The sequence below is a fragment of the Arachis ipaensis genome, chromosome B1 (genome assembly GCF_059453495.1).
Source record: "Arachis ipaensis isolate K30076 ecotype BB chromosome B1, ASM5945349v1, whole genome shotgun sequence".
Taxonomy (NCBI): domain Eukaryota; kingdom Viridiplantae; phylum Streptophyta; class Magnoliopsida; order Fabales; family Fabaceae; genus Arachis; species Arachis ipaensis.
In genome coordinates this window covers 148092997-148199879 of record NC_142436.1, presented here as the reverse complement: position 1 = coordinate 148199879, position 106883 = coordinate 148092997, and the positions used below count along the sequence as shown (strand labels likewise).

General features: G+C 34.8%; 7 protein-coding genes, 1 long non-coding RNA gene and 1 pseudogene across 33 annotated transcripts; 4 read left to right on the top strand and 5 right to left on the bottom strand.

Moving 5' to 3' along the window:
• Window positions 1–8052: 8052 nt before the first annotated feature.
• On the bottom strand, window positions 8053–10958 carry LOC107639937 (uncharacterized; annotated as a pseudogene). The gene is made up of 4 exons (XR_015902599.1): window positions 10448–10958; window positions 10194–10397; window positions 8935–9166; window positions 8053–8663 (listed from the first exon to the last, which is right to left on the bottom strand). The product of XR_015902599.1 is annotated as an uncharacterized LOC107639937 (transcript).
• A 299-nt stretch (window positions 10959–11257) lies between these two features.
• On the top strand, window positions 11258–15708 carry LOC107639755 (uncharacterized). Of its 11 annotated transcripts, none has more exons than XM_088502133.1 (10): window positions 11258–11751; window positions 11930–12027; window positions 12225–12313; window positions 12523–12598; window positions 13261–13350; window positions 13545–13610; window positions 14257–14366; window positions 14483–14605; window positions 14777–14916; window positions 15099–15708. In XM_088502133.1, the coding sequence occupies exons 1-8, from the start codon at window positions 11337–11339 to the stop codon at window positions 14493–14495; spliced, it is 957 nt and encodes a 318-aa protein (XP_088358259.1). In that variant the 5' UTR covers window positions 11258–11336; the 3' UTR covers window positions 14496–14605; window positions 14777–14916; window positions 15099–15708. The 11 variants fall into 11 exon arrangements, with proteins under 11 accessions (XP_088358259.1, XP_088358260.1, XP_088358258.1 ...); XM_088502134.1 differs by having other exon boundaries at window positions 14483–14610; window positions 14882–14916; XM_088502132.1 differs by having other exon boundaries at window positions 14483–14610.
• An 855-nt stretch (window positions 15709–16563) lies between these two features.
• On the bottom strand, window positions 16564–18048 carry LOC148578832 (uncharacterized). The gene has a single exon (XM_088502123.1). The coding sequence runs from the start codon at window positions 17934–17936 to the stop codon at window positions 16677–16679; it is 1260 nt and encodes a 419-aa protein (XP_088358249.1). The 5' UTR covers window positions 17937–18048; the 3' UTR covers window positions 16564–16676.
• Window positions 18049–21510: 3462 nt separating this feature from the next.
• Window positions 21511–27935, bottom strand: LOC148578831 (uncharacterized). The gene is made up of 5 exons (XR_015902596.1): window positions 27796–27935; window positions 27372–27690; window positions 26978–27087; window positions 25673–25749; window positions 21511–22001 (listed from the first exon to the last, which is right to left on the bottom strand). It is a non-coding gene; the product is annotated as an uncharacterized LOC148578831 (long non-coding RNA).
• Window positions 27936–28304: 369 nt separating this feature from the next.
• LOC107639948 (N6-mAMP deaminase) lies at window positions 28305–29932 on the bottom strand. Its single transcript, XM_088502121.1, has 7 exons — window positions 29714–29932; window positions 29558–29628; window positions 29269–29303; window positions 29123–29182; window positions 28785–29024; window positions 28510–28706; window positions 28305–28416 (listed from the first exon to the last, which is right to left on the bottom strand). The coding sequence occupies exons 1-6, from the start codon at window positions 29788–29790 to the stop codon at window positions 28599–28601; spliced, it is 591 nt and encodes a 196-aa protein (XP_088358247.1). The 5' UTR covers window positions 29791–29932; the 3' UTR covers window positions 28305–28416; window positions 28510–28598.
• A 415-nt stretch (window positions 29933–30347) lies between these two features.
• Window positions 30348–33565, top strand: LOC148578830 (uncharacterized). The gene is made up of 3 exons (XM_088500505.1): window positions 30348–30779; window positions 33260–33357; window positions 33485–33565. Exons 1-3 carry the CDS (start codon window positions 30533–30535, stop codon window positions 33500–33502), a joined length of 363 nt encoding a protein of 120 aa, XP_088356631.1. The 5' UTR covers window positions 30348–30532; the 3' UTR covers window positions 33503–33565.
• Window positions 33566–54105: 20540 nt separating this feature from the next.
• On the top strand, window positions 54106–58904 carry LOC107639796 (uncharacterized). Of its 15 annotated transcripts, XR_015902591.1 has the most exons (9): window positions 54106–54961; window positions 55159–55227; window positions 55368–56356; window positions 56470–56545; window positions 56740–56805; window positions 57453–57565; window positions 57679–57806; window positions 57973–58112; window positions 58295–58904. XR_015902591.1 is itself a non-coding variant. In XM_088502117.1 (8 exons), the coding sequence occupies exons 4-8, from the start codon at window positions 56759–56761 to the stop codon at window positions 58307–58309; spliced, it is 342 nt and encodes a 113-aa protein (XP_088358243.1). In that variant the 5' UTR covers window positions 54151–54961; window positions 55159–55227; window positions 55368–55705; window positions 56470–56758; the 3' UTR covers window positions 58310–58904. The 15 variants fall into 15 exon arrangements, 4 of the variants coding, with proteins under 4 accessions (XP_088358243.1, XP_088358245.1, XP_088358244.1 ...); XR_015902586.1 differs by having other exon boundaries at window positions 54112–54961; window positions 56470–56805; XR_015902594.1 differs by having other exon boundaries at window positions 54123–54961; window positions 55368–55705; window positions 56470–56805; window positions 57679–57801.
• An 855-nt stretch (window positions 58905–59759) lies between these two features.
• LOC148578829 (uncharacterized) lies at window positions 59760–61244 on the bottom strand. The gene has a single exon (XM_088502116.1). It carries the CDS (start codon window positions 61130–61132, stop codon window positions 59873–59875), a length of 1260 nt encoding a protein of 419 aa, XP_088358242.1. The 5' UTR covers window positions 61133–61244; the 3' UTR covers window positions 59760–59872.
• Window positions 61245–65319: 4075 nt separating this feature from the next.
• On the top strand, window positions 65320–68179 carry LOC148578828 (uncharacterized). The gene is made up of 3 exons (XM_088503222.1): window positions 65320–65691; window positions 66275–67426; window positions 67526–68179. The coding sequence occupies exons 1-3, from the start codon at window positions 65320–65322 to the stop codon at window positions 68177–68179; spliced, it is 2178 nt and encodes a 725-aa protein (XP_088359348.1).
• Window positions 68180–106883: the final 38704 nt, after the last annotated feature.

The window sequence follows — 106883 nt, the reverse complement described above, 5'->3', positions numbered from 1 at the left end:
TTTAAAAATACAATAAATAATACAAAATATAATAAAAAATAAATTTATTTACTAACATTGAAATATCATAAGAAATAACATTATTTGATCATTAACCTATGATACCTACATCGAGACGATGTAGAAACTATAATAATAACAATTAAATTTGAGAGGTAGTTGCATTATGACAGCTATATTTATATACTTAATCTTTTAAGATATTGACACCAAATAAACTTAACAAAATATTCCTAAGTGAAAAAATATCCTTTTTTTTTTGCATAATTGCTAACTATAGTAGCACAAATAACTTTAACTGCAAACCTATTTTGTACAACATTACAACTATTGAATCTCAAAACTTTATAAGAAATATGAATATAATTTTTTTAGATTTATCAAGACATTTCTTTTTCAAGTGTTGCAAAGTATTAGGAACTTCACATTGAAATTTTATAAATCATTCACAGTGACCTTATTATTAACAAAAACTTACAAATAACTTCATAGATGACTTGATTTGTATTGCACGCAAGTTTTAAAATATTACCTTCATAAACATTTATATAAATATTTTTTAATTATTTATGTGAAAAATTTCATGTTAAATGGGAGTTCTTTTATCTCTTCAAACAATACTAGTTCATTCTTTTTTTATCATTAAAAAAATAATTATAAAATATGGTACTTACAAATTAAATTAATATCCTACATAGTCAAAAATAAATATGAATTCATTTATTTTAAATTATATATTTTTTTTTGAAAAATAGTGCTTTTTTCAAAATTATTTTATAATTTATTTTGAACATATATAAAACTTTTTTGTATATATATATATAATTAAATATGAGATAAATAAATAAAAAATTTTACAAATTAAAATTTATTAATCTAGATGTTTCGAGAGTTTCCTGAAACTATGTTGTCTTTAGGCTTGTATGTGAGGTCCAAATCTTTAATGGAGCAGATTCTGACTTGGATCACGTTCTATGGCCGTCGTCCAAGTTGTTTGTGAGAAGATGGGAGTGATACCTGCAAAACACTCCGATACTTAAGTCAGCAAGGGTCTTAACAAGTTTAAATATATTGAAACTTAATTATACCTGAGAGTGTCAGTGTATTAGGGGAGGTTATAACTCTCTCAGGAGAAAGTTATCACCCTGTAATGTTCTTGTCCGACCTCTTAAGAGGTCGGTTATATGGTGGATATATTTTGGACTTTTTGTATGTTTTTGGGCCTAACTCATATTTTTGGACGAGGTATAAATACTAGAAATAATTATATATAAATAATTCGAAAAAATTATTTTAAAATTTTGTAAGAACTGTGTTGAGATTTTTTAAATTATTCGATAACTGTTTTATATTTTTATATTTTATCTTAGGAATCTATTTGTCCATATAACATATGTGGACATTTAATGACCATACCTGCGGTTAACAGTTTTTACTTTAATAGTTATCGTTAATAATTAATAAAAAAAATTATATTGTCTAATAAAAATAAATATTAAAAATTATTTTATGTATTTTAAAATTTAGTGTTTTAAACTGACTAAATCCTCATTTTGGTCCCTGAGATTCACGCGATTACTCAATTTGGTCCCTGAAAATCAAAATTACCTATACTAGTCCTCCGGATTCAAGTTCGGACACTAATATGGTCCCTCAACTCTTTCTGACGATGATTAGGCAAAAGGAGTGCTAAGATAACACTCTCACTGCTACGCTGGATGATAAGTAAACGCGTTGTTTACTCTTGGCGCCCAAATAAGTCAAAAATGAAAAATAGTGGAGGTAGAGAAGAAAAAGAATATTTTATTTTAGGTCTCCATCGTTTCTTCTCCCTTTATATACAAAGCGACGACATTTCTGACTTGTTTAGATGCCAAGGGTAAACGAAGTCGTTTACTCATCATCCAGTGTGGCAAGGAGGGTGTCATCTCAGCATTCTGTTTGTTTAGTCATCGTCAGAAAGAGTCGAGGGACCACATTGATGCCCAAACTTGAATCTAGAGGACCAATATAGGTAATTTTAAATTTTGAGGACTAAAATGAGTAATTACGTGAATCTCAGGGACCAAAATGGGAATTTAGTCGTTTTAAACTCTTCCATTTTGAAAACCATATCTGCTTAATTGCTCTATAAAAGTTTAAAGAATTTATATGTTAAACCGAAAGAGAAATGGAGAAAGCGCTAACTCTTGAGGATTGTAGAAAAGCACTTATCAAAAAAGGAAAAAAAAAAGGTTGGTTAATTAATCCATCTTTAAAATTGAACCACGAAAGTCAATATCAAATGTGGCGGTGAACAGTAATAAGCGATTAGTGACCTTAATAATAAATTAAGAAGGAAAGAGACAGTGGCGGAATAAATTAAGAAGGAAAGAGACAGTGGCGGTAATTGTTTTGTTGCTGCTTCTGCTTTTTCTCTTCTTTTTCTTCTTCTTATAGATTGTTGGAGACTCGCAATATAATAAAGTCTTAAACCTTTAATTTTCCATTATTCGAAAGACAGTGGATTTTGCAGTTTTTGTCTGCAACAAAAATTACTCTGTTATTACTGCTGATGTTAATTTGTTAGACAAGACAATACATAAACCATCGCATTATTTCAATATCAAATGGTAACATGAATTAAGATGCCAATATCTAGGAGAACAGTTGTTTATGCTTAAAGAACATCATCATACCAAGTTCGAGATAATAGCTGAAGGCTGCTTGGAAAGCTTTAGATAAGCCATTAGGGCATATCAAATATATAAATTTTGTTTTGCACAAATGCACCATGTAATGCAAATAGAAAACCAGGATAGGATTCTTCAATATTTCTCGCCAAAATTTCAGCTTGTTGACACACCTCAACATTTGCCTGTTTGAAAAAAAAATTATATAAAAAAAAAAAAATAATACTTAGTATATAATTTAAAAAAATATAACAATATTTAGATAATATTTATTTTGGTGAAAATATCAAAATATTATAATTAAATTAAATTTAAAGTATAAATATAAAAAACTTAATTTATCCCATGTTAAGGTGAGCTATACAGTTCCTTACAAATCGAAGAAACACAAGAGTAACAGTACCATAATTTCCATAGTTTTCACTGTTCAAACTTTGCATCATCACCGGATCGTTCACGAGGTTCACTCCATCGAGCCAATTTAACTGATCTATCCCCCAGGTTTGAAGCAGCGTTTCAATTTTTGATGACGGTATTGAGCGACAAAATCTCTTAAATGCTCATTTAAATATTGGTTGGCAATAAAAAAATAATATAATTTATGTTGAAAATTCAAGATAATCGGATGACAAAAAATCATATTCTATGATTCACACCTGAAATAATAATAATAATAATAATAATAATAATAATAATAAATGTTAGTTATAAGATATAAACAAAATTCAAATAAAAATCATATACTAACTAAAAGAATAAATTAACTTACGATGGTATAAAATCTAAAAACAGATCGATTTTTATTGGAGATTGACCGAGATTCTGTGAAGGTAATAAAACTCCACGTAGATCCACCATCTCATCAATAAAAAATTGATCTTGGAAACTATCAGGAAGATGATTTCCCTCAACTCCACTAACAAGTGCTCTATCCCCACTTATTACCAAATTATAATGTTTTATGTTTCCATGATACAGATTCTTCCCTTCATATAATATTGCGAGAGCTTGTAAAAATTGCTTTAGATAAAGCTTGAATGTGTTCCAATCCTCGACCCAGACATCAGCTAAGTCCTTGTCATAATGCTGGTAAATAAAAACTCATGTCTCCCCCTCGCGAAAATAAACAAGCCCTCATAAAAAATGTTGGGATGAGAGTCTCAAGAATTATCAAAACAACGTATCTGTCTCTAAACTTCTTCTTTGTGATTATTTGATACTTCTAAAATTTTAACTTTTCTTCCGGTACTGCCCAATATTGCATGAAATAATAACGCTACCCTCTTCTACTCTTTTGACTTCAGCCTTGTTAGTATACTATTGATGGTTCTCCATTGATACTAATAATCCCAGTTGAAGCAAGCGCAACGTTAGTAACAAACTCATACCAGTGATTATTTTCAGCAGCAAAAATACTAATTCAGTGATATTTTCAACAACAAAATCAAAATGTAGTCATGTATTACAGCAACAAAACTGGGAAAGAAAGAATAGGGGAATTTGTTGGAACTCACCAAATCGGGGACCAACCTTTGGTTGCGTGAAGGAAGCTGGTGGTGAGACTCGAATCAAGGAGACGACAAAGACGACCAGCCCCGGAACCTACTGCTTCTGTCGCCAGCAACTATGAGCAAACGGAGGGTGGCTAGGTCAATGTAAACCAATTAGGTCAATGGTTTTGAGAAAAAGTGGATAGGTTAAACCAATTAGGTCAATGGTTTTGAGAAAAAGTGGATAGGTTAAATTGGTTAGGAGGGTGGCTCAACCGGCCAGGTGACCGGATGATTGAGTTTTTTTGTAGAATTGGTTGGGTTGAGTTATAATTGTGTTTGATAGAATCAAAAGATTAACAGCGAGGAGCTCCTCCAACGTCTTATCGCACCAGAATAATGTGCATAATTTGATTTCGTTGTACATCTAATAATTCAAATAATAAAAATAATTTGTCATTCTTTATCCTTACAATTTGTTTTCAACTTATTTATTTATTTATTATAAGTATGCGCTTTTTCATTTTCACATAATGGTGGTGTTTTCCATCATTATTGGAGCTCCGTGTGTAATCCCGAGTGTAGAAGAAGAGTTAGAGAAGAAATTGGAGATTCAAATTTAAGTTTTTCTAATTTATTTTTTTTTAATTCACAAAACCTACCTACTAATTTGGATCTTCAAAATTTTTTTTAATACAAAACTAATCAATCAATTTGTACAAAATGAAAAAAAAATTCACCCGACACAAATTAGAGACTCCCGTTTGTCATAACTCAAAATTTGAATTCTTTAAATTTAATATTGGGACCTCCGTTTTTTCCCAACCCCAAAAATGGACTCTCTAATTTGCACTTTCAAATAAAAAAAAAAAAGGTCCATGTCCATAAAAAATACGCAATCAATCTATAACAATAGATTATACAATTCTTCAATCCATAACAAAAAAAAATTAGCCATAAGTATAAGTTTTTTAATGTTTATAGTATCCTATTACTAGGACAGTTGTTTATGTTGATGAGTGCCATCATTTACAGATTTCAAATCAAAATTTTATATTAAACATCGGAACTAATACAATTACTAATTCCTTCAAACTAAATTAAAAAGGAAAAAAGAAAGAAAGAGAGAAAGTAATGCTCCATGCTATTTTACAATTTTAAGTTAATGCTAATAAAAAATATCTTTGTTGACTATGCATTCTTTAAAATGTGTGTAACTTATTTATGTTCATTATATTATTTGTCTTTAAAAAATATTTATTCGTAATTTAAAAAGTTTGTACTTTTTTTATACAAAATACATATAAGCAAGAGCTCTTAATTAAAAAGTCTTATTCAAAAATTGAGTAAGATGTAAAATAAATTTTGTTAATTCTATGTCTTTACCAGATCATTCACTTATCTTACATTTTTCTTCCTTTGTACTAGTTCATCCTATGCATTCTTAATTATATACCAAAACATTTAGTACTAAAATTAGGGATTAAAAGAAGTCATAATTTGACTATTTTGGCTTTTGTTTATATTTATTAATTATTGTTTATATAAATATATAATATTAGATGTAATAAATATATAATTATAAAGATTATATACATAAAATTATATATATTTTTTTATTTAGATATTATAAATATTGAGTTAAATAAGGTAATTTTGTTCAATTTAACACATACAATAATTTAATTTAGCTCAGTATAATGCTCAATATTATACCATATTTTTACTTTTGACATAGAAATATAAGAGTAAGAGTTTAATTTTGATGCACTAACTACATAAAATATTTTATACAGTTGTACAATCACATTTGTCTTTTTGGATGGCCATTCTTACTATCAATGAAAATAGTAGTTTTTCATGATGTGGCATTACGTAATTAGATGCACATGTAAAACTGTTTTATAGTGACAGTGCATCAAAATTAAATTATTAAGAGTATATATACTGAATAATAATGCTCTACAACCAACTCCAGATAAGTTACATGTCCAAGTTCAACTAAGTTGTTATAATAGTTTTCACATCACGCGCCACTTGCCCTGCTTGCACTTTTTTTTTTATCATGGTTCTTCTTCATCATCTCACTTACACACTCTTGCTGCTGCTTCTTCTTCTCGTCCTCGTCCTCCATTTTTCTAATTTTTCTCTTTTGTTATTGTGGTTGTGGTTACCACTTCCTCTTCCGCCTTCTTCTTTTTTCATTTGATTTCTCCTCCTCCTCCTCCATCATCGTCATCATTATCATTGTCATCGTTGACTTTTTCTTATACGTAAATAACACTGTTCATTCTCTTTCGATTTTTTGTACTTGTTCAGCTTAATGTCGCTATGTTATCTACTTATTTTTTCCACTTATTTTTTCTATTAAAATGTGTAAATATGCAACTCATTTCTTCATGAAATAAATTCTTAGTGCCATCACATCATTTAGTTGAAAATTTTGGTGTTAAAGTGAAGACATTTCGTTGTTATTCTTTAAAAATTTATGTGTTGTTTTATGTCGTCGTCTTTTTATACATAAATGCCACTGTTCATTCTCTTTCAAATTTTTGCACTTGTTCTACTTAATTTCGCTACATTATCTACATATTTTTTCACTTATTCTCTTTTCTATTAAAATTTGTGAATATGAACTCAAGTCTTTATGAAATAAGTTTAGTTTTACCACATCATTTAATTAAAAATTTTGAGGCTAGAGTGAAGACATTTCGGTGTTATTTTGTAGCTTTTATGTTTTGTTTTATATGTGAGATAATTATTCAATTCATTGAATTTGTGATATTTTTTAGAAAGATTCAATATTTTTTTGTGTCGTATTACTGAACTTCTTATGTCAATTTTAAATAATTTTGGTGCTATCAATAGAATCTTTAGTATTCAATTTATTTTCTACACACTGTATCATTGTATTTTGGTACTATCTGTTTTATTCACTTCACATCATAGTTTTTATTTTTTTAATTCAATATTTGAACTCAAAATTAATTGACTAAGAAAATAAAAGTTTATATTTTGATACTTTTATTCATGCTAATTTATAAATGAATAACTTAGTGCTTTCTATTTTAAAATACACGATGTATTTTAAACAAGAATAAAGTATATTTTTTGTCCTTAAAATTTTTTAAAAAATTAGAAAATATCTCTAAATTTTATTTAGTTTTAATTTTATTCTTAAAGTTTTCAATTTGCATCATATATACTCGAGGTGAGTGGTGATTAATTTTTCAAAAACTTTTAAACTTATTTAACAATAATTTCACAAGAACAACTTTTAACATAAGCAAAGAACAACCTTTAACATAAGCAAATCAAACATGTTGAATCACAAAAAGAATCGGACATAGTTGTTATGCATTGTTAATGATTACTTCTAAACTTTCCAAAAAATTACTAGAGATATACTTGATGCAAATTAAAAGTTTTAAGGATAAAATTGAAACAAAAAAATATTTAAGAGTAATTTTAAAATTTTGACCAAAATTTAAGAGAAATTTTTATATTTTATATTTTTTTCTTTAAATAATTAATTAAACTTTTCTCCTATAATTTTCCTGTTTCTCGTTTATACTGTCTTCAACCAATTAATAGGTTGTAGCATTTGTTACTCTACTTATTATAAGCATTACATCTTGCCCATTCATTTCAACTCCATTCTCCATATCAACGTCATCAGATCTTAAAAGAACTTTGATTTGACAAGAATGATACGCTCACATTGCACCATGCTACTAATTCTCTTAAATTCCGAGAGACTGAAGGGAATTATAGGCAACCCAAATTCAAAAAATGCGCTGATGTATTCTAACGGCATCTGATACATCAGATGAACTCATCAAGAATTTTCTCGGAGATGCGCATACAATGAAACAAATGGGACAGAAAAATGGATTATACCTTCTTGTTTCAAAACTTTGATAAGTACACATAGAGTAGCAGAGTGAAAGATTCATATACTCCTATTTTCCCTCACGTAAAATTATAAATTTGCTCATAGTCAATTTATCTAAAGCCGCTATCGATGTTTATTTTGCATTTGCAAATGAACAAAGAGCATATGCCCATATATGATAATGGAAAGACTGAAAATATAAAGGGCAAAACAAAAGGATAAACAAAGAGAAGATACAAGTACTTTGCCACTTGTCAGCCTGTTTACCGCACAGGCTGCTGATTGTAGTGAGTCGCCTTATCTTTTCTCTTTGCCACGGCAAGCCTTGCACTCCTAGCAGCAGCATCCATCTCCTTGATTTTTTCTTCTTCACAGATGCAACTTTCTTATGCCGCTCTTTCACGTCAGTTACAGGTGCATCCTCTGCCCTCCCCGTTCCAGCAGTTTCCGTAGTTGTCTTTCCATCAGCCACAGAATCAGGCAGGTCTTGCGATTCTTTCTGCTCCTTTGAAGATTTGTCCTTCTTCTTCTTTGCATTTTTGCTTTCACCGGTGGCATTCTCCTTTTCTAACTCACCATTGCGATCCTCGACCTTCTTCTCAGCACCTGAATTTTCCAGGATAGGTAAAAGATTCCAAGTAAGAAATTTCTATATAATCAGTCATCTTAGCAGGGCTTGCAAATGTATTGGCGAACGTTTGCATGAGCAAGTTCAAGCCTCAACTTAATACTTTAGATATTTAAATAGCATTCTTGTAGCCAGCATGGTTAAATCAATAACAAATTCCGAAAAGATAGATACCTCCTTGAAAGAACTAAGATAATTATAATATCTTTTTTCTTTTTTTCTTTCACAATATCAAAAACATCATATTACCATGGGAGTCAGCCTGGCTTCCGGGTTCTTTTTGCAATCCTAGCTCTGCTAAAACAGCTTCAAGCTCCTTTTTCTTCAATTCCTTCTTTGAAAGTTGCTCTTCAGTTTCCTTGGTAGACAACGAAGGCTCACGAGGCTTCTTAACAACAGTTTCAGGTTCTATTGGCGCTTCTAAATCATTTTCATGTTCATCCTCAGCATCATCAAGGCCTTCTATCTCACTATAGCTTTCCTGCTATTAAATCATTCACACGTCTTGCAGTTAGTCCAATGTGAAGCTCAATGTCTCAATGAAACAATAATAACCATCTTCTATGTTATTAATTTGCCATTAAGGCCAAAACAAATTAACAATTAAGTGCCCAGTTATGCAGCTTTCAGCTTTCACTACTCCAAATGGGACGTGAAGGGCAAGTCCATGCTACATGATATCATCTACGTTAAACATTATAGTTATGGGTGAAGACACAATCATTTTAACTATGCAAGATTGAACACGTGGAAACTTGAGCTTGCAGAACCAAATTGCAAATCCGGAAATGAGAATAACAAATCGGCAAACCGACAAATAGTCATCAAATGCATATTAATCTAATCAGATTCCAAATCATTAAACCGACAAGCTACAACGTCATCAAATCCAAGCATACAGATTACAGATCGTTAGACCATTAACACAAATCACATAAATGACAATTCAACAAGGATCATAAATACCTTCCCAGAGCTAGATATCCAGAACAAGACCAGAATCCAGGATCCTCATTATCAAACAGAATATCCAACATTATATCTTTAAGATATAAAAAGAAACACTCAGCTTTCTTTCCAATCATGCATGCAATAACATTCAACACAACTCTTTCTCCTCAAGGACACCATTATCAACCCATCCAATCCAACCTTCAAAACAGCATTGAACACAGACAACACAATCAAAACACCTACTGAATAACATCCATTCCAGTTCGGTTCACCTCGTGGCAAATAAATGTGAGAACATGAACAGCTCAACTAATCCACCTTTTCCAAGTCTAGTCGCTATCCATGCCACAGGACTAACGGATTCAAAAATAAAAAACACAATAATAAAAGAAAAAAATTACACACACTCTGCATCAAGCCAACGATCATCACCATCCATAGTTAAAAAATAAACGATTCAAGCCATTGCATATATTTCAGCAGTAGTGATCCAACACACATAAATAGAATAATCCAATTAAAAAAAGAAATAATGCTCAAAGTTTTATGTTCACCTCAGCATGGGCCTCGGATTCAGCTGCAGCAGCAACAGGAGCGCCCCAAATGGATTGAGGTGGAGCGGTGATGGCGTAGTAGTCGTCAACTCGTCATCATCCTCGTCGTCAACGTCAGCCCATGACTTCGACGTGAGTGGCGCCGGGGCCCAGAAAACCTCCTTTTTCTCCTGCTGTTGTGCGGCGGAGGAAGCGGCGGTGGAAGAGGACGAGGAGGCTCTCCCCTTGGATGAAGCCTGTTCCTTCTCAGAATCTCAGGCTTCTTCTTCTTCTTCTTGAGGCTTCCGAGCGCTGCGAACACGTTGGAGCTGTTTATGACCGGCGCCTCCTCCCTCCTGCTCCCTCCTCCCACCATTTCCAATCTCAAACTCAGCAGCGATGGCCCCGAAACGACCGCGTTTCAACAGCTCCAGTGAAGGGACAAGATCGGAAATAAAATCAAACAAATAAAAGAAAAAGAGAGAAACTCTAGTGTTTGTTTTTGTTTGTTCCTTGTCCGAGTGAATGGTGATCTGAGAAGTGAGGAATGTAACGTGGATGATGGAGTTATAAAAGGGTGCGTTAATTTGAGTATAGAGATTGAAGGGTGAGGCCCTGAGGGGGAATTTTTTATTTTTAATATTGGAGTGGTATTGGTGTTTTTTTTAAATGTGGATTGTTGGGGGTGTTATACTTGAACGTGGGATCGTTTAACTAGAGAAGCAGAAATCGGACCGACCGATTTATTAGAGATACAGAAATTGGACCGAATGATTTGTGAGAGGTACACAAATCCATCCCAGGGATTTCTGAGAGGTACACAAATCGATCCCAGAGATTTGTGTTAAAAAAAATTAAAAAATTTTAGTCTGAGAAATTTGTGTACTTCTACAATTTTAAAAAACATCAAAAATTACCATGTTAAAGTATATCACCACTTTTACTTCCATAACAAAAAAAAATTAGCCCATGGGATCAGAAACGATGATTATGTGTGTCTTTCTTTCACTCTACCATTTACATTACAACACAACAGTGTCATCCTTTTGTTAATTTATAGGGCTTATTTGAAAAAAAAAAAAACCCTTACGCTAATAAGCTTTTCAAACAAAAACATAATAATTAAAAGTTGGTGAATTCTACCGTAAGGATATACATGTACAGATGGCTCTTCCACACACACCACCGCAACCATATACATGGCTCTGGCCACCTGCCTCACCTCTATCCTCCTCCAGGATGACCACGATCACCACCTCCGGTACTCCCACCCTGACCACCATCACCTCTACCTTAGTGGCCCTCGTAACCACCTCCACCACCTCCCTGACCTCCCGTCACCACCGTTGTACCCTCCTCCACCACCACCACTTCCCTGACCCCGTCGTCACCTCCATCGTCTCCGTCATCACCACCTTCGTCCTCACCGCTACCCTCATCCTCTCCGCCTCTGCCTCCACGTCGGCCTCTACCTCACCACCACCTCTAGCTCCTCTACGGCCGCGACCCCTCCCCCCTCGCCGTCCAACCATTCCCAACCCTTCCCACCAAACCCCATTTCCGATTCCCGTCCTCAAAAGTTAAAGTTTTCATCTTTTCTTCATTTCATGTTGTTTCCCATTTTGTATTATCTAGCTTTGCTTTTCTTTCTGCTCTTGTTGGGTTAAATTTGTCTTTTGGTGTGTGGGTAATTTTGTTGAAGTGTTGTTCATGAGTGTGTATCCCTCATTTTAATGTTAGAAAACAAAATAATGCAGAAGAATCAAAAGACCCTGTGGTTCAGTTTCTGGAAGGAGAACTTCTCATAGTGTGTTTGTATTCCAATCCAGGTGGACGCTTTGCCTCAAGGGAAAAAGTATGCTTCTTTCCTTCAAAACCTTAACATTTGTTTCAGTGTCATTGTTGAGGGCTGTGTTACTTGTCTCTAATTCTAATTATCTACCATAAGAAAAAATAATAGTTATAAACTTAGATGTAATTTCTTCGGGTTTTGAAATATCATTTGTTGATCTATTGGCATTTCCTTTGGATTTTGGCTTTATATGTAACCAGATGAGCCTTCTAAAGAACTGCCGAAGTTTTCTGTCAAACTTTTTCTTCATTCCAGTGGGCATGTTGCAGCGAAATTCCAATATGACCAGGTTTCACATGCTAACTTCATCAAGAGTATTGAACTTTATATTTCTATTGAAAATTTTGAATTTTCCATAATTAGGGGCTATGTCTTTGACCTTGAACAAGTTCCTGCATACTCATGCTTTATAGGCTATGTTTCATGGCAGGTAATAATTTCTGCTTTTCGGGATTGGCTGTTTTGAGGGCTTAGTTATTTGAAAATTTGAGTCTGCAGGTTATGGATGTTCCCGCTTTCTTCCTTGTCAGAAGCAGAGAAGGTTCTAGGAGAAATATCTAATTATAAAGTTCAGGTAGTAATTCTTCTATTTTCATTTTCTCTATAATTGGGAAACTGATGTTGTTATTTTCTATCTTAATAAGAGTCGAGCTTGGCTTATATAATTTCTTTGGGGGGAAGCTGGTCAAGTGTTTGGGATTCCATCCATATAGTAGCTGTTATAGCAAAGTAAATAATTGTTTCGCAATACATATTTTTCCATGTTGATGGTCGTTGTGCCTTTGTCACTTTGGCATTATTCCATCCATATTTTTGTTTTGCATCTATATCTCGAGACTAGTATAGCATCATGCAGTTCTGATTATTTATGTTTGAGCTAGTTATGGAACAGAATTCTTGTATGTCTTGACAATATGCTTATTTTGGGCATAAAAAATTATTTTCTATTTACATTTTATAGGGTTATTGATATTCAAAAAAGTGGACTGTGGATTTCATTTATTTGAACTATGTGATTGTTGTTTAGATTATAAGTATTTTACTAAAACTTCCACTTTGAAAATGGTTCAAAAATTTGCTCACCAATTTTTATTGGTAAGAATAAGATTGTGGTAAGTTTTCTTTCTAAAATTAGGTTATTTGACTTGGAGATGGTAATATGTGCTCTCCATCTTTGGTTTGCGTTTGAGGTGGTAAAATCTAATTACTATTAGTTGCTTTTTTTTTATACTGCAGTTGGAGGTGGTAAAAGCCAAACTCAAGTCTGCTAAATCAAAAGATGAGTCTGAATCTGTTAAATTTACTCAAAAGAATTTGATTAACAAGGTTTGCATGGAAGAAGCCCTGAACATTATCTTGACTTGTACAAGTTGTTTGGAAGTTTTTCTTATTACCTAGAACTATGATAGGTCTATAGTTTTTACTGCAACATTTTCTCAGGCCTTGGCCAATATTGGAGTAGTTTAAATCATTTTGACTGGTATATGATCAAAACTGAATCATGATATATTCGATTCCAGATATATACTAATTCTGCTGATGCCAAGATTCCTGCTGCTCTTGAATATCTCAGAACTGTCATTGAGGTATTGCTCCCCTCCACTGCTTCAAAGCAATAAAATGTCAATAAAGAATTTGGTGACTGCAGCTGTATGTACTATAAGAAAGTCAAGTTAGGTTCTCAACTTCTCTAGTTTCTCACCCATCTCCTTTGATTGGTGTGCTTGCATGATGCATGATTAAATTGGTCTTTTCTAATTGCTTTTATTGCAATTGGTGCCCCTTAGTATAGGACCATAAGTTGAATGAATTAAATTGGCTGACCAGTGTAGTGAAAATGTCAGCATATGACATTTTAATACGTATGCCACAACTATTATTGGTGTCCACGTTGGCTTGTCTGAGTGGTGACCGAAATAAACACAAATTGTAAACTAGATTATGTGTTAATTCTTATATTTCATCCATCTTCCAGCCCCCCAAATCATTGTGTATGCTTAATTTGAAAGTTTGATTGCTTCAATTTTTTTTCCCTCTTGCTTCCATCTTTCTATTTCATTTGGGCTATCGGTGATTATCACGTGTAATATGTTGTGATCACTTCCGGCAGGTTGCAAGTTTCTTATATTTGCGCACCATCAGCCAATGATAGATGCGAAGACCAGTTCAATTTTACTCATTTTTTTTATATTGGAAATTATAGCACTTACCAAAACTGTTGAAAATTTCCAGAAGAAAAAAGTGGGTTGCATCCGGATTGATGGAGGTACACCCGCTGCATCAAGGCAACAATTGGTTACAGATTTCCAGGAAAAGGATTATATCAAGGCAGCTGCACTATGGTGGTATTTTTGGTTGTGTATTTCTTCCATGTGTTTCCGTTATAAGCATTTTTTCTGTTGTCTTGGTTAGTATTTGTGCTTGAGATAATGATTTCATGTGACACGTTATCATGCAGCTATCCATTATAAAGCGGGAGGAGTTGAATTAACTTTAACTGCTGCAAGCTCAGTTATCTTTACAGAACAATCCTGGACTCCAGGTGACCTAATTCAGGCCAAAGATCGTGCTCATAGAATTGGTCAGGTATTCTTACACTCATTAAGTAGAAAGGAGAGAGTTGTTACTAGTTGCATGACAACATTAAGAAAACAGATATCTTAAATGAAAAGAACTCTCATATCTAAATTTTTGAGTAGTAAAGACAACATGTGCTCTTCCGTTTTTTTGACTAGTTAGTTCTTGTTTACAGGTCTCATCAGTAAATATATACTAGTTGGCAAGCAGTCCTTCGCTGCTTGGTATAGCATTGACTTAACATTTATTATGTATTGATGATTAAATTTTTACGCCTTAGGGATGGTGCAATTCAAACTGGATAATTTGGGGCAGGTACATTTCTACATCTTCTTGAACTATCATATGTAATGCAAAATGTACATAATGCTTAGTTTCAAGGTTTTAATTCTGGTTTATATTTATATTTTGTCAAGATCTATACTCAAGCAGTATTTGAAAGTTACTTTTTGATGTTTTTGAGGAACCATTCTGAATTTTAGTTATTGAAAAATCAGATGAGATGCCCATGAGAACACCTTAGCTGTGTCAAATAATCAGCCATTGAGTATCCCTGCAAAGCATACTACTATTGGGCATAGGCCTTCAAAGCAGAGAACTCTTGACCAGTTTGTCAGAAGATGTGATAACGTGGATAGGTCGGAAGTCGGAACATCATCCTGACCGGAAACGGCCCTCTCGGTCATGACTTGTGAGATATGCAAAATGGATTTCCATTTTCACAGATACATGGCCAGTGGCAAGTGAATAGGAACTTAAATGTTGACTACATGCAGAAGTTTCCCTGTAGTATTAACCAGATGTGCTTACATGGGGAATTCACCTGTGATGACACAAATGCCGTTTTGAAGCTGAAATCCATTGTACAACAAATAATAGATTGAGTAGAACTGGCTACACTAAACTATGTTACTTGTACTGGAGATAATGGTTTGAATATGTGAAATATGTATTGGAAGAAAATGTTGATAAAGTCACCCATTAGATTTTAGGTTTCCACTTCTTGTTCTTAACTTTTTGCTCCCCTATGTTTTGTTTTAGTTTGGGGCTCTGTACAGAGTATGACATTATCATATATGAATGAGAGTTGTAAATTTCTTTACTCCATATGCATGTATCATTATATTTTGTAGAAATAATCATCTCTTGAAAGAATAGACTCATAGAACCCCTTTATAGCACTTCAGTTAAAACTGACCACCACACATTGGCTTATTTTGTTTAGGAACATGACCTATTCTGATAATGTTACTTTTCTCCCTAAATTCATACAGAATGACATTATAAAAATAACATCATTCTTTAATCATTTAGAAACTTGATTTGAATTTTTGTAACCCAGACTGAAGATTATTTTCCCTTCATCATCATTCTTATTATTTTCTTATTTTCTTAATCTAATCAATAAGAGAAAGTATAGGGAGCCAATGACCTAAGCGTACAATGTGTACAATAGAGGTTTAGAGAGTATTAGAGATCATTAGTGTTACCTTTTTCTATCAGCTGAAACTTTTGGGATGAATGGTATCATGACATGATATTAGAGCTTGAGATCCGAAAGGTCAAGAGTTTGATCTTTGGTGAATCCCAAAATCAGGTTAAACTTTTGGGATAAGTGACTGAGATGTTTATTATCCCTAGTATTCGGATGGAAATCATATGGGTGATGTTCATTTTTAACTCAATAGTCCATTATACACATGTACAAATAGTCCATTGGCTCCCTAGCAGGACTCAATCAATAAAGTAATCAATCGATAATATTATAAATATGACTCAAATAAAAAATTTAAACTAAATTTTTCAAACAAGAACCATTCTAACTTTATGTGAAACTTCAAAATGTTTCTTTTGACATAATATGTGCGGGCTATTAGTTGTAAAAAGCAGTGAGTTGATCATTTAATATGATCAGCAATAATGCAAATATCTCAAAAATTTTTGTATGAGCTAAAGAGAATATAGACACAACTCAAGCAATATCATATTCATATAGACATTAATATTTAATTCATTGTTCATTCATAATCCTATTGAAAACGACTAAGGATGATAATAAGCCACAAGAAATGTTACTAAAACGGAGTTGTCCTGTGCTGAAATCTTCCTCCCTTAGTAGGTGGCCAAACAAACGCATGGCGCATATAATTAGTAAGCCCACAGTTCTCCATGGTGAAGACACTCTTCCTATGGACAGTCACTTGTAAGAAATCTTGCTCCATGGAAGGAGCCCCACTGTCAAGTTGCAATGCTGCAACGTCCTTCAACATGGACAGTGTGAAAACTGAGATGCATTGCTTGGATGAATCCGGTTCGAAATGCAACAGCTCTGCAGAGCGTATTGCACACAGCTTCCCGTTGCCAAGGTCAACAAAATTGAATCTGCCCGGTTCTTCCGATTCTTCCATTGGAGGTTGAATACCCTCAAAACCCACATCAAGGTATTGGTATAATGCGACTAGGCCATTCTGGTGGTTAACGAGAATGGCAAGGACCTTGTCCAAATGTGTATGAGGAGATTCCATCACATACTCATGTGTAAGGCAAACGGTGTAGTTGCTGCTGCCAAGACCCGGAAGGGACACAGAAATGTGTGGGGAATAAGTAACACGACAGTGGTCATCACCGCTAATGAGCCTACCCTGTAGGAAGTTCGAAAGATTGTTATCAGCGGCAGACTTATCCATCCAAGTCTCTTTTATGGGGTCGAAGCGGGCCAAACAAGAGTCACTCTCAGTGGACGATAAAAAAAAGAGGTTGTTGTCGAGGACGAAGATGGTATTGTCGACAAGTGGCTCGAAGCTAATGGCCGGAGGAGCCATTAACGGTTTCCAAACTCTAGAACCAGAACAAAGAACATAAAATCCAGATGAATCTTTGACCCGTGGTTTCAGATTTATATAGAAGTAAACATCGCCTGAGCCTGGCGTGTTTGCGATGTATGATTCGTCAAAAGGAAAGGGTGCATCATCCAGTGATCCCGTACGCGCAAATCTTCCCTCCTCAAATTTGATTTCGAAGATTGGCCAGGGGACCAGATTCGCCATGGAAATGGATTTGCTTCTGTGAATTTCAGGCGGCAGGCTGGACGGCGCCATATAGATCTTGGAGTCGAACTCGAAGGGACACATATCAGGCTCTGGAAGATCCAAACACAACTCGAACCGTGGTGGAGGCAAACAAGTCCAATCTATGACATCAACTTCTTCCTTTAAATTGCTCAGTTTGATCACGATCAACTTTTTATATGTCACAAGGCAAAGGCACGCTTCCTTCGCCATTTCAACCTGCTCAGTTTTTCGTCTTTTTGACTCAGCAGCATCCAATTCCGCCATCACTCTCTCCGATAGAACGAGATCGGTGGTGCTGCGGCAGCAAAAAGCTAGGATTAGGGTAAAGCACTAGAAAGTTAAAAGATGAAAAATGGGGCTGTTGACGAGCGACTAGGGTTTCGAATATCTACTTATTCTCTCTATATATATACTAACTTAATTTTTATATTTTTATTTTTAAAATTATAAATTTGATGGAATAATTTAAAAAATAAAAATAAAAAATATTTAAAAACATATAAAAATTTTAATATTTATTTAACTTTAGAACGTATAAAAATTTATAAATTTGAATCAAATAATATATTAAAAAAATTATGTGTAACAAAATAGAAATAAATATTTATAAACGTTAATTACAAATTAATTATTTATAAGCATTATTAAGTTTATTTATTTTTTTATAATATTTAATTTAAAACAAAATATAAGTTATCTTCATGTATAATTTTAATAGATAAAAAATATTTATTTTTTTAATTTTATATTTAATTTTTTAAATTATCTTTAATTTTATTTTTATTTTTAAAATTATTAATTTATATTGTCTTTTTTTTTCTTTTTTGTTTTCTTCTTTTATTTTTTTTCATCCGATCATAATTATTATTATCTTTATAGTAATTTTTATTATTTTCTATCACTTGGATTTATGACCTTTTATTCAGTTAACTTTTATGAGTTATTGAAATTTTAATAAAAGATTTTTTTTGTGTCTTTTAAAACTTTAAATTATTTGTACATTTTAGTATGTTATTGAGCGATGTATTGTATGTAATTTTTACATCAATTTTAAATGAAATTAAATTATAAATCAAGTTATTTTGTGTGTATTTTTTAAGATTCTAAAAATCGGATTTCATCGATCGATTCAATTGAATTAATAAAAAATTTAAAATATTAAAATTATATGAACTTAAAAATATTCTTGTACTGGTATTTTTCTCCAGTAGTTCCCCAAAAGATATAATCGAAATTGCTGAAGTAAAAAATAATTTAAGATTTCATTAAATAAACAACAATACTACTATATGTCAAGATAACATTGTTCTTAATTTATTTATTTTTTCTTTTTTGTTTATATTTACTTCATATGTTGGATTGATCTAAGTAGAAATTCTAAATGGTATGGACATTGGACAAGTAACAATTGATTTGCAGATCTTAAAATTTACCAAAAAGATTTATGTTAGGAGGCTCAACATTCACCTGACATACACTTACTCTGTGACGGTGAGCATAATAGAATAATTCTTGTTACAAAATTAAAAAGAAATCATCATGCCAACACATGTTACTTATGTTCAAACACCTTCCAACATTTAACAAAAACAAACCGTAATATGTTTGTTCGTTTAATAGTATACAACAATGTTCTAAAAACCGGTTCGAACTGGCCGGTCGAACCGAGAATCGTTAGCAAATACGGTTTGAATAGAAAATAAAACCGTCAAATTCAAAAATCGTAGTTGGACCATCGAACCGATCGGCGAACCGTGACCCGGCCGGTTTTTTAATTTTGCCAAAAAAACGCACGCGTTTTGATTTTGCCAAAAGGTGAACCCTAGCACTTTTTCACGCACACACCCACACTGCAGAGAGCCACTCTCGAGCCTCCCCTCCAGTCCTCCACTCTCACCTCTCGCTTTCACCACGTCCAGTCTCCACCGCGAGCTTCCAGCGCAACCTCCGTCCAACCACCGCCTCCGTCGCAAGATCCTTGGAAGTCACTCATCGTCGAAAGTTCCTTTTAGCCAGCTTTCCGTTCGTGCAAACAGCTTTCCTTTCAGCCGTCGAAATCGCAGCCACCGCCAGTGCCAGTTGCCGTCGCGCAGTCTTCTCGCCGGTGCCAGCTCTGTTCGACCCTTCCACCCCAGCCATTGTCCCTGTCGCCGCCAACTCTGCACTCTTCCCTGTCTTCCACTAACCCTAGGTGTAAATTTTGTTTTTTGTAATAATAATTGTTGAAGCATTGATTTATTGTTGGTTCTAAACCTTGCTGTTTTCTTCAAAACTCCGTTTCGCACTTTCCTTCCATTTTTGTACGTTTCCTTTTCCATCCTTTAAGTCATTCTGCCTTAGAAAATCTGAAACTACTCAACACACTAATCACGGCATCGAATGGAAATAAAGGTAATTAAAATAATTAATTTAAAAGCTTGGGAAACTTGTTTTTCACATACATCACATAATAAGGAAAGGAAAATAAAACCATGCAATTAATATGAATAAGTGGGTGAAGGATTGAATAAATCACTCAAACTAAGCACAAAATAACTCATAAAATATGGGTTTATCAAAAATCCTAAACTCATCACACTCTAAATTCCGCCCCATCCCCAACCACACGGTGAACAAACTCCGAAGTCACCCTAATTCCTAATCTCTTTTCCTGTTAACTCACCACCACATACTCTACTCTCTGCTGGTCTCAGCCTTCACCGTTACCGTCTAGATGAGCCGTCGCCGTTGCCGTCCAATCCATCTCCCAGCGTCATTCGTTGGCTTTCCTTCCCTGTCTCCTCTTCTCTCTTCTTTCTTCTCTTTTCTCTTTTCTCTCGTCGAGTGGTCGTCAGCGATGTGGTTCTCCATCTCCCCCTTTATCCTCCACTTTCAGAGTAATAATGGAGTCTCAGGATAAGGTAAATAATCAAATTGAAGATTGTTTCTCATGTACAAGCTCAAACAGAGAAAGTTGGGGCAAATGTTCTTAGAGGCAATGATGAAGAATCTTGTGCAGATTTAAGGGTCGATAACCTCCCTCAGGTATACGTATATTGCATACAGAAATGTGCACACGTGCATGCACTCACAATGTTTATATGTTTCTCTTCTTATTCTTGGTTTTATTGATTAAACTAAGGGTAATATTGAAAATGATGTGTAAGTGAAGTGAGATTCTAATTTGAATGTTAGTTTATATCAATGTGGTCTGTTGACTATTGTCGTTGCTTCTCATGCTTATTTGTAAAGTTTGAGTACGTAATGATATAATTGATGTTAACAATTTAAGAATACAGTATAGAAGCATGAAAGAAAAGTGTTCAGAGCCAAAAGAAGATGAAAAGAAGCTCAAGAAGAACAAGAACAAGATTAAGAAGAAAAAGAAGAAAGGCGAGACAGCTGACAAAAGGGAAAGGGTGACAGGTTTGAGAAGTTGGAGGCTCTGAGTAGACGACTGCAGCATTGCCTTCTAAAGGGATCAATCCATTGAAAACACTAGTCCTCTTGAACATTTGTATCATACTGACTGATTGACTTACAGATAGATATTCTTCATGTCTACTTCTGATGTTCATGTTCTTAGAGCATCAGTGTGATCCTATATTTGTTGTAGCCACTCCTTGGAATTTGGTTTTGTTGGTTTTTAATTGTAGGCCGTCAGTCCTTGACTCCTTGTTAATATTAAAGATTTTTGAATTTTATTTTTATCAAATGTTCTTTTTAATAATTAAATATTCTTATAAGTCTTTTATAACAATTTTCTCAATAATAATTACCACCATTAAAAATACTAAAACAGCAACGTATAGATGAGAACCCAAGTACAAGTGGGAGCAAACTAATATTACTATTAAAGTGAAATCAATAATATGCTTCTATTGAAAATTAAAACCAGTCATGAAATAAAATTACATGGAAGACCCTGCAAAAGCATATACAAAATCCTTCTAGTCTCTCCAAGGAAAGCAAATAAGAGAGAGCCAGAATAAAAACAGACATGGAAGACATTTGAGTAATCCCTATAACTTATATACAAAGCCAAACCCAAACCCAAAATCTTATATACTAAAATACAAAGGAATCACCAACGAGATGAGAACCTAAGGGAATGAGATTCAATAACCAGTAAGCAACTGTTTAAGGCTATACACTTATCTCCTAAGCTATAATAATGTTATGATTTCCAACATAAGATTGATAGAGTATATCTATCCTCTACATACTTCTTTTGCCACCTCCTGAAAGCTGCAGAGTGCCACTGGCTGAATATATTATTATATTGACGGGCTGAGATGATACAAATCCTCAGTTATAGATTTTTACCGGCTTCTCGAATGCGTGACGATTCTGCAAAATTGAAAACTAATCATTGAAAACATCAAGAGACCTTCAAATAGAATTATATCCAGTGATGCATAATTACCATACTGATGTAATAGTTATTTTTTTTTAATTCTAACTACACTTTGAATCAGATAAAACGCAGAAAAATTATGTTTATCAATTTATGTTTTAAACCAAACCTTTTTTTTTTCTATTGTAAAATTTGTTTCTTCATCCCATATAGACCTACAAATTTGTTTATATATATATATATGCTAATAAAGTTGTTATTATGTTTCCACATGCACACAACTTTTTACTATGGCATGACTACACAAAATACTAAATACATATGCTTTAGAAATATTGAATTATGTTTAAGCTATACTAAATTAATCATATTAAAATATTTTATTTAGTTGCTTCAACTCCATTTCTAAATTAAATTTAGTATGCGATAAATTTAAAAGTTATTATGTTCCCACATGCACACAACTTTTGTGTTTCTCTATAACAATTTTCTACTATGGCATGACTACACAAAATAATAAATACATATGCATTAAAAATATTAAATTATGTTTAAGTTATACTAAACTAATCATATTAAAATATTTTATTTAGTTGCTTCAACTCCATTTCTAAATTAAATTTAGTATGCAATAAACTTAAAGTTATTGCAACTCCTTTCACAGCTTTTTGCAATACTAATTATTTTTTGAAATTTTCATCAACTAAAATACTGAATTTATGCTAAAAATGGTGATATTACATTTCTCACAAGCTCAAGCAAGTACTATAAAAAAAAAGAAACATATAGTAAAAGCAAAATATTTTTAAATGTTAAAATATTTTGTGTAATACTAACTTGACCACGTTTAGACTTTTGCATAATCCCCAATTTATCACTTAAGTTCTCTTGTTTCCAACAATAACATTCATGTTTGCATAATCCGTCTCCTAGAACGAATAATTTGCTTGAAAAACATCATTTTCTACTATTTTATACTGCACTTTACTTTCAACTTCAAATCTTCTTGTTTAATTCCTAGATTAGTTATCTTGTTCGTGAGTTCCTGTAGTGCCTCCTCAGTAAGAGAAGGATTTACTTCTGATATTCACATTGTAAATCGTACAGCTTGAAAGTGAACATAAATGCATAATAACTTGAGTTAAAAACTATCCAATATCACTTTTTGAAATTCAAACAAATATGTTCTAAATCTTGTCCCTATATAAAATGAGTCATGAATCAATCAGCCATATTATCAAATTCCAAGGTCATTGTCACATCATTTTAACTTACCTTCAGAGCATTGGTTGATAATCTCATAAAAAATAGTAAGATTTAAAAGAAACCTTTTCAAACTACTAAAACAAAGATAGAACGAAAAGATATATGGTATAGTTAAAGGGCAGTGTTGAATTTAACTATTATATTTGATGGGCTTCAAGTATCATTTCTAAGTCAACAGGGTCAAGCAAAAGCAATCAGAACCTAAAGGCGGCATCATATATAAGCCTCTAAACATGGCACTTCGTATCTAAAAAATCAAAATTCAATAGTCACACTAAAATTAAAGTTTAGCAGCCATTTCTTTAATTTCTTTCATCACCATTTTTAGCGAATCCCAATATAAGTATTTAAGGAAAGACAATTACATCACATCACAAAAAAAAAGGTAAATAGTTAGATTATGGACTAATTCAAATCATTATAAACCATATATAATAAGGAATGTTAAGTTGGCATGAGGACATTTAAATAGTGAAATTCGAAATAAAGCACTTTCTTGATCTTTAAAGATAGTAATTGATAATAAAAAGAAAAAAAAGATATATATAGATAGATGATCATACTTTATCTTCAGTCATCACATGTAAATTAATAATACTCATTTCTCTCATGCTTTTGGTTCCCTCATATTTTAATTCCTTGAAATATCTTAATTTCAAATTTAGTTCAAAGATTTAAGAATACTAAAAATTAGAATCTATGAACGAAATTGGTGAAACTATGGTTGTTGGTGATAGATAATTTATATTGGACTAAGAACACACCCAATCATTTCAATTAAAAAAAAAATTTGCTTTATTTGCAACATGAGTAATTAAACTGATAAATTCTTTCCCCATTTCTCTACATTCTCCCAACATGTGAAGACTTTTTCTTTTTATACTGATAAACACTAACATTATACATAAATCCTTTGTAAAAAAGGCTATAATTTGCATCTAACTACATGACAAATATAATATGTCTCTTTGTAATCTCCTACTTAACCCACCAGGAACATAAAACAAATCATATCAAGCTTCAACACAAACAATAACAATAATACTAACAAAACATAGTTTAAGAAGAAGAACCAAACATGCAACAAAGCCAGTGATATAATTATATACCATGAACTTGGTTTCTGTACTCGCGAAACAACACTGCAATGACAGTTTTAATGAAGTAAAATTATTTATAATTGGCCAACAAAGTTGAATAATAATGCAGTGAGTAAACCTTAGATTAAGAAGTTCTTTTATCTATGTCGACATCTATGTTAAGACAACAAATTTGTATCTTTAATGTGCAACAAATAATTATATATTTGCTAATCTCATAGTCATTTCCATACTCTGTCGATTATAATAATTAAAATTTCAATTATTAGTAGCACAATAACTACATCACCTCTAAAGATCAATGGGACAAATTGAACGGTGAACAACTCAAGCAATATCATCTAAGCTGATAATAAAATCTTTAAAATTGAAAACACAGAAGTTCAAATCAGAGGGGGAGCGAAGAACAACACAAAAGGCAAGAGAGCAATTGAAAACTTTCAGCAATAATACAAAATTAGGATGAATACATCTCCTATTATCTCTGCCTTCTTCTATTAAACCGCAATCGAGGATCTACATCCAATTTCATAACATTAAGGGCACATAAAAAAGATACGATTAAACTCTTTAGTACACAGGCTAATGGAATCACTGTAGAATTCAAGTTCATGATCTCTTCTCTAATAAAATGCTAATAATCAATTAGTTAACTAAAGAAGTAAAAAAATGTTTGTTTTACATGTAGTGGCCTATTTTTAAATTAGTTAACTATAAAATTTTTTATTTTACAAAATAGGGGAAAGAAAATCTATATAATTTTCAAGTTGTTATAGTTACAGACTTATAGAAAATAGTCAAGAGCATGGTTCAATGATTAAAAAACTGCCAACAAACCATAACATAAAACTGCAACAGTGGTGTATACTGAGTTAATAGAAATCACAGTACAAAATAAAAAATGGAAAACTACATTCATCATGCATGTATAGCAGAAGAAAAAGAAAATTAAAGCAGATAATTTACCAACTATTATTAGTATTATTGCTGCATATTCACAAAATACTGCATGTAATACATGACTTTAACCGTTTGCATTATCTATGTGCCCTTGAGTTTTCAATATTTATATATGGTATGAAACTCATTTTTAAAGAAAACTCAGAAAAAAATATACAGAAGTTAGTTATGGAAGGAAAAGGAAGATCAAAATTATTTAAATACATATAAACTTAGTTAAATTTTAAAGAGTGCCATCTAAGAATTAAACTGAACAAATTAAAGAAGAGAAAAAAAGATCCAATTTAAACAAAAAAAGGGTAAAAAAATAGCGATTAAGGCAGATGAATCATTCATACCGCTTTGGCAGGTGCAACTTCAGCCGGAGCACGTTGCAGCAGATTTCACACCTTGAGCTTTGTCGGAGAAGTTGTTCCTTAAAAAAAGAAATCAAGTTTTCAAATTACTTAGCAAAACCAAAAGCAAATCAAAATTTGTAGTAACAAAAAAATCTATAAAAGTCAAAGCTACTAAATTACATAAGATGTCAACAGACAACAATGACTGCTTATTTTAAGTGTGATGCTGTTTTACTCCAGCATTTTATGAAACAACTCCTGAACTTAAGATATGCATACACCTTTGAACATTTTATGTTTAGGAAAGAAAAAAACTATAGCCTCTAAGAAAAACCATTGTTGCTATAAATAGCTTTTACTAAATTTCTTTAAATTATAGAAAAAACACCCAACTTCAAGAGGGGTAGCATTTTCAAGAGAAGCAACTCTAACTTCAAGAGCAGTAGCATCTCCAACTTTCTGCTATTGCTGTTGGACTCCTAACAGTCCAAGAAACTGCTCCATGGTTTGGTTTGTTTTAAACCATCTCATCAAAGTATCACATGATTAAGTTTCAGATAAAAAACAAAATGCTCCATATTCATTAAAATTTTTACAAAAATCCCATAAACCTTCAAGATATGATAATCAAATACTTTAACATTGTAATTTGCATTAGTATATACCCAAACAAAAAGAACAAAGAATTTATTTTGCATTACTTGATGATCTTCATTGCTTCAAAATTATCTCTTGTAGAATTTCCAAAAGCAGATCTTTTTTACTGAAATCAATTCTAGCTGATAAATTAAGAACTCAAAACATCTTTCGAGAAAATTTATATTGGCATATGTGATGTGTTAGTATGAGAGGATTGACATACCAAATGAAAGAATCCCTAACAATGAGATGGTGGGTGCAAATTCAGAACACATAAATATATTTTAGTGTTGGATCTAATTAATTAAAATGAAATGGATATAACACACAAATGTTTATTCTTTTTTCTCTATATGTTATGGATTAACGGTTGCTGAGTACAGGCATCAAACCCAAATAAATATTATTGAACTTCCTCATGAACTCTATGATGATGAGGATGGAAGTACCGGTAAAATTGAAAAGGTCTATATAACATTAAATATATTATTGAACTGGATAAAAATGTTATCAATCATGTCAAATGAGGCATAAAATGTAGAAATTTAATGTCAATTTCATTATATAGAATCAATATCCACCATCCTAGGCAGCAATCTTTTCATTCCTCTAATATCAACATAAATGCAAATGGCAACAAAAGGAAATTTTAAAGGATAGTATTACCTGGAGGACATTGTTGGCATAATCAAAGACTCCATCAGAGACCACAACAAAGAATTATAGAGACTAAAAATTTTACTTGCAATTGCAGGTCAATCACCACCTCAGATGTTCTTTAAGAAATAACATAAGATACGAAAACAGAAAAAGAAAAAAAAATCAGCAATATAGTTAATAGAAGACAAACACGGTTAGCTATCCAACAACAAAAAGGAAACGGATTATTATAGATTAACCAAAATGTACATGCAATCATTTGAAAGCAAAAAAATATATATTTTATTGCAGATTAACCAAAATTTTAGAACTTGAAGCTGTCGTTCACCGAAGAATGGATTATAAAGGATTCTTCTCTGGTTATAATGAAATCAAACAACAAAATAAAGAGAGAACTAACCATCCTTCATTCGCAGCATCCGCTGGCAAAGGAACGGCTGCGACGGCGTTCTGCGGTAGATGAAGTTCTATGGATCCAACAGCGTCGGTAAGCTCCATCACCGCCGTCGCCGCCTCATTCCTCTTCTTTTCTCTGTCAATCTAGCATCCTTCTCTGTGACCGTCATTGTCATCGCCACCCACTTCTTCCATCGTGCTTTATTTCTTCACCAACCTTTTCTTCTTCTCTTCTCTGCGACATTGAAAGAGGAAGTCTGGTGCCAACTACTCCCCCTATCAGAACTGGCAACTCTCTCTCTCATATTCTCTTCTTGAAAGTCCTGAAACAAAATCATTTTCAATTTGAATTTGAATCAAATCCCGCCCAGTTACTTCTTTGGATTGAGAACGGCAAAGTGCCCAACATTAAAAACATAGTAACATACACTTGTCAATCATACACAGCTCCACGTGTCAAACACAGAACACTCCACTTGTCGAGCAAATATCACAACTATATTCTTATTATATATTAATAGATATTTGGCCTATGTTTTGCCAAATTTTTCAGTCTTTTGTTATTAATTCATTAAATTACATAGAATGGAGGGGGAATCACGACGGATCTAAATGCTAGTTAATCTCCAAGTGAGCCTTTCACGCTATTCAAAGCTGCTTGCCTGTGTTGCAGCAATGGATGTGAGCAAGCAAATAAATTTCAACCTGAAAAATGTAAAGGAAGCAATAAATTATATGTAGCCCAGCTCTTTATATAAGTATTGACAATATTATGCAAAAATGGTTCGAATTTAGAAACTATCAAATGTTCAAATGTGATGGATTAGATGAATATGCCATATTGCCATGCACTATATTTTTAATTGATTGATTATCATAACACTTTTCACTTTCTTATTTTATCACAAATGTGACTAGTGAACTTGCAAAGTCTAACCGGAATGTTAGTAGACTTCAACTTTCTCCAGTGTTCCTCCTCAAAGAAACAAGCATGTCCGATTATGGGGAACAAAATCGAGCATATCTTGTATCTCCTTTGAATTAGGAACCTAAAAGCACGAAACAAGCAAAACAGACCAGTCAGGTAATCACCACAGGTAACAGGTACAATAAAAGATTGGCGCACAGGGTTACAAAAAGACCTTGTTCTCTGGCGAATTTCAATGCTGGCAAGTATCTTTTCCAAAAAAAGATAACGGGAGACTTTGATCTAAAGCATCATTACGAATTACTATGCTAGAGTCCTTGATAGATTGACATACCATTCGCCAACCTTTGGATTCCCAGATAGGTCAATTCCAACCACCCCCAAATGCCTCATTTCCAGTGCCAGTTTGACCTGCAACACAGAAATGGAGTGTTGAAGGTATTAAGTAGCAAGCATCAAACTTAAGGATGTTGAAATTACTCATCTTACAGTTTCCATAGTTGCTTCTGTTGTCTCCCTACGATCAGCACTCAAGAGAAGCCTAACAAAGATTTTCTTCCTACTATTTCCATCACATTTATCATTTGTAGCTGCGTGCAGAGATTCTAAAAGATTTCTAGGATCCTCAGTATAAGGAATTAAAGCCACATCAACCGAGCTGACAGATCTTATCCCTTCCAATACAGCTTCAACATAAGAACGTTTGCTCATTCCTTGGGAATCGTTTTTCTGTAAGGAATTAAGCCGAAAAATTCACTGTCGAATCAATAGAAAAGACCAAAAAGACAAAAAAGAGTCCGCATCAAGTACCAAGCTCTTCTAGTTACCTTTGGGGTGGTTCTCAATTCGAGATAGACAACCTTTTCTGATGCGAAATCTTCAACAACCTGCATTCAGAAATTGCTTCTATAAATGCAAAGGCTGAAGGCATCGGATTTAGAAACACAGAAATTTAGATAGTAAGCAACCATACTTCATTCACAATTCTTGTAACAGTCATGTGATCATCTGTATTTACAAAACCATAACCACCACCATTATAAGCCTTAAACACTATAATAGTAACGATTACTAACACTAAAAGTGACAATCAAACAGTCCCTCATATCACAAACACTAGCAGAGTGCGTAATTTTTACAATCAAACAGCTGTTAAGGGTCAAAATCAGTCCCAAAATGAACATGAAGCTGAACAACAGTGAAGGGGCACACTGAAAATAAAACAAGAAAATAGGAAAGGAAAAAAGGGAAAAGGAGCATACTTTTAAGGATAACATGCTCCACTTGGGAAAAATCTATTAGACCCTTGTCCCACAAAGCTCTAGCGAGTTCTCTGTGCAACAAAAAAAAAGGATAAGATGAAAGAGAATGAGATGAAGAAACAAAACAAGAGAGAGAGGAAAGGAGAAAAGGAGTACAGGAGAGTGGAGCCTCTGATGGATCCATTGAGGTGAGCATGGAGTTCCACCTTTGGCATTGACATCCACCACTCCATCTTTTCTTCTTCCTCAACACTGAAACTGAAACTGCAAGTGCTTCGTTGGGTGTTGGGTAAGAGTAAGAGTACACTCTGGTTGGTTCAGAAGAGACTGGCCAATGGCCATTCACTGAACTCATCCAAGGGCGTGTATCAGACAAAAAAAAACAGCACTCAAACATGTTGAGGATTTAGGGTTCATGCCACGATCATTGTGATAAGATCCCAATCAATGTTATACTTGCTGTTAATTTTGAATATTCAACTATTATTTCCTATCTTTGAAATACTTAGTGTTGGTATTTGTATTTGTACGTTCAAAAAATTAAAAAAAAGGTAAAAAATGAGTTTTAATCAATTTTAAATTTATAATTCTTTTAAGAATAAATTATCATTTTTATCTACAAAAGTTGAAAATACCGTCATATCTATTTATAAAAAATAGAAATGACCATTTATATTCATAAAAAATAAATTTTTGTAGACAAAATTATCTAAACCCTCGAAAATTAAATAAAATTTCCTATACCATTCTTTCCACCACTACAACCATCATCTCCCCCTTCTCTATCTCAACGTTCTGACTCCAATCCTAACATTGATCACGTCGCCGCTTGTATCACCGCCTTACCCTCCTCCTCAACCGCCACCTTAACCTCTTCGCCACACACTCTCTCATCGGTGTCGGTAGCAACTCAACAACACTAGCACCACCATCACCAGCATAATCATCTAACGCAAAGAAATCCTAGATCTAAGGATGCCGCAGAGCATCATGGCGGTCGATACCAGTAGGTTGCTCGTCAGGACTTCGAGAACAATGGCGAGGACGACTCCCCTGCCGCCAAGAAGTCCAAATCGGAGAAGTTCCCTCTCAACATCTGCGAATTCGCTACGGCCGTCGTCGTATTCTTCCTCTTTACCACTGGCCTTTTCTGCATCTACCTCACCTCCGAATTTGGCCCCATCAAGCTCCCACGCACTCTCTCCGATCTTCTCCTCCTCAAGTAAATAAAGATCCCTCTTTTCATTATTATGTTATCATCTTCATAGATTTATCTAAATCAAATTAGTATTAGATAAACCTAACATTAGTGATTTAGACAGGTGGGAGAAAGCATCTTTTTTTTTGTGGGGAAAAAAAAAGAAAATTTTCGAATTTGTTGTATTGTTTTCAGAGTAAGGGTGTGTTTGAATTTTTTTTATGTAGTTTATTGTGCTTGTTTTTTTGTATACAAAGAGAATCTTTCTGCATATGGCGAAGAAGTGAAAGAAGAAGAAGGAGAAGGAAGGAAGGGTAGGGATGGCGATGGCAGTGATAGTAATGGAGCCAGTGATGGTGATAATTGGAGAAGAGAATGGTGGTAGAATTTGGAATTTGAGTAGCTAAGAATATTGAGAGAGAGAGAGAGAGAGAAAGAAGGGAGAAATGATGGTAATAGTGGTGAAAAGAAGGATAGTTTAAGAATTTTATTTAATTTTTTAGGGTTTGAATAATTTTGTCTGTAGAAATCTATTTTTTATAAGTATAAATAGTAATTTTTGTCTTTTATGAATAGATATATCATCATTTTTAATTTGTGAGTAGAAATAATAATTTACTCTTGTTTTAATATGTGAATTGGTGAATTATCTTATTCGAAGATGATAATTTAAAAATATTAAATAATAATTTAATTAAATATATTAAATTATTTAATAATATTTAATTATTAATTTTACAAAAAAAATTAGGCATAAGACTTCACCATGTGAATAGTAATATTTTAATTCAAAAGTAACTAAATTTTTATTTTTTATTGATATTGGTTAATTTTCTTTTTTTTTCCCAATAAAATTCAATTTAAAAAAGTATTTTGAAAAAAATGGTGCTAATCATATACATATACTTCTAGTTTTGAGAAGTTAAGGCTCTTTTTGAAAATATTTATAAAAATATTTTTTTGAAAATTAAAAATTCAATACAATTTTATATTTATTATATTTAGATCTATTAAAAATATTTTAAATACTAAAAATAACTTCTTCAAACATAATTTTTGTAGTTTATGCTTATTAACAACTAATTTTAATTTTATTTATCAAATCAATTTAAAATATTAATTTTAAAAATTAATTTTAATAAATTATTTTAAAAAATTAAAATGTTTTCGTACCGAACTAAACCTAAAAAGATAGACTCTACTCATAACATTTTATATATATATCCTAATTTCTATCCTAATTTGTAACTATAAAACTTTAATATAATGAAAAATTATTCATATTTAGTTTTTTACCCATAAAAATAGTTTTGATGTCACAAAAATACATAAGTATTAATTTTATTCATGTATAATTTTATTAATATTTTAAAATTTTATAAATAATAATAATAATTTTTTATCTTTTATGAGTACAAAATTAATTTCTTTTATCAATGGATATATTTGTTAATATTTTAAATTTTTATAAATAGAAATAATAATTTATTATATATATATTTTTGGTCTCGTTATATATTTAAATATTTTTATCAACCAAGTCCTATTAAGTTGGCACAAACCTAATAAAAATCACTCACGCATGCTGTGTATGAATCACACAATTCTTCTTCTTCATGTTCTTTTTTTTTTCTTTGCGTGTTTTATCCTCATTATCATTATCGTCTTGTTGTTGCCATATTCTTTTCTTATTTTTTTTCTCCTCTTCCTCTTCCTAGTGGTTATTGCAATATTTTTTATTTTTTTTGTTTGATTTTTTTTCTTTTTTGTTCTTATTAGGAGGGTGAAATCAGAGAAAGGAAAGGAAAAGAACTTTTGAGTTGTGCAAAATTTATTAAAAAAATAGTACCGAAATTTTTTAACCGTGACACAAAAAGTTTTTAATTTTGACACCGGAATTTTTTAATCGTGATACTGATTCTTGCTAGAAGGATAAAATAAGAAGAATTATGAAAATTTTTGAAAGAAGAAGATGATGATGATAAAGACGATTAAAAGGAGTTTTAAATTATACATAATTTATTAAAAAAATAGCACCAATTAATTTATTCACTTACTATGGCTAACATTAGATATAGAAGTTATTATAAAATTGTGTGTATTGTCTTTGTTGTATGTTCAACATGATACAGTATAACTGTGAAAGTCATTGGCCGACTATAGGATATACATTTCCTAAAAGGAGGATCACATATTCATCCTTATTGAACTATATATCATGTTATCAACCATATAGACAAGAAGTATTAAAGAATTACCCAATAAAATGAAATTGATGTTAATATTGAGTTCTTTGTTGCTAATTCGAACTTGGCCTGTGATTTAGCTGACAATTTAAATGGGTTAAAATCAACATATGGCTTAATTGTGTGCTAATTTGAAAATGTATATGTTATTTGAAATAAGATAGTGGCTTGGGAGTGCCAATATATGCTTTAATTCGGTTATTGAAGCTCTTAAGGTTCCTAACAATTGTTCTAATGGAATCTTATTCTTATTTGCAGTATGTAAGCATGCATACTCATTGTCCCAAAATTTGGAACCTATCAGTGAGGGACTAGGTGTTTTACAATTTAAGACCGGTTTGATATCTGTCATTAAGGTATATAGTTATTATCTAATTTTCTATCTGGAATGCAAATTTTACTTAATATACTTGTGTTGCGCATCGTAGTGTGTATGTACATGGTTTCTCAAAGCCTGTCTCATCTCATCCTTTTGTATTTCAGGACTGGATGCATCTTTGATTTCAGTTTATTGCATAAAATTTCCTGTTGTCAACTATTTCCTATGGCAATTGCTGCTGCCGCTTAATGAAATACTATCATGATCATTTTACTCAAAATTTTTTCTTCAATCTGTAATTCTTTTTAAAAATTGAAAGTGAGATTTACAGCTAAAACTACCAGAGGAATCAAGAGACAATATCCTATTGTCAGTGGTTAGAAGACAGAAAAATCATCAAGGATACCTAAGAGAGCCAAAGGTTGAAAGGATTCCCTATCATTAAGGTTACGAAAGAAATGGAAGTCCCAAGAGAAAGACGAACCCAGGATTGAATCCGCAATGATAAAGACAAGGAAAGGCTAGGTTTAAAGAGGTATCTCCTATCAAATGATCTGCTCAAAACCCACAAAAATTATGATAATACTACAACATAGAATAGCTAGACAATTCCCAACTAGACACAACACTTTAAACATAAAAATGATAAGAAAGGGAGACAGTATGATACCACCATAAATTATCATCGAATTATAGCTAGACTTAACATACATCATTCCCTTTTTAGCTCCACCGATATAGGAGTGGACAGATCGTTCTAAAATAGTTGCCAAATAATATGCCAGGCATTTCTCAAAAAAAATTAACCACTCTAGTGCATAAGTACTGTTGGTATTATCTGCTCCACCAAGAGCGCACACATGAAACATCTTTGTCATAAGTAATATATAGTAAGCTTTGAAAATTAAGCCTTTGCAAAATTTAGAGAGCTTAGTAGATAGCTGTTTACAGAGTTACTTTCATACACAGTAAATTTTCATGTAATGGTAAAGCTCATCTTACTAAATAAATACTTAAGCTATTTGGCGACACAGGCACATATAAACACCAAGTTTGCTAACTAAGCCCTAAACTCACATGGGACATCCTCCTGCATACCTATAGTTGAGAGAGAAATACCAAGCATTTTATCCCCAAAAAAAAAAAAATAATTGACATACCATAAAACACCAGCCCTCAATAAAGTATCCTGCAACTCAGATGAAACAGAAACATTGGCAATAGACTGTAGAGCAGCATCAACAGCTCCTGGTAGAAGCTCAAACTCAGTGCCGTGCACAATGTCTGGAACTAGCCCAGAAAACTCGAGTATTTCAGATCCGGCAGCCTCAAATTGACTAAGAACTGAAAATGTTCGCATGATGTTTGTGGTTCATTTCCAGGAAAGAAGAGTTGCAAGAAGTTGCACTCCTCCATCTCTCACTAGCTCTTCTCCATTCAATGAAGATGCACATCTGGCCACAATAAAAGTCAACGAGCAGCATGAGCTAGAATGGAATTTTACGCCAGGCAAACAAGCTCTGATGCTGCAACAAGGAGAGGTGCTCCATCTGAAAGAAAGAAAATTCTTATCATCCTTGTCCACAGTAACAGCACTTAACAACATGGGATAATAGCTCCAATATGTCTCGATATCTTCTGTATAAAATGCATTGTCCCCTTCAGCAAAAGAAGCAATCTCCAAGGCTGAGGACCTTGCAATCCTTGCATGGTAGCCTAAGATACAGTTCGCAAAAGGTAAATATTTTCAGTGAATTAGAATATAAAAAGCTACTGTTGCAAGCAAATGATATTATATCACATAAATTCCCCCAAGAGGCAAAAAGAAATTTTAACATACATCATGATTTTGCCACCCCAAATCTGTGCATGCATATAACTAACCAGAAGATCTACGTCTGAATTACGAATTGTTTAGATGATAAATTTTTTTTGAAACAAATGAGCTCAACACAAGAGTGGAGCACAACAAGAACACAGACATAAAATAAAGATGCGTTAATGGTGTCTTCTACACTTTTTCCTGCATTATGAAAAATCCTCCTATTCCTCTCCATCTAGACGTTCCACACAATGGCAAAGAAGCAAATTAGCCATTTCTTTTGCTCTTCCTTTCTCGTAGTTACACCTGTCCAACTGTGAAAATGTTCCTTTACAGTACCAGGAAATGACCACTTCCTATCAAAGTGATTCAGCCATGCGCACCATACCTGCCAAGTAAAATCACACCCAAGAAACAAATGATACACATTTTCAGCCTCCTTACTACATAGGATACACATGTTGTTGTCATGACCAACTATCCCAAACCGGCACAATCTGTCTTTTGTATTTACTCTGCCTATCAAGACAAACCATATAAACAGCTCCATTCTTGGTGGAACTAATCCTTTCCATATAGAGCTGGTAAAACTATAATTTGTTATGTCCTCCGGTAGCGTATCCTCCTGCAATACCTGCACAAAGGAGTTAGTAGAAAACACACCTTGTTTATCAAACTTCCACACAATCCTATCCTCCCTGTTTGGCGCTAATTTAACCACTCTCAGAGTTTCATGTAACTGATTCAAAAGTTCCAATTTCCACTGGAATGGTTCACGCCTCCATTGAAAGTTCCAAACCCAATCTAACCCGTCCCAGAACCCGCAGATCCCAATGACACATCCTTTTTGCATTGAAATCGAGAAGAGGCTTGGAAACCTATCCTTTAGGGGACCACAGTATAGCCAGACATCCTCCCAGAAACGCGTTCTTCTCCCATCTCCAACCTCCATGGACAACCCATTTATCATCTTCTCTCTGACATGTTGTTCCTTAATCTGTAGCTGATATATATCCTTCCAAGGACCTCCTTTAGTGGGCAATGTCTGAGTGGATAACATCTTGTTAGGATTGAGATTATTGCACGAACACACCACCTTCTTCCACAGCGGACAATCCTCCTTTGAGAACCTCCACCACCATTTAAACAATAGCGCTGTGTTACGTACCATCGCATCTCCAACACCTAGCCCACCTAGCCTTTTTGGCGCTTGAACCACTTCCCATCTAACCAACGCCAAACCATTCCTTCCATCCTCCCTACTCCACAAGAATTTTCTCTGTAGTGAAATCAACTTTTCAGCAACAGCTTTCGACATCCTGTACAAGCTTAAGTAATATATTGGCAAGCTATTTAAAACAGCTTTGATGAGCACCAACTTTCCTGCTTTATTAAGCACCTTCGACTTCCATAAGCTTAGTTTTTCTTCCACCTTGTCTATTATAGGCTTCCAAGTCTTAACTAACCTTGGATTAGCTCCTAGTGGGATTCCAAGGTACCTGACTGGCAGAGCCGCTTCCTTGCACTTTAACAATCTGCACATACGTCTCACCCACAGTTGGTCACAATTGATTGGTATTAAGCTAAATTTGTCAAAATTGATGCTTAACCCCGACATTAGTTCAAAGCAGCGTAGTAGTCTCTGATAGTTCTTTACAGTCTCTTCCTCCGGCGGACAAAACAATATAGTGTCGTCAGCGAACTGAAGGTGCGACAACTCTATATTGTCTCTCCCAACTAACAGAGGAGATATACGGCCATTACTAACTGCCTCTCTGACCATTCTATGTAGTACATCCACCACAAGTACAAATAAAAAGGGGATAGTGGATCGCCTTGCCTCAAACCCCTTTCTATCATGAATGGCTTCGTCGGTGAACCGTTTACCAACACAGACATAGAAGAAGTACTGACACACTCCATTACCCACTCCCTCCATCTTCGACCAAATCCCATCTTCTGCAGCACAATGTCCACAAAGCTCCACTTTACTCTATCATAAGCCTTCTGAAAATCTAGCTTGATAATCGGCGCTGCCTTTTTCCTTAATTTAAGCCACTGCACAGTTTCACACGCTATAAGTGCCCCGTCATGTATTTTGCGGCCCTTGACAAACGCACTTTGAGTCTCTCCGACCAGCTCTGGCATCACTGCTCTCATCCTCCTAACTAGCACCTTCGAGATCACCTTATAAACACAACCAACCATGCTAATCGGGCGGAAGTCTTTGATTTCTTTGGCCCCGCCGAACTTAGGAGCCAACGCAACCCATGTGATATTAGAGTCTTTAGGTAATCTAGCTGTCTGAAAGAACGCAATCACAGCAGCTGTAAACTCAGTCCCAATTTCTTCCCAGCACCTCTTTATAAAATTCATATTGTACCCATCATTGCCTGGTGCTTTAGACGATTCACAGTCCCAAACTGCCTCTCTAATCTCCTCTGCTGACGGTAATACCTCAAACGCCATAGCATCCTCTTCAGATATCCTTGCCACCAGCCCGTCTCTGAATCCCACTCTAGCAGACTTCTCTTGATGATACAATTGCCTATAAAACTCTCGGATAGCAATCTTTATTCTAGCTGGGTTTCTAATCAATCTTCCATTAATAACCAAAGCATCAATTCTATTATTCCTCCTTCTTGAAGAAGCTATTTGGTGGAAATACCTGGTGTTCTTGTCCATATCCTTCGCATGCTTCGATCGTGACATTTGTTTCCAATGTAGCTCTTTTCTAACATACCATCTCTCACAACAAGTCACCAATGCCTTCCTTCTTGCCTCCACTGTTCCATCATATGTCCCATTGCTTACCATGTCATCTATCTTCTTTATCTCATTCTCAAACTGCAAGATTTTGTTATCCATGTCACCAAAGTTGTCCTTGTGCCATCTTCTCAAAGGAATTGTCAAGGCCTTCAATTTATCTGTGAGCTCTACCTCTCCCAAATCTCTCCATTCCTCTTTGACCATTCTTAGGAAACCTTCATGGGTAAACCATGAGTCAAGACTTCTGAACGGTCTTGGGCCGCCTCGCATCCTTGTGTCTTCCACTATCATCGGGCAGTGATCTGACAAACCCCTTGGTCCTCCTTTTAGTCGAGTCTCTGGAAACTCCTCAATCCATTCCAGGCTAACCATTACTCTATCAATCCAGCTACATGAGCTCCCTCTAAACCAGGTATACTTTCGATCATTGAGCGGCAAGTCTACTAAGTGCATATCTTGTATCCAGTTCTTGAATTCTTCAGCAGCTCCTGTTAATCTATCGGCCCCCTTTCTTTCCTCCACCTGAACAATCTCATTAAAGTCCCCCATAAAGCAGCAGGGAACCTGACATAATCCAGCAATGTAACTCAACTCCTCCCATACAACCGTTTTCTCGTCTCTAGCATGAGCACCATAAACCAAGAAAAACGCGCAATTAAAATTATTCTTTAACAACACACCTTTGATGCACATCCACCTCTCCCCTTTATAACAGTTATGCATTTTAAACATACATTCATCCCACATTAAGAGCAGCCCACCCGATGCACCCTCAGACGCAACATATTCCCAGCACACACTATCGCACCCCCAGAGACGGACTACATCAAATCTAGTTACAACATGCCTTTTAGTCTCTATCAGTCCTAGCATATTCAATTTATTTTTTATCTTCAAATCCTTTATCATTCTCACCTTCCCATCCCCCCTCAACCCCCTAATATTCCATGAGCTAAAAATCATTTTAACAAATTATTACACACCTTATTTTTGTTTTTGGGTCTGTATCGTCTTGCTTTCGCCCTTTGTTTTGCCATTCTTCTTTTCTGAGCATTTTCTTCGTTCTGAGCTTGGAGTATCGCCATAATATCCTCTTCTTGGTCGTACAAGATTGCACCAGATTCCACCGCCAATTCCCAAGTCCTTTTGTTCTCTGTCATTTGCTTCTCCGCTTTAGAACACTAGTTGTCATCCGATCCGCTATCATGTTCACTATCCAAGTCATTCATTATAGCCGTTCCAGCTTTGTCCCTACCCTTCTCCGAGTCTTTCCTGCCTAACATATCACCTCGATGTTTAAGACCAACAGTTTCATGGTCTACACCGTGCTTTGGCGAGGTTGTATTTCCAGTTTCACTACCAGCATCGTTTTCGCCATCTGTACTTGTTTTTTCAGTGTCATCCCCTTCATCACTAGCATTCCCAACCCCTGTAAGCTTATCGGCGTCCTCACCATCCTCCCTAGAGCACCTTGTGACCCTTCCTCCAAGTTCCTCCACCACCTCTTCCCTTGCGTTCAACTTATTCCAGACTGTCATGTTCGTCCCGGCTTCATGGCTTCCCGGCGCCGACGCACCAGCACCTCCGTCTACCACAACCGCGCCATCATCAGCCGTGTCCACCGTCGCATTTGAATGTTGCGGGCAGACGCCTAGCTGGAGCCTCCACGCGCTCGCCTCACCGGTCGCCACTCGCCCTTCTCCATTGCGCCAGGTCCGCGGGCTACCGTGCAGGGCAGCGCGCTCATCGCCAAAGGGTTTCTTCGAAGCAGCAGCGCAAGGACCGGTAACCTGCTCCCCCCAGAAACCCTGCATCCCTCGACCCGGTTCAGTTTGGTGTGGCCCAGATTTTTGGTCGTTGCCTCCATTCCCAGCGCCACCTTGGTTCGGGCCTGATGAGGCTTGCTGGCCCAATTGGAAGATCAAACCCATATTATAGTAACTAGTGTATTTGGCCCAATCTTCATCTTTTTTGTCATTTATTCTTGTTATTTTTCACCTTATGGCTCCCTCATCCAGCCCACTTGCATTTTTTCCACAAAGCCCAGACCTGGTTCTTTCTGAATCCTCTCCATCACTCATCATGTCGTATCCCATGAAATTAGTTCTGTCTTTAATTCCTTGTTGATACGAATCAGCCGTTACCATTTTTAATAAGTTGATTTTTGAATTGGCATTATTCCACTCATTCAAAATTTCTTCTGAATTTACTATTCTGCCCTTGTCATCTTCCCTTTCCCTCATCACCATCGTTGCTAACTCCGCTGCCCGGTCCCTGCATTCCAGCTCATCTGATTGACTTGCTGGATCTATAGTCATAATTTGAGAGTGGCTTGTTGCATCATTATCTTATTTCTTGCTACTTGTTTCACCAGCGTTAATCTTTTCCGGCTTACATGCCGAACTATATGTCTCTTCACCCACCTCTTTTACCAACACGTCAAAACCACTGAGCCCAATTGTAAGATGTATCCATTCGTTAATAGCATCTAAAACACATGTATCAATTTGCACGCGTCCGACACTAAAGGAATTGCATGATTCTGTCAAATTATCACAGCCCACCACTTCACCCCATTGACCCCCGATGATATTGAAAGTGTCGACCGACCAGGCATGTAATGGAACTCCATAACATTCTAACCATACTCTTCTAGTTTCACTTCGCTCCGCCTCCTCCCATCTCCAAACACTATGGAAGAGTTGGAGCAGACTATTCAATTTAAACGTGTAGGTTTCTTCTGCGCTCCGCACGCAGTCAAACGTCAGAAGAGCTTTATACGCACCGAGTTCTCGTATTTGGACAACTTGAGGCAGAATTTTCGCGATCTTATCTTTCATAGATCTAAAGTCAATGGCCTTAGTCGTCCCTCCTACTAAACTTCTCTGCAGCCACTCCAAGTTATCTTTTGCCACCGGTACTTCAATCTTTTTGGTCTACCCGTTTTCATTTAGGACTTGTTCTTTTTTATCCTTCCTGACCTCTGTTATATTCAGACGCGGATCATGAGCCTCCTCATCTTGTTGTCCCCGAATCATCTTGTTTCGGATGTCTTCTCCTTTCTGTGCCCTCTTCGTATCATGCACATCTGGTATCCTTCGGTACTTCGCTTCCCCTACAAACACAACTCTTCCTCTCAACCTCAACCGATTCATTTCTCTGATTGCCTTCAATGCTCCTCCCTTCGTAGTATATCGTATGAACGCAAAAATGTATATATTATCGCCTTTTTGTTTACGCGATAAATATATGTCATTTATGTGTCCAGTCCAGTTGAACAGCTGAAACAATTCTCTCTTAGAGATGTCTTGAGGAAGGTTATCCACGAAAACGGAAAAAGACTCTTGCTCTAGCCGTCGATACTCTTCTCGATTCCAAATTCTCGGATCTTTGTCATGTTTCCTAGCTCTACCCCTCCCCGTGTTTCCCACCCACACTCTCTCTCGCTCTCTCATTTCTCTTTTTTAGTAAAAACTTTAAGTCAATTGAACTATTTTTTATTTTAGATGATAAATAATTGTAACAATTCACTATTAATCCTTATATATATATATACATACACTAATTATACACGGTAATAATTAGCAAATATTTTCAATGGAAATACTTGCTGGTTGCTACAATTAGGTGAAATTTATGCCATTATATTTTATTAACCTTTATGATTAATTCAATAGAGATACTTACTTAATATATATATATCAACATTAAATTATATGCCAATATTTTTAGGAAAGAGCTAAAAGAGAAGATATATAAATATATAATATTATTGCTATATAGGAAGCACACATAAATTGCTACATTTTTTAATTATATTATACAATTTAAAATTATAGTATCATGTTATTATTAATTCTAGATACTTACTATAATTCAATTATGACTCTAAATAAATAAAATAGATAACATTCAATATTTTTTTCACATTTAATATTTACTGTAAATATAAAAAGTAAAATAATTAATGAAAAAATATAAGCAGAAAATAAATATATTAATTAAAATTCAATTTGTTATCTAATTAATCTTGTATCCATACGATATAACTTTACGAAAATATTATGAATTACAATCTTTTTTATTCTACAAAAAAAAACACTATATATAATTTTTAGTAGTATAAAAATAATTATAAGAATTAATTACTGATATTGATATTAATCACAATTGATTATTGATACCCTAATTTTTTAAAAAAAATATTCTACTTTTTTTAAAATATAATGCATGTACCATTGTTGACCTTATTATTATTATTATTATTATTATTATTATTATTATCCAATCAAATTAAATAGGTCACTATTAATATATGTATCAACTATCTCTTAATAAAATTATTGCACTAATGAGAATTAGAACTATATCAATTAATATAATTAGAATGATTAAAAATATCGATTATTGATAAGTAGTTTAATAACGCATTGAATATTGATTTGATATAATTATAATGAAGATATTTTTTTAAATTAATATAATCATACATTATTCATGAGCTAATTGTAATATAATTAGAATAAATTTGAGAAAAAAAAGAGTTCATGTATAATTTTCAAAAATTATAATAATTTTTTATTTATATATACGTATATATTAATTTTGTTAAATAATTCTCTCTCTCTCTATATATATATATATATTATGGTAGTTTTTCTTAATATATATACACATACATAAATAATTATATACATATACATAAATAAAAAAGTATATGAATTATATTTTGTTAAACTCCATGCTACCAATTATTAAAAACATTTAAATCACATATATGAATTATTTTTTTGTTATAATTATTTCGTTTTATATATATGATTATTTTTTATTCTACAATTATGTAATAATTTTTTGTTTTTTATATTCATATATATTCCTTAATCTTGGCTCCATTCATACGCATATTAACAGTTTTTTTTCTAATAGTGATGTTTTAATTTTTTATTTTTCTTTTTTTCACATATCTTTTCTTTTTTTTTTAAATAGTGATATTTTAATATTTTTTTAAATACATTTTTTTAATACTAATCTGAAATATAAAATAAGAAAAAAAAGGTGATACATATATCTAAGACAGAAAATAAACTTAAAAATCAGAAAAAATGTATATTAAAAAATGTAAAAATAATATATTAAAAAAGAATAGTCGTAATGTATAAATTTAGTCAACAATTTAAATTTTTCTAAAACTAATTTAATCAAATACCAATATTAAAAATAAATTACTTAAATAATATTTAATCTATTCTAGTCCTTAGACACGTATAGATTAAAGTCATTCTCGTAACGACAACCAACAAAACAACATCGTAAGTTCGAACATTTAGAATTCGTGCAAATTCAGACCATTCCCTTGTTCTTTGAAAACCTTTTGTATTCCTGATAGAGTTGAATCGCAATTCCTTTTATAGAAAAAGAATTACGGTTGTGGTTTTGATGTGTTGGAGACCAAAATTCGAAAATTATCACTATTTATATTTGAGTATGACACCCATTAAACCCTAAAGGTAAAATAAAATAGTATATCTGGTTTTAATCTCATTTAATTCTAAATCTAAAGTAATAATGACTTATTTAGTTCAGCATTTATGATAATAAATGAGATGACCATTATATAAATTATTTAATGTAAAATAGCTTAATTTACGATTATAATTAATATATGTATTGCTCATAAATAGATTAGAAAATAATAATTTCGTAACAAAATAATCATTCAATTTGAATTACAATTAATTGATTGATAGAAATTATAATAAATTGTATGATATTCAAATAATTAACCAAACCAATTAGTTGATGTAATTAATTTTGTTATAATAAATTGGATTTAATGAGTTAAAAGAAATAAATCAAAAAACACCATCAGAAAAATGGCACGACAATTTTATCATTAAGTGCAAAAATTTAATTTTTATATAATAGAATAAATATTTACAGATTATTATATTAAACACAGACTAAAAAAATACACTAAACAAAATAAAAGCATCAATGATAAAATATAATCTAAAAAATCACTTTAATTAAAAAAGAACATGTGATGAATTACAATAAATTTATATATGAGAAGTAAAAGTAAAATAAATAATTAAAAATAAAGTAAAAAGAGCAATTAAAAAAAAGTAAAAGAAGATAGAAAAGATAATGTATGGAGTAGATAAAAAATGTATTGTAATAGAAGATTAATATAATTAATTAATACAAAGAATGAAAGAGAAAAATCAAAATACGATCTTATTAAAAAAATTTAAAAATTTTTTTTAAAGAAGAACCTATTAATCAAATTTTATAAAAATATTACAAAAAAATTATCTTTAAATAAAATAATAATACCCTTAAGAATTATTAATCAAAATAAATAAAAAATAATATAAAACAAAATCATATAAAAATATTAGCAAAATTAAGATTAAAAAACAAAAATAAAAAATTACAAATAATCAGTTATAATTAATTTGGTTTAATGAATCAAACAAAATTTAAAATAAATTGATAGTTACTCTAATTAAATTAAATATTTGAAACTATGATTAATATAATTTAATGAATCAAATAAAATATTAAATGATGAAATATTTATCCTAATCAAATCAAATTACATAATTGATTAGTTATAATTAATATAATTGAATGAATCAAATACGTTAAATTAAAAATTAATTTAGTAAATTTGTATCTTAAGGACACATTTTAAAAATATTTATTTTTCAACAATTTTTATAAAATATTTTTTATAATATTTTTATCCTATGGTCTAAAGACATAGTTATAATAACCATTAAAAAGTACTTAATTAGTTAATACAAATAATTAGTATAATTGATTTAATTCAATAAATTAAAAGAAATAAATGTGAAAGAAAGAGATAAAAAAAAAGTGAAATTATAAAAACGTGTAGCCGTTAGATAGCAATACAAAAAGTCATTTTTACTTTTTTATTTATTAATTATTAATTTATTATAATTAATTTCACAACATTTATTATACGTTATTAATTTTACAAATTAATACAATCAATTAATTGATATCAATTATTGATAATTAATTTTAATTGATATAACTCATTTCGCTATACTTTTTAAATAAATAATTAAAAATGCACGTCTCAATTTTTTGTTAAAATAGAATAAAATAAAATATATAAATTAAGTAGATATAAATCTAAAAATTATAAAATTTTATCAACAACTCAAATAAATTAGTACCATAAAACTAAATTTAATGTCATTTTTAAAAATAATTATTAATGACCTTTTATTCTTTTAATTATTAATAATTTAGATAAAATAATACCCTATAACTTATTTTGTTATCTATTTTAAGTAATTACTAATATTCTATTTTTTAATTATTTGCTTGTCTTATTTATCATTTGTGCTTTCAATCAATTATATTAATAAACAAATAAACTAAATTAAATCCAATTATACTTTGACTACTCAACAATTCAACATCATCTTTTTAATTTGGGATTAACTACTAACAACAGAAAATAAAAAATTTAGAGTAATTCAATATTATAAACATTAATTATTATTGTAAAATAACCTAAAATTATAATGTAATTTATTTTTAAAAAATAATCAAGTATTATTGTTAATTATGAAATAACCTAAAATCATAATGCATTTTATTTTTAAAAAATCAATCATCCATTAATATCTACAAATAGAAACTATCGTGCGTTGATTAAAAATATAAGGGATTAATTACTATTCATTATTAATAATATATCAATTATATCAAGAAGTAAAAATATAATTTTTCCCATTTACATCATTAGAAGAATTACCATCATGAGTAAAATTTTGTCAAAAAAAAAAACATATATATTAAAAAAACATATATATAAAAAATTATTGTTAGAATTTAATAATTTTTTATGTCTTACAATAATTATCTATAAAAAATATATATATCCTAAAAAAATTATTAAATAAATTTATTTTTTTTGCCCTATTTTCACATTAAAAAATTTTTTGTTCTGTCTTTTTTAATTGTGATTACGTTATTAGAATTGTTAAATAATATTAAAAAAATTCTTTAAAAAAAAAATAGCGACAACACCTTAAATAATTAATTTAATAGAATTAAATTTAAACAAATAAGATGATTCAATCAATTATACAAATAATAGCATATTTATAAATATTAATAATAAAAATAGTCTCACTAATATAAATGATCAATACAATAGACATATAAAAAAAATAACTAATTACATAATTGCATAATTTTCAAGATCCTATATAGTTGAATCTAATGGACAAATAAAAAATATTTATATGATAATGTCCTAATATTTTAGCATACTATAAATCATATTATAACTTTATATATCATATTATAATTTTAAATCAACTCCTTAAATACATTATAACATAAACCATCTAAAAAGATATACCAAATTAACAAATATCACATGAGTCACAACATACACACTCTAAATTGTCACGATATAAACCACATAATAATAATAAAGAGAATCAATAAAAGCATTAACATATAAACCACATACATGAATAATATATATATTAATTGTGAATCACAAAAAAAAATAATATATATATATAAACCACGTACACGAACAATGTATATATTAATTGTGAATCTAAAAAAAAGGACTATATATATATATGAATTGAAGTACACATGATAAAATAAAATTTTTTAAAACAAAATTATAGTAAAATTATTTAAAAATAACGTAAAGATGACACATCTTTTTTGTTAATCAGAAGCTAAAAGAAAAAAATTATGCACCTAATAATAAGTAATTAAAATAAACAAAAATTAAAAAAATTAAAAAAATGAAATGTATGAATAAAGATAAAAGAAACAAAAATTAAATAAATGATAAAAACACGAGAGAGGGGGAAGGGAGGGAGGGATGGAGGGAGAGAGAGAAAGAAAAGAGACCGAATGAGTAAAAAATATTTGATTTTGTATAAATAGATGGTATTGAGAAAAATAAACTAATTAAACTAATTTATATAATTAACCAAATTAATTAATTGATATAATTAATTATAATTAATCAATTCATATAAATTATAATAAATGGTGAGATTTAAATGTCTAGTTAAATTAATTAATTGATATAATTAATTAATTATAATTGATTTGCTTTAACCAATTAAATGAAACAAATCAAAAAACACCTCAAGAGCATGCCACATCAGTTCTATCATTAATTGCAACAGCTCGATTTTTATATAATACTAGTGTATGTTCCCGTACCTTGTACGGGATAATACATAAAATTATATTAAAAATTTTATTAAAAAATTAAATAATATATATAATAATAATTATTATTATAAATATTTTTTATAAAGTTATAATTAAAATCAAACTCTTAAAATTTTTAATATTAAAATATTAAAAATAATTAGTATTTATTTTAATCAATTTGACTTTGTTAAGTGATCATCTCACTCGTCCGCTTAAACAACTATTAGGAGTTAGAATCTCGCTTGTGTATGTAGCAATTCATTGGCTAGCGATAAACCCTTAATAAAAGGAGAATCAATACGTGGTTAGACTTAGCAGGAATTTTCGAATACGCAGGTACCCGACCCGTCTATACCCGTATGAAAAGGGTAATAACTTGACTCGAGTCGGGACAGATTTTGCTTAAGACAGGTATCGTCGGATTTAGGGTGTACCCGCTCCGAATATATACATATAAACACTTTTTAGTAATTAGGATGTGCCTCACATCACACATGATTCATAGTTTCAGTCTATATTCTATAGCCATGCAAGATAAACTCAATCATCCTCACCTAAAATCTTCTTCTTCTCGACTTCTTCACAAAAAAATCGCATAACTCCTGTCATGTTGTTGCTGAGTCCATCGCCGCTTACCTATTCACAACTCCCATCTTCCTTCACAGCTAGAGAGGAACCCACGTTTAATATAGAGGGAGCATTTGCCCCCACAAATTTTTTTGAAAAAAATTAATACTTATATACATATATACCACTTATTATATTATATTTGTCTCAAAATAAAATATAAATAGTTCTTTTGTAATTTATGTTAAAAAATATTTTGTTAAACTTAACACATAATAATAATTATATTGTTAAATTTGATTTAGTATGAAAAATAAATAAATACACTAAAAAATTAGTGATAATTAATTATATTATATTAGTTAATTAATTAATAATTAAATTAAAACTTAGTTTTCTAATTAAATACAACTTAAATTATTAGTGATTTTTTAAAAATTGTTTAAGATAAAAAATATATTATTTATGTATTAATATACTGTAATTATTTTGGTTAAAAAATTTATTTATACTATAAAAATTATAATAAGTTGATTTGACAATTAAGTAAAATAATTGTTTAAAAATATATATAAAAAATAATATTTAATCATGTTAAAAATAAAAAAGTCCTTATAAATATTTTTTGTTATTTTAAATATTATACTATGTGTATGAAATTATATTTTTATTATTTTAAATATTATAATAATGATTGTGTGTATATTTCTAGTTCTTATCAATATGTATTAGATAGTTCTAATTTTAAATTTTGAATATATCTAAACCAATTTAGATTGATCAAGTGATCAACTTAGTCATCCGCTTAAATAAGTATTGAGGGTTCGAATTCTGTCTCGTATGTATAGCAACTCGTTGCCGGCCAATTGTAGATTCTTAAATGGAATTCAAATTCATGACGGATTAGTCCTTAACTTGTTGAATATCATGAGAAGCAAAAAAAAAAATATTCATACCTAAATTTTATTATATTTTTGTCCCCATTACTAAATTTTTCTGGGTCCGTCACTGTTCACAGCTTATGTCATCATCGCTGCTCATTCCGTTACCGTTGTTGTTGAGCCCGTCGCCACCATTCTCATGCCGAGTTTCTTTTCTCTAGGTAAATTTCCTTCTCTCTCTCATTGTGAGTCTGTTAAGTTCTTCTATTCAAACACATTGATATTTAAATTATAAAAAAAATTGATTTTTATATTTTATAAAATATCATACTGACGGTAATTGTAAATATGACGCTACTTAAAATTAAATAAAGTAACATAGATAAAACAAATAAAAAAAATAAAAAATTACTTAATCTTGTATAAAATTTACCTATAAAATTCTGTAAAAAAAAATAAATTTAATTTTAGTATATTAATAATATAAATTATTTTATATAATCATTCAATTCAATTAGATTTATCTATTTAGGTCATTATTGAAAATAAATTTAAGATACTAACATACAATTACTTTAAATTAAGCAACAATTATCAATACTATATAAAGGACACACTATTCTACTAAGAATGATTGCCATAAGGAATAATTTTCCAATTTTCTATACTAATATTAGAAAGTTTATATAATACTATATAATAATATTATCATTATTAATACTATATGATATCAAAACAAAAAAAATCACCGTGCTAATATAATATTATTAATATTATATAAATAATTTTGTATTTATTTTTCTGTGCGTATATAATATTTAATTAACACATTAAGACATATATAATATTTTGTTAATACATATATAATATAAAGTGATTTACAAATTATTATTAATTCGTATATAATGTATAATTAAATTTAATGAATTCAATTAGAATAAACAATAAATTATTTATTTTATTTCAGACTTTATAAATGAATAAATTAATTAACTAATATAACAAATTATAATTAATGTAGTAAAATTAATTAAGTAATATATATTATAATAAATTATATTAATATTTAAATATCTAATCAAATCAATTAGCTGATATAATTAAGTCATAGTAATAAATTGTATTGAATGAATTAAAATAATTAAATCGGGAAACACTCTCCAGAGCATGCCACGTCAACTCCATCATTAAGTGCAGACATTCGATTTTTATATAATAGAATAGATAGATAAGAATAAGAATAGATAGATAGAATAAATAGATAATAAAAATATTTTCTTAAATTAGTATAATTATGTATTATTTATTAAATATTAATTGTAATATTGTAATATAATTATAATAAAAATATTTTTCTAAAATAAATTTATTCAGAGAAATATAAATTGGTTATTAATAATCGGTGCCCTTATCATATAATTATCATATTATTATTATTATTATTATTATTATTATTATTATTATTATTATAATTAAAAATATTTTTGATTGATAATTGATAAGTAGTTTAATAATACATTAAATATTGATTTTATATAACTATAATAAAGATATTTTCCTAAATTAGTATAATTATACATTATTACTTAAATGATAATTATAGTATAATTACAATAAAGATATTTTTATAAAATAAACTTAAAAGAGAAAATAGTGCATTCATTTTGGCGGAAAAATAGATTCATGAGAAATTGACACCTTACTTCCATTAGTTGAGAGAAAATTCAATTTTAGTATACGGGTAATTGAAATAGTTTATATACGGGTAATTTAAAATTATAACTTCAATTTTAAATTATAATTACCCGTGTATTATTATTTCAATTGAAATAATAATATAAGATTTTATATATGGGTTATCATTATTATTATTATTATTATTATTATTATTATCATTATTATTATTATTATTATTATTATTATTATTATTAGATAATGAATAAGAATTAGAATTATATCAATATTTTTAAAATTAATATAATTAAAATAACTAAAAATATTTAAAATCAATGTGCGATATTAATATCATAAGATTTGATCATTTTATGATTAGAATCAAATATTCTTATCATGATTATCACGACCGGTGCCATTATCATATCATTATCATATATTATTATTATTATTAATATTATTATTAAAATGATTAAAAATATTTTTAATTGATAATTGATAAGTAGTTTAATAATGCATTAAATATTGATTTGATAATTATAATAAAAGTATGTTCTTAAATTAGTATAATTATATATTATTCATTAAATATTAATTATAATATAATTATGATAAAGATATTTTTTATAAAATAATTTAAAATAGAAAAAAGTACATTCATTTTGGAGGAAAAACGGAGTCACGAAGAATCAACACATCACCTTTATTAGTTGAGGAAAAACCCAATTTTAATATATTAAGTAGATGATGTGGGGTGTGTATGTGCGCGCGTGTGTAAATTAATTTTCTAGAAGAAGGGAGATAGAAAAATAATTTTTTTTATGTCATAAATATTATAACAAAAATAAATCTTTTAATTGAGTGAGAGATATAAAACTACTTTCATTTTTATTTCTTTTATATTGTTTAAAGAATTTAGTTATACATATATTAATATATGATATAATTTTTTATATTTTTATTTAAAAGAGCTATATTTTATATAAATCAAATATTTTAAATATAATTGATAAGAAACATCATTTATATGAAATAGTAGTTTAAGTAACATATAAAAAATATGAGAATTTTTTTTAAGTTTCAAAACATCATAAAATAAAGCAAAAATACTTCAATTTGAAAACATCCTATTTTTCACTACCTTTTCTGCTTCACTTACAGTTAGATACTTGATCCCATTTTCCTTCACCCATCTCTTTCCCCTAGCAAGACATTTTTTCACTCTATTTTCATTCAACTTCAACAATTTAACACCTTCACCTGATTTTGGAAAAAAATCTTTTAGTCTTAAACACTACACCCTAAATACCCCAAATAAAACACCCATATCACTTCTGTTTACACCTCCATTATAAAATTTTACACTACTCATAAGGATTCCATTAAAAATCAATTTATCAATTCCAACTGCCAAACTTCTCCATACCCTAATAAAAACCCGGCCGACACCATTTCCGCGGACTTCGTCACCCAATTCATCCATCTCAGAGCCATTTTCAATGCGTCTTCGTCGTCGTCCCCACTCGAAGAAGACATACCACAATACTCTTCTGCTTTACTTCGATCTGACTCATCTTCAGTACTACTGAATTGAAAGTTCAAGTCAATCTTAAAGAACACTTCTAACTTAACTTAGTCAAAGTAGAGGTGAACGCGAATTGGATCAGATATGATGAAAATCTCATTCGATCCGTACTAAAATAATCGGAACAGTTTTTAAACTTGAATCCGATATGCATATTTGCTCATCGAAATCGAATATTGGATATATCCAACAAACACAAAAATATTTTTAAAAATTTATTTTTATTAAAAACTATCAATGAAATTCTTTTTTTTACTCTTTTAAATATATTTATTCTTCAAATAATATTAAACATACTTTTCTTAAATAATAAAATTAAAATAATACAAGATATATGATAATTATTAATTAAAATAAAACATAAAAAAATAAGAGTTATGCTACGTGTACACTAAAATCACCCACCAAAGTCAGCCACCAGTAGGGCTGGCAATCTATACCCTATCTGCGGATACTCAATCCGGACCAACCCATTCGGATAGGGTTGTCTACCCTACCCGCTGGGGTAGGGTACAGGTTCAGGTATACCTTACCCGCACCTCTAATATATTATATAATATATATGTAAAAGTTATATATGTAATGAAGAAAATGAGTATTGAATCCACAATCTTTCTCTTATAAAAATTGAAATAACTACTAAACTAGTTAATGATCATATTATTTATAATTTTATATTAGATTTTTTTAAGATTTTATTATTTTTAATTTTAATTTGAACTTAGTTTTTTATTTTTTATTTTATTAATATATATGAAATTTGGAATGGTTGAATTTTATATTTGTTTGAAATTTTTTTATTTTTCTGCGGGTAGGGTTGAGTAGGGTAGGATTTAGAATTTTAGGGTGCGGGGGTTGAGAAATTCTCAACCCACGGATATGGTAGGGTACAATTTTAAAAAAGTTTTCAACTCGCGGGTAGGGTTAGGGTAGAGTCCAAACCCTACCTTACACTATCCATTGCCAGCCCTAACCACCAATGTAAAATATATGTTGAAATACAAATACACATTAAAAATAAATTACACATGTATTTATACACAAATATATTGGTGGCTGAGTATACAAATAGCATTTTTGAAATTTGAAAAATTACTTATTTATTTGTTTATTTTTGTGGATATGCGTATACCAAGATAAAATCTGCAATCAGATCCTATTAGTGTGCGATCGGATCGGATCCAATAGCCTTACGGATCGGATTGTCATACCTGATCCCACCAAGAGACGTGCCAGGACCACCAGGTACCATGGACGAGTCTGATCCAAACAAGTCCAAGAGATACAGGCTTTGCAGACAACCCGTCTACACACGTAAAAAGTATTCCCAAGGAGGAGTGAACATCGATTTTATATCTGCCAGTAATGTGTAAGGTTGTGGTTATTTATTGTATTTTCTTGTCTTTCAAATCCATGTTGCTTTATTTTAATCCCGTTGTCCATTGTATGATTTAGTTCAGCGTTAGTTTTTGTTGTATGGTTTAAGTTAAAATTAGTGTCCTTTGTGTGGTTTAATTTAAAGTTAGTGTGCCTTGTATTTTTTTATGTTGATGTTAGTGTAACAGTGATGATTTATTTTAATATTAGTGTCACTTGTGTGGTTTATTTTGATGTTTTTATTCACGACTTATGGACTCGTGTTATAAGATAGATTCATCGTATATTGTAGAATACAGAATATCAATAAAAACAGTCTAAATACAAAACATAACAAAAACAGTCACATAGCACAATATGACAAACATAACATCACTACATGAAATACATAACAAAAAAAAATACATAACTATATGGAATACATAACAACAAGGATTACATAACTAAAACTGACGTACATAACATAAAATGAAATATGCATTTCTCAAAATTCAGAAGAAATACGATCCGGTGAAGCAGCGTCGACGACGCCTGATTTGTCGTACTCTCTAAGTCGGAGGGACTACGTTTTCGTCACCTTCTCTGTCTCCGGCCTACTCCACTTCCTCCGGTATGTGTTTCAGTGATGTGGATGGACCGGGTGTGATGTAGTAGATACGCGAATGCTGAGGGGTGTCCCACCCAACACAAATATATTGTCCACAGGGCTCGTTTAGATCCACATCAAAGTGTGCTTGTAATCCAGCTACAGAAAATATGCATTTGGCCAACTCATCTTCCTGCATGATGATACTGATCTCGTAAAAAAAATGAGACCCACAAACTCCGCGCTAAGGCTCTCATTACCAAGTAAGTTCGACCGTATCTGACTTGGGCTGATATACATCTGACTCTCGTGCATTGCCTCGTCATTCTTAGAAACGGATGAAATAGTCACCAAATCCTCGGGCACATTCCCGCCTGCCTCAGCTCCTCCACACACACCACCGCAACCATATACATGGCTCTGGCCACCTGCCTCACCTCTATCAGCCTGGCCCTCACCTCCTCCAGGATGACCACGATCACCACCTCCGGTACTCCCACCCTGACCACCATCACCTCTACCATAGTGCCCCCCCGTAACCACCTCCACCACCTCCCTGACCTTCCGTCACCACCGTTGTACCCTCCTCCACCACCACCACCACTTCCCTGACCCCGTCGTCACCTCCATCGTCTCCGTCATCACCACCTTCGTCTTCACCGCTACCCTCATCCTCTCCGCCTCTGCCTCCACGTCGGCCTCTACCTCACCACCACCTCTAGCTCCTCTACGGCCGCGACCCCTCCCCCCTCGCCGTCCAACCATTCCCAACCCTTCCCACCAAACCCCATTTCCGATTCCCGTCCTCAAAAGTTAAAGTTTTCATCTTTTCTTCATTTCATGTTATTTCCCATTTTGTATTGTTCATGGGGTTTATCTAGCTTTGCTTTTCTTTTTGCTCTTGTTGGGTTAAATTTGTCTTTTGGTGTGTGGGTAATTTTGTTGACGTGTTGTTCATGATTGTGTATCCCTCATTTTAATGTTAGAAAACAAAATAATGCAGAAGAATCAAAAGACGTTTGCTACTATAGTCTTTAGTAGTATTCTTCTCTGTACCCTGTGGTTCAGTTTCTGGAAGGAGAACTACTCATAGTGTGTTTGTATTGCAATCCAGGTGGACGCTTTGCCTCAAGGGAAAAAGTATGCTTCTTTCCTTCAAAACCTTAACATTTGTTTCAGTGTCATTGTTTATGGCTGTATTACTTGTCTCTAATTCTAATTATCTACCATAACAAAAAATAATAGTTATAAACTTAGATGTAATTTCTTCGGGTTTTGAAATATCATTTGTTGATCTATTGGCATTTGCTTTGGATTTTGGCTTTATATGTAACCAGATGACCCTTCTAAAGAACTGTCGAAGTTTTCTGTCAAACTTTTTCTTCATTCCAGTGGGCATGTTGCAGGTTTCACATGCTAACTTCATCAAGAGTATTGAACTTTATATTTCTATTGAAAAATTTGAATTTTCCATAATTAGGGGCTATGTCTTTCACCTTGAACAAGTTCCTGCATACTCATGCTTTATAGGCTATGTTTCTGGCAGGTAATAATTTCTGTTTTTTGGAGAATCCCTAGAGCTTCTTGGAATGCAAAAGGAAGGCTTTTCTCTCTCTCTCTCTCTCTCTCTCTCTCCCTCCCAGCAATAAGTGCATGCGTTCATCGTAGCACGGTTTTCTGGATTGGCTGTTTTGAGGGCTCTCTCTCTCTTCTCCCCTTCCCAGCAATAAGTGCATGTGTTCATTGTAGCACGGTTTTCTGGATTGGCTGTTTTGAGGGCTTAGTTATTTGAAAAATAGAGTCTGCAGGTTATGGATGTTCCCGCTTTCTTCCTTATCAGAAGCAGAGAAGGTTCTAGGAGAAATATCTAATCATAAAGTTCAGGTAATAGTTCTTCTATTTTCATTTTCTCTATAATTGGGAAACTGATGTTATTATTTTCTATCTTAATAAGAATCGAGCTTGGCTTATATAATTTCTTTGGGGGGAAGCTGGTCAAGTGTTTGGGATTCCATCCATATAGTAGCTGTTATAGCAAAGTAAATTTTTGTTTCGCAATACATATTTTTCCATGTTGATGGTCCTTGTGCCTTTGTCACTTTGGCATTATTCCATCCATATTTTTGTTTTGCATCTATATCTCGAGACTAGTATAGCATCATGCAGTTCTGGTTATTTATGTTTGAGCTAGTTATGGAACAGAATTTTTGTATGTCTTGACAATATGCTAATTTTGGGCATATAAAATTATTTTCTATTTACATTTTATAGGGTTATTGATATTCAAAAAAGTGGAATGTGGATTTCATTTATTTGAACTATGTGATTGTTGTTTAAGATTATGAGTATTTTACTAAAATTTCCACTTTGAAAATGGTTCAAAAATTTGCTCACCCATTTTTATTGGTAAGATTGTGGTAAGTTGTTAGGGACTTGGGTATTATGGGTGCTCAAAGTCCCACATCGAGTAGTATGAGATGCTTGATGTTGCATATAAGAAGAGTGGTTCTTCCTCCTTAACAGCTAGCTTTTAAGGTGTGGTTTCCCACTTTTAAATTAGGTTATTTGACTTGGAGATGGTAATATGTGCTCTCCATCTTTGGTTTGGTAAAATCTAATCAATATTGGTTGCTTTTTTTATTATGCAGTTGGAGGTGGTAAAAGACAAAATCAAAAGATGAGTCTGAATCTGTTAAATTTACTCAAAAGAATTTGATTAACAAGGTTTGCATGGAAGAAGCCCTGAACATTATCTTGACTTGTACAAGTTGTTTGGAAGTTTTTCTTATTACCTAGAACTATGATAGGTCTATAGTTTTTACTGCAACATTTTCTCAGGCCTTGGCCAATATTGGAGTAGTTTAAATCATTTTGACTGGTATATGATCAAAACTGAATCATGATATATTCGATTCCAGATATATACTAATTCTGCTGATGCCAAGATTCCTGCTGCTCTTGAATATCTCAGAACTGTCATTGAGGTATTGCTCCCCTCCACTGCTTCAAAGCAATAAAATGTCAATAAAGAATTTGGTGACTGCAGCTGTATGTACTATAAGAAAGTCAAGTTAGGTTCTCAACTTCTCTAGTTTCTCACCCATCTCCTTTGATTGGTGTGCTTGCATGATGCATGATTAAATTGGTCTTTTCTAATTGCTTTTATTGCAATTGGTGCCCCTTAGTATAGGACCATAAGTTGAATGAATTAAATTGGCTGACCAGTGTAGTGAAAATGTCAGCATATGACATTTTAATACGTATGCCACAACTATTATTGGTGTCGACGTTGGCTTGTCTGAGTGGTGACCGAAATAAACACAAATTGTAAACTAGATTATGTGTTAATTCTTATATTTCATCCATCTTCCAGCCCCCCAAATCATTGTGTATGCTTAATTTGAAAGTTTGATTGCTTCAATTTTTTTTTCCCTCTTGCTTCCATCTTTCTATTTCATTTGGGCTATCGGTGATTATCACGTGTAATATGTTGTGATCACTTCCGGCAGGTTGCAAGTTTCTTATATTTGCGCACCATCAGCCAATGATAGATGCGAAGACCAGTTCAATTTTACTCATTTTTTTTATATTGGAAATTATAGCACTTACCAAAACTGTTGAAAATTTCCAGAAGAAAAAAGTGGGTTGCATCCGGATTGATGGAGGTACACCCGCTGCATCAAGGCAACAATTGGTTACAGATTTCCAGGAAAAGGATTATATCAAGGCAGCTGCACTATGGTGGTATTTTTGGTTGTGTATTTCTTCCATGTGTTTCCGTTATAAGCATTTTTTCTGTTGTCTTGGTTAGTATTTGTGCTTGAGATAATGATTTCATGTGACACGTTATCATGCAGCTATCCATTATAAAGCGGGAGGAGTTGAATTAACTTTAACTGCTGCAAGCTCAGTTATCTTTACAGAACAATCCTGGACTCCAGGTGACCTAATTCAGGCCAAAGATCGTGCTCATAGAATTGGTCAGGTATTCTTACACTCATTAAGTAGAAAGGAGAGAGTTGTTACTAGTTGCATGACAACATTAAGAAAACAGATATCTTAAATGAAAAGAACTCTCATATCTAAATTTTTGAGTAGTAAAGACAACATGTGCTCTTCCGTTTTTTTGACTAGTTAGTTCTTGTTTACAGGTCTCATCAGTAAATATATACTAGTTGGCAAGCAGTCCTTCGCTGCTTGGTATAGCATTGACTTAACATTTATTATGTATTGATGATTAAATTTTTACGCCTTAGGGATGGTGCAATTCAAACTGGATAATTTGGGGCAGGTACATTTCTACATCTTCTTGAACTATCATATGTAATGCAAAATGTACATAATGCTTAGTTTCAAGGTTTTAATTCTGGTTTATATTTATATTTTGTCAAGATCTATACTCAAGCAGTATTTGAAAGTTACTTTTTGATGTTTTTGAGGAACCATTCTGAATTTTAGTTATTGAAAAATCAGATGAGATGCCCATGAGAACACCTTAGCTGTGTCAAATAATCAGCCATTGAGTATCCCTGCAAAGCATACTACTATTGGGCATAGGCCTTCAAAGCAGAGAACTCTTGACCAGTTTGTCAGAAGATGTGATAACGTGGATAGGTCGGAAGTCGGAACATCATCCTGACCGGAAACGGCCCTCTCGGTCATGACTTGTGAGATATGCAAAATGGATTTCCATTTTCACAGATACATGGCCAGTGGCAAGTGAATAGGAACTTAAATGTTGACTACATGCAGAAGTTTCCCTGTAGTATTAACCAGATGTGCTTACATGGGGAATTCACCTGTGATGACACAAATGCCGTTTTGAAGCTGAAATCCATTGTACAACAAATAATAGATTGAGTAGAACTGGCTACACTAAACTATGTTACTTGTACTGGAGATAATGGTTTGAATATGTGAAATATGTATTGGAAGAAAATGTTGATAAAGTCACCCATTAGATTTTAGGTTTCCACTTCTTGTTCTTAACTTTTTGCTCCCCTATGTTTTGTTTTAGTTTGGGGCTCTGTACAGAGTATGACATTATCATATATGAATGAGAGTTGTAAATTTCTTTACTCCATATGCATGTATCATTATATTTTGTAGAAATAATCATCTCTTGAAAGAATAGACTCATAGAACCCCTTTATAGCACTTCAGTTAAAACTGACCACCACACATTGGCTTATTTTGTTTAGGAACATGACCTATTCTGATAATGTTACTTTTCTCCCTAAATTCATACAGAATGACATTATAAAAATAACATCATTCTTTAATCATTTAGAAACTTGATTTGAATTTTTGTAACCCAGACTGAAGATTATTTTCCCTTCATCATCATTCTTATTATTTTCTTATTTTCTTAATCTAATCAATAAGAGAAAGTATAGGGAGCCAATGACCTAAGCGTACAATGTGTACAATAGAGGTTTAGAGAGTATTAGAGATCATTAGTGTTACCTTTTTCTATCAGCTGAAACTTTTGGGATGAATGGTATCATGACATGATATTAGAGCTTGAGATCCGAAAGGTCAAGAGTTTGATCTTTGGTGAATCCCAAAATCAGGTTAAACTTTTGGGATAAGTGACTGAGATGTTTATTATCCCTAGTATTCGGATGGAAATCATATGGGTGATGTTCATTTTTAACTCAATAGTCCATTATACACATGTACAAATAGTCCATTGGCTCCCTAGCAGGACTCAATCAATAAAGTAATCAATCGATAATATTATAAATATGACTCAAATAAAAAATTTAAACTAAATTTTTCAAACAAGAACCATTCTAACTTTATGTGAAACTTCAAAATGTTTCTTTTGACATAATATGTGCGGGCTATTAGTTGTAAAAAGCAGTGAGTTGATCATTTAATATGATCAGCAATAATGCAAATATCTCAAAAATTTTTGTATGAGCTAAAGAGAATATAGACACAACTCAAGCAATATCATATTCATATAGACATTAATATTTAATTCATTGTTCATTCATAATCCTATTGAAAACGACTAAGGATGATAATAAGCCACAAGAAATGTTACTAAAACGGAGTTGTCCTGTGCTGAAATCTTCCTCCCTTAGTAGGTGGCCAAACAAACGCATGGCGCATATAATTAGTAAGCCCACAGTTCTCCATGGTGAAGACACTCTTCCTATGGACAGTCACTTGTAAGAAATCTTGCTCCATGGAAGGAGCCCCACTGTCAAGTTGCAATGCTGCAACGTCCTTCAACATGGACAGTGTGAAAACTGAGATGCATTGCTTGGATGAATCCGGTTCGAAATGCAACAGCTCTGCAGAGCGTATTGCACACAGCTTCCCGTTGCCAAGGTCAACAAAATTGAATCTGCCCGGTTCTTCCGATTCTTCCATTGGAGGTTGAATACCCTCAAAACCCACATCAAGGTATTGGTATAATGCGACTAGGCCATTCTGGTGGTTAACGAGAATGGCAAGGACCTTGTCCAAATGTGTATGAGGAGATTCCATCACATACTCATGTGTAAGGCAAACGGTGTAGTTGCTGCTGCCAAGACCCGGAAGGGACACAGAAATGTGTGGGGAATAAGTAACACGACAGTGGTCATCACCGCTAATGAGCCTACCCTGTAGGAAGTTCGAAAGATTGTTATCAGCGGCAGACTTATCCATCCAAGTCTCTTTTATGGGGTCGAAGCGGGCCAAACAAGAGTCACTCTCAGTGGACGATAAAAAAAAGAGGTTGTTGTCGAGGACGAAGATGGTATTGTCGACAAGTGGCTCGAAGCTAATGGCCGGAGGAGCCATTAACGGTTTCCAAACTCTAGAACCAGAACAAAGAACATAAAATCCAGATGAATCTTTGACCCGTGGTTTCAGATTTATATAGAAGTAAACATCGCCTGAGCCTGGCGTGTTTGCGATGTATGATTCGTCAAAAGGAAAGGGTGCATCATCCAGTGATCCCGTACGCGCAAATCTTCCCTCCTCAAATTTGATTTCGAAGATTGGCCAGGGGACCAGATTCGCCATGGAAATGGATTTGCTTCTGTGAATTTCAGGCGGCAGGCTGGACGGCGCCATATAGATCTTGGAGTCGAACTCGAAGGGACACATATCAGGCTCTGGAAGATCCAAACACAACTCGAACCGTGGTGGAGGCAAACAAGTCCAATCTATGACATCAACTTCTTCCTTTAAATTGCTCAGTTTGATCACGATCAACTTTTTATATGTCACAAGGCAAAGGCACGCTTCCTTCGCCATTTCAACCTGCTCAGTTTTTCGTCTTTTTGACTCAGCAGCATCCAATTCCGCCATCACTCTCTCCGATAGAACGAGATCGGTGGTGCTGCGGCAGCAAAAAGCTAGGATTAGGGTAAAGCACTAGAAAGTTAAAAGATGAAAAATGGGGCTGTTGACGAGCGACCAGGGTTTCGAATATCTACTTATTCTCTCTCTATATATATTAACTTAATTTTTATATTTTTATTTTTAAAAAGAAAAATAGACAAAAGTACACCCGAATTTTCACACGGTGGACAGATGTACTCCTCAATTTTTTAATAAGTCATTTGCACATACGAATATAAAATTTCGTTGTCAATTCTACCCTTCCGTAGCCTGAGTAATTTTTAAAGTGGTGGTGGAGGCTAGATGGCACGGTATTGTGTGATGTGGCTAATTTGGGGAGACACAGTGAAAAATAGAAATATTACATTATGAATTTTGTTAAAATATTTATAAGAAAAATGACATAATTAAATCACTTCATCCTCTTCCTTCTCCAATTCCTTCAAATCCTAATACAGGGTGAAAAAAAACTAACCAAAGTTGCAATCAAACTCATAAGTCATCATCTCCCAATCTCAATCCTACTCCTACAACCCAATCAATGCCACAACCCGAAATTCCAAATGTCAACCAAAATACGACCCAACAGGAAAAGTGAATCAGAAGTCCCACCTCCTAATAGTTCCCAGCAAGAAAGTAAGAGCATCGTATAAGAGACCAGCACCGATTGGTCAAAAGTTTGTGCAAGAAGGAAGGAATGAGGTATCAAAGATCTTTGTTCCTTGTGTGGAGCCTGATTCCTCTTATTCATAAACAAAATCAAAATTCACATGCCTCAATGAAGAAACAATCTTTCGCGATTCCACTACTCAAGCACCACTGCGTCAAGTCCATGCAGACACTTGTCATGATTATAGTCAAACTTCTTCTTCTTTCTATTTTTTGAGGTAGAAAACTAGCCACCACAACCACTAACACAAGCATGAGGTATATTCTTCCTTCGTTGGGAGTGTGACATCTTAATACATTAGAGTTTACAAAACCCCTATTAAGACAGATAGGAAGAAGATGTACAGAGGAAAATGAAGAGAATGAAGGAAGAATTTTTTTTCACCATGTGTTAGGGTTCGTAGTGTTCAAAGAAATTGGAGAAGGAAGAGGATGAACAGTGGTTCTATTGTCCCCTTTTCTTATATTTATTTCAATAAATTTAATAATGTAATAATTTTATTTTTTACTGTGTCATCCCAAATTAGTCACATCACACAATACTGTCACCTGATTTCTATCACTACCGAAAAAATTACTCAGGCCACGGAAGGGTAGAATTAACAACGAAATTTTATATTCGTGTGTGCAAATGATTAATTAAAAAATTGAAGAGTACATCTGTCCACCATGTGAAAATTCGAGTGTACATTTGTCTATTTTTCTTTTTAAAATTATAAATTTGATGGAATAATTTAAAAATTAAAAATAAAAAATATTTAAAATCATATAAAAATTTTAATATTTATTTAACTTTAGAATGTATAAAAATTTATAAATTTGAATCAAATAATATATTAAAAAAATTATGTGTAACAAAATAGAAATAAATATTTATAAACGTTAAGTACAAATTAATTATTTATAAGCATTATTAATTTTATTTTTTTATAATATTTAATTTGAAACAAAATATTCGTTATCTTCATGCATAATTTTAATAAAAAAATATTTATTTTTTTAATTTTATATATAATTTTTTAAATTATCTTTAATTTTATTTTTATTTTTAAAATTATTAATTTATATTGTCTTTTTTTTTTGTTTTCTTCTTTTATTCTTTTCATCCGATCATAATTAATTATCATCTTTATAGCAATTTTTAATATTTTCTATCACTTGGATCTATGACCTTTCATTCGATTAACTTTTATGAATTATTTATTAAAAAAATTTTTATTGTGTCTTTTAAAACTTTAAGTTATTTGTACATTTGAGTATGTTATTGAGCGATGTATTGTATGTAATTTTTACATCAGTTTTTAATGGAATTAAATTATAAATCAAGTTATTTTGTGTGTATTTTTTAAGATTCTAAAAATCGGACTTGATTAACCGATTCAATTGAATTAATCGGGAATTTAAAATACTAAAATTATATGAACTTGAAAAATTTTCTTGTACTGGTATTTCTTTCCAGTTGTTCTCCAAAAGATATAACCGAAATTGCTGAAGTAAAAAATAATTTAAGATTTCATTAAATAAATAACAATACTACTATATGTCAAGATAACATTGTTCTTAATTTATTTATTTTTCTTTTTTGTTTACTGTTACATGAGAAAGCATGTAGAGTTAATTTGTTAGAATAGTTAGTAGCTGAGTTAGTTGTAAATAATAGTTAGTTAGGAGGCTAATTGTTGTTATTTAAGAGTTGTAGCCAGCTGTAAAAATTAGTTAGAAACCCAATTCAATGAAATTAGTTTTGAGACTGTGAGAGAACCCCGATTTTCTCTCTGGTCACAATTTTCTCATCTTGTGAAGTTCTTCCAGTTCCTTCCTGAACACTTTACCATTTTAACATGGTGCGGTGAGCGTGGAAGAAAGAAATTAGCGAGGAATTGAACTTCAAAAAAGATGAATCGGCAGGAATTTCGTTGAATTTCACTATTCTTAGATTTTTCCTTCCCCTTCCTGAATCTTCTTTCATTCTTCGTCTTCTTTCTTCCTCCTCTACTATTTTCTAATATTCCTTTTTGAGACTCAAACAATAGAGACTAATGAGATCTGTGTTGCTTGAACAAGATTCAAAGATTCAGGTAACCATTTTCGATTAGCGAGTCTTGGGAAGAAGATTGCGCAATTGATTACGAATTCCAGTATCAGTCGCAAATGGCATCAGAGGCGAATCCAACAATCGATCTGCAAACGCTGAGAAGTCTTCTAAATCAGCTAAATCAGATGCAGTCAAATTCAAATAGGAACCATCAGAATCCAGCTTTAGATCCGGTAAGTCCGTATTTCTTGCATCCTGGAGAAAATTCGGGGACAGCCCTAATTCCTATTGCATTAGAGCACAACAATTATCAAGTATGGGAGAGAGCAATGTGGAGAGCGTTGAGAGGAAAGAACAAGATCAGGTTCATAGATGGTTCACTTTAGCGACCAACACAAGGAGATCCATTGTTTGATGCATGGGAGAGATGCAATACATTCGTAGTTTCGTGGATTAATCACTCATTGAGTCTTAATATAGCTAAAAGTGTCATTTGGATCGACTCGGCGGAAAAACTATGGAAAGAACTGAAAAAATGTTACTGCCAAGGAGACATGTACAAAATTGCTGAGTTGGAAGAAGAGATGTTTGCAAGCAAGCAAGGAGTACTATCTGTGATAGATTATTACACGCAATTGAAAATAATATGGGAAGAACTAGAGAACTTTCGCCCTGTACCAAACTGTTCAAGATGCATTGATATGTGCACTTGCGAGCTTAGTATCATGAGGAATTATAGAGAAGAATCCCAAGTGGTAAGGTTCTTGAGAGGATTAAGTGACCAATTCGCCACTGTGAGATCACAAATCATGCTGATGACGCCAATGCCGAAGCTAGAATCTGTGTTTGCCTCTGTTTTACAGCAAGAAAGACAGCTAAATATGCCTGAAACCCTAGACAACAATGCACTAATGATGAATGTAAGAAGCAGTAGTGAAGCTCAAGAAGTGAGGTTAATAATGGCAATATGAGAGGCAGAGGCAGAGGCAGAGGGGGCAGAGACAGAGGAGGAAGAAGTAAAAAATAGTGCACCTACTGTGAAAAACTAGGGCACTTAATTGACATATGCTACAAGAAGCATGAATATCCTCCTAATCTCAAGAACAATCAAAGCTCATTCAACAACATAGTTGCTGAAGATGATGATGAAGACAGCAACATGCAGATGCAGTCCCAGAAAGAAATGGATGATAGGTCTGAGCCTTATTTTACTTTAGAGCAGAGGGAAGCATTGCTTGCTCTTCTGCAAAACCAAGAATCTTAGCCAAGGCATAGCATCAATCAGATTAGCACCACTACTCTCCCGTCCAACAAAGGTATATCCTATATCATGTCACTTTCTGTTTTTAGCCCAAGATCCTGAGTCATTGACTTAGGTGCCACAAATCATGTAGCTTACTCACACAAATCCTTCCACAGAATTTATAAAATTAACCCTGTGATCATTAACATGCCTGATGGAACTAGAACAATTGCAACACTAGCAGGAAATATTATTTTCCATAAAAATTTGGAACTGTTTAATGTGTTTTACATTCCAACTTTTAAATTCAATTTGATATCGGTTTCAAAATTAACTCTGGATTTTGAATGTCAATTGATTTTTGATGAAAATGGTTGTGCAATTCAGGAAAAGAAAACATTGAAGACAGTTGGTGTAGCTGAACAGCGAAGTGGATTGTATGCATTTGAAAAACTTCAACCTGTTTCAGCTACATCAAATTCAGCATGCATCAATACACACACATCACATTCATCATATCCTGACCATTTCGCACTATGGCATCTTAGGTTAGGGCATTTGCCGAATCATAGAATAAAGGTGATGCAAGGGGCATACACTGATTTACAGTTTTCTAGTTGTAATAAGCCATGTGACTCTTGTCACTATGCAAAACAAAAGAGAAATTTCTTTGTACCAAGAATCAATTTGATATTGTGCATATTGATATTTGGGGTCCAATAAACACTGTATCAATTTATGGTTTTAAGTACTTCTTAACGATCATAGATGATAAAAGTAGATTCACTTGGATTTACTTCATGAAAGGAAAAAGTGAAGCTGCTGAATTAGATAAAAATTTTGTCAAATTAATTAAAATTCAATTTGGTATCACTATCAAGAAGATTAGAACAGATAATGGACCTGAATTTAAGATTAATGCTTTCTATGCACTAAAGGGAATCATACATCAAACATCATGCGTTGGAACGCCTCAACAGAATGGAATGGTTGAGAGGAAACATCAGCATATTTCAGAAATAACAAGAGCACTGATGTTTCACTCCAACTTGCCCAAGAAATTTTGGAATTATGCTGTGGCACATTCAGTTCACTTGATGAATAGAATTCCCGCAACATTCTAAAAAATGTCTCACCATATCAATTGTTATATGATAAACAGCCAGATATTTCATATCTCAGAATCTTTGGATGTTTGGTGTATGCATCTACACTAGTGAATCATAGAAGCAAACTAGATAAGAGGGCTAGGAAGTGTGTCTATCTTGGTATAAAGGAAGGGGTTAAAGGACACTTACTGTATGATCTTAGCAGTAGAGATATCTTCATTTCAAGAAACACTATTTTTTATGAATTTGTTTTGCCTTTTACAATTCAAGAAACTGTACAAAATGAGAAAGTTGAGCATGAAACACATCCAGATTTTTGCATACATGATTTACATACATTTGATGATCCCTTGTGCATTGAGATTCAACAGTCACACACACAACAAACTGCATCTAGGACCTCACCTTTAGATCATGCACCATCAACACCATCAGCATCCTCTCATACAAATATTCAATCTTCACACACTCCCACTATGCAACCATTAAGAAGGTCCACTAGGGAGACAAAAAGATCAGCATACCTTGCTGATTTTCAATGCATGACTACTTCATCAGCTCTATTAGCTACACCAGATTTTAGCACAACTCATCCTTCACAATGTCTTCATGAAAAATTTTTTGAACATCAGTTTGACATTATTCATGATCTGAAACAAAATTTCTTTGAACATTCTACCCTGCTATTTTTTGAATCCGCAATACCAGATTCAACCTTACCCCTCATTCCATTATGTCCATCCTCCATTGAATTTGTCAATCAAACCACCTTTCAGCCAATACACACTGAACCAAAATGCTATGCTGAGGCTGTCACTAATCCAAAATGGCAAGAAGCAATCAATGTGGAGTTAAATGCTCTAAAAGAAAATAAGACTTGGACTCTAACACCTCTTCCAGCTGGAAAAAGAACTGTAGGTTGCAGATGGGTGTTTAAATTGAAGCTCAATGCTGATGGAACAGTGGAACGCCACAAGGCCAGATTAGTGGCACAGGGCTTCACCCAGACAGCTGGGTTGGACTATCTTGAAACATTTTGCCCTGTTGTGAAGATGACAACCCTTCGAATCTTGCTTGCCATTGCAGCAGTCAAAGGCTGGTTCGTGCATCAATTGGATGTCAACACGGCCTTTCTACACGGGGATCTTGCTGAAGAGGTTTATATGAAGCCTCCTCCTGGACTTTCCCTCTCTGATCCGGGACTGGTATGCAAGTTAGATCGCTCCCTTTATGGCTTAAAATAAGCCAGCAGGCAGTGGAACACCAAGCTTACATCCACTCTTCTTTCGATTGGTTACTGTCAGTCTCGAAGCGACTATAGCCTTTTCACCAAATCTACAGATTCTAGTTTCACAGTTATACTAGTATATGTTGATGATCTAATTGTTTCAGGGGATGACATGGCAAAAATCTCTTTTATCAAACAACATTTGCATCATTTGTTCAAGATCAAAGACATTGGTGAACTCAAGTTCTTTCTTGGCTTGGAGGTGATTCGAAGCAAGAGGGGGATCATGGTGAATCAAAAGAAATACTGCCTCAATCTCTTGAAGGATTATAACCTACTAAATGCCAAGCCAGCAGCAACACCAATGGACTACACCATCAAATTGAGTAAGACTTCAGAAAATCCATTGCAGTCCAATACAGAGTATAGGAAGCTGATTGGAAAATTGATCTATTTGACCAATACTAGGCCAGAAATTGGATATGCTGTTGGGAGACTAAGTCAATACTTGGATTGTCCCACAAACATACACTTTGAAGCAGCATTGAGAGTTTTGAGATACTTAGGAGGAACACCGACAAAGGGGCTAATGTTTGCAGCTGACACAAATTTGACACCCAATGGTTTTTCGGATAGCGATTGGGGCACTTGTTCAGATACAAGGAGATCAACCTCAGGCTATTGCTTCTTCATTGGCACTTCAATTGTGTCCTGGAAAAGTAAAAAATAGAATACGGTTGCTAATTCTTCATGTGAGGCTGAATATAGGGCCCTAGCAATGGCCACACGGGAGGCACAGTGGATCACTTATGTGCTGCAAGATATGAGAGTAAAGCTAAAAAAACCCATTGGGATATACTGTGATAGTCAATCGGCATTGCATATTGCCACTAATCTAGTATTCCATGAGAGAATCAAACATATAGAGATGGATTGTTACATTGTGAGAGATAAATGGCAAGAGCAAGTCACAAAGCTGCTACCTATCTCCACCCACAATCAAGTGGCAGACATATTGACAAAAGCATTGGCTCCCAATCAGTTTCAACAATGTTTGAGCAAGCTAAGAATGATGGAAAGCATCGATTCTAGCTTGAGAGGGGGTGTTACATGAGAAAGCATGTAGAGTTAATTTGTTAGAATAGTTAGTAGCTGAGTTAGTTGTAAATAATAGTTAGTTAGGAGGCTAATTATTGTTATTTAAGAGTTGTAGCTAGCTGTAAAATTAGTTAGAAACCCAATTCAATGAAATTAGTTTTGAGACTGTGAGAAAACCCCGATTTCCTCTCTGGTCACAATTTTCTCATCTTGTGAAGTTTTTCCAGTTCCTTCCTGAATGCTTTACCATTTCAACATTTACATTTACTTCATATGTTGGATTGATCTAAGTAGAAATTCTAAATGGTATAGATATTCGACAAGTAACAATTGGTTTGCAGATCTTAAAATTTACCAAAGAGATTCATGTTAGGAGGCTCAACATTCACCTGACATACACTCACTCTGTGACGGTGAACATAATAGAATAATTCTTGTTACAAAATTAAAAAAAATCATCATGCCAACACATGTTACTTATGTTCAAACATCTTCCAACATTTAACAAAAATAAACAGTAATATGTTTGTTCGTTTATTAGTATACAATCATGATTCTATATTTTCTAACATAAATTTAAGTATAGTAATTATTAGTCTTTGTTTGCTACATTACTTGACCCAACTCATTTATTCAAGGGAAGTATAATTCCACTTCAATTTTATACAATAAATACGACCAAAAAAATAATTAAAAAAAGAACATACAATAGAGACATAATCTAAGAAAATACGCATCCTATAAATAATGACATCTCATCTCATGCATGAGATACCACGTGTCTCTATCCAATTATGATTTGTGAAACTTACTTGCAAAGTTTGTTCATGACATAAAAAACAATTATATTGCGGAAAAAATTAAGTTGAGGAACCATCCAAACTTGAAATACAAGAAGAGATCAATCCACCACAACAGAAAAAAATATCTATCACAATTCAATTTTTCGTTGCTCGTATTGTATAATTTATTTTTGTAAATGACAATCAAAAGAGTTGTTTGTAATATTTTAATGTTCATATCCAAATTAATGAACGTGAACATGTTGACTTCCAATATTGTGCTCTACACAACTTTCTGTGACATTAGAAATATAAAAATATATATGTATTTGTTTATAAATTTATAAATAGAATCATACTACTTGGTATATTGGCGCCCCTTCCCCCTGGGATGCTCTTGGAGCAGATCTTATCACTAGACCTTAACACGAAATGAAGCCTACAAAATTTGAAGCATGGACAATGTAACCAAAATTTAGTGTGTATGAGCATATTATTAACTCAATGGTTCAGTGTACATTATACAAAAATGACTATTAAAATCAACGAAAAATTACAAAACTTAGATTTAACTACACAAAAACTCTAGTGAAAAATCAGAAACACAACTTAACAAAATCATTACATACCGAAAATGGAGAACCTAACAGAAAATCGAAAAACAATCTCTCTTCATGGAGACGGAATTCAACAAAGAATTAAAATTATTCAAAATTACTAGAAATTACCCACCTCAAAGACACAAATTATGCGAATTCGCACTACTAGAAAACTAGTTATTACAGACAGATATTTCCGATAAATTTTATCCCACGGAAATACAGAGGAAATTTCAAAGGGATTTTTTGTTGGAAAACAAAAAAAAAAGAATTAACATAAATTACAGATAGAAAAGAAAATCTGTCGGTAATTCAGTCGAAAAAATTAATTTTTTCCGTAAAAAATGATTACAGACAGAAAATTCGTCTATAATTAAATAGGCAAAACACTGCGTTTTATTAAATTATTACAGATAGATTTTCTGTTTGTAATTTAAAAAAATTCCGTCGGAAATATTGAAATAAGGGATTTGCTTTAAGCCTGTCTCCTCATTTCACACGATACCTATCCGCGCCTCCACACCCCTCTCTTCCAAACGCTCCATCGGCGGCGCCTCTGCGCCTTGCACCGCCGTCGCACTGAACTTCCGTCACACCGAAGCTCCGTCACACCCCCTCCCGGCTCTTCTTCGTGTGTTGCTCGCGTCACTTTGTATCGAACCCTAATGTGCAGAAATCGCTCCGTTTCGATCTTGCCTCAGCTGTGCAGGTAACCCTAATCTCTTTCACACCTTTATCACTCTTCCTATTTACTGCTACACTGACGCCAACCTCTCCTTCTATTTGCCATTTTCCGTCGAGCTTTTCTGCATCTCATCTGATTCACCACCTCTCCTCGAACTTTGCAGCACGCTGCCATCCTTCCAGTCTTGGTATGGTTTTTGTGGTCCAGTTCTTATTGTTTTTGCTATCCTCTTACGCATGCATAGCTATTTTGTTTTATTTTTCTTTTGCTTTTTTTTCTTTCTTTCTTTCTCCTTCGTTTTCCTTCTCGCACTTTTGGATCTGCTACCACTCATAGAATTTCCTGTTCCAGAATATCGAGAATCTATCCTCAAATTCGGTTAATTTATGAACTTATCATTTTCAATTTTCTGGATTTTTATTTTCATGTTTGAAATACTGATTGTGTAGATTTTGTTGTTCAAATAGTTCATTCTTTTTTCAGTTACTGAGATGATTATTGATGAGCGGATATTTTATACGCTTTTTGGGGTTAATTTCATATAGTTTCTAGTATATTTTAGTTAGTTTTTAGTCTATTTTCATTAGTTTTTAGGAAAAATTCATATTTCTGGACTTTACTATGAGTTGTGTGTTTTTCTGTAATTTCAGGTATTTTTCTGGCTGAAATTGAGGGAGCTGAGCAAAAATCTGATTCAGGCTGAAAAAGGACTGCTGATGCTGTTGGATTCTGACCTCCCTGCACTCAAAGTGGATTTTCTGGAGCTACAGAACTCAAAATGGAGCGCTTCTAATTGCATTGGAAAGTAGACATCCAGGGCTTTCCAGCAATATATAATAGTCCATACTTTGCTCAAGGATAGACGACATAAACTGGTGTTCAACGCCAGTTCTCTGCCCAATTCTGGCGTCCAGCGCCAGAAAAGGATTAAAAGTTGGAGTTCAACGCCAGAAATGGATCCAAACCTGGCGTTGAACGCCCAAAACAGCCTTATGCACGTGAATTGCTTAAGTCTCAGCCCCAGCACACACCAAGTGGGCCCCAGAAGTGGATCTCTGCACCATCTATCATAGTTTACTCATTTTCTGTAAACCTAGGCTACTAGTTTAGTATTTAAACAACTTTTAGAGACTTATTTTGTATCTCATGACATTTTTAGATCTGAACTTTGTACTCTTTGACGGCATGAGTCTCTAAACTCCATTGTTGGGGGTGAGGAGCTCTGCTGTGTCTCGATGAATTAATGCAAGTATTCCTGTTTTCTATTCAAACATGCGTGTTCCTATCTAAGATATTCATTCGCACTTCAACATGAATGTGATGAACGTGACAATCATCATCATTCCCCCACGAACGCGTGCCTGACAACCACCTCCGTTCTACATCAGATTGAATGAATATCTCTTAGATTCCTTAATCAGAATCTCCGTGGTATAAGCTAGATTGATGGCGGCATTCATGAGAATCCGGAAAGTCTAAACCTTGTCTGTGGTATTCCGAGTAGGATTCAGGGATTGAATGACTGTGACGAGCTTCAAACTCGCGAGTGCTGGGCATAGTGACAGACGCAAAAGGAGGGTAAATCCTATTCCGGTACGACTGAGAACCTGCAGATGATTAGCCGTGCGGTGACAGCGCACCTAGACCTTTTTCACTGGAAGGATGGATGGTAGCCATTGACAACGGTGATCCACCTACACACAGCTTGCCATAGGAGGACGTGCGTGCGTGAATCAGAAGACAGAGGAAAGCAGAGATTCAGAAGCCAAAGCATCTCCAAAACTCCAACATATTCTCCATTAATGCATAACAAATAACCTTTAATACATGCTCTTTTGTTTGTTCGCAATTCAATTAATCAATATAATTGACTTCCTAACTAAGATTTACAAGATAACCATAGATTGCTTCAAACCAACAATCTCCGTGGGATTCGACCCTTACTCACGTAAGGTATTACTTGGACGACCCAGTGCACTTGCTGGTTAGTGGTACGAGTTGTGAGAAGTGTGATTCACAATTCGTGCACCAAGTTTTTGGCGCCGTTGCCGGGGATTGTTCGTGTTTGAACAACTGACGGTTTATTTTGTTTCTTAGATTAGGAAAATTTTTCTTTTTGGTTTAGAGTCTCTTATTATTGTTCTTGGTTAAAAATATCCTTCTTCAAAACAAGTGTTACATTTACTGCCCAATTGGCTAGAGCGTTGGTCTAAGTCCGTGGCAGTTTGGTACACTCTTTTTAAAAATCTTTCTCAAAAATAATATTTTCTCTATTAAATTTTGTGCCAAACTTTAAGTTTGGTGTTTTCTTGTTGATTCCCCTTTGACTTTTGAAAATTTTAGTTGGTTTTCTAAAAATTTTAAGTTTGGTGTTCTTGTGAGTCTTCAAAGTGTTCTTGAGTCTTCCTTGTGTCTAGATCTTAAAATTTTTAAGTTTGGTGTTCCTTGGTGTTTTCCCTCAAAATTTTCAAAAATTAGGAGCATTAGATCTAAAAATTTTAAATCTTGTGCTATCTTATTGTTTTTCTCTCTCCTCTTTAAATTCAAAAATATCTTTTCTCTCTATTTATAAAACAAATTTTCGAAAATTATTTTCTAAAAAATTCAGATTTTTTTTCAAAATTTAAAATCTTTTCCAAATCATATCTTTTTCAAAACTTCCTTACCACTTTCTCTCCCCTCAATTTTTCGAAAATCTTCACATATTTTTATTTATTTTATTTTAATTTACTTTATTTTCGAAATAAATAAATAAATAAAAATAAAAATATTTGTTTTTACATCATCTCCCTTTCTCCATCATGGATCTAAGTGGAAATGAACAGTCCAGGAGGACTCTGGGGTCATATGCTAACCCCTCTACTGCTTCATATGGGAGTAGCATCTGCATACCCTCCATTGGAGTCAGTAGCTTCGAGTTGAATCCTCAGCTCATTATCATGGTGCAGCAAAATTGCCAGTATTCCGGTCTTCCACAGGAAGAACCTACAGAGTTTCTGGCACAGTTTCTACAAATTGCTGACACAGTACATGATAAGGAATTAGATCAGGATGTCTACAGACTATTACTGTTTCCATTTGCTGTGAAAGATCAAGCTAAGAGGTGGTTAAATAACCAACCTAAGGCCAGCATAAGGACATGGAAACAGCTGACAGAAAAATTCCTGAATCAATACTTCCCCCCAAAACGGATGACACAGCTAAGGCTGGACATCCAAGGCTTTAAACAAGGAGATAATGAATCTCTTTATGATGCTTGGGAGAGATACAGAGAGATGCTACGAAAATGCCCCTCTGAAATGTTTTCAGAGTGGGTTCAGTTAGACATCTTCTATTATGGGCTTACAGAAAGAGCTCAGATCTCTTTAGATTGCTCAGCTGGTGGATCTATCCACATGAGAAAGACAATTGAAGAAGCTCAAGAGCTCATTGATACAGTTGCTAGAAATCAGCATCTGTACTTAAGCAGTGACCCTTCCATGAAAGAAGAGGCTAAAACAGTAACTGCTGAACTCAGTCCTGCAGAGCAAGCTGCTGAATTCAATCAGCAATTGGATTTTCTAAAAAAGCAGTTAGCTGAATTCAAGGATAAACTACAAGAGACAAGGATGGCTAATATACATATGGAAGAACAGTTTAAGCAAACAAAGCAGCAGCTGTCAAGGCAAATAACAGAAGAATGCCAAGCAGTTCAATTAAGAAGTGGGAAGACATTAAATATCCCACCTCAAGGCAGCAAAAAGCCAAGAAATGAGCAACCCACCAAAGATTCACCTGAGGACAGTAAGAGCCCAGGAAAAAATAATTCTGGCGCTAAAACGCCAGAAAATTGGTAGAAGGCTGGCGCTGAACGCCCAAACCATGCCCAAAATTGGCGTTCAACGCCAGAAATGGGCAAGAATCTGGCGTTGAACGCCCAAAATGGGCAGAATCTGGCGCTGAACGCCCAAAATGGGCACATTTCTGGCGTTCAGACGCCAGGAACAGATAAGGAGTTGGCGTCTAACGTCACTCCAGTTTCTGCCTTTGGCACTCAATTGCTAGTGAGGGATCAGACACACACAAATGCTGATAACAACCCCTCTAAAAAGGCTTTTTCAACCAATTCTGTAGGCAATAAACCTGCAGCAACTAAGGTTGAGGAATATAAAGCCAAGATACCTTATCCTCAAAAACTCCAGAAAGAGGAGCAGGATAAGCGATTTGCTCGCTTTGCAGATTATCTCAGGACTCTTGAAATAAAGATTCCATTTACAGAGGCACTTGAGCAAATACCTTCTTATGCCAAGTTCATGAAAGAGATCTTGAGTCATAAAAAGGATTGGAGAGAAACAGAAAGAGTTCTCCTCACTGAAGAATGCAGTGCAGTCATTCTAAAAAGCTTTCCTGAAAAGCTTAAAGACCCTGGGAGTTTTCTGATACCATGCACATTAGAAGGTAATTGCACCAAGATAGCTTTATGTGATCTTGGGGCAAGCATCAACCTAATATCTGCATCCACTATCAGAAAGCTTGGTTTAACTGAAGAAGTTAAACTAACCCGGATATGTCATCAACTTGCTGATGGCTCCACTAAATACCCATCAGGTGTGATTGAAGACATGATTGTCAGGGTTGGGCCATTCGCCTTTCCCACTGACTTTGTTGTGCTGGAAATGGAGGAGCACAAGAGTGCTACTCTCATTCTAGGAAGACCCTTCCTAGCAACTGGACGATCCCTCATTGACGTCCAACAGGGGGAAATAACCCTGAGAGTCAATGATGATGAGTTTAAGTTGAATGCTGTTAAAGCCATGCAGCATCCAGACACATCAACAGACTGCATGAAAGTTGATCTTATTGACTCCTTGGTAGAAGAGATCAACATGGCTGAGAGTCTCGAATCAGAGTTGGAAAATATCTTTAAAGATGTTCAGTCTGATTTAGAGGATTCAGAGGACACGAAAGAGCCTCTGAAAGTTCTTCTGGAAGAGGAAAAACCTCCTAAACCCGAGCTCAAGCCATTACCACCATCCTTGAAATATGCGTTTCTGGGAGAAGGTGACACTTTTCCAGTGATCATAAGCTCTGCTTTAAATTCACAGGAAGAGGAGGCACTTATTCAAGTGCTAAGGACACACAAGACAGCTCTTGGGTGGTCCATAGGTGACCTTAAGGGCATAAGCCCAGCTAGATGCATGCACAAAATCTTATTGGAGGATAATGCTAAACCAGTGGTTCAACCACAGAGGCGGCTAAATCCAGCCATGAAAGAAGTGGTGCAGAAAGAGGTCACCAAATTACTAGAGGCTGGGATTATTTATCCTATTTCTGATAGCCCTTGGGTGAGCCCTGTTCAAGTCGTCCCAAAAAAGGGAGGCATGACAGTGATTCATAATGAAAAAAATGAACTGGTTCCTACAAGAACAGTTACAGGGTGGCGCATGTGTATTGACTACAGAAGGCTCAATACAGCCACCAGAAAGGATCATTTTCCTTTACCATTCATAGACCAGATGCTAGAAAGACTGGCAGGTCATGAGTATTACTGCTTTTTGGATGGCTACTCAGGCTATAACCAGATTGCAGTAGATCCTCAGGATCAAGAGAAAACAGCATTCACATGTCCATCCGGAGTGTTTGCTTATAGAAGGATGCCATTTGGGCTGTGTAATGCGCCAGAAACCTTCCAGAGATGCATGCTCTCTATTTTCTCTGATATGGTGGAAAAATTTCTGGAAGTCTTCATGGATGACTTCTCAGTATATGGAGACTCATTCAGTTCCTGTCTTGATCACCTGAAACTTGTTTTGAAAAGATGCCAAGAGACCAACCTAGTTTTAAACTGGGAAAAATGTCACTTCATGGTGACTGAAGGGATTGTCCTTGGGCATAAAATCTCAAACAAGGGAATAGAGGTGGATCAAGCAAAAATAGAGGTAATTGAAAAATTACCACCACCTGCCAATGTTAAGGCAATCAGAAGCTTTCTGGGGCATGCAGGATTCTATAGGAGGTTTATAAAGGATTTTTCAAAAATCGCAAAACCTCTAAGCAATCTGCTAGCTACTGACACGCCATTTGTGTTTGACACAGAGTGCCTGCAGGCGTTTGAAATGCTGAAAGCTAAGCTGGTCACAGCACCAGTTATTTCTGCACCAGACTGGACATTACCATTTGAGCTAATGTGTGATGCCAGTGATCACGCCATTGGTGCAGTGTTGGGACAGAGGCATGACAAGCTTCTGCACGTCATTTGTTATGCTAGTCACGTTCTAAATGATGCCCAGAAAAATTACACAACCACAGAAAAAGAATTACTTGCAGTGGTTTACGCCATTGACAAGTTCAGATCATACTTAGTAGGATCAAAAGTGATTGTGTATACTGACCATGCTGCTCTTAAATATCTACTCACAAAGCAGGATTCAAAACCCAGGCTCATCAGATGGGTGTTGCTTCTGCAAGAGTTTGATATAGAAATAAGAGACAGAAAAGGGACAGAGAACCAAGTGGCTGATCATCTGTCCCGGATAGAGCCAGTAGAAGGGACGCCCCTCCCCTCTCTTGAGATCCCTGAGACTTTTCTGGATGAGCATTTATTTGCCATTCAGGAAACACCATGGTTTACCGATATTGCAAACTATAAAGCTGCAAGGTTCATACCCAAGGAGTACAACAGGATACAAAAGAAGAAATTAATTACTGATGCAAAGTACTACTTGTGGGATGAACCCTATCTCTTTAAGAGATGTGCAGACGGAATAATCCGTAGGTGTGTGCCTAGAGAAGAAGCACAGAGGATCCTGTGGCATTGCCACGGATCTCAATATGGAGGCCATTTCGGAGGTGAGCGAACAGCCACCAAGGTCCTCCAATGTGGCTTCTATTGGCCCACACTCTATAAAGATTCCCGAGAGTTTGTACGTAACTGTGACAGTTGCCAAAGAGCTGGTAATCTGCCTCATGGTTACGCCATGCCTCATCAAGGAATCTTGAAAATTGAGTTGTTTGATGTATGGGGAATTGACTTCATGGGACCTTTCCCACCATCATACTCAAACACTTATATTCTGGTGGTAGTTGACTATGTATCAAAATGGGTTGAGGCCATTGCCACACCCACCAATGATACTAAAACAGTGCTGAAGTTCCTCCAGAAACATATCTTTAGCAGGTTTGGCGTCCCTAGAGTACTAATCAGTGATGGGGGCACTCACTTCTGCAATAGACAACTTTACTCTGCCATGGTTCGATATGGAATTCGCCATAAGGTGGCTACTCCATATCATCCACAAACCAATGGGCAAGCTGAAGTCTCTAACAGAGAATTAAAGAGAATCCTGGAACGGACAGTAAATACTCGTAGAAAGGATTGGGCACGGAGCTTGGATGATGCTCTGTGGGCTTACAGAATAGCATTCAAGACCCCTATAGGGACCTCTCCATACCAACTTGTGTATGGTAAGGCATGTCACCTGCCCGTGGAACTGGAACATAAGGCCTACTGGGCAACCAGATCCCTAAACTTTGATGCCAAATTAGCAGGAGAAAAAAGATTGCTCCAGCTAAATGAGCTAGAGGAATTCAGAGTCACAGCTTTCGAAAATGCCAAGCTTTATAAAGAGAAATAAAAAAAGTGGCATGACAGAAAGCTGTCATCTAGAACCTTTGAGCCAGGACAGAAGGTTCTGCTGTTCAACTCTAGACTCAGGCTATTCCCCGGGAAATTGAAATCCCGGTGGAGGGGACCATACGTGATTACAAGTGTATCACCATATGGTTATGTGGAGCTTCAAGATATTAATTCTGACAAAAGGTTCATTGTCAATGGACAGAGAATCAAGCACTATCTTGAAGGCAACATTGAGCAAGAGTGCTCAAGGCTGAAGCTAGACTAAAAGCTCAGCAAGGTCCAGCTAAAGACAATAAAGAAGCGCTTGCTGGGAGGCAACTCAGCCATGGGGCATCAATCCTCTAAGCATTTTGCCCTATTTCTATTTTTATTTTTATTTGTTTATATAGAGTTCATTGATAACAAGGTAAAAAATCAATTGCATAAGTTCACAGGGTTACAGAAGGAATCTGCACATAAAACAGAGAAAAAGAGCTCACTGGCAAGAAAACGCCAGTAAGAGCCCATTTTGGGCGTTCAGCGCCCAAAAGGGGCAGCCAGTGGGCGCTGAACGCCAGTAAGGATAGCAATCTGGCGTTCAACGCCAGAAAAGGGCCACAATTGGGCGTTGAACGCCCAAAACAGGCAGTGTTTGGGCGTTCAAACGCCAGGATAGTGGGGAGGAGCTCTCCTTATACCCATCTCCTTTCTTTTCTTTTGCTTGGGGACAAGCAAACCTCTAAGTTTGGTGTGCTTATCCGTGATCACTAAGATCATGGCCCCTAAAGAAAAACAACCCACTCCAAGAGGCAAGAAAGAGAGTATTCCAAAACCACTTTGGAATCAAGGGAAGTTCTTAACCAAGGAACATTCAGACCATTACTACAAAATAATGGGTCTAAGATCAGTGATCCCGGAAGTTAAGTTCGATCTGAAAGAAGATGAATATCCGGAGATCCAAGAGCAAAATCAAAACAGCATGCTCTGCAAACTGCTCAAGGAACAAGAGGAGCAAGGGCGTGACTTAAAGGAACTGAAGCGTCAGGAGTTATCTCTTGAAGGACCAAGCACCTCACAGACTAGAGGAACAGCCACTTCCAAACCTCAAGGTTGTTGAGTTCTAATCTTAACCTTAACTCTGTGATAATTGTTCTTACTTTAGTTTTACCTTAGGAGTCATATAGTAGTAATTAGTATCTATTTTGATTTTATCTCCAATTAAGTTATAGTCTATTTTTCTCATCATCAACAAACATGAATAAAATAGTAGATCTTTTGAATAAGAGGCAATAAAATTTCGAGTTTTTAATAAGAGAAATTCTAATTAGTTACATGTGGTGGCAATGCTTTCTGTCTTCTGAATGAATGCTTGAACAGTGCATATGTCTTTTGAATTTGTTGTTTAAGACTGTTAAATATGTTGGCTCTTGAAAGAATGATGAACATGAGACATGTTATTGATAATCTGAAAAATCATAAAAATGATTCTTGAAGCAAGAAAAAGCAGCAAAAAACAAAGCTTGCAGAAAAAAAAAAGAGAGAGAGAAAGCAAGCAGAAAAAGCCAAAGCTCTTAAAACCAAAAGGCAAGAGCAAAAAGCCAATAGCCCTTAAAACCAAAAGGCAAGGGTAATAAAAATGATCCCAAGGCTTTGAGCATCAGTGGATAGGAGGGCCTAAGGGAATAAAATCCTGGCCTAAGCGGCTAAACCAAGCTGTCCCTAACCATGCGCTTGTGGCGTGAAGGTGTCAAGTGAAAACTTGAGACTGAGCGGTTAAAGTCAAGGTCCAAATCAAAAAGAAGAGTGTGCTTAAGAACTCTGGACACCACTAATTGGGGACTTTAGCAAAGCTGAGTCACAATCTAAAAGGTTCACCCAATTATGTGTCTGTGGCATTTATGTATCCGGTGGTAATACTAGAAAACAAAGTGCTTAGGGCCACGGCCAAGACTCATAAAATAGCTGTGTTCAAGAATCATCACACTGAAATAGGAGAATCAATAACACTATCTGAATTCTAAGTTCCTATAGATGCCAATCACTCTGAGCTTCAATGGATAAAGTGAGATGCCAAAACTGTTCAGAAGCAAAAAGCTACTAGTCCCGCTCATCTAATTAGAATCTGAGCTTCACTCAAAAACTCTGAGATATTATTGCTTCTCAACCTATTAGTCTTCTATTTTATTTGTCTAGTTGCTTGAGGACAAGCAACAGTTTAAGTTTGGTGTTGTGATGAGCGGATATTTTATACGCTTTTTGGGGTTAATTTCATATAGTTTCTAGTATATTTTAGTTAGTTTTTAGTCTATTTTCATTAGTTTTTAGGAAAAATTCATATTTCTGGACTTTATTATGAGTTGTGTGTTTTTATGTAATTTCAGGTATTTTTCTGGCTGAAATTGAGGGAGCTGAGCAAAAATCTGATTCAGGCTGAAAAAGGACTGCTGATGCTGTTGGATTCTGACCTCCCTGCACTCAAAGTGGATTTTCTGGAGCTACAGAACTAAAAATGGAGCGCTTCCAATTGCATTGGAAAGTAGACATGCAGGGCTTTCCAGCAATATATAATAGTCCATACTTTGCTCAAGGATAGATGACGTAAACTGGCGTTTAACGCCAGTTCTCTGCCCAATTCTGGCGTCCAGCGCCAGAAAAGGATTAAAAGTTGGAGTTCAACGCCAGAAATGGATCCAAACCTGGTGTTGAACGCCCAAAACAGCCTTATGCACGTGAATTGCTTAAGTCTCAGCCCCAGCACACACCAAGTGGGCCCCAGAAGTGGATCTCTGCACCATCTATCATAGTTTACTCATTTTCTGTAAACCTAGGCTACTAGTTTAGTATTTAAACAACTTTTAGAGACTTATTTTGTATCTCATGACATTTTTAGATCTGAACTTTGTACTCTTTGACGACATGAGTCTCTAAACTCCATTGTTGGGGGTGAGGAGCTCTGCTGTGTCTCGATGAATTAATGCAAGTATTCCTGTTTTCTATTCAAACATGCGTGTTCCTATCTAAGATATTCATTCGCACTTCAACATGAATGTGATGAATGTGACAATCATCATCATTCCCCCACGAACGCGTGCCTGACAACCACCTCCGTTCTACATCATATTGAATGAATATCTCTTAGATTCCTTAATCAGAATCTCCGTGGTATAAGCTAGATTGATGGCGGCATTCATGAGAATCCGGAAAGTCTAAACCTTGTCTGTGGTATTCCGAGTAGGATTCAGGGATTGAATGACTGTGACGAGCTTCAAACTCGCGAGTGCTGGGCGTAGTGACAGACGCAAAAGGAGGGTAAATCCTATTCCGGTACGACTGAGAACCTGCAGATGATTAGCCGTGCGGTGACAGCGCACCTGGACCCTTTTCACTGGAAGGATGGATGATAGCCATTGACAACGGTGATCCACCTACACACAGCTTGCCATAGGAGGACGTGCGTGCGTGAATCAGAAGACAGAGGAAAGCAGAGATTCAGAAGCCAAAGCATCTCCAAAACTCCAACATATTCTCCATTACTGCATAACAAGTAACCTTTAATACATGCTCTTTTGTTTGTTCGCAATTCAACTAATCAATATAATTGACTTCCTAACTAAGATTTACAAGATAACCATAGATTGCTTCAAACCAACAATCTCCGTGGGATTCGACCCTTACTCACGTAAGGTATTACTTGGACGACCCAGTGCACTTGCTGGTTAGTGGTACGAATTGTGAGAAGTGTGATTCACAATTCGTGCACCAATTATATGGCTTTAAGTCTAAAACATGAGCAATACAATAATGTCTGTGAGTAAAGTATAAAATATTTTCTATTGTAATGTTTTAGCTTGGAGTGTTCTATTTTACACACTATGAATTCTACATGCATCATAGATCAGCTTATTCTTCAATCCTATGCAAAGCAAGAGATAATAGAATAGCAGTAATGTCTGTGAATATTTTACTTAGGAATTAAAACGTATAGATGGCATATGCAACTATATTTTACTTAAGATGAAACTATATTTATTAACTTGATGACTTTTTTTCTTTAGGAATTATTTGAGATCCCACGTGGCCAAGGTCGTAGTGGTGAAGACATTATTAGATTAGAAGTTAGTATTCCTTTTCTAATTCAAATACAACATGAAGGTGTATAATTTTATTATGCAAGTGGATGTAAATTTTTAGGTGGCCACCAATTCATTCTCTGTTCATGTGATGGAAAAATTATTAGCTGTTGGTAACTCAGGAAGTTTATCTGTGTCATTGCTTTAGAAGATTCATGGAAACCTCATAAAGGTTCAACATCTAATTTCTTTGCTTTGGGATACTGTAATATTCCTGTTTGCTATGGTGCACATGTTTAATCGTGAAGTTTTATTAAGATGTCAGGCTTCAAAAGAAAAAGCTACTAGCCAGAGCTTTTGGCTATATATATATGAAATCAGTTTTCACCTCATTGGCTATTTTATGTGTTTTCTAATTTACATGTATAAGCTCATTGACTTTAAAAATATTGTGCACTTGTGCTTGCTTGTTTCTTTACTTTATCTAGTAAAAACTGCTTGCAATTTTTTCATCATTTTGCTCAAAACTTGCTTACAGGAGGCCCATGACAAGTCAAGATCTGTGACCAAGACTCCTGCCATGAAGGGTTAGTATAATTCTGGTCTATTTTCTTAGTTTCTTCCTATATCAATAACCTACATATCAATATATACCTGCAAATCTATAAGATATATTGTTTCATGGGATCCACACAAGAGAAGATAGAAGAGGAATTGAGGGTTAAGATAATAATACCTACTTCAAAAGAAGATGATTTTGTTAGTAAGTTCCTCTGTTCCTGGCTGTACCAAAGTTACTGCCTAACTTGTATGGATCAAATTGAAATATTTATTTTCTATTATGCTTTCATTTTAACTTTGATATGGTTATGTCATAGCTGATTTAATATAATTCATTCACAATATAATATATTCAGTTCATGAGTGTTTCTTAACTCTATATATGTAGCACTTGATTGATTATGAGACCAGCACATAGTAATTATATGTGCAGGAATCTTTCATTGGCTCAGTTGGTGGATTTTCATTTAAGTAGAGCCTCTTCCCTCTTACCAGCTTGACTCCTTACTACTGTGCCATAAGGAAATCCAATATCTAAATGATTTGTTGTAATGGTCTTTTGCAGCCATTGAGGGTACTTCTGTTGATAGTGTGAATTCAGCTGTAGAGAAGATATAGGCTATAATTGGTAGCTATTTACATAATCAATATAAAATATAGTTATTTTTATTGATATAATATAATATAATTAGATGCATATATAAAATTATTTTATATAACTAATAATCATCACTTAAATTTATTAATTAACTATATTTGTGTTTTGAAATAATAATGCAATTGTATTATAGGAAGTGCAAGGGTGGGACGGATTGTTATGAGTGCAGCAGTAGAGCATCTGACACCTGTGAGTTTGGAGTTAGGAGGAAAGTGTCCAGCATTGCTTTATTAAACAAGACACATAAAAACATCTGAAAAGGGAAAAAGAATTTTTGTTTTCTTATTAGTTTTGTTAATTAACTTGATTTGATATTTACTGCTATTATAATAGTGTTTGTCATGTCACTTCATTTCTTAAATAGATTAAAATGTGTAGCTTTAAGACATTTTTTTTATTTCTAGAATATAAACTGTTATATATACCTTTTAAACATTAAAACCTAAGGGATCAGAGTTGCTAAATATTGGCTTCCTCTTCAACTTCTCACTTGCAGAATTATAGAAGGATCAATCAGTTGCCGATAAAGGAATGGATTCACAGCTTTAATTTTTTGTCAAACACTAAACAAAGATTAGGTGTAGTGGATTTTTAGGTTTTGATTAGATTAGGTTTAGTTAGATTTGTTTTTTTTCTGATTTTAGTAATTAGTTTGATTTAAAATTTGTTGTTGAAACTTTTTTCCTCATGGTTTTTCAATTTTTGGTGTTTCCTTTCACTGCACTATCTTTTTTCTTTTGCTGCTGCTTCTTGTTGCAGTGTGATAGTGATTCTTCTACTTGGAGCTACATCAATGATCATGTTCATTTTCAATTTCATATAGGACAGTAAGTTTGACTTGCTTCAGTAATAGCATATTCTGGTTATTTAATAATGTAGAACATATGCATCTAGATTCTTTAAACATTCTTACTTTTCATTGTTATAGGTGGTATGCTTCACTTGGGATGTATGATGTGGCTGTCAAGCATATGATGAAAATCTTGGCCTGCAGTCACCAGTCCAAGGCAACACATGAATTATTTCTTAGTGACTTTCTTCAAACTGTGAAGGTGATAGTGACTCTATTTCCTTTTCAGATCTCATGCTTAGAACTTGTTAAAATAGTGAACTACCAATAGTTTGATTTAATGTAATTCCTGATTATCACCACTGAGCTCCAGGTTTCTCTATTTCTTTCTTTCCTCCTTTATTTATTTATTTATCACTTCACTTGATCATAAAAAACTAATTGGGGGTCATGTGAGATCTCTTCAACCGTGAACAAGATTGTTTGAATCATGGCTTAAATAAATTTTTGGCCTTACATATTTTTTCTTTTGGTAGTTTTGGTAAAAAAAAAAAAGTATTCAGAAGTGAAATTAGTCCCTTCTGTCATCCAAAATTAAAGATATTTGGATATGGTTACTTATCTTTGAATCATAGGAACCATAGGTTTAGTTTACCATAAAATTGTTAAATTTTACATGGATCATAACCTTATTTAAACCCTTAAGTTTTTATAATTTATAAACTTATTGAGGGAAAGTGATATTGAAAGAGCTTGATTATTTGGTTGGTTTATTAGGCTGAGATTTTCGTTGGTTGGACAATAGATCTATCTGTAACAAGTGTTGGAGAAAGGAGGATTTTTCCTTTTTTTATTTTTATTTATTTATTTATTTATTTATTTTTTTTATGTCAAAGCATCGACCTGAATAAAAAAAGTAGCTTACATATGATAGATAGATTTTGGTTTTTATGATGTTTGCCCTCAAAATTTGGTGTTTCTGTTGGCAACTTTTTAGATCTCATGTGTTTTCTGGTCAGAAAATGGAGTGAATTGCTATAACTGAAATAGCCACTGAATTCTGAATCTTATGTGAAGTAGTAACATTGAACTATTGAAAGCTGTGATATTGCTCTATTCAAATTTGTCTGTAAAATTCAAATATACGACTGGGTAATGTTGCAGCAGGTGATGCAGAATTATATAATTTAAATGTTGCAGCAGGTGATGCAGAATCCTAACTTCATGACCATGGCTGAGCGCTTGGGTAATGCATTGATGCAGATATTTATAAACTTCCTGTACTCTATTATATAAAATATCTATTGGTTGATGACATATCTATACTATCTATCTCAGGACCCATCTATGTCTTCCATGCTTGAAAGTCTTACTAGTCCTTCAAATAAAGATCAGCTTGAGGAGAGAATGGCACGCATAAAAGAAGATCCATCTTTGAAGCATATTTTAGATGAGATAGAGACTGGTGGTCCTGCTGCTATGATGAGGTTTAGATGGCAAAATTAGGATGGTCATCTTATTTTTTGGGGGTATCTTTTTATTGAGACTGAGATATTGAATAATGGTGTTGAAAAATAATATCTAATTTTATAGGTATCGTGTAATGAATATTATGTTCATATATGAATATTATGTTTATCTATGTGATTTTTGGCTTTCTTTTTTTTCAATTTACAGTGTGTTTGATAGAGTAAATTTAGAAAACAAATCTAAAGTATTTATTTTGAAATGGAAAAATTTTAAAAAAATTTTATTTTACCTTACTGACAGATTTACAGACGGATTTTCTGTCGGTATTCAGAGTGTGGAATGATTTTTCAAGGTTTAAATTACAGACAGAAAATCTGTCGAAAAATTTATTTCTGTCTGTAATTACGGATAGAAAATCTGTCGAAAAATCTGTCTGTAATTACAGATGGAAAATCCGTCTGAAAATCCGTCGGAAAGTTTGTCGCCTTCGGGAAATGGATGGAAAATTTACAGAGGAAAAATCCGTCGGTAACTGGTAAAAATCTGTCGGTAATTTTCTGACGGAAAAAAATCCGTCGGTAAATAATTTCTGACGAGGCTTTTACAGAGGGACAAAATCCGTCAGTAATTTCGTCGGTAACCAAAAATCCATCTGTAATAAAGACTAAATCTGTCTGTAAATCTGTCTGTATTAATCCATTTTCTAGTAGTGTCATGAGAAGAAACCATGGGAAGTCGTTGCCTTTCTTAACATAAATTACCTCATTGGCGCTGGATTTGACCACCAATTCATTACCACCAAAAATCTCTCCCCAACTATGCTCCTTTCCAAGTTCAAACCTAGAGAAGCCAAGAAGGAAAAATACATTATACAGATAAACATAAAGGTATGAAATGGAAACTGAAATGTTTATAAAGTCCATTATTTTCACTAACCGTGTGTTATATTTTTATGTCATGAAAAAATTATAAAATTATAAAACACATTTATATCTTATGAGGATTGATCATCTGATTGGCACCTGTAATAACCATTACCTAGGACTTGTGCAAATTGTTTACATCTCACAACTACAATCGAAAGCATAGGAGTTAGTAGAAAAAGGATCACCAATTCTCAGGAATTTCAACTACTAAAAAGCTTTGTAACTTAATGCGCACTTGACCCTTATTGAAAACCAAGTTTCATTCCAAACACAAGTTACAATCAGTTAATACATTTATATATTGTAAAAAGAAGATAGAGTCTAGAACGTTTTTGCTTACCTTTTTCGTTAATGTTGCTTGAAGTTAAGGAAGACTATCATTGTCACTATAACGATTAATAGAAGGTTCCCGCACAAGTTTTTGCACCTTGTCCAATGGCTTCTTTCGGTTGCTGCCACTAAACCACACCCTTAAAATATTCAACAACCCCATCATGGATCACTGGTAGCACGAATCACGAATCACACTTTTCACAACGCGTGCCACTGACCAGCAAGTGCACTGGGTCGTCCAAGTAATACCTTACGTGAGTAAGGGTCGAATCCCACGGAGATTGTTGGTTTGAAGCAATCTATGGTTATCTTGTAAATCTTAGTCAGGAAGTCAATTACGTTTATCAATTGAATTGTGAGTAACCAGTAGAGCATAAATTAAAAGTTACTTGTTGTGCAGTAATGGAGAATATGTTGGAGTTTTGGAGATGCTTTGTCTTCTGAATCTCTGCTTTCCTCTGTCTTCTTGTTCACGCACGCACGTCCCCCTACGGCAAGCTGTGTGTTGGTGGGTCACCGTTGTCAATGGCTACCTTCCATCCTTCCAGTGAAAACTACGCTCACGCGCTCTGTCACAGCACGGCTAATCACCGGTTGGTTCTCGATCCGGTTGGAATAGGATTTACTATCCTTTTGCGTCTGTCACTAACGCCCAGCCTTCAGGAGTTTGAAGCTCGTCACAGTCATTCAATCCTTGAATCCTACTCGGAATACCACAGACAAGGTTTAGACTTTCCGGATTCTCATGAATGCCGCCATCAGTTCTAGCTTATACAACGGAGATTCTGATTAAGGAATCTAAGAGATACTCATTCAATCGGATATAGAACGGAGGTGGTTGTCAGGCACACGTTCGTGGTTTGAGGAAGGTGATGAATGTCACAGATCATCACCTTCATCACAGTTAAGCGCGAATGAACATCTTAGATAGGAACAAGCGTGTTTGAATGGAAAACAGAAATACTTGCATTAATTCATCGAGACACAGCAGAGCTCCTCACCCCCAACAATGGGGTTTAGAGACTCATGCCGTCAGAGAATACAAAGTTTAAATCTGAAAATGTCATGAGATCCAAAATAAGTCTCTAAAAGTTGTTTAAATACTAAACTAGTAGCCTAGGGTTACAAAATATGAGTGGACTATGATGGATGATGCAGAGATCCACTTCTGGGGCCCACTTGGTGTGCTGGGGCCCACTTGGTGTGTGCTGGGGCTGAGATTTCGTGCAGAGGCCATTTGTGGAGTTGAACGCCAGTTTTTATGCCAGTTTGGGCGTTCAACTCCAGTTTTTGATCCTTTTCTGGCGCTGGACGCCAGAATTGGGCAGAAGGCTGGCGTTGAACGCCAGTTTACGTCGTTAATTATTGTGCAAAGTATGGACTATTATATATTGCTGGAAAGCCCTAGATGTCTACTTTCCAACGCAATTGGAAGCACGCCATTTCGAGTTCTGTAGCTCCAGAAAATCCACTTTGAGTGCAGGGAGGTCAGAATCCAACAGCATCAGCAGTCCTTTTTCAGCCTGAATCAGATTTTTGCTCAGCTCCTTCAATTTCAGCCAGAAAAATACCTGAAATTACAGAAAAACACACAACTCATAGTAAAGTCCAGAAACATGAATTTTTCCTAAAAACTACTGGAAATAAACTAAAAACTAACTAAAACATACTCAAAACTATATGAAATTATCCCCAAAAAGTGTATAAAATATCCGCTCATCACAACACCAAACTTAAACTGTTGCTTGTCCTCAAGCAACTAGACAAATAAAATAGAAGACTAATAGGTTGAGAAGCAATAATATCTCAGAGTTTTTGATTGAAGCTCAGATCCTAATTAGATGAGCGGGACTAGTAGCTTTTTACTTCTGAACAGTTTTGGCATCTCACTTTATCCATTGAAGCTCAGAGTGATTGGCATCTATAGGAACTCAGAATTCCGATAGTGTTATTGATTTTCTTAGTTCAGTGTGATGATTCTTGAACACAGCTTCTTTATGAGTCTTGGCTGTGGCCCTAAGCACTTTGTTTTCCAGTATTACTACCGGATACATAAATGCCACAGACACATAACTGGGTGAACCTTTTCAGATTGTGACTCAGCTTTGCTAAAGTCCCCAATTAGAGATGTCCAGAGTTCTTAAGCACACTCTTCTTTTTGCTTTGGACCTTGACTTTAACCGCTCAGTCTCAAGTTTTCACTTGACACCTTCACGCCACAAGCACATGGTTAGGGACAGCTTGATTTAGCCGCTTAGGCCAGGATTTTATTCCTTTTTGGCCCTCCTATCCACTGATGCTCAAAGCCTTGGGATCCTTTTTATTACCCTTGCCTTTTGGTTTTAAGGGCTTTGGCTTTTTCTGCTTGCTTTCTCTTTTTTTCTTTCTCTCTTTTCTTTTTTTTTTTCTGCAAGCTTTGTTCTTTGCTGTTTTTTCTTGCTTCAAGAATCATTTTTATGATTTTTCAGATTCTCAATAACATGTCTCATGTTCATCATTCTTTCAAGAGCCAATATATTTAACAGTCTTAAACAACAAATTCAAAAGATATATGCACTGTTCAAGCATTCATTCAGAAGACAGAAAGCATTGCCACCACATTTAACTAATTAGAATTTCTCTTATTAAAACTCGAAATTTTATTGCTTCTTATTTAAAAGATCTACTATTTTATTCATGTTTGCTGATGATGAGAAAAATAAACTATAGCTTAATTGGAGATAAAATCAAAATAGACTAATTACTACTATATGACGTCTAAGGTAAACTTTTTATAAGGACACTGTCACAGAGTTAAGGCAGAAATTGGAAATTAACAACCTTTATCTGGGGGTATGGGGGTTCCTCTGATCCTTGGGAGGCTTGGTATCACAGAAGATTTTTGGCGCTTCAGTTCCCTTAAGTCACGTCCCTGCTCCTCTTGTTCTTTAAGCATATGGGTTAGCATTTGACTGTGTTCCTTCTGTTGTTTTATTATTTGCTCCATAGCTTCTTGTATCTTGGTGACAGACGTCTCAAGATGTTCCCAATATTCTGCTTGAGGAATCTCTGGAAGGAATTCCTGTGCTCTTTTCTTTATAGGATCCTCCTATGCTTGTTGTCTCTCCATTGATGCTTTGGTGATTGGCCTTTCAATTAGGATATATTCAGTTATTCCCATCTTGACTCCAGCGTCCTTGCAGAGCAGAGAAATCACGCTTGGATAAGCCAACCTGGCCTCTCTTGAATTTTTGTTAGCAATCTTATAGAGCTCTGTTGAAATCAGCTGATGAACCTCCACTTCCTTTCCCATCATGATGCAATGAATCATCACTGCTCTTTTAACTGTGACTTCAGAACGGTTGCTGGTGGGCAACAGAGAACGCCCAATGAAGTCCAGCCATCCTCTGGCAACTGGTTTGAGATCCTCCCTCTTGAGTTGATTTGGGACGCCCTTTGTGTTGGTGGTCCACCTGGCTCCAGGAATACAGATGTCCTCTCTAATTTTATTCAGGCCAATGTCTGCTCTCATCATCCTCCTGTTGAAGGAGTCTGGATCATCCTTTAGCTGAGGTAGCTTTAGTATCTCTCTGATCTTGTCAGGGGTGGTATGAACAATCTTTCCCCTGACCATGGTCCGAAATTCGTAGCAGGCTGTTCCAGATAGTCTTTGCTTGTCAGTCTGCCACATATTAGCATAGAACTCCTGGACCATGTTCCTTCCTACTTTCGTTTCAGGATTAGCTAGGACTTCCCAATTCCTGATTCGAATTTGCTCCTGGATCTCCGGATATTCATCTTTTTTCAGATCAAATCTAACTTCTGGGATCACTGATCTCAGACCCATTACTTTAAGATAATGGTCTGAATGTTCTTTAGATAAGAACTTCCCTTGATTCCAAAGTGGTTTTGGAACGCTCTCTTTCTTGTCTCTAGGAGTGTATTGTTTCCCTTTAGGAGCCATGATCTTAGTGATTTCGGAAAAACACACCAAACTTAGAGGTTTGCTTGTCCTCAAGCAAAAGAAAAGAAAGGAGAGGGATAGAAGGAGATTGAGTAGCACTTGTTGATGAAGGAGGGGGGAGGCCGAACCCAATTTAAAGGGGGGGGGGAGGGGTGGATTTTCGAAAAATTGGAGGAGATAAGATAAAAAGATTGAGTTGAAAAAGATAAGATAGAAGATATAGTTTAATTTTGAAAAGATAGGATAGTTTTTTGAAAAAGATAATTCTGGATTTTGAAAAAGATAATATGAAAAAGATATTGAAAAAGATATGGATTAGTTGAAAAGATTTTTGAGTGAAAAAGATAGATTTTGAAAAAGATAGATTTTTCAGAAAAGATTTTGAAAAGAGTTGGATTGAATTTGGAAAAATGGATTTTTTTTTTAAAAATTAAGGATTTTAGAAATCAGGGTTCTTGATATATTCATGTAAAAATCATGCATTGAAGCATTCAAATTTAAAATTAAATTGGAAATTCGTGTGGAATCACTGGAAATGGCTCCTCCCTGTCCTCCTGGCGTTTGAACGCCCAAACACTGCCTGTTTTGGGCGTTCAGCGCCCAAATGCTGATCTCCTGGGCGTTCAGCGCCCAGTTGCTGCCATTACTGGCGTTCAACGCCCAGTGGGTGGCCATTCCTGGCGCTGAACGCCCAAAATGCCCCTTTACTGGCGTTTTCTTGCCATTGAGCTCTTTTACTCTGTTTTGTGTGCCGAGGTCTTCTGTAAATGATTATTTACCTTGTTGTCAATGAACTATATATAAAATATAAAGATAGAAATAGGGCAAAATGCTTGGAGGATTGTTGCCCCATGGCTGGGTTGCCTCCCAGCAAGCGCTTCTTTGTTGTCTTTAGCTGGACCTTGCTGAGCTTTTAATCTAGCTTCAGCCTTGAGCATTCTTGCTCAGTGTTGCCTTCAAGATAATGCTTGATTCTCTGTCCATTGACAATGAACTTCTTATCAGAATCAATATCTTGAAGCTCCACATAACCATATGGTGACACACTTGTAATCACGTATGGTCCCCTCCACCGGAATTTCAGTTTCCCGGGGAATAGCCTGAGTCTAGAGTTAAACAACAGGACCTTCTGTCCTGGTTCAAAGATTCTAGATGACAGCTTTCTGTCATGCCATTTTTTTTATTTTTCTTTATAAAGCTTGGCATTTTCGAAAGCTGTGAATCTGAATTCCTCTAGCTCATTTAGTTGGAGCAATCGTTTTTCTCCTGCTAATTTGGCATCTAAGTTTAGGAATCTGGTTGCCCAATAGGCCTTATGTTCCAGTTCCACGGGCAAGTGGCATGCCTTACCATACACGAGTTGGTATGGAGAGGTCCCTATAGGGGTCTTGAATGCTGTTCTGTAAGCCCACAGAGCATCATCCAAGCTCCTTGCCCAATCCTTTCTACGGGTATTTACTGTCCGTTCCAGGATTCTCTTTAATTCTCTGTTAGAGACTTCAGCTTGCCCGTTGGTTTGTGGATGATATGGAGTGGCCACTTTGTGGCGAATTCCATACCGAACCATGGCAGAGTAAAGCTGTTTATTGCAGAAGTGAGTGCCCCCATCGCTGATTAACACTCTAGGGACACCAAACCTGCTAAAGATATGTTTCTGGAGGAATTTCAGCACTGTTTTAGTATCATTGGAGGGTGTGGCGATAGCCTCAACCCATTTTGATACATAATCGACTGCCACCAGAATATAAGTGTTTGAGTATGATGGTGGGAAAGGTCCCATGAAGTCAATTCCCCATACATCAAACAACTCTATTTCTAAGATTCCTTGTTGAGGCATGGCGTAACCATGAGGCAGATTACCAGCTCTTTGGCAACTGTCACAATTACGTACAAACTCTCGGGAATCTTTATAGAGTGTGGGCCAATAGAAGCCACATTGGAGAACCTTGGTGGCTGTTCGCTCACCTCCGAAATGGCCTCCATATTGAGATCCATGGCAATGCCATAGGATTCTCTGTGCTTCCTCTCTGGGGACACACCTACGGATAATTCCGTCTGCACATCTCTTAAAGAGATAGGGCTCATCCCACAAGTAGTACTTTGCATCAGTAATTAGTTTCTTTTTTTGTATTCTATTGTACTCCTTGGGTATGAACCTTGCAGCTTTATAGTTTGTAATATCGGCAAACCATGGTGCTTCCTGAATGGCAAATAGATGCTCATCAGGGAACGTCTCAGAGATCTCAAGGAAGGGGAGGGACGTCCCTTCCACTGGCTCTATCCGGGACAGATGATCAGCCACTTGGTTCTCTGTCCCTTTTCTGTCTCTTATTTCTATATCAAACTTTTGCAGAAGCAATACCCATCTGATGAGCCTGGGTTTTGAATCCTGCTTTGTGAGTAGATATTTAAGAGAAGCATGTTCAGTATACACAATCACTTTTGATCCTACTAAGTATGATCTGAACTTGTCAATGGCGTAAACCACTGCAAGTAGTTCTTTTTCTGTGGTTGTGTAATTTTTCTGGGCATCATTTAGAACGCGACTGGCATAATAAATGACATGCAGAAGCTTGTCATGCCTCTGTCCCAATACTGCACCAATGGCATGATCACTGGCATCACACATTAACTCAAATGGCAATGTCCAGTCTGGTGCAGAAATGACTGGTGCTGTGACCAGCTTAGCTTTCAGCGTTTCAAACGCCTGCAGGCATGCTGTGTCAAACACAAATGGCGTGTCAGCAGCTAGCAGATTGCTTAGAGGTTTTGCGATTTTTGAAAAATCCTTTATAAACCTCCTATAGAATCCTGCATGCCCCAGAAAGCTTCTGATTGCCTTAACATTGGCAGGTGGTGGTAATTTTTCAATTACCTCTATTTTTGCTTGATCCACCTCTATTCCCTTGTTTGAGATTTTATGCCCAAGAACAATTCCTTCAGTCACCATGAAGTGACACTTTTCCCAGTTTAAAACTAGGTTGGTTTCTTGGCATCTTTTCAGAACAAGTTTCAGGTGATCAAGACAGGAGCTGAATGAGTCTCCATATACTGAGAAGTCATCCATGGAGACTTCCAGAAATTTTTCCACCATATCAGAGAAAATAGAGAGCATGCATCTCTGGAAGGTTGCAGGTGCATTGCATAGCCCAAAGGGCATCCTTCTATAAGCAAACACTCCGGATGGACATGTGAATGCTGTTTTCTCTTGATCCTGGGGATCTACTGCAATCTGGTTATAGCCTGAGTAGCCATCCAAAAAGCAGTAGTAATCATGACCTGCTAGTCTCTCTAGCATCTGGTCTATGAATGGTAAAGGAAAATGATCCTTTCTGGTGGCTGTATTGAGCCTTCTGTAGTCAATACACATGCGCCACCCTGTAACTGTTCTTGTAGGAACCAGTTCATTTTTTTCATTATGAATCACTGTCATGCCTCCCTTTTTTGGGATGACTTGAACAGGGCTCACCCAGGGGCTGTCAGAAATGGGATAAATAATCCCAGCCTCTAGTAATTTGGTGACCTCTTTCTGCACCACTTCCTTCATGGTTGGATTTAGCCGCCTCTGTGGTTGAACCACTGGTTTGGCATTATCCTCCAATAGGATTTTGTGCATGCATCTAGCTGGGCTTATGCCCTTAAGGTCACCTATGGACCACCCAAGAGCTGTCTTGTGTGTCCTTAGCACTTGAATAAGTGCTTCCTCTTCCTGTGAATTTAAAGCAGAGCTTATGATCACTAGAAAGGTGTCACCTTCTCCTAGAAATGCATATTTCAAGGATGGTGGCAGTGGCTTGAGCTCTGGTTTAGGAGGTTTTTCCTCTTTCAGAAGAAAGTTCAGAGGCTCTTTCATGTCCCCTGAATCCTCCAAATCAGGCTGAACATATTCGAGACTCTCAGCCATGTTGATCTCTTCTACCAAATAGTCAATAAGATCAACTTTCATGCAGTCTGTTGATGTGTCTGGATGCTGCATGGCTTTGACAGCGTTCAACTTGAACTCTTCATCGTTGACTCTCAGGGTTATTTCCCCCTGTTGGACGTCAATGAGGGATCGTCCAGTTGCTAGGAAGGGTCTTCCTAGAATGAGAGTGGCACTCTTGTGCTCCTCTATTTCCAGTACAACAAAGTCAGTGGGAAAGGCGAATGGCCCAACTCTGACAATCATGTCCTCAATCACGCCTGATGGGTATTTAGTGGAACCATCAGCAAGTTGGAGACATATCCGGGTTGGTTTAACTTCATCAGTTAAGCCAAGCTTTCTGATAGTGGATGCAGGTATCAGGTTGATGCTTGCCCCAAGATCGCATAAAGCTGTCTTGGTGCAATCACCTTCTAATATGCATGGTATCAGAAAACTCCCAGGGTCTTTAAGCTTTTCAGGAAAGCTTTTCAGAATGACTGCACTGCATTCTTCAGTGAGGAGAACTCTTTCTATTTCTCTCCACTCCTTTTTATGACTCAAGATCTCTTTCATGAACTTGGCATAAGAAGGTATTTGCTCAAGTGCCTCTGCAAATGGAATCTTTATTTCAAGAGTCCTTAGATAATCTGCAAAGCGAGCAAATTGCTTATCCTGCTCCTCTTTCCGAAGTTTTTGAGGATAAGGTATCTTGGCTTTATAATCCTCAACCTTAGTGGTTAGAGGAGCCTTTTTAGAGGGGTTGTTATCAGCACTTGTGTGTGTCTGATCCCTCACTGGCAATTGCGTACCAGAGTCAGAAGCTGGAGTGACGTTAGACGCCAACTCACTGTCTGTTCCTGGCGCCTGAACGCCAGAAATCTGCCCCTGTTGGGCGTTCAACGCCAGATTCTTGCCCATTTCTGGCGTTGAACGCCAATCCTGCCTTGTTTCTGGCGCTGAACGCCAGTTTTGGGCATGGTCTGGGCGTTCAGCGCCAGCCTTCCACCCGTTTTCTGGCGTTTTAGTGCCAAAATTATTTTTCCTTGGGCTCTTACTGTCCTCAGGGGAATCTTTGGTGGGTTGCTCGTTTCTTGAATTTTTGATGCCTTGAGGTGGGGTATTTAATGTTTTCCCACTTCTTAATTGCACTGCTTGGCATTCTTCTGCTATTTGCTTTGATAGCTGCTGCTTTGTTTGCTTAAACTGTTCTTCCATATGTATATTAGCTATCCTTGTCTCCTGTAACCTGTCTTTGAATTCAGCTAGCTGCTTTGTTAGAAAATCTAATTGCTGGTTGAATTCAGCAGCTTGTTTTACAGTACTGAATTCAGCAGTTACTGTTTTAACCTCTTCATTCATGGAAGGGTTGCTGCTTAGATACAGATGCTGATTCCTGGCAACTGTATCAATGAGCTCTTGAGCTTCTTCAATTGTCTTTCTCATATGGATAGATCCACCAGCTGAGAAATCTAAAGACATCTGAGCTCCTTCTGCAAGCCCATAGTAGAAGTTGTCTAACTGAACCCACTCTGAAAACATTTCAGAGGGGCATTTTCGTAGCATCTCTCTGTATCTCTCCCAGGCATCATAAAGAGATTCATTATCTCCTTGTTTGAAGCCTTGGATGTCCAGCCTTAGCTGTGTCATCCTTTTTGGAGGGAAATATTGATTCAGGAATTTTTCTGTCAGCTGTTTCCATGTTCTTATGCTGGCCTTAGGTTGGTTATTTAACCACCTCTTGGCTTGATCTTTTACAGCAAATGGAAACAGTAATAGTCTGTAGACATCCTGATCTATTTCCTTATCATGTACTGTGTCAGCAATTTGTAAAAATTGTGCCAGAAACTCTGTAGGTTCTTCTTGTGGAAGACCGGAATACTGGCAACTTTGCTGCACCATGATAATGAGCTGAGGATTCAACTCAAAGCTACTGACTCCAATGGAGGGTATGCATATGCTACTCCCATATGAAGCAGTAGAGGGGTTAGAATATGACCCCAAAGTCCTCCTGGACTGTCCATCTCCACTTATGTCCATGATGGATATGTGGATATAACTTGGACTGATTTATCTTTTTATTTATTTTATTTTATAAGAAGTAAACACTTAAATAAAATAAAATAACTAAAAAGAATTTGAATTTTGAAAATTTTTTTTTCGTAAAAAAATTAAAAATAATTAGTTAAAAAAAACGAAATTTTTTTGAAAAAGAGGGAAGATATTTTCGAAAATTAGAGAGAGAGAGTTAGTTAGGTAGTTTTGAAAAAGTTAAGAAACAAACAAAAAGTTAGTTAGTTAGTTGAAACAAATTTTGAAAAGATAAGAAGTTAGGAAGTTAGAAGAGATATTTTGAAAAGATTTTTTTTTTTTTGAATTTAGTGAGGAGAGAGAAAAACAATAAGACAGTACAAGATTTAAAATTTTTAGATCTAATGCTCCTTGTTTTCGAAAAATTTGGAGGGAAAACACCAAGGAACACCAAACTTAAAAATTTTAAGATCAAGACACAAGGAAAACTCAAGAACACTTTGAAGACTCACAAGAACACAAGAACATGAAGGAAGAACACCAAACTTAAAATTTTTAGAAAACCAAACCAAAATTTTCGAAAATCAAAGGGGAGTCAACAAGAAAACACCAAACTTAAAGTTTGGCACAAGATTTAATAGAAAAAATATTTTTGAAAAAGAAGGTTTTGAAAAGAGTAATAAAGATTCTAACCCAATCAAATTAATGTTCTAGCCAAATGAGTTATGGGACCTTCAAAAAATTTTAAGAAAGATTATTTTTGAAAACACCAAACTTAAAGTTTGGCACAGGATTTAATAGAAAAATTATTTTTGAAAAAGAAGGTTTTGAAAAGAGTAATAAAGATTCTAACCCAATCAAATTAATGTTCTAGCCAAATGAGTTATGGGACCTTCAAAAACCAAAATTTTTTTAAGAAAGATTATTTTTGAAAAAGGTTTTTTAAAAATATGATAGCCAATTATCATGAACATAAACACCACGTTCCAAATAACTGAGCTATAAGTTTAAAGTATTTTAACAAGGGGTAAATAATAAAAGACTCTAAACCAAAAAAAAAAGAAAGATTTTTCCTAATCTAAGCAACAAAATAATCCGTCAGTTGTTCAAACACGAACAATCCCCGGCAACGGCGCCAAAAACTTGGTAGCACGAATCACGAATCACACTTTTCACAACGCGTGCCACTGACCAGCAAGTGCACTGGGTCGTCCAAGTAATACCTTACGTGAGTAAGGGTCGAATCCCACGGAGATTGTTGGTTTGAAGCAATCTATGGTTATCTTGTAAATCTTAGTCAGGAAGTCAATTACGTTTATCAATTGAATTGTGAGTAACCAGTAGAGCATAAATTAAAAGTTACTTGTTGTGCAGTAATGGAGAATATGTTGGAGTTTTGGAGATGCTTTGTCTTCTGAATCTCTGCTTTCCTCTGTCTTCTTGTTCACGCACGCACGTCCCCCTACGGCAAGCTGTGTGTTGGTGGGTCACCGTTGTCAATGGCTACCTTCCATCCTTCCAGTGAAAACTACGCTCACGCGCTCTGTCACAGCACGGCTAATCACCGGTTGGTTCTCGATCCGGTTGGAATAGGATTTACTATCCTTTTGCGTCTGTCACTAACGCCCAGCCTTCAGGAGTTTGAAGCTCGTCACAGTCATTCAATCCTTGAATCCTACTCGGAATACCACAGACAAGGTTTAGACTTTCCGGATTCTCATGAATGCTGCCATCAGTTCTAGCTTATACCACGGAGATTCTGATTAAGGAATCTAAGAGATACTCATTCAATCGGATATAGAACGGAGGTGGTTGTCAGGAACACGTTCGTGGTTTGAGGAAGGTGATGAATGTCACAGATCATCACCTTCATCACAGTTAAGCGCGAATGAACATCTTAGATAGGAACAAGCGTGTTTGAATGGAAAACAGAAATACTTGCATTAATTCATCGAGACACAGCAGAGCTCCTCACCCCCAACCATGGGGTTTAGAGACTCATGCCGTCAGAGAATACAAAGTTTAGATCTGAAAATATCATGAGATCCAAAATAAGTCTCTAAAAGTTGTTTAAATACTAAACTAGTAGCCTAGGGTTACAAAATATGAGTGGACTATGATGGATGATGCAGAGATCCACTTCTGGGGCCCACTTGGTGTGCTGGGGCCCACTTGGTGTGTGCTGGGGCTGAGATTTCGTGCAGAGGCCATTTGTGGAGTTGAACGCCAGTTTTTATGCCAGTTTGGGCGTTCAACTCCAGTTTTTGATCCTTTTCTGGCGCTGGACGCCAGAATTGGGCAGAAGGCTGGCGTTGAACGCCAGTTTACGTCGTCAATTCTTGTGCAAAGTATGGACTATTATATATTGCTGGAAAGCCCTGGATGTCTACTTTCCAACGCAATTGGAAGCACGCCATTTCGAGTTCTGTAGCTCCAGAAAATCCACTTTGAGTGCAGGGAGGTCAGAATCCAACAGCATCAGCAGTCCTTTTTCAGCCTGAATCAGATTTTTGCTCAGCTCCTTCAATTTCAGCCAGAAAAATACCTGAAATTACAGAAAAACACACAACTCATAGTAAAGTCCAGAAACATGAATTTTTCCTAAAAAATACTGGAAATAAACTAAAAACTAACTAAAACATACTCAAAACTATATGAAATTATCCCCAAAAAGCGTATAAAATATCCGCTCATCAATCACACGTCAAACAAAAGTAAGGATCAAATAAGATGTAGAAAATTAATTAAACACCAATTATTCAGAAGAGTAACTAAATCCAAAATATGATTAGTAAACTTCAAATGAATAGAAATAAGTAATACATGAAGAATCAAAATTCGATAGCCTTTGGAAGCAAGAAATTCTACATATCGTGAGAAAAATCATATAGAAATGCAAAAAACTTCTTTTCAAAATAGTCAAAGTTTTCACCTTCTCAACAAATTTTTAATGCAGTTGTCCCTAACTCTTTAATAAGATTAAAGAACACATACCTATATCCCATTTTTTGATACAAAAAGGATAGCTAAATAAATATGAATACATGACTTGAACTTTAAAGTATAAGTCAAACTAACAAAGTAGAAACAATTTTCTAACAGTTTATGCTATAGTAAATGTCTTTATACACTTTTTCTTTTTGCATAACAGTGATCTCCAAATTAGATTATTTATCGCAAAAAAGAGATATGTTCTCCAAAATATTGGTTACAATACAAAATTGTACATCAGTAATAAAAATAAAGTTATGGTATAAAAGAAGAATCCCAACTCAAATTCTCACGTCTTTTTTCTTCCTTTTATTATGAAACCAAAAGAAATCTAACAAAATCTACATATTTGATCATCAGCTTATAAAATTGATCCTTAAATAAGCATATTTTTCAACCCATTCAAAGCTTGATAACTGATGCGTGAGCATCTTTTCTATCTTTTTCTAGTGAATTTGCATCTAATTTGTTGAGTTTAATTAAGAATTAATTATATTTTAGCCACTATGGATGCTATTTTGAGTTTTGTGCAAATTTATTTATTTTAGGTAGCATTTGGCTGGATTTGTGATGAGCGGATATTTTATACGCTTTTTGGGGATAATTTCATATAGTTTTGAGTATGTTTTAGTTAGTTTTTAGTTTATTTCCAGTAGTTTTTAGGAAAAATTCATGTTTCTGGACTTTACTATGAGTTGTGTGTTTTTCTGTAATTTCAGGTATTTTTCTGGCTGAAATTGAAGGAGCTGAGCAAAAATCTGATTCAGGCTGAAAAAGGACTGCTGATGCTGTTGGATTCTGACCTCCCTGCACTCAAAGTGGATTTTCTGGAGCTACAGAACTCGAAATGGCGTGCTTCCAATTGCGTTGGAAAGTAGACATCCAGGGCTTTCCAGCAATATATAATAGTCCATACTTTGCACAAGAATTGACGACGTAAACTGGCGTTAAACGCCAGCCTTCTGCCCAATTCTGGCGTCCAGCGCCAGAAAAGGATCAAAAACTGGAGTTGAACGCCCAAACTGGCATAAAAACTGGCGTTCAACTCCACAAATGGCCTCTGCACGAAATCTCAGCCCCAGCACACACCAAGTGGGCCCCAGCACACCAAGTGGGCCCCAGAAGTGGATCTCTGCATCATCCATCATAGTCCACTCATATTTTGTAACCCTAGGCTACTAGTTTAGTATTTAAACAACTTTTAGAGACTTATTTTGGATCTCATGATATTTTCAGATCTAAACTTTGTATTCTCTGACGGCATGAGTCTCTAAACCCCATGGTTGGGGGTGAGGAGCTCTGCTGTGTCTCGATGAATTAATGCAAGTATTTCTGTTTTCCATTCAAACACGCTTGTTCCTATCTAAGATGTTCATTCGCGCTTAACTGTGATGAAGGTGATGATCTGTGACATTCATCACCTTCCTCAAACCACGAACGTGTGCCTGACAACCACCTCCGTTCTATATCCGATTGAATGAGTATCTCTTAGATTCCTTAATCAGAATCTCCGTGGTATAAGCTAGAACTGATGGCGGCATTCATGAGAATCCGGAAAGTCTAAACCTTGTCTGTGGTATTCCGAGTAGGATTCAAGGATTGAATGACTGTGACGAGCTTCAAACTCCTGAAGGCTGGGCGTTAGTGACAGACGCAAAAGGATAGTAAATCCTATTCCAACCGGATCGAGAACCAACCGGTGATTAGCCGTGCTGTGACAGAGCGCGTGAGCGTAGTTTTCACTGGAAGGATGGAAGGTAGCCATTGACAACGGTGACCCACCAACACACAGCTTGCCGTAGGGGGACGTGCGTGCGTGAACAAGAAGACAGAGGAAAGCAGAGATTCAGAAGACAAAGCATCTCCAAAACTCCAACATATTCTCCATTACTGCACAACAAGTAACTTTTAATTTATGCTCTACTGGTTACTCACAATTCAATTGATAAACGTAATTGACTTCCTGACTAAGATTTACAAGATAACCATAGATTGCTTCAAACCAACAATCTCCGTGGGATTCGACCCTTACTCACGTAAGGTATTACTTGGACGACCCAGTGCACTTGCTGGTCATCTGTGCGAAATTGTAAGAGAGTAATGTGTGCGAAATTGTAAGAGAGTAACAATTTTGTGCACCAAGTAACAATTTTGTGCTACCAAGTTTTTGGCGCCGTTGCCGGGGATTGTTCGTGTTTGAACAACTGACGGATTATTTTGTTGCTTAGATTAGGAAAAATCTTTCTTTTTTTTTTGGTTTAGAGTCTTTTATTATTTACCCCTTGTTAAAATACTTTAAACTTATAGCTCAGTTATTTGGAACGTGGTGTTTATGTTCATGATAATTGGCTATCATATTTTTAAAAACCTTTTTCAAAAATAATCTTTCTTAAAAAAATTTTGGTTTTTGAAGGTCCCATAACTCATTTGGCTAGAACATTAATTTGATTGGGTTAGAATCTTTATTACTCTTTTCAAAACCTTCTTTTTCAAAAATAATTTTTCTATTAAATCCTGTGCCAAACTTTAAGTTTGGTGTTTTCAAAAATAATCTTTCTTAAAATTTTTTGAAGGTCCCATAACTCATTTGGCTAGAACATTAATTTGATTGGGTTAGAATCTTTATTACTCTTTTCAAAACCTTCTTTTTCAAAAATATTTTTTCTATTAAATCTTGTGCCAAACTTTAAGTTTGGTGTTTTCTTGTTGACTCCCCTTTGATTTTCGAAAATTTTGGTTTGGTTTTCTAAAAATTTTAAGTTTGGTGTTCTTCCTTCATGTTCTTGTGTTCTTGTGAGTCTTCAAAGTGTTCTTGAGTTTTCCTTGTGTCTTGATCTTAAAATTTTTAAGTTTGGTGTTCCTTGGTGTTTTCCCTCCAAATTTTTCGAAAACAAGGAGCATTAGATCTAAAAATTTTAAATCTTGTACTGTCTTATTGTTTTTCTCTCTCCTCACTAAATTCAAAAAAAAAAAAAATCTTTTCAAAATATCTCTTCTAACTTCCTAACTTCTTATCTTTTCAAAATTTGTTTCAACTAACTAACTAACTTTTTGTTTGTTTCTTAACTTTTTCAAAACTACCTAACTAACTCTCTCTCTCTAATTTTCGAAAATATCTTCCCTCTTTTTCAAAAAAATTTCGTTTTTTTTAACTAATTATTTTTAATTTTTTTACGAAAAAAAAAAATTTCAAAATTCAAATTCTTTTTAGTTATTTTATTTTATTTAAGTGTTTACTTCTTATAAAATAAAATAAATAAAAAGATAAATCAGTCCAAGTTATATCCACATATCCATCATGGACATAAGTGGAGATGGACAGTCCAGGAGGACTTTGGGGTCATATTCTAACCCCTCTACTGCTTCATATGGGAGTAGCATATGCATACCCTCCATTGGAGTCAGTAGCTTTGAGTTGAATCCTCAGCTCATTATCATGGTGCAGCAAAGTTGCCAGTATTCCGGTCTTCCACAAGAAGAACCTACAGAGTTTCTGGCACAATTTTTACAAATTGCTGACACAGTACATGATAAGGAAATAGATCAGGATGTCTACAGACTATTACTGTTTCCATTTGCTGTAAAAGATCAAGCCAAGAGGTGGTTAAATAACCAACCTAAGGCCAGCATAAGAACATGGAAACAGCTGACAGAAAAATTCCTGAATCAATATTTCCCTCCAAAAAGGATGACACAGCTAAGGCTGGACATCCAAGGCTTCAAACAAGGAGATAATGAATCTCTTTATGATGCCTGGGAGAGATACAGAGAGATGCTACGAAAATGCCCCTCTGAAATGTTTTCAGAGTGGGTTCAGTTAGACATCTTCTACTATGGGCTTACAGAAGGAGCTCAGATGTCTTTAGATTTCTCAGCTGGTGGATCTATCCATATGAGAAAGACAATTGAAGAAGCTCAAGAGCTCATTGATACAGTTGCCAGGAATCAGCATCTGTATCTAAGCAGCAACCCTTCCATGAATGAAGAGGTTAAAACAGTAACTGCTGAATTCAGTACTGTAAAACAAGCTGCTGAATTCAACCAGTAATTAGATTTTCTAACAAAGCAGCTAGCTGAATTCAAAGACAGGTTACAGGAGACAAGGATAGCTAATATACATATAGAAGAACAGTTTAAGCAAACAAAGCAGCAGCTATCAAAGCAAATAGCAGAAGAATGCCAAGCAGTGCAATTAAGAAGTGGGAAAACATTAAATACCCCACCTCAAGGCATCAAAAATTCAAGAAACGAGCAACCCACCAAAGATTCCCCTGAGGACAGTAAGAGCCCAAGGAAAAATAATTCTGGCACTAAAACGCCAGAAAACGGGTGGAAGGCTGGCGCTGAACGCCCAGACCATGCCCAAAACTGGCGTTCAGCGCCAGAAACAAGGCAGGATTGGCGTTCAACGCCAGAAATGGGCAAGAATCTGGCGTTGAACGCCCAACAGGGGCAGATTTCTGGCGTTCAGGCGCCAGGAACAGACAGTGAGTTGGCGTCTAACGTCACTCCAGCTTCTGACTCTGGTACGCAATTGCCAGTGAGGGATCAGACACACACAAGTGCTGATAACAACCCCTCTAAAAAGGCTCCTCTAACCACTAAGGTTGAGGATTATAAAGCCAAGATACCTTATCCTCAAAAACTCCGGAAAGAGGAGCAGGATAAGCAATTTGCTCGCTTTGCAGATTATCTAAGGACTCTTGAAATAAAGATTCCATTTGCAGAGGCACTTGAGCAAATACCTTCTTATGCCAAGTTCATGAAAGAGATCTTGAGTCATAAAAAGGAGTGGAGAGAAACAGAAAGAGTTCTCCTCACTGAAGAATGCAGTGCAGTCATTCTGAAAAGCTTTCCTGAAAAGCTTAAAGACCCTGGGAGTTTTCTGATACCATGCATATTAGAAGGTGATTGCACCAAGACAGCTTTATGCGATCTTGGGGCAAGCATCAACCTGATACCTGCATCCACTATCAGAAAGCTTGGCTTAACTGATGAAGTTAAACCAACCCGGATATGTCTCCAACTTGCTGATGGTTCCACTAAATACCCATCAGGCGTGATTGAGGACATGATTGTCAGAGTTGGGCCATTCGCCTTTCCCACTGACTTTGTTGTACTGGAAATGGAGGAGCACAAGAGTGCCACTCTCATTCTAGGAAGACCCTTCCTAGCAACTGGACGATCCCTCATTGACGTCCAACAGGGGGAAATAACCCTGAGAGTCAACGATGACGAGTTCAAGTTGAACGCTGTCAAAGCCATGCAGCATCCAGACACATCAACAGACTGCATGAAAGTTGACCTTATTGACTCTTTGGTAGAAGAGATCAACATGGCTGAGAGTCTCGAATCAGAGTTGGAAGACATCTTTAAAGATGTTCAGCCTGATTTGGAGGATTCAGGGGACATGAAAGAGCCTCTGAACTTTCTTCTGAAAGAGGAAAAACCTCCTAAACCAGAGCTCAAGCCACTGCCACCATCCTTGAAATATGCATTTCTAGGAGAAGGTGACACCTTTCCAGTGATCATAAGCTCTACTTTAAATTCACAGGAAGAGGAAGCACTTATTCAAGTGCTAAGGACACACAAGACAGCTCTTGGGTGGTCCATAGGTGACCTTAAGGGCATAAGCCCAGCTAGATGCATGCACAAAATCCTATTGGAGGATAATGCCAAACCAGTGGTTCAACCACAGAGGCGGCTAAATCCAACCATGAAGGAAGTGGTGCAGAAAGAGGTCACCAAATTACTAGAGGCTGGGATTATTTATCCCATTTCTGACAGCCCCTGGGTGAGCCCTGTTCAAGTCGTCCCAAAAAAGGGAGGCATGACAGTGATTCATAATGAAAAAAATGAACTGGTTCCTACAAGAACAGTTACAGGGTGGCGCATGTGTATTGACTACAGAAGGCTCAATACAGCCACCAGAAAGGATCATTTTCCTTTACCATTCATAGACCAGATGCTAGAGAGACTAGCAGGTCATGATTACTACTGCTTTTTGGATGGCTACTCAGGCTATAACCAGATTGCAGTAGATCCCCAGGATCAAGAGAAAACAGCATTCACATGTCCATCCGGAGTGTTTGCTTATAGAAGGATGCCCTTTGGGCTATGCAATGCACCTGCAACCTTCCAGAGATGCATGCTCTCTATTTTCTCTGATATGGTGGAAAAATTTCTGGAAGTCTTCATGGATGACTTCTCAGTATATGGAGACTCATTCAGCTCCTGTCTTGATCACCTGAAACTTGTTCTGAAAAGATGCCAAGAAACCAACCTAGTTTTAAACTGGGAAAAGTGTCACTTCATGGTGACTGAAGGAATTGTTCTTGGGCATAAAATCTCAAACAAGGGAATAGAGGTGGATCAAGCAAAAATAGAGGTAATTGAAAAATTACCACCACCTGCCAATGTTAAGGCAATCAGAAGCTTTCTGGGGCATGCAGGATTCTATAGGAGGTTTATAAAGGATTTTTCAAAAATCGCAAAACCTCTAAGCAATCTGCTAGCTGCTGACACGCCATTTGTGTTTGACACAGCATGCCTGCAGGCGTTTGAAACGCTGAAAGCTAAGCTGGTCACAGCACCAGTCATTTCTGCACCAGACTGGACATTGCCATTTGAGTTAATGTGTGATGCCAGTGATCATGCCATTGGTGCAGTATTGGGACAGAGGCATGACAAGCTTCTGCATGTCATTTATTATGCCAGTCGCGTTCTAAATGATGCCCAGAAAAATTACACAACCACAGAAAAAGAACTACTTGCAGTGGTTTACGCCATTGACAAGTTCAGATCATACTTAGTAGGATCAAAAGTGATTGTGTATACTGACCATGCTGCTCTTAAATATCTACTCACAAAGCAGGATTCAAAACCCAGGCTCATCAGATGGGTATCGCTTCTGCAAGAGTTTGATATAGAAATAAGAGATAGAAAAGGGACAGAGAACCAAGTGGCTGATCATCTGTCCCGGATAGAGCCAGTGGAAGGGAC

Bases quoted from the DNA above. Each gene is read 5' to 3' on its own strand.
- LOC107639948 (XM_088502121.1), bottom strand. From the start codon at position 29,790: ATGGAGTGGTGGATGTCAATGCCAAAGGTGGAACTCCATGCTCACCTC. The intron at 29,629-29,713 runs GTACTCCTTTTC...TTTGTTGCACAG, and splicing joins ATCAGAGGCTCCACTCTCCT to AGAACTCGCTAGAGCTTTGT. The intron at 29,183-29,268 runs GTATGGTTGCTT...TTCTGAATGCAG, and splicing joins TTACAAGAATTGTGAATGAA to GTTGTTGAAGATTTCGCATC.
- LOC148578830 (XM_088500505.1), top strand. From the start codon at position 30,533: ATGCCGCAGAGCATCATGGCGGTCGATACCAGTAGGTTGCTCGTCAGG. The intron at 30,780-33,259 runs GTAAATAAAGAT...TCTTATTTGCAG, and splicing joins TCCGATCTTCTCCTCCTCAA to TATGTAAGCATGCATACTCA.
- LOC107639755 (XM_088502128.1), top strand. From the start codon at position 11,337: ATGGCTCTTCCACACACACCACCGCAACCATATACATGGCTCTGGCCA. The intron at 11,752-11,929 runs GTTAAAGTTTTC...AAAATAATGCAG, and splicing joins TCCGATTCCCGTCCTCAAAA to AAGAATCAAAAGACCCTGTG. The intron at 12,314-12,522 runs GTTTCACATGCT...TTGAGTCTGCAG, and splicing joins CGAAATTCCAATATGACCAG to GTTATGGATGTTCCCGCTTT.
- LOC148578828 (XM_088503222.1), top strand. From the start codon at position 65,320: ATGCCTGATGGAACTAGAACAATTGCAACACTAGCAGGAAATATTATT. The intron at 65,692-66,274 runs GTGATGCAAGGG...TATGATAAACAG, and splicing joins TGCCGAATCATAGAATAAAG to CCAGATATTTCATATCTCAG. The intron at 67,427-67,525 runs GTATGCAAGTTA...GGTTACTGTCAG, and splicing joins CCCTCTCTGATCCGGGACTG to TCTCGAAGCGACTATAGCCT.
- LOC148578832 (XM_088502123.1), bottom strand. From the start codon at position 17,936: ATGGCGGAATTGGATGCTGCTGAGTCAAAAAGACGAAAAACTGAGCAG.
- LOC107639796 (XM_088502117.1), top strand. From the start codon at position 56,759: ATGCCAAGATTCCTGCTGCTCTTGAATATCTCAGAACTGTCATTGAG. The intron at 56,806-57,452 runs GTATTGCTCCCC...GAAAATTTCCAG, and splicing joins ATCTCAGAACTGTCATTGAG to AAGAAAAAAGTGGGTTGCAT. The intron at 57,802-58,077 runs GTCAGGTATTCT...TTTACGCCTTAG, and splicing joins AGATCGTGCTCATAGAATTG to GGATGGTGCAATTCAAACTG.
- LOC148578829 (XM_088502116.1), bottom strand. From the start codon at position 61,132: ATGGCGGAATTGGATGCTGCTGAGTCAAAAAGACGAAAAACTGAGCAG.